The sequence below is a fragment of the Tasmannia lanceolata genome, unplaced genomic scaffold (assembly GCF_043159265.1).
Source record: "Tasmannia lanceolata isolate RefF3 unplaced genomic scaffold, GAP_Taslan_0.1 ptg000006l, whole genome shotgun sequence".
NCBI classification, from domain to species: Eukaryota; Viridiplantae; Streptophyta; class Magnoliopsida; order Canellales; family Winteraceae; genus Tasmannia; species Tasmannia lanceolata.
This window is the reverse complement of record NW_027518683.1, coordinates 8,578,830-8,694,860: the sequence shown is the minus strand read 5'-3', so window position 1 is coordinate 8,694,860 and position 116,031 is coordinate 8,578,830. Positions and strand designations below refer to the sequence as shown.

General features: G+C 38.8%; 5 protein-coding genes and 1 pseudogene across 8 annotated transcripts; 5 read left to right on the top strand and 1 right to left on the bottom strand.

Moving 5' to 3' along the window:
• Positions 1-1,477: 1,477 nt before the first annotated feature.
• LOC143879548 (BTB/POZ domain-containing protein At2g24240-like) lies at positions 1,478-3,817 on the top strand. Its single transcript, XM_077381988.1, has one exon. The coding sequence runs from the start codon at positions 2,100-2,102 to the stop codon at positions 3,417-3,419; it is 1,320 nt and encodes a 439-aa protein (XP_077238103.1). The 5' UTR covers positions 1,478-2,099; the 3' UTR covers positions 3,420-3,817.
• A 3,770-nt stretch (positions 3,818-7,587) lies between these two features.
• On the bottom strand, positions 7,588-16,674 carry LOC143879547 (omega-6 fatty acid desaturase, chloroplastic-like). Its single transcript, XM_077381987.1, has 10 exons — positions 16,518-16,674; positions 16,356-16,410; positions 12,795-13,039; positions 12,556-12,699; positions 12,235-12,386; positions 9,050-9,172; positions 8,712-8,889; positions 8,382-8,500; positions 8,149-8,263; positions 7,588-8,063 (listed from the first exon to the last, which is right to left on the bottom strand). The coding sequence occupies exons 1-10, from the start codon at positions 16,554-16,556 to the stop codon at positions 7,902-7,904; spliced, it is 1,332 nt and encodes a 443-aa protein (XP_077238102.1). The 5' UTR covers positions 16,557-16,674; the 3' UTR covers positions 7,588-7,901.
• Positions 16,675-20,884: 4,210 nt separating this feature from the next.
• On the top strand, positions 20,885-24,862 carry LOC143878706 (PTI1-like tyrosine-protein kinase At3g15890). The gene is made up of 8 exons (XM_077380955.1): positions 20,885-21,332; positions 21,809-21,841; positions 21,915-22,061; positions 22,162-22,305; positions 22,715-22,930; positions 23,094-23,215; positions 24,113-24,328; positions 24,671-24,862. Exons 1-8 carry the CDS (start codon positions 20,885-20,887, stop codon positions 24,860-24,862), a joined length of 1,518 nt encoding a protein of 505 aa, XP_077237070.1.
• Positions 24,863-30,276: 5,414 nt separating this feature from the next.
• Positions 30,277-66,119, top strand: LOC143879546 (formin-like protein 18). 3 transcript variants are annotated; one of them, XM_077381982.1, is made up of 13 exons: positions 30,277-30,681; positions 31,471-32,174; positions 32,671-32,892; positions 32,984-34,851; positions 34,983-35,109; positions 37,265-37,336; positions 37,694-37,792; positions 37,940-37,981; positions 60,491-60,641; positions 62,571-62,882; positions 63,036-63,301; positions 63,399-64,322; positions 65,646-66,119. In XM_077381982.1, exons 1-10 carry the CDS (start codon positions 30,609-30,611, stop codon positions 62,717-62,719), a joined length of 3,507 nt encoding a protein of 1,168 aa, XP_077238097.1. In that variant the 5' UTR covers positions 30,277-30,608; the 3' UTR covers positions 62,720-62,882; positions 63,036-63,301; positions 63,399-64,322; positions 65,646-66,119. The 3 variants fall into 3 exon arrangements, with proteins under 3 accessions (XP_077238097.1, XP_077238100.1, XP_077238101.1); XM_077381985.1 differs by lacking the exons at positions 63,036-63,301; positions 63,399-64,322; XM_077381986.1 differs by lacking the exons at positions 37,940-37,981; positions 60,491-60,641; positions 62,571-62,882; ... (1 more) ...; positions 63,399-64,322; positions 65,646-66,119 and having other exon boundaries at positions 34,983-35,053; positions 37,694-37,759.
• On the top strand, positions 63,080-65,906 carry LOC143878705 (chaperone protein ClpB4, mitochondrial pseudogene; annotated as a pseudogene).
• A 4,277-nt stretch (positions 66,120-70,396) lies between the features above and the next one.
• LOC143879545 (chaperone protein ClpB4, mitochondrial-like) lies at positions 70,397-106,776 on the top strand. Of its 2 annotated transcripts, none has more exons than XM_077381981.1 (10): positions 70,397-70,564; positions 71,567-71,706; positions 71,792-71,873; positions 72,594-72,789; positions 83,324-83,378; positions 91,168-91,318; positions 97,266-97,568; positions 97,727-97,992; positions 98,085-98,969; positions 106,491-106,776. In XM_077381981.1, exons 2-10 carry the CDS (start codon positions 71,590-71,592, stop codon positions 106,602-106,604), a joined length of 2,169 nt encoding a protein of 722 aa, XP_077238096.1. In that variant the 5' UTR covers positions 70,397-70,564; positions 71,567-71,589; the 3' UTR covers positions 106,605-106,776. The 2 variants fall into 2 exon arrangements, with proteins under 2 accessions (XP_077238096.1, XP_077238095.1); XM_077381980.1 differs by having other exon boundaries at positions 71,534-71,706.
• The last annotated feature ends 9,255 nt before the right edge of the window (positions 106,777-116,031 follow it).

Below are 116,031 nucleotides of genomic sequence, written 5' to 3'. Positions count from 1 at the left end.
CACGTTGGGATATTTCCCATTTTGTATTTAGATTTGGAATTGAGTTTTGAAAAGAAATTGAATAGATCCGGCAGCTCATGTAGAGGGAGACAGAGAGGGAAGGGGTACTTCCTAGTGGAGGGTTGAGAAGCTAAGAGGGTGAAGGAAACTACTAGATCTGTGGATTTTCATCTTCTTATTTCCACAGCATATTTGGAAATCTGAATTTTTTCACTGTCAACTGCTGAATTAGAAATCCAAGAATTTGATCCAATCCAAACTACAATGCAAAAAGGGCTGCAAATATGAGACATCCGGATAAAAAATCTTCTCGGCATCCAAACGGGCCCTAATGGAGTTTTGAATTTGAATTTTCAAAGACTGGGGATTTAAAAAAAAAAAAAATGTTAATGATCGCACCAGAGAAGTTCACATGTGAAAATAATTAATAAATATATGAATCAAATTGAAATTCTGAAATGCTATATTATAATAGATAGATCTCTCAACTCCTGTTTTTTAAATATCTTATTATTACAATAATCATAAGGGAGCTGCCACAGCCACTCGTTTGTATAGTATATTTCATTGGTTTGTGCAGCTTACGTATTAAATAGAAGAGATGGGTGGCAATATCATTTCCCAAGTCATTAATGTATTACCCAAGAAAGAATTACATGACAAAAACATAGATTTACAGAGAGAAATTGAGGTTATAACCTTAAAAGTTTACTGTTTATCCTAAAAAATGACCCCCTCTCATCAAGTTGAGAATTTACCTACTTATTTGTACCGTCAATTAGTTTTTTTTTATCGGCTCAATTATATTATTTTATATTTATTAAATATAAATATTACGGCATTTGTTAATAAGATGCCACAAGCATCATACAGCAAGTGGACCCACATGGAGATCTAAGCTAATCCCAACCACAGATAGCATACTTCCAAAAAATCTTACCCATTCAATTAGGCTATGTTCAGTAACTCTTCCCTACAGTGCTTTTGTGCTTTTTTTTCATTGCAGAGAATGCGAAAATTAATGAGAATGGCATTTGCCATTTGCCAAACCCATTTCTCATGGCACAGCAAATGATTCTGTTCGTTGAAGCGAAGAATAAGAAGCCTCGAAGAACAAGCCCCTAGTAATAACTCAATCAAATGATTAAGTTTGTCAAATTTGTGGCATCTTTTAGCCAGTACCCCTTTACAGTGGGGCCTATTAGATGGATAGTCTGGATTGCCGTGTGGGTCCTCACATGGAATTCAAAATGAAATGGTGGAGTAGCAAATTTGTCAGCTGTTATTAAGGGCCACAGAAATAAAATACCCATTAAATCAAATTAACAGCTCAAGATGGATAATTAAATCAAATTTGCTTTACTTTTTCTCTAATTCATGGAAGAAAACATGAAATTAAATTGCTAATTTTATTTAAGGTGTCTGGTATCTCACTTTCCGTGTATGACTTGAATTTTAAGTCTACTATATTCTCATTTTCCGGAGAGACCAATGACCGGCTTTCTTTTGCGGTAAGAGAGACAGACCTGACCTTATGAGAAAAACTTGCAGGCTTAACTAACCTGCTACTCGGATAAATAAATTAAGTTTCAAATGTTAGGAAAGACTGACCAACCCCATAAAAACAGGGCAAAAGAAGAAGAAGAAGAATCAATTTCGAAATCAGACCGGCTCCAAAATCTCCGAATCCACTTCACCAAATCACACCAACATGAATACCCATCTCCCAAATCATTGTCTCATAAATACCCAGATCCCACTTTTTTCAATTTTATAAGGGCTCTTCAGTAATCTCATGGTTTCATCAGCTTTCCCTGCTTTGTTTTCTCAGTTTTCCCCTCAATCTCATATTTTGCTTTTGTTTACACAAAATTTCTAATCTTTTCTGTTCCAATTTCATCAGTTTTTCTGATCCTCCTCATCAATTCTCAGCATTTAACCTCGTTCCCTTTCCTTATAATCCTGTCAATTACAAATATTACCCATCAGTTTTCCATTTCTAGAGATCAATATCTTCATATCTCTTTCAATTTCTGGTTCTTTCCAGCCACGTTTCTTCAAAAATCTCATCTGGGTCTTCAAGATTTGAAGCGAAAACAATGGCAATTCGAAGAGACAGGGTGAGACTAAACGTTGGGGGCAAAATATTTGAGACATCCTCCACAACTCTTGCCAACGCAGGCCGGAATTCGATGCTCGGAGCGATGCTGGACGAACACTGGAACTTAACTGATCATGAGGAGTACTTCATTGACCGGAATCCGGCATGTTTCTCCGTCCTCCTTGACCTTCTCCGGACCGGCGAACTCCACATCCCAGCCAACATGCCTGAAAAACTACTCTACAGAGAGGCTCTATATTATGGCCTACTTGATCATGTCAGGGCCGCAAAGTGGGGGCCGTTCGACGGTAACCGCCTTCGGCTGGCTAGCTCGGTATCCGGTCAGGCGCCCGGGGACGGCACAGCCATCCGTGCGGGCCCTGATGGCGGGTGCTGTGTTGCCCATGGCAGTATGGTTCGTGTCTATAATTGGATGCTTGAAGAGCATCCACCTATTAATCTTGATTATCAGAGAGTTAACGACGTTGGGTACATTGATTCAGATAACATTGTTATAAGTGCGTGTGAGAGATTGGGCTGCGGTTATGGAGGGATGGGACTATTCAGTTCTTCTACAGGTGATCTTAGACATAAGTTTCAGGTAAGCCATGATGATCAGTTTAAGAGTTTTACTGCTGGGTCTTTGAGTTTTAGTTCAGATTATAGAATTTTTGCTAGTTGTAGAGGTAGGAGTAATGAGTATGGAATTGGAGTTTGGGATCAAGTGACTGGAAAACAAGTTGATTTCTTTTATGAATCTCCTGGTTGGTCACTTGGTGATGCTGACAAACTCCAATGGCTTGATGGTAGTAATTGTTTGATGGTTGCAACTTTGTTTCCTAGGAAAGATAATTGTTATATAAGTCTTATAGATTTTAGAGAGAAGAGTATGGTTTGGTCTTGGTCTGACGTTGGGGCTCCTCGCACTGTTGATGAGAAGAGGGTTCTTGATGCCACTGTGATGGAGGAGAATAACTCTGTTTGTATGGTGAATCAGTATGATGATTTAGGGTTCATGGATTTGAGGATAAATGGTGGGAGTGTGAGATGGAGTTCGAGAAGTAGGCTTATGAAAGGGAACATGCCAGATGAGTTATGTTATCCCAAGTTAGCAGCATATGGAGGCCAGCTTTTCTTGTCCATGAATGATAGTATCTCGGTTTTTTGTGGGCCAGATTGGGTGTTAACATCTAGGCTACAAAGAAGTTATGGAGGTTCAATTTGTGATTTTTCAATTGGGGGTGGTCGGCTCTTTGTTCTTCACAGTGAGGAGAATGTGTATGATGTGTGGGAGACTAGGCCTTCTCCAATTATCTAGTGTAACAGAAGTTGTTTCTTCAATTGAGTATTTTCTGTGTCAAGTTTCATGACTCTTTTATAATCTCAGTGAAGAGAAGAAGGGGAGGGAAAGTGTAGTGTTAGTTGATAAAAGGAAGTATATTTGAGTTTGATTTGGAGAATTTATGCAATATCTGATGATTTGGGTGTAATTTCTTGATGTAGAATGAGTGGCTTTGTAGTAAAAACAGATGGCTTGCTTAACTACCACAATTTGTAATTTGTAATTTGAGAGGCTTTCTCTTTATCAGTTTTGCTTTTATTTATTTTTGAAGATTGTGCTAAAGAAAGCTGTCAGCTGTACGTATTTTTTCCTTTACTTTTTTGGGTTGACCAGTTCTTTTACACCTATTTCTTTTGAAGTTGGATTCAAATCCATATGTAATCTGCTCTTTGGTTCTTTTTTCCATTGATCTAGGCAACCATGTTCCCTGTTTGATTCCACAACAGCTATACCTTAAAAAGATTGTTCGAGGAGCATGTGAGCAGGTACAACTGCCAAGTTCCTTCACTACATGAAGTAAATTTGAATGAAAGTTGATATGTTTGCTTTAATTTCAGGCATTTTCGATTTCCCATCAGACCATGATGTCATGTAATTTAAATGTTCAGTGAAGTTGCTTTAGCTTAAAAACAAGTTCCATTGTGGGGCCAAACTGCTTCCCACCATACCCACATCCATTCTCTAAACTTGGTTACTTTCTTCCCTATTTATGACCCCAAAATTGGTATTGTTCACATTCAATTTGAAAAAGGCCTCTGGGTTTATACAGATTCAATTCTTACAATGCGCTTGATTCTCCTGTAAATGCTAATTTTTCAGTCCAAACTGACTTGGCTCTGCAGTTCCAAGCTACTGATTAATGACTTTGGTATAATGAATCGTGACAGAGGATAGAACCCAAATCAAACTGGAACTTGGACATTAAGCTGTATAATTAATGAAAAACATCAACCATTCAATACCACCCAAGGACAAATAGAAACCCACGCTCAAAGCTATGTTGTTTCTTGTCATTATTTTTTAAATTGCAATAAGCAACCGGCTAATAGTTTGTCCATCTTCATTAAGGCCCTGCTCCTATTAGATCAGTCCACAGCAGATTGATTATTGGACCCAAAACTGCATTTAATTGAGTCTAAGAATCAGTTTTGGACTCAAAATCCAGAACGAACATGTCATGAGTAATCTTATCAGGTCAAATAAGATTACATCACTGTCAGCAGATAAACATATTGTCCATATCAGTGACTGGGGGGCTCCAAGATAATATTTTAGATATGAACTGAACCTTCCACTTGCTCAGCTTGTCATGGGTTGACTTGTAAGAACCGGTAAAATTACTATGCAAGAAATGCTATGCAAGTTCACTATTGAGATGCACTATGTAAAAATACTATTCACAGTAGGACCTACCGAGTACTATTCACAAGCGGGTCCCACATCAGCGGACCCCACACGGGTCCCACCAAAACCGGGTCCCACACAAGCGGGTCCCACACAAGCGGGCCCCATACAAGCGGGTCCCACATCAGCGGGCCCCACACCAGCGGGTCCTACCACCAGCGGGTCCCACAACAAGTAGGTCTCACACAATAATTCAAGTTACTATTCAAGCAAATAAACTAATAATATAATAATTCAAGTTACTGTTCATGCAAATAAAATAATAAATAAAATAATAATATAATAATTCAGGTTAAGGCTATAAATAGAGGCTCGCAGACGAGGAGAAGGAAAAAAAAAAAAAAGAAATCTGAGAGAGGAGAAGGAAAAGGAAATCTGAGAGAGAAGAAGGAAAAGGAAATCAGAGAGAAGAAGGAAAAGGAAATCTGAGAGAGGAGAAGGAAAAGGAAATCTGAGAGAGGAGAAGGTAAATCTTTCAATAGTTAAAGTATTTCTTTTATATGCAAGTCTTATTTGAACGGTGAAATGCAAGCATAGTAACCGTAAAGTAAAGTAAATGGTTGGTTCTACCACCTATGTAAATATCCATCTATGTAAATCAGGATAAAACATGCATAAGAGGCGATAACTCGCTATAGATTATGCAAGTTTTACCCTCTTATTTGAACGGTGAAATGCTAGCATAGTAACCGTAAAGTAAAGTAAATGGTTGGTTCTACCACCTATGTAAATATCCATCTATGTAAATCAGGATAAAACATGCATAAGAGGCGATAACTCGCTATAGATTATGCAAGTTTTACCCTCTTATTTGAACGGTGAAATGCAAGCATAGTAACCGTAAGTAAACTTTCAGCACAGAAAGGCAAACTGTTAAGCATAGGCGAACTGCTAAGCATAGTAGCCAAGAAATAAACGAAATCAAAGAATGGTAAACCTGCTGAGAATAGTAACATGTGGGGTCCACATGAATAGTAACATGTGGGGTCCACATGAATGGTAACATGTGGGGTCCACATGAATGTAAAATGTGGGGTCCACATGAATAGTAACATGTGGGGTCCACATGAATAGTAACATGAGGGGTCCACATGAATAGTGCATGTGGGGTCCACATGATCTTAAAACATGACTTTGATACAAATTAGAATATTTACAGGTTATTCACTCCAAGGTGTAAGCTCAAACAAACCTGTGACCGGAAAACTATTGGTAAGGGTCGTAAGGGTTTTCTATCATTGATTCTCTTTTAAGTAAGGGTCCCCTATCTTGCCTTATGTTTTTGAGGTAAGGGTTGCCGATCTATTGATTCTCTTTTGCTGAAGTAAGGGTTTCAAGGGTTTCTTATCCATTGATTCTCTTTTATGTAAGGATTGCCTATCTATTGATTCTCTTTTGCTATATTTGAAGTAAGGAGTGTTCCTTTCATGTTTTTGAGGTAAGGGTTGCCTATCTATTGATTCTCTTTTGCTGATATAAAGGTTTTTCTTCCCCGAAACTTGTTTCAATGAGATATGTTTATGTTTAGGGTTTATCTTGTGATACCCTAATTCTGAATATGGACTGAGTTATGATATGATGACGGATGGACGCGTTATAGTCCTCCATGTGCACGTGGGTAATGACGACTCTAGAGAGTGTAAATCTAGAGGATTATGAGCCGAGGTATGGCTATGAATGAGCCGAGATATGGCTATGAATGAAAGCATCTATGCTTAATGAAGTCTATATATGCTTAATATCAAGTTCTAAAAGTTTTCTCTATACGTTTGGAAAGCCTGTTGTGCTTATTCTTTCTTTCCATATGAGATGTCATATCTGCAAAATATCATGTTCTTATGAGCTTGACAATTCTACATCACTTGTTGTTTATACCCTACTGGGCTATTTGAGCTCACCCCCTTCTTTTCCTTGTTTTATGGTTCCAAAACCCAGGTGAAATATAGATGGAAGATGAGGAATGCTAGAGTTGAATGCAGAACTGTTCTAAAGAACAATTATGTTTTAAATGTGTATCAACTATGTCTTGAATTACGATGTAATAAGTTAGACCTAATTTCTGTAAATCCTCTAAACGTATTTGAGATCTTGGGAATAATGAAAGTGTTTGAGAATAATGAAAGTTTTTGAGAAAGATGATGTCATATTTTTATACGCACCGAGTTTGTATTTTCAAGAAAAACCGGGGCGTTACATGACTGGTCCAAAGCTCTTTTCTTTTCACCACTCTTATCTAAATAAGAGTCCAATAATCAGCTTTGGACTTAAAATACACAACGAACAAGGCCTTGGTAATCTTATCAGGTCTAATAAGATTATATCACTGTCAGCAGATAAAGAAATTGTCCAATGCACATCAGTGATAGTGGGGCTCCAAGAAATTATTTTAGATATGAGCTGAACCTTCTTCTTGCTCAGCTTGTCACATGGGTTGACTGGTCCAAAGCTCTTTTCTTTTCACCACTCTTATCTAAATAAATTTAATCACTCATACTCTAATGAAACGTGCTTGGGTACATTGAATTTTTCATCATAAAAAATATTTTAATAGTTCCTTATGTAACAGTAAGTCCCTAGGTACGCTGAATTTTAAATTGTAGGTCAATTAATTTAGGACTTAAGCCATGAAATTCTTATTTTATAAGCAGAAACACATACAAATACATATTATAGGTGCCAGAGTATTTTAACTAAATAATGTTTCTTCACTTGGAAAATGGAAAAGGGGGGGGGGGAAATATAGCCACACAAAATCATATTGGATTCCATATATTATATAGCAGACATGCCATATGAAAGGGTTCGTTGTAACCTACTTTCTGTGTAGCAATACATAATGTTTATTTTTTTTGGTTTGGGCACAGTATTTTTTTAATTGGCATCTGACAACTTTATAAGCAAAGGCAAGTAATGGACGTACATGAAACTCTCCTGTAGCTTCCCTCATACAAGTAGACAAAAAAGCCAACAAGATATACAATAAAATAAGAGAATACCAGTATTTCGGTAAAAAAACGAAAGAATCAAATGGGACCAGGAAACTAAGCTACAAAGTCATGCATAATCAGGCATCACTTTCCTAAGGAATGTAATTGGCTGGGAATCTTCTGGGTAAATGTCATCGAAGGCCACGTAATTACGTTCCTTGTTGTAAACATGGCATGTTGTCATTATTGTCTTCATTAAACGCCAATTCCATGTCGCTTCATTGAGATACTGTTGATGGCCCCAAAAATAGGAAAATGTAAGTGAATCAGATTCGTTGTACACAAAATCAGTTTCTAAGGAAAATCAAATTTACCTTGCCCCAATTCTCTTGGAGTGATTGGTGTGCAGCCCGGAGGTTGTAGCTCGGTATCCTCGGAGAAATATGGTGTGGGATGTGCACATTGATATCATGACAGAGAATCTCGATCCTGCCCAATAGTCAGATGGGGTAAGTGTATGAGTGCAACTGGTAAGAACTAAGAATACATTCTCACCCATTTTAACAGCCAAAGAGACAATAGCATCAAAGTAGGATAAATTGATTACCACCGAGGATAGTTGCAATGAACTGTCCCACCAAGCTGGGACTGAGCTGCATTCCACTCTTCTGATGATTTGAAAGGTATATGAGGAGCTGTATGATGGACCATTGTGAAAGTACTCATCTGGAAAAATATGGGTTAACTGAGATTAGGGATAAACTGAAACTTAAAATTTGAATGATAACATGCTACCAATCAGGAGTAAAATTTCTAGCTCACATCAAAACCACCCAGAGAAAGCCAAGAAAAGTTCCATATTGAACAATGAACATAGTATTCACATGAGTTACAAATAATACAGTTAAACGATAAATAAGAAGAAAATAAGTAATACCCAAAAGTGATACCCAATCCATGGCATCAGCCAGAACTTTATCCATCCCATGACCCCCGTCTGGTAGATAATCAATGGCCATCCAATTGCAATGAATGCAAAGACACATGCCAAGCTTATCTTCACCCTTTTAATTTCATTTGGTCTGAACTTTTTCAAATCGAAATGCCACAGCAACCTACCAGGATGGTTAATGATGTTGAGAGATACTAATATCAAATGAAAATACTTGAAATTCAGAAATGCTAAAATTACTATGAAGAATAGACACATTAGGTTGCCAACAAACATCATAAACATTGTTCTTCTTCGCCTTCTGAAGTTCATACATATCATACCAGTGAGATATAGACATCCAAGGTCGAAACATGCCATATCCTAATATAATTCCCTTGCGTAAAGCAATGGATGATTCAATCTCTTCTCTCCGAACAGGGTGCCAAGCAGTATCTTCGGACAACCTGAAAGAAAAGCAAAGAAAGTTGTCTAGGCAAACTGGCAAAGATGGGTGGAAATTATATAAATACAATAACCCAGAAGAAACCCGGCCTAGCAAAAGAGAACCTCAAATAGATAAACAGATTTACTTCATATTTTGTGTTTCAAGTGCAAACATTTTGTTGAGGATGCTAGCCCAATGCGCGGACCATGTTGACACACTAAAACGGCTGGTCAGAGCATGTCAACATGGTTAGCATGTCAGGATAGCAACTTTCCTCTTTCTTTTTGGAAAATAACTGAATCCAAATACTCATTATGTATAGAATCAGAATCCGTACAAAACCCAAAATTGGATTGCCAGAATCCTTATTGCTTTAAAATATGGATAATTACATTTACACCCCCTCTAGTTTCTGACATATCCACTTCCACCCCTATAGTTTAAAACGTGACAAATACACCCCTGTAGTTTCAATTTGTTTAAGGTTTGCCCCCTCAGTTGAAGGTTCGTCCGTAGATTGAAGGGTTAGGATGATCCGATGGAGCTGATTTTTTGGGCACACCCTATCTATGTCAGGACCCATCAAATGAACGCTTTGGATCATCCAAATAATGTGGGCCCATACCCGAATCCAAACACTACCAAATACAGGTTCCAAATAATGTGGGCCCACATAGTTTGGATGATCCAAAGCGTTCATTTGATGGGTCCTGACATAGATAGGGTGTGCCCAAAAAATCAGCTCCATCGGATCATCCTAACCCTTCAATCTATGGATGAACCTTCAGCTGAGGGGGGCTACCTTAAACAAAGTGAAACTACAGGGGTGTATTTGTCACGTTTTAAACTATAGGGGTGGAAGTGGATGTGTCAGAAACTAGAGGGGGTGTAAATGTAATTATCCCTTTAAAATATGACTTGATACAGGAAAAAATAGGGATAAATAGTAGGGGAACAAATTGCCCTACTTGCATGATAGCTTTATTCATTTTATTGTATTCCAAAAATATATCAATTGCAACTTTGCAAATGACAAACCTAGATCCTTCATTCTCGGTCGGGCCAATAGAGAATGGAAGGTTGGGAAACAATGAATAGATTGTCTTAGAAAAAAATATTACTATTTGATGGATCATCAGCAACCATCGAAGATAGCCTACCCACTTCAGCACTCAAAGCGGGTCCACCCTCTGGCTCGGCAACTCAATCTTTTGAAGTTATGGTAATTCTTCAAACAGATAGTGTTTGTCATTCTATTATGATTTCTAGCTCTAGTAGCTGGTATTAGAGCATCGTTTGGATTTTCCTGATCTAGCACCCCAACCTATAACCTCACATTCAGGCAAATTAAAACCTTCCTGTAATTTTCAAGTTTAGTATTTTCAAGTTTTAGTTTTCTATTTCCTTCTTTTGAAGTCTTTTAGTTCCAAGTTTCATTGCATGCTCTAGATTATGGTTAATTTCTTCATTATTTATACTCTCCCAATATAGATTAGCCATTCCATGTTGTAGATCATGCATGATAGGACCATAGTTTTAAAACTCCCTCGTGTCCGCGTTGACTCACCCGAGTCAGACTCCCTTTTCCTTGGCCGGGTTCCCTGTTTTGCCCTACAGAATCAATAAAAACTCCTTTAACTCTCCCGAGTTACGACCGCGTCAACCACATTCTTGGCCGTATCCGCGCCAAGTCGACAAGGATTTTTCTTGGCCGTGTTCCACGTCCCATTCGCGTTTTTAAACACTGGATTGGACACAGACTCGGCAAGATTAGTTAGTCTAAAGTAGTTATTTTACGAAATTTAGTTGTTTCATGAAACTAGTTTAGATATAAAGTTTCAAATTTTTATTCAATTCCTATTTAAGTTTTCTCATACTATTTTAGTTTCAAGTAGTATTTTAAATTGATATGAAACTCTTCCCATAATTTTCAATCAAAGGTCCCTACTAATCTCAAAATCCTGATCATATGACATATCACATCTAAGGGACTGATTGTGTCCCAGGAGCCAATTGCCAGTCGATTGATGGGTTGACCTGTCGAACGACAGATTGACCCATTGAGCAACATGGAAGGCTGCCAAGTGACTTGAGAGTTTGCAGTTCTGGCCAGTTTTGCATTCCATCCTTTATTTTCATACTTTTCCTATGCGTTCTATAAATAGTTTGATTGCATCTTAGTATACATGTCCATCATATTAGAACTTCAGTGTTCCGTGTTAATCTAGTGCTTTAATCATTCATTCACCTTATTTCAAACCATCTTCATTAAACTTTTGTTCATGGATGATGTGAGCTTAATTGTGTTGTATATCGTATATTCATTTGCAAGTTTAAATCTCATTAACAACATGTTAGCTTAGAATAGCTTTAGCATCTTCTTTCAATCACTCAGATGTGTATAAAGATCACTGAAGAAGCTTATTGGCATTATTAGAGATTTGACTTTTTTGGGGCTGGGTTGATGCCTAACACCTTTCAACCCCATAACCTGATTTCGAACCTCCTCTGGTGTCAAAGATCACTCCATTAGGATCAAAGTCAACCTTGAGTCCTAGGCCCTAACCTAAGAGTTGATTAATCTCAACCCAAGAACCCCTAGCCAAAGGCAAGCATTGCTACACGAACAGCTTATTTCCACTATGATAGTCTCCTCTCCCCAAATACATGTTCCCCTCTAATTAATTTATATCCACCGGGTTCAAAACTACCATAGACATTTATGCTCTAGACTTGTAACAGGTTGGGCCCTCCAAGGTTGAAATTATTGGATCATAAAAAAACTGTCAAAATCGATTTTTACAAGCACAGTTAATAAAGACATTTGTTTCACAAGTTGCATTTACTTATGTATTTGTGAATTCAAGGTAACCTCATGGTATGGGTATCTTGAATTCCATAAATTTTCGTTAATAATAATCAAAGTTCCTATAGAAGGCCAACCTCAGAAGATTACAATCTCAAATTAGTTCATGGAACTATCTACTAATTAATGGAGAGCTTTATGAGAATATAGACTATAGTGCGATGCTTCCATGATCATCAATAGTAAGAAGTTTGGTGAGAGAAGAAAGTACAGACATGTTTGTCTTGGCATGATGCCTATCATGTTTAAAGCGCCACGGTTCGTAAGGGTATATCAGGGGCAGAAAGGCCAGAGTTCCAATAATGTCTTCCACTAATTTGTTCCTCGAAAATGATTTGTGAGCGCAGTCATGGCCTATCACAAAAAACTGACAGGAAAAAAAAAACTATATAAACAAAACCAGCAGAACAAGGGATATAAGCGATAGCAAGAGCACAAAAAATCAGAATTTTTACCCAAAGAAAAATCAGTAAAGGAAACCAAAACAGGTCTTAAAATGCAAGAGCACAAAAACGAGTAAATAGTACAAAACTAACCCCCGTCACTGCAGTGCCAGTCCATGCCCAAGCCAGTGGGAGTAAATACCATGGAGCTTTTGAAATCAATAATATCCCCAATGCATATGAAGTGACTGATATCAAAACTGACCTCCAAGCTTTCATGTCATCAATTTCGAATACCTAACAGAAATTTTCTATGTTTTAGATACCGATAAATATTACAGTAAATGGTGGTTAAGTCACAGTCTTTTTATAAATAAATAATTATATCGAACCTTTTTAGGGAGAGTATCAATGACATCTTTCAGTGTAACGTTTTCTGGAAGTGGTTCTCCAATTTGGGAAAAGCCATAGCTTTCACATATCTGCTTTCTTTGTTCCACGCTGTCCAGCAAGTGTGGGGATTCTGGTAGTGCCACAGCCTGTACAATTTTAGTCATTTTCTTGGTATGCAAACATTTCTGAAACTTGTTCCTTTGATGGATTAGGCTTCCCCATTTGAGATAGTATATGCCTGTCCCTGCACAGAAAAAACACCACTGTACCTATCAATATGAGTGAAATCACCATCCAAAGTGGAATGCCAGTGAGCAAGACATTTAAGAAGAATAACAGATATATCCTTCTCATTGAATAGGCCAAATAACTGCAATGCATATGGGCTATGAGTTCATGTCTGAAGGTGGGCAGGAAACAGACCAAACAGTAAAGGACAAGTTATGTTTTAACATGTAAATCTTAATATAAAAAACTTCTAACTAAAAGCTTCATCATTTCTAAAATAAAAAATATATTTAATTCTATGAAAAGTTTCAATTTACAATTTTATCCTGCGAGCCAATTACATGTTTATCCTGGGCAAGCACCAGTTATTCCAGATCTAAATGATTGAAGGATGCTCCATATAGAAGAAAAGATCCAAAATCTGTCTAGAGAAGGGGCATGGAATGATAATGTGTCCAGGGAACCATCACAAATAACATAAATCTCCAGTCCCACTGCTAATAATCTGATATCCAGCCACTAAGCATGCCCAGGGCATCTCCTAAATGACCTTGTGATGTACCATAACAAATTGATTTTACTTATCTTGGTCTTTGCAATCTGGAAAGATAGAAAGATTCAACTAAGACTAATCCGTTTGACTCCTTTAACCCAATGAGGAATGTGAACGGCAACAAAGAAGATCAAGTCTATAAAGATTCTAAGGTGACATTCTTGCCTACAACACTTGATACCTTGATTCCGGAGACACTAGTGCTAAAGTTATCAAAAAATTCATGAACCAACCCCCAATGCTTGTTGCCAGTCTAAGGCCCTGTTCGTTTAAGATTATGCCGTCCGATTGTGAGTCCAAAAATAATTATTGGACCCAATTTTACGTTTTATTTTGAGTCCAATAATTGGTTTTGGACTCACGATCGGCTGGCAAAATCTTAAACGAACAGGGCCTAAATAAGTGATCGATACGTCAAACGATTCCCTTGCTATAAATTTGTTAATAACAGCTAAGTACTATCCCCAACTTATATCTAAGCCAAGTTGATCAGCTTGAAATTTTGTCACCCCCACTTCCTAGCTGCCTATATGGAAAGCATATTTAACGAGAAGGAATTTTGTGATCCAACCACTTGATCATTTTAAGGGAGTCCCCTTCCACAATCAAACGGTCTAACCCCATCTTGAATATTAAGCCCTTATCTTTTTATGTTAGTTATGGATGAACTTACAGAGGGTATCCAGGATGAGATGCCGTGGTGTATGTTATTTGCAGATGACATAGTATTAATTGACGAAACCAAAGCAGGAGGTAATGCTAAGCTAGAGTTATGGAGAACTACTTTGGAATCTAAATGTTTTACACTGAGTGGGACTAAGACAAAGTATATGGAGTGCAACTTTTCGTAATGTAAGGAGGCGGGGCGAGGATGTAGTAAATATGACTGGACAGGAGGTACCTAAGAGGGATATCTTTCGCTATCTTGGTTCAATCCTACATAAGGAAGGGGAGATTGAAGAGGATGTTAACGACAGAACAAAAGCAGGTTGGTTGAAGTGGAAGCATGCTTCAAGAGTTATTTGCGACCGTAAAATACGTACCAAGTTGAAGGGAAAGTTTTATAAGACAGCTGTGAGGCCAGCTATGTTGTACGGCTCATAATATTGGACCACCAAGAAGTAGCATGTGCATAAGATGAGTGTAGCGGAGATGCGAATGCTTAGATGGATGTGCGGTCACATAAGGTTAGATCGAATTAAAAATAAAGACATCCGTAAAAAGGTGGGGGTGGCACCAATTGATGAGAAGATGAGAGAGAACCGCTTAAGATGGTTTGGGCATATCCAACGTAGGCCTTTGGATGCTCCAGTGAGAAGAAGTGACTCGTGCCAAGTTGATGGAGTAAAAAGAGGTAGGGGCAGACCGAAAACAACTTGGATAGAAATAGTGAGGAAAGACTTGATGGCTAGGAACATAACAGAGAAGATGACCTTGGATAGGAGAGAATGGAAGAAAATGATCCATGTAGACGAACCCAACTAGTGTCAGGATTAGACTTAGTCAATTTGAGCCTGGTAGATCCTTTCACCTTCTTCATGAAAATTTGCTAAAGGATTCATTAGCCGACCCCGACTAGTTTGGGACAAAGGCTTAGTTGAGTTGAGTTGAGTTGAGTTTATTTTGATGCATCGAGTACAATTATAGAGGTCTTCTCATCAAAGAAGGTAGAGTCTGAGCCAAGAATAATGGTGGCATAAGAAAGTTCTTGGTTTTTTTTTTGTTTTTTTTTTTTAAAAAGGTAACCAAACAATAAAAAAGTTTTTGGTTATTGGATCTATGACAACAGCAAAAGTGCAACAGCAGATCATAAGTACGAAAGCTACTCCTTGGAAGTGATGAAATTCGCAACCTCTAGAAGTTTCCCATTTTGATATGTATAAACTGACTTAGACTAACTACCAATGGTCTCAAACTGGGATTAGGTTCACACTATACATATTTGTTTGCCTACCATGATGATACAATTAGAGACTAAGGGCCACTTTAGATGCCACCAAAAATGGTTCTTATTTACAAATAAATTTAGTTCTAACTTCTAAGTTAATCTTATTTACAAATTGGACACCAAGGTCTCTTTCGAAGTCATTGAGTACATCATTTATAAAACCATTATAACCAATATTTGCAAACAAATGGAATGATCCATATCTCATTTGGAAGGTCCCTTGTGGGGGCAACCACAAGGTTGTGGGTTCAAGCCAGCTTACCTAGCAAAAAACAAGATAAAAAACCAAAAAAAAATAAAAATTGCAACCAATAAATCATATCCATCTTCAAAACCATGTGTGCATAAGATTATGTGCAAAGAATTTTTAGAGGTATCAAAAGAGGCCATAAGGGCATGCATTCTTTAAATGTAGAAAGGAACAATATATCATCAGTCATCACAATGCGAGACATAAGTGGTGATTTTCCATCATGGTCATACGTTTATTTTGCGTTCATGAGAGTCAGTTATATCAATATACAGCAATACATAGTTCTTTTCACTTTCTTCTACCAATAATACTACAGATGAAAAAAGAACAATGTAAGTAAATGAACCATGTCACAGCACTTAAAAAATGACTTATCTAATATCAATATTCCCATGAAAATGCACTCATTCATCAAACTATCCCTTCAATCAAAGAAAACCCAATTCCTATTTGAGAAGTTAAATTCAAACCCAAAGTATGAAAAATCACAAAGAAAAAAGTTCCTTATTAAATGATTGAACTGTCTGAGACCGACAAAAAACGAAAAAGGGCTCTTTAAAAAAGTGACCAGAACATACCAGGAGAATTTTTCAGTGCAGATGCACTACTACGAACTGCTCTTTGATGGGGGACCTGAAATCAAACATGGTATATAAGAAGACAAAAGAAGAAGAAAAAACAGTAATTACAAAAGCCCCCTGTAACAATTTTGGAGCTTAGAGATAGGGAAATTTGGTTACAGTGAAATGGAATCTCGAATCTGCAAGTCTGCAAGCCATCTGCAGAAAGCAGAAATTCCAGGAATTCCAATTCAAAAGTCCCCCAAGTCCAGAGATAGAAGAGAAGCTCTAGCGGTGAGATTAGAAAAGAGAGGCACCTTGTTGCTTGTATTTCTGCTCTTATAGCAGCCATTAAGAAAGGATAGAGTGATACCCGTTCATTGGTTTAGGTGGCAAAGTTTTGAATGATCCAAACCGTCCATTTTGAGGCATATGGGCCCACAATTATCACAATCGGATGAAGGTGGTTCGAAACTTCGAATAAAGCAAAGCTATTTATCCCAAATGAGAGAAATATTCATTCATTGGAGGGTTAGGATTACTTGACAATGGAGATGATTTAGGCATGGCCCACCAGATAATCTATTTGGGTCATCAAACAAAACATCTTTTTCTTTTGGGATTTTTTGCCTATAAATCATTAAATCCCTATATAGATGAAAAGTATTTTCTGATTAGGCATTGAAAAATAATGTAATGGCCAAATTAACTTTTAAGAAAAATGTTTCCAACTTGTCCTTAATTGATACACCAAACTTTGGCTGACAAAAATAAGGCTGTTTTACCTACATCCTGAATTCAAGGAAGTGAATGGACTGAGTTTGGGCGACTTACTTAGTCCCATGGAGGTGAAATCAGCTCCACATAATTACTCTAACCATGTGTGGGAACCAAGAATATTTTTTTCATGATAAATTAGTGTCTGGGACGACTCCAACCAGTTTGGGGCAAAGATTTAGTTGAGTTGAGCATAAATTAATGTCAGGGCGGATGAGAGGAGAGAGGTTTGAGAGGGCACGACTCGCTAAAAATCAAGAAAAAATTTGTTCCTATTTTGAATAGAGTTTTTTGTTTCCTATTTTTGGCTTTTCTTGTTCGATCCTCACTTAGTTCCTCTGATATATATCCCTCTCCCACCGTCCCCTCACCATTCAGTACAGCCAATATTCCAGGAAATAAAGCCAAAGGTGCCTGAAATCAAGATTTATTTGCTTAAAAAACTCTAATCTTATGCAATATTTGTGACCATGGAATTATTATTTTTTTCTAGTAATGCCCTTTTGTAAGTAAAAAAATATTTTTGCTAAAAATATTCTAGGGAAAAAAATGGAAAGTTTTATCTCAAATACTTTTTACCTAAACACGGGTCAACAAACCTTGGAAAGGTCATTTTCCAATGAAAAGTTAGGGAAAATTTCCACTAGTGTAGGTGCTTTGAGATGGCCCATTTGAAATTTGCATATGTTGACTCATTGGAATCTATGATCTGAGTTTCTATATGGTGGCCGACCGTTTCAGACAAGAAGGGCAGAGAGAGAAAAAACCCTCCCATTGATTTTTATTAGGGTTAAACTCCCCTTTTCGACTTTTAACTTGTACGCAGAGGGGTCCAGCGTGATCCCCTTCTCTCCTCCAGGGATGGTGGCCCTACAAGGGGCAGGGAGAGGTAGGATTATTTCCTATTGGTACGAGTGCCGACTTACTTCTGTTCCGGGCTTGGAGGCAGGGCTTTCGGTGAGAAGAATTCATTGCTTGATGCCTTCCCTCGAGTGGCGTACTTCCTTCGCAGACTCTTAGTTGGTCGCAAGCCTCCCACCCATCGGTTCGGGTGGAGAGACAGGTAGCGTGCGGCTTCCATCCATTTTAATTATAAGTTGTTCCGTTAAAGGCATAGAAGCCAGCCTTTAAATTATGCTCGAAGGAAGGCCCCAGAAATTCGTTGATATCGTACCCGTTTTGAACGGATCGGGTTGAGCTGCTATTCTATTGTTGCCTGCTATTCGAAGAGTGGATCTGTGCTCAGCTGGATTCGTTGGACCACTTTCTTCTTCATCTGATGTCAAATGGGAAGTGGGTCAGTCTGGTTCGAATCAAGGGATTGAAAATCAAAGTGATTGATTTTTTCTCTATCCACCCTTTATATGTAAAGGGCGGTCACCATATAATTTCTCGATCTAATCTTACTAGTTTGCCTTAATTTTAGGGAAAATTACAGATACACCCCATCTAGTTTCTGATACATTCAACTCTGATCCTGACTTTCAAAACGTGACAAGTACACTCCCTGAAGTTTTTTTTAACGTGACGGAGCAGACGGCGAGGGGAAAATGACCAAAATGCCCTTATCTTCCCCAACTGAAAATTAGGTTTTCATACTTGAAAACAAAAGATTAGGGTTTGATTCAAACTCTTGTTTATTTATCAACATAAACACTCCATTTAGGAGTTTTATTTGTCTCCATTCATATCATTATAATGATTTGCACAAAAACCGTAATGTTTTAGGGCTTTTTTTGTTTTTATCAAAGTTTTTTTTCTTGAAATGTGGGTTTTGATGTAGCCATGGGTAGGGTTTGATTGTCTGTGGTGGAGGCGACGGCGGAAAATGGCGTAGCCCTAATCCCTCTGCAAATTAAGGTATTTCTGTCCTTAAAATATTAACCATGGTTAGTTTCAGTCTTTCCGTCAGGTTAAACTGACGGACAATTGACGGAAGGGTCTAACTGATACAAATTGAAACCTCACGGGTGTACTTGTCACGTTTTGAAAGTCAGGGTTAGAATTGAATGTGTCAGAACTATAGGGGGTGTAAATGTAATTTTTCCTTAATTTTATTGTAAGAGTCGAAAACTGAATATTAGACTCAAAATTGTGACCTAATGATGCCTCATATGGATCGAATCGGGCTACACTTGTCCAGCTAGCTGGCCCATTTGGCCATTTGAAGCCACGCTTATCATGGAATGGAGTTTAAAGCTAACCAGCTTTCATGGAAGCCAATCTAGTCCTCATTTAATGTGGGTCGGCACATACATATACAAAACCAGGAATCTATCTTAGATCTTGTTTGTCCAGATGGTGAGGAGTTCCCAAACAACACTAGGAACCATTCAAACTTCCCTTATTTATTGCATGAAACTCTTCCATAAACCGCTAGATTCAAGTCAATGGTTGACGGGTGTCCCTTTTTTATTTTGTGTCTCCTTGTCTTCTTTGTGCCGGCCTGAGAACACTTGTAAGAAGAATGGTAGTTTGAATGAATAAAAAAGGTGCAAAACTTTCAGCTAGTGTTCGTAATTTTGTGAGAGTTGCCCCCCACCCACTTGGGACACTGGAGATATGTGTTTTGTTAGAAACTGTAGCTGGTTTTAAAACTATGAGAGAGAGAGAGAGAGTTTTGGCTCTTTTTCAGCCTCATATGATTGTCCCTCTATAAGTGAGCTTGGAATTGATCTCTTAACTTTGGCACCCATTCCTTCTTAGTTCTAACTAATTTACCACTCACAGTGGTACTGCACAAAGGGAAAGGACTTTTGGGAAATAATGCAAATGCCCAAATTGATTTTAAAGGGCGAATGATTTCCACACACCCATGTTTTAGTAATTGCACTACGCTTGCTCTTACAGTTTCCTAGTTACGTGTAGAGATTGTTACAATACCCACAAGCTATTAATAGTCCGGAATGAATTTGGCAATACTGACCACGAAAAACTAAAATTGGCCAGCTAGTGCCCCACAAAGTCACCTGATGAAATTGAGTTGTTCATCGGATTGTTTTAGGACCTCTTCGGATGCCTCCAGAGTTGGTTCTAGTTTGCAAATATGGTTTACTATAACATTTCTGAAACTAGTAAAACCATTATTTGCAAATAATTGTATTTCGCTTCAAAACAATTTGCATATAAGATCATATACAAATATTTTTATGGGTGTCCAAAGAGGCCCTTAGTCAATGGTCAATTGGGAGATTGGGACCATGTCTGTTAGTAACAGTGTAATTTCCTCTCAAAAAATTCTACCAGCTTTGAAAAAGTAAGAGAAGATGCCCATGATGTTTCTCCGTTGAGGGAACTATATTTGATGGTTGTCTTTATTTTCTTACCAAACCACCCTCATTTAAGTAGCTAATGAAGCCACACAGGTTTATTAATTCACAATCCCAATCTCAACGGCTCTTATTTCCCATCTACAAGACAAACCAAACCTTCAATACCAAAACCAGACCTTCAATCACCAACATCAATGGCGAATTACACCATCTTTTTCTTGATCTCCATCATTCAATGCAATCTCCACCTAACCAAATCAAGTGAGTACCACAACCCACATACAACAACAAACACCCACTTCTCTAACACAAGTACACAGTCCAAATTCTCCACAATCTCTAACAAAGTTTCAATTTTCTTCAGATACATGTACGTTAGATTTCAAGCAAATCTCATTCGAAGGAAAAGCGGCGTGCTTGGGCGACTCCATGAACTCATACCAAGCTCAAACATTGCCTTCGTGTTGTCACTCAGCTCTCCAACAGTTCTTCGAGGCAATGGCGATAAAAGCCAACATCTCTCAATCCATCTTTCTCGATCCAATTCAAGCTAATGACTGTATTGACATGTTCCAGGGGCTCCATACTCAAATGAACCTCTCAAATTGTAGACTACAGGACTTCATCTCTTCTTCATCTCCTATGAGCATGTGCTCAAGAAATGTCAATTCGATTGTGGGTTCACTTGGGATAGATAGATTCAATGTCCTTCAATCAAAGTGTGGAAACTTGTCGATGGGTCAGTATAGCAATGACGCTTGTTTCAGTTGCCTGGATTCATATAGGAAATCTCTGCAAGCTCTGAAAGAAGGTAATGGAGAGGGAGGAGGGGATCCATGGAGTGGGAGTGTATGTTCCCAATCTCTACTTGTTGCTCTTGCAAGCTCTAATGCTGGCTCTGTTAATTGGGTTCAAGGGATTTTTTCCTGTTTATGGGAAGAGATAAGTAAGCTCTCTCTCTCTCTCTCTCTCTCTCTCTCTCTCTCTCTCTCTCTCTCTCTCTCTCTCTCTCTCTCTCTCTCTCTCTCTACTTTTTTTTTAATCTCAACCCACCATTATGTGATGAAATATTTAATTTTTCCTTTTTATTTTATCAAATATAAAACATACATATGCATGTAAATAATACATGCAGAAATACAGTTTGTTGAGGAAGGATACTGATCTATCTTTTTATTAGAAACTTCAACACTTAACCCATAATTTTTTATGAACTTTTTAATAAGAAAATCCAAAAAATAAAATCAAGATTGACTTCCTTTTTTTCCTTTTTTTTGATATTTTTTGAGTATTAATGCCGAATGTTGTTTCTTACTTGGTCTTGTCATTATTTTATGTGTTAATAATAATTTCAATGAATGAAATAATATTTTCCTCCTTGGGTAATTGGACTGATTAAATCTTCTTCTGCATGTTCTACAGGCTTTACATGGCCTACAGAAAAACACGGACAAGGTAAAATTGCCATTTAGATCTAGAAATGCGACAAAATTTGAGTTCTAACAAATATTTTGATTAAATGTGGAAGGTAAGGGACTTTTAATGGGCCCTAAGATCCTCCTTGTCTCAACAATTATGGTGGCACTGTTTTTGGTGGTATTGGCTCCTATTCTTTACAAGATAACAAATAAACGACTGAGAGATTCAAGCCAAAAGGACATAGAAAATTTATCAGGTTAGAGAAAAGAGTAAGAGTATAAATTCTAAAATTAGTCGATCATACGTGCCTTAATAGGATATCAAATAATTAATATATGTTTTTCTTGTTGTTGCAGTTGCAGTCATGAAATCACTAACGGATGATTGTGCAACTGCAAGCCCATTTACCTTTTCTGGTCTGTACATGTTTTCGCAAGAGGAAATCTCCAAAGCTACAAATAATTTCAACATTTACAACTTGATTGGAGAAGGGACATTAGGTATGATTGGAATTCCATGTACTTAAACAGAGGAAACAATCTAGAACAAACACCATTAGTGAAGTGCGATGTGTAAAATTTGCAGCTCTCAACTGGGGCAACACCTATTGAGCAATATCTGGCAACTATAAAATGTCCCCAAACATAATTTGGTGTGGTCATTTCACAATGCTTCAGTTTCTCCTATGGTGCTTACCAGTATCACAGACAGGACATAACAAACTACTAAGGCCCTGTTCGTTTAAGATTATGACACCCCGATTTTGACTTCTAAACAGATTATTGAACTCAAATTTAAACATAATTTTGAGTCCAATAATAGGCTTGGTTCTCACAATCAGTTGCCATAATCTTAAACGAACAGGGCCTAAGGCTATTGCAAGCTACTTATTCATTTAATTTTAAACAGGTCAAGTCTATATAGGAATGATGCGTAGTGGGCAGAAGGTTGCAGTGAAGCGAATTAAAAAGGAAATGAAGCTTCAAGGTTTTTCTGATGCGATAAGAAAGGTGGCAAAGGTAAAGCATCCCAATCTGGTCAGCACATTGGATTACTGCGACAGAGGAGAACAGTGGTTGGTTTATGACTACTGTGTTAATGGCAATCTTGAGAGTTGGCTTTTAGGTGAGCTCTTTTTTTATACCTGCAAATTTCCAGAATATCAACATGATGTATATTTGTAATCCTATAATAGATATCATGGTCATCTTCATTATAATTAATCTCAAAATGATTGGTTTTTTTTTGCTGACCAATATGCAATACTGCAATACTTCCTATCAATCAGGTAACCGCAAGTCAAATGCTTTAACATGGAAGCAAAGGCTATGGATTGCGATTGGGACTGCACAAGGTTTATGGTTCTTACAGAAAAACCCCTTGGAAAAAATGATTCATGGAAACCTCAAGGTTATTCCCTAAGTCCCTGTCTGTTTGGATTTTAAGAACGAGTTCGAGTCCAAACCGATTCTTGACAAAAATTGGTGTTTTGTTCATAGTTGTAGAATCAATTTAGAACTCAAATTGATTCTACATTGCGAACCAAACACCCATTTTTGCCAAGAATCAGTTGTGGACTCAAAATTCAAAACTAAAATGAAAGATTGTAGAACAATTTGGTGTATTTCACTCATTTTCATTTTTTCTAGCTATACGTCAAAAGTTAGCAGATGACCCATTCATCTCGACCTCAAGACCACTTATTTTGCTCTTGTCCCTAGGAGTGCTATTGATTTGGCTGACCGTTTTAGCCCAAACGGGCTCTACAAGAAACTCTTAGACCTCGTTTGTTTTAGATTTTGAGAACCGATTGTGAATCCAAAACTGGTTATTTAACTCAAAATTGTGTTTAATTTTGAGTCCAATAATCAGTTTTGGACTCACAAACGGTTCTCAAAATCCAAAACAAACATAGCTTAGTATTCTGGGCAACTTCTGACCTCTGATGTGGATAGATTATCTTGTTTCTCCTAATTATTCGTGAATTTCTTCAAAAAAAAAAAAAAACACAAGTCATTGCATCTGACCAATTTGGATTGCACAATTGATAGGCCACATCGAGGATGAGCCATGGCCCAAAGATATTGATAGATTGGATGGTCAGGCTCATTCTGTCAGTGCAAATTTTGGGCTATGTCCGATCCAAGAAATGGACTATGCCATGTGAACCAACTGGATAGTTGAAATGATTTCCACTCTAGATTTTGGTGTATAGTTTTTGCACATGATCATTGGTCTTACGTACATTCTGGTCATGGTTTTTGGTTTTCTTGGGCATGCATCTTACTAAACATCAATGTGTTTCAGCTAACAAACATACTCCTGAATGAGAAGCTGGAAGCCAAGCTTTCAGACTACGGCTTATCGAACTGCAAGAATGGAATTACCAATGGATTATTGGACAATGATTTGGCCACAAAACCCTGTGATGTTTTTAGTTTTGGGGTTGTGCTTCTTCAGCTGCTGACAGGCAGGAAGACAGTCGATTTTAGTGCTTCTGGCTCGCGATATCTGGTAAACGAGGTACTGCTTAGTAACCTGAAAATGTTCTTCAAACAAGATTTTGATAGAATTTATTTTAGTAGAATGATCTGGTAGAATGAGTACTGCCAGATCACATAATTCATAAAATCAGCATGAAATTAATTGGTTTCTAATGTAATCATAAGAACAACTACAATGCAATCGGTAGTTTAATATTTATAATAATAAATTATAATTTAAAATCCTATTACACGAACAAATACATGTTTTCTTTACATAAATTAGAATTTAAAATCCTATCATATGAACAAATACGAGTTTTCTTATGATTCCGTAAAATGAATTGATTTGACCTAGTCAAGCGAGTTTTCACTAATACAGGCAAGGGATATGGTATTTAAAGGAGGAAATCCTTGTGCACTAGCAGATCCTCGGTTGAACGGGTCATACAATTCAGTTGCATTTCAACGCGTTCTTTTGATGGGTGTTCTTTGTACAGCAGCATCCGAATGTGAGAGACCGAGCTTGGAAGAGACTCTACTTAAGCTCCAAGAAGCTCATGCTTTCTCTTAGAATGGTGTAGAATTTGATTAGAGATTCCACTCTAATTTTGTATTGTTTTGTACTACTTTTCTGTTTATTTAAAGAGTGATACAGTGACTGGAAGCCATTCTGAGAGTGATCAAACTTGATGCAAAATATGAACTTACCTCCTACCATGTTGACCAGATTCGATGTGATCCAGGATTGATTTGATCTGTGCGTTGAGGCGCCCTAGAATACCGTATGCTAAGGCCAACCTGCTCATGTGCAAGGCCTCGAAGTCCCTAAACACCTGCCACCCCTTGTCTTTTTATGTATGTTCAAGAATTACAAGCTGCTCAAGCGCATCCATGGTGGTAGCTTACACTCTTCGTGCTCCACTTTAAGCCCACTTCTTGTGATCTACCTGCATCACAAGTAACCAAACACAATACATACAGCCCTATGCAAATTTGTCCAAGTACAAGGCGTGCCCATGCCACATAGAAGTCTGCCAAATGCCGACAATCAAACTGTCCAATGCTTGGACCCATGACGTGAACCAACCTGTAGGACCGTTAGTGTCACACAATTGCTACATCCATCTAGAGTCAAGGCCACGTCTAGACACACTGCTACCCTCTGGCGAGTCCTCTGACTCGAATCGCACCAATAGACATTTTGCAGTATTGTAGAACAAGTCCTCACATACTGCTCGGATAGCTGAAGCCTGCCATGGTACAACGCATAGTTACCAGGGGTGGGAAATGAATTCGAGAAACGAAATGTGAAACGGAAACGGGAAACACATGAAAAAAATATAGGGGAAATGAGAAACGAGAAAACGATAGAAAATTGTATGAGAAACGTCTTCGGAAACGCATTAGAAGCGTTTCAGAAACGATAGAAAAAACACACATGAAACACAAGGAAAATACGAGATACATGGTTTTGTAGATTTAAATTTTGTTAATTTCAAATTTCTATTTGAATTTTACTTTTTTTCATTTATATTACAATATATGCTATTGCTTTCTTTTTCAATTTTTATTCCACAACTTTTGATGTGCTTTTTCCAAAATGATTTTCGTAAGTTCCACACATGTTTCCTACACATTTCACATTCGTTTTCTACGAGTGTTGCAAAAGTTTATCACTCGTTTCACACATGATTTACATAAGTTTCTCATATGTTTCCCAAGCATTTCAGAAACGTTTCTCCAATTTTTTTTTATCATGTTTTGGAAATGTTTTTGAAATGCATTTCCCACGTTTTAGGGGAAACGAGTTTCCCACCCACGAGAAATGCGTTTTAGGGGAAACGGGTTTCCCACCCGCCCAAGGAGTTTCCGGCAACTACTACAACATACGACTTCTGCCACGTACCAATTTGCCAAACCCAAAAGCTTCGATAATCCAGGGCATAAAGCATGCAACATGGATCATTCTGCAAGACCTCCCATCTCGCGAGGGCATGGCCGAAACCACCTTGAGCACCTAGAAGACGTACCATGGTGCTGAGGCTTACCATGATACTAGATTACTAGTATTAGCACAAGTATATATGCATAGTACATGTGGGAATCCAATCCATCTATATCGTCTTTGGCCTCAGCCTCGACAAAAGAAGTTGGAGCATCCATATGGATAACTCACAATCTATGCTTGGTTGTGCCTCATGCACGTGCCATATTCCTACATGGCTCTTCAACCCCACCAAGGGCCTAAGGAGATGAAGCAACCACTCGTGCCTTTGAGCCGTGATTAAATGCCACTAATGTCCCCTCAATAGTTAGATAGACTACGCAACAATCCCATCCTTGGACCCAGCATGACTCTTTCATGGCACCATGACATGCCTGTGCACCTATCACAAAAAGGTAATCGGTTTCTCGGTGGCACATGAGAACCGTGTTTTAGCTCCAAACATTTATTTTTGAAATAATGCATGGCTACGGAGAGCAGTGTTTTAGTCTGACACACTTAGGATCTTTTTAATTGTAGGATAACTTTTAGGGGGCAAAACTTATTGTAGAAAAAGTTCTCGTTCACAATTTGTTTGGACCACTGAGTAGGACAAACTAACCTAGAAAATAAGGGCAACTGAAACTCAATATGGGAGATGGAATTTCATTTGCCCGGAAAAGGAAAAAAGCTCCAAAAGCTCATATTTCATACAAAATGACCAAAACACCCCTTTTCACAGAACATGACAATACACCCCCCATATAATAAAAACTAACCAAATGAGCCCTATTTCATAGAAAAATGACCAACATATTGACCTATATAGTACAGAAAATGATCATAATACCTTATCTCAATCGAAATTTGAACATAATATCTATATCTCATAGAAAATAACCAAAATATTCTTATAAATACCTTATCTCAATGGAAATTTGAACATCATACCTTTATCTCCTAGAAAATAACCAAAATATCCATATACAAAGTTTGTGTATTCATAGTAAATTTGATATAAAATAAAAAAAATGAAAGACAGTTTAAAAAAAATCTTACAAAGGAAAAAGATTCCAAAATGCTCTCATTTCATAAAAGATGACAAAAATGTTCACATCACATTTATATAACCAAATTATCATTGCCTAAATAGTAAATGACTAAAATAACTATCTCACAGGAAATGACCAAAATACCATCCTCATCAAGAAATGACTAAAATACTTTTCTCATGGAAAATGATCAAAATACACATCTTGTTTTTAAAATGAACGAAACACCTCTATTTCACATAATATTACCAAAGTACTCCCTACTTTTTAAAATAACCAAAATACCCTCATCTTTCATTCACCCATACCTCACAAGTATTTTGATTATTTCTACGAGATATGGTCACTTTGGTAATTTTCTATGAGATAGGGCATATTGGTCATTTTTCTTATGATAGGTATTTTGGTCATTTTCCATAAGACAATGGCATTTCAACCATTTTTTTTTAGGGGAGATGATATTTTCACTCCCCCTTAGTGAGCATTCGCACCCCTTATAACGTGAACAACGGACAACTTTATGTCAAATCACGTCAATAGGGTCGCGAATGCGTACTGCAGGGGGAGTGAAAATATCATCGCCCTGTTTTTAGATATGAGTATTTTAGTCATTTTTCATGAGGTAGGATGGTCCGGTTGCAATGTGTGACATGGATCCAACGAGGCATCCTTGTCGTTGGGCTTTTCCAAGGGTGCCCGTCACTTTATAATTCCTCTAGATAATTTCTTCATTGATAGTATGACATGGAACCGACACATACAAAATTAATTTCAAGATAGAAAATAAAGTCGACAGACCCAAAATCGAGGTTGGATTATCCCAAAATCGAACAAGGTTGGATTATCCCAAAATCGAACAAACCCTCAACGATCACATTATGATCTAGGCAAATCGACAGAACAATGAATATGTGTGGTTTGATTGCACAAAAGTTCTGTATCAACCAACATCGAAATAGTTGTAAAATGCGAGACCTTATCAAGATCGAACAGTTGTTAAGTTGATGACATAGGACAATTTGTCGTGGTTAACTAAAGGTGGGTTATTCTGAAATGTTTTAGGTTAATGATATTTGCACAACCATGTTTGATAATGACACCAACTCACCTTCAACTCTTCTTTTTTAATTAGCTGCTGAGAGCTTTTGGGAATTGTTATAGCTCTCGGCAGCTGGTTAAATAATAAAAGACAAGGTGAGTTTGTGTCATTATAAAAACACAGTAGTGCAAATATCAGTAGCCGTGTTTTATTGTATAATATGAACTTATTCTAGTACGAGGAATGCTAGACTCACATGAGCCCTTGCAAAAAATAGGGAAAGGGCGCCTTTATTGGTCAAAATCAATTTAGAATGGGCAGGAAATCACGGTCATAACTGCCATAAAGGAGTTTTGACCGATGAGGGCAAACTTTCTTTGATTTTTTGCAAGGGCTCCTGTGAGTCCAGCATTACTCTTCTAGTATTATCCTAGGATAACTAAGCAACAGGCAATATTTTTGTTTTTCAAAGTACAAAAGAAAAAGGAGAATGGGGAACAAGTGACAACAAGATAATAGCATATACAAAGGGAAAGGGCTATTTTTAGGGCGATGAAAAATTGGCACCCTAGTAGGATAATTTGCCACATAATTCACGTTAAAGGGGTGGGAATTATCCTATAGGGGGTGCGAATTTATCATCACTCTAGTTTCATCTTCTCATATTCGCATCTCGTTCAAGGCACGTGCAGTGCAGTCTGGACTTTCTTTTCACTAGTTTAGACCCATGAGTTTGGCCCAAGGCACACCAAGCCAAATCTAAGAAAAAGAAAATCAGACAAAAAGAGCACTTGCGCGTACGAGTGCATTAGTGGAGACCTATAATATAAAAAAACGGTGCAAACAACTACATGAAAGGGGAGATATATATTAACGAAGACAGACATACCCCACTATAGAATGGTTTACACGGAATAGCCGATTAGAGACCTTTGTATGAGGGTGTGAATATGAATTTTAAGCCCTTTGTATGAGGGTGTGAATATGAATTTTAGGCCAAGTTTGCAAAATAACACTCATGAAGGGCATTTCCGTTTCAGTCTCAAATGAGGAGGAAAGGGAGAAAGTACACTGGAATTTTACTTTTATTTATTTATTATTTACTTAAAAGTGACATCATTTCACATTCCTTCTACTACTAAACAACATGCATCCAAAAGGCATATGGGAGAACGGCTGTTGCATGAGAGTGCAGCCAGGCTCAGATTTTGTTTTATTCATTTAATTCATATGTAACAGCCGTTCTGTGAAATGCCTTCGGAGATGGTCCATAGCAAATCCCTTTCTATTTATATTTTATCGAGGAATGATGGAAGCAAGGGGTGCTCTTGCAGTTGGAAAAGGGCCCTTGATTGGATCCACATCATTAAGTTCAACGAATTTAATTTCTCAACAGATTTTAAAAGGTTACCAAAAATGACGTGGATCCAATCAAGGGCCCTTCCCCGGCTCTTCATGCAAGGGTGCCCTTGCATCTATCATTCCTCTTTTTTTTTTTGAGGAAAATTGAAAACCTAGTGGACAACCTTGGAAAATTATTATATACATACTCCCCTACTCCAGTATTTCCACCCCACCTGTTGTTTTTTGTGTCTCCTCAGAATAACGTGAGAACGGGGCTCACCGCGTTAGGTGTGATTGATAATATGCGGATACAAACGGATCTTTTACTTTTACACCCCTCTAACTCAGAATTGACAAACTCACCCTCCATTTATCTGCGTAAATGACCAAAACACCCTCATTGAACAAGTTATCTCTTTCTGTCGCCCTCCCCTAAGCACACGTGCCGAACGCAACAAAGTCCTCCACAAACTCTAATCAAATCAAATCAGCCACTCCTGATTAAAATACCAGCTATCTGATTCATGTTAAAGATAAAAAAATTAGACAATCATCATAACAGAGAGAGAGAGAGAGAGATTTGCCTTTTTTAAAAAACCCTTTCAATCTCACGAAAACCTAGCAATTCCGCCAGTTCCAGATCTTTTTGTTTGTCTCCCATCGAAAGCGAAGTCTATAAAACTGAAAGAAAAAGGACGATGATTCCTTAAAGTTGCAGCAAAAATCCATTCCCTGATTCCTGTTTCCACACTACCTGCTAGAAAAAGAAAAAAAGGATGATGATTTTCCCCCTCTCTCCTTTAGATCTCCTCTTATTTTAGGTCTAATTCTCTCCGAATTTTACGTCTCTTTCCTGTTCTAGGGTTTCCTCTTCTGGGGATTTGGTCAGATCTCATATATGGCGCGGTTTCTAAAGTTATTCTATCGGAAGCCTCCAGATGGACTTCTGGAGATGTCGGAGGGAGTTTACGGTATGTCGAAATGCATTGAAATTCGATAATTTGGGTGTTTCGTTTGATTTGATTCGTATTATTGATTGATTTGTTCCATAATGCCAGAAGCGAATGACTTTTCTTCTGCATTTCTCTCTTGTTTATTTTTATTTTAGGATTTTCAATTTTAGCATTTATGTACATAGCACGAGTTTGGTTTAATTGCTTGAGATTTCATGGTCAATGATATTTATTGACATTGAGAATTTTGAATTCAGAGTTGTAGAATGTAGATTTCATTGCTTTTGTTTTTATTATTTTGTTATATTGTGATGCGATCATTGGAATTTGGGAAACATCTTATTCTTCATGTTGCATTTTGGTTTTGTGTAATGTACAATTTCTTGCATGTGAAATTTATAGTCGTATTCTTTTACCACTTTTTGGCATAAAAAACTGATATGCATAGGAGAACAAGAAGAAAAGAAGTTTAATATCAACTCTGAGAATAATAAGAACACTAACAATCTACAAAACAAAACAAAATGAAGGATCTGTGCCAATTAGACTTACGGAGGCAAAACTTTGGTTCTTCTCCTATTCTACATTAAAATGCTCAGTGCATTGTGCACATTGGAGGCTTGATCTGTGATGAATTGGTTATTCTCTGTTCATTTTGCTCTACATTATTTATGTGTTTTGAAGATATCAAATTTCAGTTGAGAGAATAGAGAACAGAAAAAATGGAACTGAGTGTATTTCTGTCATTTTCTAAGTTAAAATAAATTTGAAATAGTTGAATTTGAGATTTCTCTTCTGCGAATGCAGTGTTCGATTGCTGTTTCTCCACTGATGTTTTGGAAGATGATGAGTATAAAGTATACATGGGAGGTATAGTAGGTCAACTTCGTGACCATTTTCCTGATGCGTACTTCATGGTCTTCAGCTTCAAAGAGGGAGAAAGGCATAACCAGATTTCCAACATCCTGTCCGAGTATGAAATGACTGTAATGGACTATCCGCGACATTATGAAGGCTGCCCATTACTTACGATGGAAATGATCCACCATTTCTTGAGATCGAGTGAGAGCTGGCTCTCTCTAGGTCCGCAGAATATTATATTAATGCACTGTGAGCGAGGTGGGTGGCCGGTTCTGGCATTCATGCTAGCAGGGCTTTTGATTTATAGAAAACTTTATACCGGGGAGCAGAAGACTTTGGACATGATATACAAGCAAGCTCCACGTGAGCTTTTGCAGCTTTTGTCACCATTGAATCCACAACCATCACAGTTGAGATACCTGCAATATCTTTCAAGGAGGAATGTGGGTACGGAATGGCCACCATTGGATAGGGCGCTTACATTAGATTGCATAATTCTCAGAATGATTCCTAACTTTAATGGAGAGGGAGGCTGTCGGCCGATATTTCGGATTTATGGGAAGGATCCCTTTATTGCTGCTACTGATCGGACTCCTAAGGTTCTGTTCTCTACGCCAAAGAAGAGCAAAAGTGTTCGGTTTTACAAACAGGTGATTCTAAATTCATGTAGTTATTAATAATTTTCTTTTATTTGTCTTAAACCTCCGCATTTGTTTATTTTTTGGTATACTAGAAATGAAATCCTCTCAAGTCTCAGGCAGTTTATTTTGTTAGTATTTCTTAGGTTGGTCTTTTGATGTTGCATGCCTTATTGCTTTTCCAATGTACTAATTCGCGTTAAAAACTATAAACTCGCATCAAATACTAAGAAATTTAAGAAGAATATTTTCATTTTATATTCTCACTTAATATATTTTGTTTTAATTTCGTAGTTTGGGACTTCACAACTTATGTCAATTGTAGATACTTGTTTAGCTAATAGGAAACTGCTCTCGGGAAAACTGAGATCAATATCTTTCGTAATGTTTCTCCCCTGGGGATTAGAAGTAATTCTGTATCATATGGAACTGAACTTCTACCATTTTGTCCAAGTACCACATAGTTCACAAGGCTTTTTATTCTGACTCTTTTGTTTATTTTTTGCAGTCTGATTGTGAGCTAGTTAAAATCGACATTCAGTGCCATATTCAAGGTGACGTTGTACTTGAGTGCATTAGCTTGGATGAAGATCTGGAACGTGAGGAGATGATGTTTCGAGTCATGTTCAACACAGCCTTCATTAGGTCGAATATTTTGATGCTTAATCGTGATGAAATCGACATTTTGTGGAATGCTAAGGATAGGTTTCCAAAGGACTTCAGAGCAGAGGTCTGTATCCATCTCTCATTCGTGAATGAATTTAACTGCATTCTAGTGTTTTTAATGTGATTAGCAAATTCTTTTTTGTTTTTGGGTGAAGGTTCTTCTTTCAGAAATGGATGCTGCTGCTTCTCTAATCAGTATGGAATTGGCTAACACCGAGGAGAAGGAAGGGCTTCCGATGGAAGCATTTGCTAAAGTGCAAGAGATCTTTAGCAGTGTAGATTGGATAGATTCACAAGGGGATGCTGCACTTCAGATGCTTCAGCAAATAACTTCATCAAATGCATTCCAAGAACAGTTGGAGCTTAGTTCTCGAAAGAGTATAGAGAGTAGTGCTTTGCTACAGGAATTGAGCCCCGATACGCATAAAGAAAGTTTAAAATCCGATGTATCAGAAGATAAAACCAAGGGATCACCCCCCTCGGCACCGAAAAAGCAATCTGCTCAGTTGCTCAAACCTTTTCCTGAGTCTGAACCAACCAAACAGAAGGTTCAGCCGCCAGAAATACTGGTTGCACTTCAACGCTCTGCTCAATCTAAAATAATTTCCCAACGGATTCCACAATCATCTTTATCAAATCCAGTTTCTTATTCTAATTCTTTACAAAGCTCACCTGTGCCTATGTCTAGATATCATAGTGCACCCTCAGCTTTAGGCATTACTGCTCTTTTGCATGACCACGCTGCATATGGAAGTGTAGAAGTCACTCATTCGGTGAGAACATCTCCACCGCCTCCATCCCATTCGATTACGTCTGGGACAAAATTTCCTGAGCATGCGAAACCCATTTCATCTCCAGAACATGTAAGACCATTAGCTCCTCCTCCATCACCTCCAGCCCTTTTGACTGCCGGTGGGACATTTTTACCGCAGTTTGTGAAACCCATCTCATCTCCACAACCACCACAAACACTAGTTCCTCAAGCTCCTACACCACAATCACAAGCTTCTGAAGCTCCTACACTCCAACCGGTTGCTTCTCCACCTCCACCCCTTTCAGTTGCTGCTACGACATGTTTACCTGAGCCTAAAAAGCCCATTTTTTCTGCACCGCCACCAATTAAACCATCAGTAACCCCTCCTTCAACAGGGCCTACTAGTAGAACTTCTGCAACTCCTCCTCCTAGCTGGACTCCCCCGCCGCCACCGCCACCACCACCACAACCACCACAACCACCACCACCACCACCACCACCACCACAAAAGCCATCTCGGGCTCCGTCACCTTCAGAAGTGGTACCTCCTATGCCTCCCCCAATCCCTCCGCTTGCTGGAATCTCTTCACCAGGCAGCGGTAGATCAATGTCAGTCCCTCCTCCCCCACCTCCTCCTCCTTCTCAGCCTGGGGTTTCTTCTATCTCTAGCTTGGATAAATCTCCACATCCCTCACTTGCCCCACCTTTCACCTCAAAATCTACAGTCAAGACCAATTTATCATCAACTCCCCCTCCCCCTCCCCAGATTCTACCTAAGACCGCTTCATCAGCTCCATCACCTCCTCCCCCTCCACCCATGAAGAAGCCGGCTGTTACACCCAGCGCTCCTCCCCCTCCCCCACCACCTTTACATTCTGGGCCTGCTTCAGGTCCTCTGGCACCGCCACCACCCCCTCCCCCCCTTCTTTCATCCAAGCATCGTGGTGGCCCTGCTTCTCCAAGTCCTCCTGTTGCTCCACCTGCTCCACCTCCTCTTGGAGGCCAGGGGCCTACAAAGGGATCAAGTGCTGCTTCTCCTCAATCCACCCCTGCTGGCAGTAGAGGAGCCAGTGCTGGTGTTGGAACTCCACCACCACCACTCAGTGCAAATGGGCGGGGTTTGACACGTTCTACGACTCCAAGAAATCCATTAGGAGCTCAATCAACTTCAAAAAGGGCTTCTCTAAAGCCATTGCATTGGGTTAAAGTAACGAGGGCAATGCAGGGAAGCTTATGGGCCGAGTCACAAAAGTCTGACGAATTTTCCAAGTATTAGAACTTCACTCATTGGGTCTTTATTATTTTTATACTTGCGTGGGGATAATTTCTCCCTAGATCTCATGCTTATTGATTTATGCAGCCGATGTAAGCTCATGATCATACTGTTAAATGTCTTCTAGGGCTCCTGAGTTTGACATGTCAGAACTAGAGAGTCTTTTCTCAGCTGCAGTGCCAAATACCGGGAGCTCAGGTGAAAAATCAAATCGACGCGCATCACTTGGGCCTAAATCTGACAAAATCCATTTGGTAATTAGTCATTTTTCTCTACATTGGGCGAAACATTTTTTTGTCTCCTGTTACTCGAGGTTGTCTTCTACCAAGCTTCACCCATCGATTTCAGATTTGGTGGTGGTGGTTGTTAGTTGTCTTCTTTTTTTTTTGAATAGTGTGGTGGTTGTTAGCTGTCTTGTATGCTTATTTTGATATACCTGTAGAACTATGCAAGCAATTTGAAGCTTGAGAACTCTTTGTGCTCTTAGCATGCCAATCATCCAAAAATCACTGGATTTTCTCTCCTGACATCTCTTATACTAAACTGAATTGAAGAATGAAAGGAATCATTGCCTGGAATTATTTTGGTACCAACATGCCTCACAACTGACTCCTCTAAATAGTCTTTATGATCTGGTGACTTTGTATGAAACCAAAGATGACATCCTAGCATTTATTCCACTCAATAGATTTTAGGGGCTGTTTGACAGTTTACGGCAAAACTTACATTGTCTGTTGCTACAAGGTTTTGCTGGAAGCAGCAACAACCAATCTGAATATGTTGCCACTCATTCAACTCTTTTTGGCGCACATATCTAAGAAAACTGAATGACAAAGAGGTCAAGTTCAATCTGGGAATTGCACCTGATAGATTCACGGTTAACTCATTTTGAATTAGTGAATCAAACTTGCGATTCAGAATTCTCTAATGATTCACTGTTTCTGTCAATGGCTGCCCAGGTTTTAAATTTCAACCGAAATCCGAAATTTCGGGTTTCGCTCGAGACTGAAATCGAAACTGGATGAAATCGAAACGTTACAAAATTTCGGGCCGAAATCTGAAATTTAAGGGATAACTCCAAAAAATCTGTTTTTTTATTTATTATTTAATATTATCCCGAAATTTCAGCCGAAATTTTGTATGGGATAAAATATTGCCCAAATTGATTTCGATAGATTTCGAACAAAATTTCGGCTGAGATTTTGGTTTTGGTGAGGACCGAAACGCATTCCGAAACCGAAATTTAAAACCTTGATGGGTGCACAGCTAACCATACAATTATGTTTGTTGTTTAGAAGCTATAATGCAGTTACTTTTTTTCTTTTTATACTAGATAAACGGAGGTGCTGGAATAGGTTTATAAAAATTAAAAAGTAAAGCAAAACAGAAAAAGATTGAAGGTGTTAAATTGTTGTGAATATGTTTTTTTATGTTTCATGCATAATATGATCATTCATTGTTTGACACTTTGACCATCCATAATTTTATATAATCTATCCTAGACTTTGAAGCTCCCTTTTAATTCTAACAATTCACAAACCGCTTTCTGTCACAGTCATTTTGGGTTTGGTCTTGATAACAATTTGCAATATTATGTATCCAACACCATCTAAACTGCTATGTTGGCCTCAATTATTCAACATGCACCTTAGGCACATTTAGAGACATGCATCAAAGGGGATGCGATTTTATGATATATTTTTTTATTACATTTTATTTAGATGTATTTTATGTGTCAGTTAAATTAATCTGTTACTTTTAGTTACAATATGATATATTTTAATATTAAAATATCCACATCAGATGTGTCAATATTTTTCCAAATTTTATTTTTGAACTAGAATCCACCATCTTTAGTGTTCCTGGAAAATGTATTTAATATTAAAATATCTACATCAGATGTGTCAATATATTTCCAAAGATCGTGTTTGAACTTAAAATCCACCATCTTTAGTGTTCTTGGAAAATGTACATCAAATGAATGGTGGGTTCGGACGGACATAAACTCTTAAAAGTTAAAAAATGGTGGGGAAAGCCACATAAATTCATGGTGGAAATACAAAGGCATACAAAATCACTGTTGGAGACAAGTGCAGTAAGTCGTCGGTTTGAGATCAGTCTTGTGATGAGCTTTTGAGAAGTAGGAAATTTCTCCCACTTGAGTGATAGGAGAAATTTGTCCAGGCTGCATCTAAAAATTTTGATCGTTGGCGTAGGTGAAGCTACCCTTAGTAGAGGAAGCGCCCTCCTGGTCGATGTGTTCCTCACCCTTCATCAAACCATATCAAAATAACTCGTGCACTTAGGCCCACAAAAATTTCTCTTTCATGTCTTATTGATGGCATAATTCTCATGAGAATGGCCTCAATTTTCCATTTGATATTTAATAATCTGCATGCACTTTTGCAGATTGATATGAGACGGGCATATAATTGCGAAATCATGCTTTCAAAGGTTAAGATGCCTTTGCCTGATTTAATGGTAAGTTGTCACTGCTTATAATTTTCAAACAGGAGGTTCCTCTCAAATTTGTAATCACATATATGTCCTATATCAGTTCTCATACAATATCAATGTATTGTAAAGTTATTGATGGTCAAGCTAGTGAAATCCTGTGAAGGATGGTGTTTCTGTAAACTTTGATGGCTGTTCATTTGAATTTTAGGGTCGTGCTCTTCATCTTGTTTGATCTGACTAGTGTAGTATCCGTTCTCCAAGCATGGAGCAGTCGTTAATACTTTTATACAAAATCTCTGGATGTCTCCATCACAAATATGTACTATATAAAAAGTTCCTGTTGTGTGTCTCAACCCTGCCTCTTTCAATGGGTGTTTACAGAGTACAGTGCTTGCCTTGGATGATTCAGCTTTAGATGTTGACCAGGTAGATAACCTCATAAAGTACTGTCCAACAAAAGAGGACATGGAACTACTTAAGGTAGAGCTATATTGTCAAATTTGATTTAATTGACACCATCAATACTTCCATTTTCTTTGGTTTAAAGCATTGAAATTCACTTACATGCAAGTACTATATTTCTATCTTCTATTCCTTTTAGCTGGTATTTGTCATTCCATGTTTTAGGGTTTCAGTGGTGATAAAGAAAGCTTAGGAAGATGTGAACAGGTGTGTTGGCTTCCTTCCCTCTTTTTTTTTTTTTATCTTCACTTTCTAGTAATAATAATTAATCATGACAACTAGTCAGCATTTAAAGTTGTCAGTAGAATGAGAATTATGAGTATTTTCTAACTATCTACAGGATATTTCATGTTTAGACGTCAGTTTAGGTGACACAACTGCAATGGGCTTTTCTTTTGCTATGCAATGTTAGACCTTTGGATAATTCTTTTTCTGGTTCAATTACCTTGTTATGTTAAAGAAAAAAGAGAACACTTGCATTAGTTTCATTCATTTGTAAATGTAACCGTGAAAAGCTGACAATATTTCATTTTCGGATCGGCATATTGTTGCAAAGGAGTGGACCTGCTGGCCCTGCAAGCCTCTGAACCAACTTCCTTGCCCAATTTGAATTTACATGAGAAAGAATAAGAAAAACAGGCCACAACATGTTCCTCTTGGTGATGTCACCATGACCATTATGACACCATGCTGAAGTCATCGGGGGCCGCCACATACTTGATTGGCAGAACATTGGGTTTTCCCATGCCATTTTGATTTACCATGACTTGTCGTTGTCCTGGATTTAGTTTGAATTTTAGTACTGTTATAGGTGGTTTTCTGAGAGAGCCTATATCATGATATCTATTTCCATTTCTAGAGGTTTTTCGTTTCTAGTTTTAGTCTGCAGCGATTTACTTAAATTGGAGGTTGAGCTTGGGTAGGATTAGGATCTAAAATGGTCCATGGGTCTTGTTTGAGAGGTGCTGTCTTACGTATACATATATACATACATATTTTGTGTGTGTCCGCGTGTGCGTGTGCGCATGCAGACAAACAACTTTTAATCGCAAATATATTGGAAGACGAAATTAAGATTTGTAGGTTTATTATCTAGTTGATTTGTTTCTAGTTTCTGTAGGGACAAGGTTGGTAATGCCAATTATTTTCTTCTTTATTTTCCTGCCGTAGTTCTGCTAATATTTTTTATGGTACGGACGGTATTGGTATTGTGCTTTTTTATCAAAAAAAAAACACAAAAAACAAACAGTATCGGTATTGTGCTACTTAATTTTCCCTTTTTCTTCTGAGATGTATGCGCGCCGCCCCCCCCAGCCACCACCGTGCCCCGGTGCGACTAAGCGACTCTGTTTAGAGGCTATGAAATGCATCGCCTTCTTAATCCTCAATGATAAAGCCTTGAGATGACTTTATTACTCACCGGGACTAAGCTTATAAACCTATATTCCCTGATATTCTTGGTGATCCTTACCCTAGGAGTAAGGGAAGCCGTAGCCAACTGATGGCAATAAACAAACTCTATAACCTTCATAATTTCTCGCTCGACCATCTCCAATAATTTTTTGGAATAAAAATCATGGCAAAAGACCCATCTTCTTATCATTCCCCAAATCAGATCTTAGCATCTAAACAAATGACAGAACACCAAAACCCAAATCACAAAAAAGAAAAAAAAGACAAATGACAATCATGAATCACAGTTACTCATCAAAAAAATGAAACCATGACCTTCACTACCATCAACTAGTGCTGAAGAAAGAAATTGCAAGTGTTCTTCGCTTGTTGTGGTGACAGTTCAGTTGATTGCGTCAACTCGGCCTACTTTGAAAACCTTCAACAGTCAAATTCCTCAACCCACCTAAAGTCCATAAGGACCATGGCGCTTACCCTTGTTAAAATTAACCAAAATGCGGAGATATGTGAATTTTGTAAGCATCAAAATCTGATGCTTAGAGACTGCTGTGGGTAAAATTGTTGAGGCTTCGACATCGGTCTTATTAGGAGATGGGTGTAAGGGAATACTTTGGAAAACGACCGGTAAGTCCTACGAATATTTTCTATCTTGGAAGGAACATAGCGAACGGAACCTGCACCTGTGGCTATAGAATAGAAAGTCTTAAAGACCTATACAAAGATATTATAGAGGCTGGTTATACGGTTTTTGAAGCTCTGCAATGGTTGGAGATTGACAGAGAGTGTTGTAGGAGAAACCTAATTCTTCTGGGTAATGGCCGTAGGTCACCATCTCCCAGAACAATGCCGAGGAGCCCTCATGATTATGAATCAATTATAGGAAGTAGAGGAGAAAGGTCACTGGAAGAAATTCTTCCGAACCTAAGACGACAAGTAGGAAATTGGACTGAAAATCATTCAGTCAATTGGACTTGTGGAACCTGTGAGTATTACAACTTCGGTTCGCGTAATAGATTCCGTAGGTGCTCTAAAAACAGTGACAATGAGAAAGAAAAGGAAGAAAGAGACGGATCAAGACTAGACAAGAGAGAGACTTCTACTCCGTTTGGCATGGAGACCCTGGGGGAAATTTCCAGAAATTGAAGTGGCTGGGGGGGGGGGGGGGGGGGCGCCTTGGGGCCTAATATATCCTCCATGTTCTCTTGGAATCCAGCGACACATTCTGGAGCCAAAACGGTATGCCTCAGATTTTATGATACCCCCCTCCATGCATGGTCACTATCAACTATTGAAGCTTTCGGGAAGCTTTTCGGGCAGGTGACCAAAGTTCAATTATCAAGGAACCACGCCTATTGTGTGGCCTTTGCCTCAGTGAAAGTCTTAACAGAGCACTGGAAATTGATACCACATTTTGTTAGGTTAAAAGTGGTTAACAAATCCTTCCTTGTTCCAGTGAAATGCATGCCAGAAGCGGAATATGAGGAAGCATCCTCTCAATCAACTAGCCAACTGGGAAACAATATCATCGGCCTTCTTCCCCCGGCACCGGAGAAAGGCATAGTTTTGGGAGAGAAAAACCCGGTAGGTTGAGGCAAGAACCGTTGGGTCAAAAGGAACCGTTGAATTCAAAATTCAAATTTCCACTTAACCACTAGGTAGCTGATACCTCACTAGCTGGATCCCTTAGGCCAAGGATAGAGACTACGGAACAGGCAGCATTAAATTGCTTATCTCCTGTAGATTCTGGTCAAGAGTACCCAAATTGTGGCGGTTTTAATCGGTCCCTGGTAAAACACCAGACTTTTAAAAATGCTACCTCCAATCATAAGAGGGGGGTAAGGATCTTTGGGTAGGAATAGCCTTGAAAAAGGCGAATTTTGGTTTCAAAAAGATTTCGCGCCGTTGAGACTCCGGAACTTCTACTAAGATTCACCTCATCTGGAAAGGTGAAAATGAACGCAAAGTGCATAGGTTCCGTGAAAATGAAGTTCCCTCTTTAAGCCGCTTAGATAAGACCAAAGTTGTTTCTTCAGATGTTTACTTTAAACCATAAAATATTCAACTCAAGAATTGATTAAAATTTTATTTGGACTTTCCTTATTAGTAATGGTAATGGTAAAAGAAAAATGGAATTTGTACTGCTGATTGGATATTCATAGAATAATTATATGGTATTGTCCTTAATTTTTCAAAAATGTAAATGTGTAGAATTCAAGGCTTATCCATACAATTCTCTTATTAGCTTTGCTAAAATCTTGAAACATAACGAGAGTTTACATTTTTCTATGAGAATTGAATTAGTTGTTTTTATCAACTACAATAGAGTCTATTCTTTTGATTTTTTTATATAGTTGGCTGGGTTCAATTATTTGGATAAGCTTGATTTTTTTTTTAACCCTTGTTGTGGTAATATAAATAATTTAAAAAAAAAGAAGGTATAAACACAGAGTACTTGTTTGGTGAATTAGTATGGTTAATTAAAATGTACATGATTCATACAATATGTCCATGATTGTAAAATGATTTTCTTATGGAATAATTCATAGCAGGTAGTTCATATCCTCATTCACTCAATAGTTTTTGTTTTTTGCTATTTATATATTAGTACTGATATCGTTTTTTTTTAAATTGTGGCCTGTCTGGGAAAGGGCTGGATGCTAATAGATACATGGGGGGGTTGATGATGTCAGCTTTAAGTTTACACTTTCACCACAGAACACATTTGGAATAAAATGGATGAAGAGAATCGACACATTAGTAGGGGAATCCAGTTGTAGTTATGCCATTTTTTTTTATTTTAGTGCCACACTGTCTGAATATCTTATTATTTAGGATCATAACCCATTGTTAGCATGATGAAATAATTTATTTCAACAATTGTGATGCATGCATAGTTTTTTTTTAGAAGTATCTGTTCCCTTTACTATAAATAACCCAACATAGAAATTTGCTTCTCTAGAGAGCCAGACTTTGTTTCTTCATATTTTATTTATTTGATTCATTAATTGGTTCAATTTTTAATAAGAAATAGGGATGTCATTATATTCTTTTTCACCGGGTGTATGTTTAGTTGGTCTCATTTCAGTTATGTCCATACCACTATGTGTGTGCTTGGATTGATCTAGTTCAGCTATGTTGTTATCACTATATGAATGCTTAGTATCGATATGATCGGTTCAAGTTGATAACAGTTTAGCCATGATCTGTTTTAGTTCAAAGTATGATTTAGTTTGAATATGCCCTTATGTTTAGGTCAAACTTGTTTTAGTTGAGATAGGTTTGTTATTGTGTGTTCAGTTCATGCATCGGTTCATGTGTTAGTTCATGTAGTTATGCCCCAATTCATGAGTTATGTGCATCAGTCTATGAAATAATACAGTTGTAAAGGCATTTTTTTTTTAATTATTCGTGTCAAATATATATGTTTTGTTGACATATTTCAGCTGCTCCTCGAAGTGATGATCCCTTTAGGAATTGTACTGATTTCAATGTCATTAGATAGTATCTACGAGAGAGAGGGTAATTAGTATGTATATACTATGCTATGAAAGCTATGCAGACTTCTAAAGTAAAATGAGGCATAAAATGATTTTCTTGGGAATCCTATATGATTTTTACTCTTGGAGTGTAAATGTTCTTCTCGTATCAGCTTTCAATTTTATCATGTTAAAATTTGCTCTAATTGTAGTCAAAGTAGCTCATTAAGCATGGCAATGTTGTTACTCATTTTTGTTTAAGTCCATCTTATAAAGGATAGTTGCTATTTTAACTTAGCCCTGTTTTGAATCAGCCTTTACACCATTGTGATATTAGCAGCTCATACTCATTTGATATTAACAGCCCCCATGCATTTTTGATAATGGCAGCCCTTTTCATCTTGATAATGACACCCCTCATTTCCTTTTTTTTGATAAGTACAGTCATCTTTATATTCTGATATTGACAGCCCTCATTTTGTTGTTGAAATATAATAATGTCCCTAGTAGCCCTCACATATCTATGATAAGGGCAGCTCCTTCACCTTTTGTCATTTCCATTTTTCTCTCTATCACACTTTCTATACACTTTCCTCGGACACAAGCATAAGGTGAATTATTAGTTCACATTTCATATTGGTGATAAGAAGATACCACTATTTCATAATGTTTATCATTGTATGACATGACTTGTATAGGAAGTAAACTGAACTTGTCTTTATTCCCTCATGGCTTGGTTTTGTTTGCAAGTGTTTCACTCATGAGTGTCTTCAAGACAACATTTTATCTTCTCATTTGAATGAATGTTACACCATCTCTATTGGAAGACACGAAATAAATCAGAACAGGGGATGGTTAGTGGGGTTTGATGATGAAATCATAGAGAGGGGGTTATTGCTTTTACGAATTTTATACTATTAGTTCTTCTTGTCACAAATTGCTGATAGTATGAATTCATCCCTTGTATCCACAATTTGCACAATAAGTTGTATGAGTTCAGTTCTTCTCTTCACTTTTGAACTACAAGATATTATTATTCTTAGCAGTTATGATTTACACTTAATTAGCTGAATTGGATAGGCATATCAGTAATTTTGAGGTAAGATAAATATCCTATAAATAATGCTTTTGTTTGTCATGGTGTTTAATGTGGAATGTTTCCCCTGCATATGTAAGTAGCTGAGATGATTCTATGTTTATAATTAGTAATGACAGTAGCATTTGCGTGATTCAAATATTGGAGTCTGGTTAATTTTATATTTGTTGAAATCAGCTCATAACTTTATTGGTACCTTAGATCACTCAGAAACTGTATCATCTTGCTAGTGATTCACTTTATCTCTAGTCTTAGATACCTGTGTCACTCTCATTTTGATCAAAGTAGATGCTATTTTTTTGGACGTTCTTACAGATCCTGATGGGGGGGGGGGGGGGGGGGGTTGGGTTTAAATTTCCGTCATTGTGTGATGGAAAGTTAGTGAAATTGATACTATCATTTTTTACACTAGCTCGCCCATATCTATTGTTTTTAGTATGTATTCGATTATGAAAATCATGGTCTAAGGAAGAAAAATTCTAGAATTATCAATGTTCAGTGGTTTTTAGTTGATTCAGATCATTCTTATTTGGGAATTATTTTAACCTAGAATGATACCCATATTAGGCCTATATGTTTGGAATAAAATTGATAATACAGAACTATGCAGATATGATATCTTGACCTTGTCAATGAACTGCTTCCACCATTTATATTGTTGTGGCATGCTATAGGTTTGATAAAGCCCAGGTGAGCTTTGTAACAGGGTATAGATAAATCTGGTGCTATAGTCTGTTAACATTAGTTTGATGTGTTAGGTTTTGCATGTGTTTTTCTAAATATAGCAAAATAATATGAATGAAGGATCTTCGTTTAGGTCGATGAAGGCGTTAGCCTAAGCTCATCATTAGGGGACTTGCTCAGTCCAAGTAGCACTCTCCTCTTTTGTTCAACAGGCTAGCCCAACCTCTTAGATACTTTTAGACACTAATTTTTCCCTCATTGCATGGGCAGTGAACGAGATATCTAGAGCCCTCCTTTTGAGAGACAAGCTATGTCTCAGGTAGAAAAATCATACCCTTTAGAGACAGGCTTTGTCTCATTAGAGAGTCATCCCTATAGGAGACTACCTAAGTCTCACACAAGTTGCACCCCTTTCTAGTTGAAGACCAACTTGGTCTGTCAGTTACCCTATTCCACTTATTGTTGCAGGAGCAATGATAAGGTTACTTGGAGCCTTTCATAAGAGACATTTAGTGTCTCATTAGATCTTTTTTTTAGAAGACTCCCCTCAGTCTCATTCTCTTGTCAATTCTCCTATTTGTGCATTGTTTGGTTTTGGAAAAACACCCTACTAGGCCCAGCGGCTTACCCCTGCCCTTATGGGTACTGGGTTGCACGTTTTGTTTGCACCCTAGGGTTTGGTTGCTGTCCGGCTTGGATGGGTATTTTGCCTCTGCCAAATGTGCACAAGGTCTCCTTTCTTATTACTTGTGAGTTACCTCTTTGTCCGATACACTTTGGTCTTGCGCTTATTTCCAAGATCCTCCATGACCTTCTGCATCTCCGGCTTGTCCTCGCTAGATCCTCTAACTCCCTATTCCCTTCCTCATCATCAACATACTACGTTTCATTGATACTAATAGTCATGTTTGTTTCAGAGACAGGCTTTGTCTCATCTGCACACTCTTTCAGAGAAGAGGAGTGTAAGATTTTATTCTGATTTAGTTCTTTTCCCTTCTCTTAGGATAAAACTCAATCTTCTTGGGTTTCCACACCTCCTTGGGATTTCATCCATCCTATCATCCATTTGAGACACTGATTTGCTCGTTTAGGACAACCCTTAGGCTAAAAGGGTTCTGTCTTTTTCATCTGACACTTCTCCAGGCTATGGATTACAGGAGTGTTCTGTTCTTTCTGATTGTCTCTTTATTTTCCCTTTGGCTAGAAGGGTGAATCCTGTAAAATCACAAAAAATATTTGAAACTTAAAAATCTAAAGAACATTTGAAAACTTCAAAACATCGAAAACATCGGAAATTCAAAACTCAAAAACATTTGAAAACCAGAAGATTTCAAAATATCAGAAAAGTTAGGAAATTAGAAACGTATTTCGAAATCTGTATCCGAACTACGTTGGCTTGATCCTCTCCCACGAGGTACGTAGTGCAGCTTGGGATTCCCGTCCCAAGTCCAGCCAAATTTTTTAAATAAATCCATTTCAAACCATTCAAAAGCGCAAAATGTTTCATAAAACCGTTTTTCGAAAAGCTCTTCCTCTAGAGTTAGGAGTGTCTTAGGTATAGAGTGTTTTGGTTGTTGTGTTTGTGTTAGAATTAGGAGTTTTGTCCTAGAGTGATAGGAGCACCTCTGTCCGGTCAGTTAGCGATCCACATCGCTGATTGATGATTAGACTAGGATGCGCTAGCGAACCTATTGTTTTCCTTAAGGACACAGCCTAGTTATACATAGGATGTAGGGCCCACTTGCATTAGTTTAGGATAACAAATTTTCATTTAGTTAGGGCATATAGGGAGTCCTAAAAATTTACAATTCACTTGAATCTAAAATAATCTCAAAAGAAGCTTTAAAAACTAGTCGGGTCTAGTTGGTCGAGTCTAGGATAGCAGTTTTAGATGTGTCTAGGTTGAGTCTAGGATAGCAGTCCTAGATGTGTTAGGCATTTTATTTTAGAATAGAGGTGCGAAGAACTACGTGGTCCTGATTCCTGTAAGAGGCGGGGATACATAGGCTTCTCTGGATGAATATCAGATCATCCAAAGACTCGGATTTAAGCATTAGAGTCTTAGGATCTTTTTGTCAGAGTTTAGGGTTTGTGTTTGTGTATTGATTATCACTTCTTGCATAGGATCATGATGGTGTGCGATTATTTCTTTACTAACTCACATTTATCTGTCTACTTATTTTAATTGTATGCTTAGTTGTAGCATTATCTGCTTACTCATTTTGATTGTATACTTAGCTGTAGCTCATTTATATTTCTGTACAGACCTTATACCTTTAGCTGTAGCGTGCATGCGTTTGTACACCAGAACTTAGACGCCAATTAGGTATGACACTCATAACTTAGTTGTGCTTAGGTGACACTTCTTTTGTGTGTTTATTATTTTCATCCCCGGGACATGCATGTTTAGGCACACGTCTTCCTGGGGATATCTGTTCCCATTTCGCATGATTTTCAACAAAACTCTTCAAAATTAATAAATAAATGGCATAAGAGTCCAGGTGCTAGCACTTGGGCGAATTGGGGGTGCTCTTTGGACCTTCCCCATTCGTCACCAGGCACGGACCTTTTGTATCTCTGGTTATCCATTGCAACAGAGCATAGTATAGGTTCTAGGGCCGACTTCCCTAGATGGCGACTCTTCTTTGTTTTAGGTACGTCTCGAATCCGGGCTAGTCCCCGAATCGAGAGGTATCTCATTTGTACATCGCCACTCATGCTGTGAGGGGCACTTCTTTCGAGAGTTCCTTGGTAGAGCTCTCCATCACGTGGATGATCTAGAGGCTGTCGGGGGCTCGTCCCTCACCTCTCGGGATCGGGATCCACAGGCTGGCGACTCTGCTGGGGAGTTCTTGGAACATTGCCTAACTCTGTTAAAATGCCATTTTTACTGATTTTGAAGAAATTTTGGATTAAAATCATTATAAATGGGAACCTTATCGTTAGAAATCCAGAGGCACCGAATAGGTGCGTAAATTAAAACAAGGGTTCACACACTCACTCTCATCCCTGCATATATTATCCTGTTTTATGGTTATTTTTCTGCTGTGGTTTGTTGTGGATGTGCTATCAGATTACCTATTTCGGAGAGATACTATAAGTAGGAGCCATGAGGGCTATACCCGCCTTCTAGGGCCACCGCACCAGTAGTATACTCAGCACCTGGACACTTTATGTGTAAAACGGACATAGTTCGTGCACTGGACTCTATGTCACAGTGTACAAGTAACTATGCACCCGGCCAGGTGGACCTCACAGCCTTACCCCCTCTATAAATTGCATTGTCCTCTTGTTTGCATATAGGGATGACGGACATGTGTTGCTTACACATGTGGAGCCTAGAGTTAGGAGCCTTGTCCCATTTACAGATTAGGGTAGTTCACCTTGTGTGGCTACACTCATCAGTCTGTCGTGAGTCAAGCTTCCTTGACTCCGTTAGAATAGATTAGGGTTGATGCCCCTGGTTAGGATATATGTATATAAGTATATATATCTTTATCTATTGATTATTAGATTAGGGCCTTCTTATTAGTGAAGATTCCCTATCTAATCCAATCAATTTTATTGGTTTATCTTTTTCATCTTTCAGAGGTAATCACAGTTTGTGGTTACTTTTCTGCTGTGGTTTGTTGTGGATGTGCTATCAGATTACCTATTTCGGTGAGATACTATAGTAGGAGCCGTGAGGGCTATACCCGCCTTCTAGGGCCACCGCACCAGTAGTATACTCAGCACCTGGACACTTCGTGTGTAAAACGGACATAGTTCGTGCACTGGACTCCATGTCACAGTGTACAAGTAACTATGCACCCGGCCAGGTGGACCTCACAGCCTTACCCCCTCTATATATTGCATTGTCCTCTTGTTTGCATATAGGGACGAACATATGTGTTGCTTACACATGTGGAACCTAGAGCTAGGAGCCTTGTCCTACCTATAGACTGGGTAGCTCACTTTATGTGGCTACATACGCAGTCCTACTACACTCATCAGTCTGTCATGAGTCAAGACCTTCTTGACTCTGCTAGATTAGAATTAGGGCTGATGCCCCTGGTTAGGATATATACATGTATATATATATATATATCTATTGATTATTAAATTAGGGCTTACTCCTTAGTGAGGTTTCCTATCATTTGAGAATTAGATCTGGTCAGTGGCATTTATTTGCTGTCATTATGGCTACAGTCTATTTTTCGATCATTTGATCATAGATCTAATTCATAACTTGTTTCATTGATTCATATTCTGCATATTTAGATTATGGCCTATTTCTTAGTTAGGTTTTTCTTCCTAATCTAATTAATTCTTTCTATTTATTCATTCTGTGGATTATCAGTAGATTATTGGTTTTTATCCATAATCTATTCCTTGACCTATTGGTCATTAGATTGATCTGTATTTTCCATCATGACTTTACATTATTAGATTATGGCCTTCTTCTTAGTCTGAGTTCCTCATCCAATTTAGGTAATTATCCTTATCTATCCATTATCTGAATCCTGATCAGATCATAGATTTATCATTACCGTCATTTCTGATCCGATTTTGTTTCACCCGTTGATTGCGAGTTTATCTTGCTGACATTCATCCGAGTGTGTGTTCTTGCTGAGGACCTTACTTTATCTTAAACCTGTTGGCATACCCTTCATGGTTAGCTGCTTCAGACCCTCCCTTGTATAGCTGTTGTGCTGCCGAATTTTCTCCAAATACCTTGAGTTTGGTCAAACTCTATGTGCTTATCTTACCATCTCTCCTTGCATAGATGTTATGCTGCCGGATTTTATCCATGGGAAAGATATATTCGTATCATCTTTTGTCTCAACTTGCATATGGCATTTTCATTTGATTACCCTATACTGAACTCTAGTGTTTGTCAATTCCATGGCAGGAGTCTGACCTTGTTGGCTTCACTCATTTGCTGTACCTATTTCCTTTCACCTACTTTTGACCAGATGGCTGAATCCGGAAATACTCTGGCCGAAATGAATGAATTGATGAAGTCTATGCTCCAATAGATGAATAATATGAATAAGGAGATAACTCGTCTGAAAAATGATAGGGGTTCTACTTCTAAAGAACCTGCACCTCAGCAAACCCCAAGTATACCTCCTGCACCTCCTGTGGTGACTAGACCTGCTGTATTAACGGTTGATGATGAATTTGACAAAGAGCAGCGTGCAGAAGAAAATTGCTTTCCTCACCTTGATAGGCCTGATAATGAGAAGGAGTTAGTTGACAAAATAGAGAAATTGGCTCAAGAAGTGGAGAATATGAAATTCCAAAGCCCGAAGAAGCTGAACATGGCAGACTTTATGATAGTTCCGGGAGTTGTTCTACCTCCTAGGTTCCAAGTGCCTGATCTTGATAAGTATGATGGGACAGGGTGTCCCACAAGTCATCTGAAATCTGTCATTCCTCTTTTACAGCAGCATGGACTTTCTCCAGAGCAGATTGCCCTCGTATTCCCTAGGTCTCTAATCGGAACTGCTAAGAAATGGTTCATGAGCTTAAAGTCTGAGGAGATTAGAACCCTGGAAGACATCGCCAATAAGTTTGTGGAACAATTTTCCATGGAAGAGGGAATCGATGTAACCAAAAGGGATCTGAAAATGTTGAAACAAGGGCCTAATGAAACTTTCACTTCTTTTATCCGAAGATGGAGAAGGAAAGCAACTCAGATGACACACAGATTGTCAGATGAGAATCAGATTAAGATTATCATCAAGAATTTGTCCTCGCAGTATTATCATCATATGGCCATTCAGTATTTCATTGACTTCAATCACCTTATCAAAACTGGAACCCAAGTAGAGGACGCATTAACCAAAGGTCTAAAGACAAGGACCTCAACTGATGTTAAAGACGAAAAGAGGACTATGGTAGCAGCTAAAGAGGTCAGCAATGTGGAGACTTCTCGTCAACCTTTCAAGAAGATAGCTCAGAAATAAAATAAGCCTATTCAGAAGCCAAATGAAGAGATTCCTCCATTGCCCAAGTGTCTTGATAAAGTTCTAAGAGAATTGGTCAAAGTGGGTAAAATTGAACTTCTTGAACCTTTTCCTCCTCCAAATCCTTTTCCTAGTAACTTTTATGAGCAAGACTTTTGTAAGTATCATCGGGTTCATGGACATTCAACCAATAGTTGCCAAGCCTTGAAACACAAGATCTTGAAACTTATCAAGAATGGTAAGGTAGTTGTTGGAAAATCCAGTGCCACTAGCAAACCATTGCAAAGACCAATTAGCCCTTTACCTATGGTAGGAGCCATCTCTACAGACGAACCATTGTTAGATCCTGCATCCCTTATCCGTCCTATCTCAGATACACCACCTGTTCCATCAAATTCTCGACCAATGGAGGAATCATTCGAAAGGTCCGCACTCATCAGAATGGAAAACTGGATGGTTAAACTTTTTGGTCAGATGGCCATGCTAACTGAAGAAGTGAGGGAAATGAAAACTCAGATGCAATACCTGTCTACCATATGTGATTCGGCTGCTAAGCAGTTTGCCGATGTGGGTACTTTTAGATCCGAGGCTTCTTCTTAACCCACTCCCCAGACACTGGAGAAGAGACCAGTACTGCGAGTACCACGGAGGTATTGGTCATACAACAGAAAAGTGATTGGCATTAAAGCACAAAATCCAAGACGAGATAGACGGAGACTCTTCCCTTCTTCCTGAACTCCATGCTTTTGCGAATCCTGCATCGGTTAGACCCATTCAACCCTTCAAAGGTCACACCACCCCTGCTTATACCACCTCACAGCAGAGAAATGAATCGAAAGGAAAAGGAAAGATGTCAGAATATGAGTCTTCGAAGAATGTCAGGGCAGAGAGTATGATGTCACAAACAGGTTTTCAAGAGCAGTTTGGACCAGGTCGACAAGACTACATGGGGCCACCTCTTCCAAGGTTCCTAAACCAGGGTTGAACTCTTTAGCCGGCAATATCATGGAGGAAGGCATGCTACTCGCGAACTCCAGTGCCACACCCTTGTTTCTGTTTCAAATGTCAAGTTCCAAATGTCATGTTATAAAATTTAGTTTCTGTCAAGTGTATACCAACTTTTGTGTTGAAGGTTGGTGAGTCATAGTGTCAAAGTCAAAAAAGAAAAAGAAAAAGAAAAAGAAAAAAAGAGTATGTCAAGTCTGTCAGTCTTCTCATTGAGTTAGTGTTTTGTTTTCTATCAAATCTGATGTAAAACCCATAGAGGAGTGTTTGTGAGTCATCTATGTACTTCAAACTTTTTCAATTCAATAAAGCATTTGGTTCTGTATCTTCAATGTTCTATGATTCACTCTTGGATCTAATGTTTAAAATAACTAAAGACACCCTTCTCGGACGAGAATGCAGACGAAATTCCCCTCGAGATCTGAAAGACGATCAAACGAGAGGAAGAGCGTCTAGCATAGCCATGTAAAGAAGAAATCGAAGCTATCAATATTGGTATCGAAATCCGAAACTCGGGAAAGATGGATTGGCAAAACTTTATCTCCCTAGGAGCGCAAAGAAGTGATAAACCTATTTAGAGGGGTTTGAGATAGTCTTGCTTGATCCTATAAGGATAAACCGGGTGAATGGCCTGTCGTTGTGCAAAGCATGACTCCTGCAGCTAAAGACATCAAGTCAGAAGCTAAAATGTTAGAGAGATAAACATCAGATATCAAGTGAAGCTGATGAGCCCAAAAGGAACACCTGGGCTATGAAGTTTCAAGTCAAAGCATGCGAGGAGTAAGGACAGTTCTTATGTCCAATATGTCCAAAAGAATGAGAGTATGAAAAAGAAAGAGAGCATGAAAAAGAAAGAGAACATCAACAAAAAAAAAAGTGTGCGAGAGAAAGACAAGAATAATGAGGGAATGTGTTCCTAAGACAACTCTTTAGAAAAATCAAAGACCCAAGTGATGGAGTCTATGAGATTAGATTGAATATCAGGATTGTCTCTAACATTTGGAGACTATCGAGAGCTGTATAACCTTGAGTATAAATTCAAGATATTCGAGAAGCGCACAAGTTCAAATGGAGCACCGTGGTTGAAGTCTTGCTTGCAAGTACCGCCAGACTCCTCGACAAAAATATTCAAAGTCGTTGAACCTTATTCTTCAAAAGCTTGCACGTCAAAACACCAGGAGGCCATCTTTGGACGTTTGAGCCTTTAAAAGTCAAAATTCCAATGTCTGAAAGACCGTTTGCAAACCCTTGAGCCAAAACCTAAAACCAGATAATTCTTTCAAACCACATTATGAACCAGGGGCATTTTATGCCCCCGGACTACGTCGGACCTGATCCCCACCTCTTCATGGGTACGTAGGCAGTCTGATTAATTCAGATTCGGTCAACCTTTGGGATAAAAGAAAAATTATTCCCTTACAATTCTTTGAAGCTGAAAAGCTAAACCATTCTTTGATATACCCCAAAAAGCGAACTACGCGGATCTGATCCTCCATTTTTGGGGTACGTAGGAAGTCTGGCTAGACCAGATTCGGTCCAAATCGTTTGAACCAAAGTAACATCCTACCCCTTTGAACCTAAGCCTACCTAGAAAGTCTTTCTGGTAAACCAAGCAAAGGTTCAAGACAAACAAAAACAAAAACAGAAAGAAAGGAAAAGAACGAGAGTCTGAAGACCCACTAGGTTGAAAATTCGAAAGGGCGGCCTAGATAAATTCATGCATTTGCTAAGCCCACAACCAAAGAGCTTTGCTTATGCACAAGTAAGGGTAGCGGTCTGCCGGATTGAAAACCTGAAGAGGTAATCAAGTCAGGGGCAAAGATTTCCCATGAAAAGCAAGTTGCAGAGATATAAAAGGAGTTTCTTAGTCATGAAGAATTTCAAAGCTTGAGTAATACAAGTGATCCACGCAAGAGTTGAGACAAGTGGTCTGCTAGACCGAAAACCTGGAAGAGCAATAGTCATGAGAGTTATGATTCCCTGCAACGAGAGAAGTTAATGAGATGGAGAAACAATCTCTACACAGGGTATAACCTCGGAATCTGAGTAGTGTCGGCGAGACTTACTTTGACGCCTCTTGACATGGTTTTCGAGATTACTCTGAAAGCGGCTAGCCGTACCATAAAAAAATAATACATCGGATCTAAGGGTGAATCAAAAGTAAGTCGAGTCCCTTGAATCATATAAATCTTTTTTGATCGAGTCATTAGAAGTCTATTCCTCATTCTTATCCATTTTTCTCTCAAGGTCTAAAGTTGTCTGGCACTGGAAGAGCGAGAGTACACCTTCCAAAATGCAAAGAAAATTCAAAGTGAATCCTGGTTGGGAATCAAAGAAGAGGCAAGAGACATCTTGTTTAGACCTGCTAGAGACATTAAGGCCTCAAACAGTGAGCAGCAACAGAAGGAATTCTCAGACCCAGCCATTCTAGAGATTGTTCTTCCTATTCCAAATAAAGAACCCATGCAAATCCAAATTTCCGTTACCTATCCTGGTTCTGCTTTCTTGAGACTCTTGTCATGGAACCACAACATACTAGGGGCATCTTTTATGACTTGCGTCATAAAAGATATCAAGCACACAAAAGGCAATCAGTGCCAATGTCTTCAGTAAGTTGAGACAAGAGAGAGACGAATATATCTCGAACCAAACTTCTAAACTCCTCAGACGAGTCCACTCTCCTGAAGAGTCAACTTTCCAAGAAAATCACTTTCCCCAGTGGAGTTTAGAATTTGCTCCCCAGCCTTCAATCTCCAGCAGAATGCAGTTCTCTTGGTAAAAAACAAAGAGAAGAGAGATACCCAAATTCTAATAGGTTATCTGAGTCCGGTTCTCAGCAAAGAACTCGCACTCCCAATGGTTCTCGACAAGAGACAATTAATCTCTCAGTGGAATTGATTAAAATTTTCGCATTCAGAAGCAAAATTGTTGTTTGTACTTCCTAGCATTTAGTATGGAGAACAGCCTTTACACAGGTCCATCTAACTGTTATTCTGGTGAAGGCCTTTTCACAGGTCCATCTAACTGTTTTGGTGAAAGCCTTTCCACAGGCCTATCATACCTTTGATTCCTGTACCGTCTCATATAGACTTCGGCTTGATCAAGGTATCCTCGACCTTTCGGTTCATTCGCAACCAGGTCAATCCTTTGAGCCTTTGACTCATTCGCAGTCTCGCTCATATCCTCGACCTTTCGGTTCATTCGCAACCAGGTCAATCCTTTGAGCCTTTAACTCATTCGCAGTCTCGCTCATATCCTCGACCTTTTGGTTCATTCGCAACCAGGTCAATCCTTTGAGCTTTTGACTCATTTGCAGTCTCGCTCATATCCTCGATCTTTCGATTCCTTCGCAACCAGGTCAATCCTTTGAGCTTTTGACTCATTCGCAGTCTAGCTCATATGTTCGACCTTTGGGTTCATTCGCAACTTGGTCAATCTTTTGAGCCTTTGACTCATTCGCAGTCTCGCTCATATCCTCGTCCTTTTGGTTCATTCGCAACCAGGTCAATCCTTTGAGCCTTTGATTCATTCGCAGTCTCGCTCATATCCTCGACCTTTTGGTTCATTCGCAGCCAGGTCAATCCTTGGAGCCTTTGACTCATTTGCAGTTTTGCTCATATCCTCAATCTTTCGGTTCATTCGCAACCGGGTCAATTTTTTGAGCTTTTGACTCATTCGCAGTTTAGCTAGTGTTCCCGACTTTTCGGTTAATCTATAACCGTGTCAATCTTTCAGCTTCTGATTCTGTCAGGCTATCACCTCTGTGGTTCAGTCATGACCAAATCAACCTCTTTCTCATGATTCATTCGCATTCAGGTTACTACCTTTCACTTTCCTGCTCATTCGCAGTTAAGGAAAGTTCGCAAATACTCAGTTATTCAAATCAAAATCCCAATGACATCTGGTCAACTTTAAAATCAAATTCTGGCATTTTTGGTTCATTCGCAACCATGCCAAAATCTTAGACTCTTTGGCTCGTTCGTTGCCAAGTTTCTCGCCGATTTCTTGATTCATTCGCAAACAAGGTAATCTCCCTGACTCGGACTCATTCGCAGTCGAGTCAATCTTTTAATTCTTAGCTCATTCACAGCTAAAATCAAATTTATGACTTTCGGTTCATTCGCAGCCAAGTCAATTTTTCGGTCTCATAGTTCATTCGCAACTAGGCCAATATCCCTGGCTCTGGCTCCTTCGCAGTCAAGCCAATCCCTTGCTTTTTGGTTCGTTCGCAACCAAGCAAATTTGTAACTTTTCGACTCATTCGCAGTCCAGTCAATCCATTACTTTTCAGTTTGTTCGCAACCAAGCAAACTTCTTGACTTTCCGACTCATTCGCAGTCAAGTCAATTATCCGGTCCTCTAGTTCATTCGTAACTAGGCCAATATTCTTGACTCTGGCTCCCTCGCAGTCAAGTCACCCCCTTTGCTTTTCGGTTCGTTCGCAACTAAGCAAATGTCTGACTTTCGAACTCATTCGCAGTCAAGAAAGTGTCCCGATCTTCTGGTTCGTTCGCAACCCCTGATTCTCTGACTCTGACGCAGTCAAGTCAATTCCTCGTCTTCTGGTTCAGTCGCAACCAAACCAATATCCTTCTCGGCATTCTCGCAGCCAAACTAACCTTTCAACCTCGACTCGCTCGCAGTCAACCCATTTCTATCCAATTTTCAAGCTCGTTAGCAGCCAAAGCAAAGCTTCTGATATTTCTAGCTCGTTCGTAGCCAATCGATCCTATTGATACTTTTTGCACGGGATGTCCGAGCAATGTCCCTTCAAATTTTTTTCCTTTGGACGCTAGAGTAGCGCCATCTAGAACCCTTTTCTTTGAACCATATTCATCCGGTATTTTGGGCCAGTCAAAATGTGTTGTCTTTTCAGCTTTGCCATTCGTGTGACAAGCAAACTCTGCCAAAGAGGGGCATCTGTAGACACCTCATTTTGACCGGACCCTTTTTTTTTCCAAAATTGAATAAACCCCAAAGTTGAAAAACCCCAAAATTGAATAAGTTCCTGGAAAATCGAACCAAATGCTAGAGGATACCCTCAAGATTTCAATTGAAATAGCCTTTCCAATAAGAAAAGACAAGTTGAGATTGTGTATATATCGTGAAATGGTGGTGCTAATCAGAGAGGATGAGAAGAGTTGGTGTGGTCATCAAAATGTGGTGGTGCCAATCAAATAAGACAAGAGAGGTTGGTGTAACTATAAAAAATATGGTAGTGCTAACATCATTTGAAAAATGGGCAAGGAATATATATATATATATATATATATATATATATATATATATATATATATATATATACCCAGACACCTCCCTATAGTATAAAAAGAGTGGTTAAAATACACTAGGTAGGGGGCTGTCAAGTGTAGAAGAAGGGGGGTGAATCACCTTAAAGGTGGCTGCCCAAGGAGGGAAATGGGAGGCCAAATATCATAACAAGGGGCTGACTAGGGAAGAAAGAGGGGGGCTGAATTTGTCATATCCTTTATATGGCCTGATGAAGGATTCTACAAAAGGAGGGAGAATCTCTCGTTAAAAAAAATCAGGGGAGTGCATTATTGATTGGGAGGTGTGATCATACCAATAAAAGACAAAATTCATCTGAAAGAGAAAAGATAGCAAGGGGTGCAATTGCCAAGCTTAAAGGGTGTTAATCTTAGCCTCATTTTCACCTATAAAAGGAGAGATCGGCTGTGAATTTGGGGAGGCCTCATTTTTAAAATGAGAGAGAGAGAGAGAGAGAGAGAGAGAGAGAGAAAATGGGGCTGAAGTTCCATCTATCCGATTGGATCTAACCACCATTCCTACTCCATTTACCTTGACAATCATCTTCTTCTCCACCCCAACCCCACCATTATCAGCCATCAAACCCTCTTTTTGAGATCCACCATAACCAAACCTTAATCATACGCCATCACACCACTAATTTCGGATCTGAAGAGGGAGAGAGTGACATCCCATCGAAAACCCTAACCCCATTTCTTGTTCTTCGATCCGATCCTCGCCGGATTCCGGCCAGATTCCGGTCGTCTTTCTCGTCACCGGCAAATATTCTCCCACCTTGTTTCATCTTGCTACATCGTTCGTTTCTCTTCTTCATTACTTTCTCTCATCTCTAAAACCCTAGATCTAGTGTATTTCCTTAGAAATCCAACCTTAATTTCCATTGATTCCGATTCGACGGCAATTCCGCCATCACCGTCGAGATTCTCTACGATCCGTTTATTTCGATACATCAATGTCTATGATTAGAGGCTCTCGATCTTGAATCAAGAGTAGGAGGAGCAACAAGCAAAATCAATTCCATCCATGACTTGATTCATCTGTAAGTCTTTTGGTTTATCCTCTTCATTTTCTTTTGAGATGTTCTGCTTGTGAAATGAACTAATTCTTATAATTCGTTTTGATAAGAAAAGGTCGATTTCATAAAGGAGTTTTTTGCAAAATTTTGTGAGAGATGATCAAGGGTTTCACTTTTTTTATCGTAGTTTTTTTTTTCCTGATGTTGAGGTTTTCTTGCATTGCAAGTATATAACTCATGCTTATGATTCTCAACAGTTGTTTGCTTTCCTTTCTAAACACACATCTCTGTGTTGATTTTTTTTTTTTAAATAATAATGTTTACCTTATCTGTGTTCGTTTTAGCTTTATCATAGCTTTTAAATTTATTCATTTTTTTGTTTAGCTTGGATATTGGAAGTTTGAGTGTAGAATCCTGGTAATTGCTTAGTGGAAGGGATTGGGATGGCCTATGCAAGTATTGGAACATGGTAGTATCTACAGCAGAAACATTTGAAATAGAGATTTTAGGTTGTTACAAGCTCCTTCTACAAAGAATGATTTAGGGTCGAAACGGTGAGATTTGGGGGTCAACTCGGTAGAATGGGGGTCGAGACCCCCCATTTTACCGATTCGACCCCCATTCTACCGTGTTGATCCCCAAATCTCACCTTTTCGACCCTAAATCTCACAAACTTTTGGAGTTGACCCCCAAATCTCACCCCGTTTCGACCCTAAATCTCACAAAATTTTCTTGCTCGACCCAACTTTCTCTTCTTCCTCTTTTTTGTTTGGATCTTTCTGACATTTTCTATTTTTTCTGGCGTCGTTCCTTCTTTTCTCCTTCTTTTTCATATTTTCCGGCTTCTTCCATTTTTTCCGGCATCATTTCTTCTTTTTCCGTCTTCCTCCATTCTTTCTCTTGAAGGGCATTTTCATCTTTTTCTCATACAATGCAATTCCGACGTGAATTCAAAATAAGCACCAATCTTCTATCATATCATAAATAAAACGCATTTTCTATGTCGTTTACCCAAATATGAATTAACACTCAAAAGTTTCTGTAAAATCGCCTTAATAACGGGAATGATATGAGCATCCAGGCCATTTAACCCATGGTACCAGTCGTGCGGTCTGATGATGTCACGTATGCGTCAGACAGTCAAGGGCATTGATTCTAGTGAAAAAAATTGTGAAAAATTCCTTGCTCTGATCCCAAGTTGGATTTGTTGGAGGTCAGAGTAATAGAGGAAATGAAGAGAGAAGAGATGAAGTGAATAGAATAGTTCTGTCTCCGGGCCATTCTTGTATATTAATGATATAAAACCTCCATGACATAGAAAAGACACAAATACCTTCCAAATATAATCTAATTCCCATACAAGAAATAACCCTTATTTCCTACCAGATGTAAACACATGTTTATAAAAACTACGACGATTTGCTCCCCTAGTATCCAAGAAGCCATATACTGAATAAAATGTTTATACCGGGAAATGAAAAGAGCTTCCTTGGAGATCATCAATCTTCGGATTAACGCTCTCCTAAAGTTGAGGATTGAAAAGCCAATTAATTTGCGGATTATGACACCAAAAATTCTACAAATCATGGCACCATTCCTTTTCGGGAAATGGATTTTGTCAGAGGTTCTCTCGTCAACATCTGACTTGCTTCGATCGATCTCTAGGGGATCATATCTAAAAAAAGCCAATCACACACTATATATCACTACACAGATCAAGTTTCAAACCATCGTATCGTCAAATGAGTGAGTGATCTCTCCAATGGAAGTCTAAATCACTACCCCGATCAGTCTACAGATCAATTGGTGACGCCAATCGATCTCCACATCGTCGTGGCTGTAAATCTCAAATTCTTGAAGATGGATTAACAAGGATTTTCCTTCAAAAAGAAATATAAATAGACTCTTTCCAGGACTCTACAAAGAGACGTCAAAAAAATGACTCAAAGGAGATTCTTTCGGGAAAATTTCTTTACAAAACTAAATTTAAAATAGTTGGGCTAAGGATATTGGCACTGCCATGTATTGATAATTGCACGAACTCATCTTGTCCTTTTTAATTGGCTTGTGAGAGCTTTTGGGATTTGTAAAAACCATTAGCAGCTATTTAAATAATAAAAGACAAGGGGAATTAGTGCAATTATCAAAACATGGTAGTGTAAATATCATTAACCAATAGCTGATCCTACTCAGTAGAGATTTTCATCCGTGGGAAATCTCTTTTTAAAAGAGTAAAAAAAAAGAAACCTTTTTTAAGATCCTCTACAACTCAAAGGGTCTCCTCTCTGAGAGGACCTTTTTACAAAAATGAGTTTGTAAGAGAAATATTTACTTGACAACATGTTAATTTCTTATTTATATTTAGTTAGAGAACCTCTTGATGAATAATCAGAGGTGTTTTCTTTCTTTGAGAAATGTAATAATGTCTATTAGAACAAAAATTTAATAAGGCAACTGATGTTGGTGCTATCATGTTTTGATAATTGCACTAAATCATCTTGTCTTTTATTATTTAAACACCTGTCAAAGGTAATCACAGTTTCCCAAAAGCTCATTGAAGCGAATTAAAAAAAGAAAAAACAAGTTGAGTTTGTGTCATTGTTAAAACTTGGTAGTGCTAACTGCTAATATCAGTACCCTTTGCTTAAGTTCAGTTCACTAACTGTATTTCTTAGCTTTTGTTTTTGTATCTAAATTTTCATTTTCTTGTTGCTAGTTTTTGGTACAAAGCATGCACATATTTGCTCTCTATTGTATTTTTCTTCATCAAGTGGTATTCTTGTGCAGTTGATCTCACTTGACATCGGTCAGCTAATTGCTGGTACTAAGTACCGTGGGCAATTTGAAGAAAAAATGAACAATATTATACATGAAGTAATAGCTTCACACGGACAGATAATTCTTTTCATTGATGAGATCCACACTCTTGTGGGCGCAGGTATGCGACATATTTATGTTTATCTTCCTTGAATCTCCGTCCATTCTCTCTTGATCCCAGGAAATATGACATTTTCATTCATTTGGGCTGTTGTTTAGAGTTAACAAGGTATTTTTCATAATTGTTTTCATGTTTTTCGATATAATTGTATCATGAATTCCTAAAGAATTCAAGACTTAATGTTAGTAGTGCTATTCAAAATGCAGCAATTATTGTCTGCTGATAGCTTGACATTCACTTGAGAAGTCCTAGAATAATATTTCAACCAAGAATATTGATTCACAATGTAATTGATCCCATGTCATAACGTTGAAGCAAAGAATTGGTAATCATATGAGGCAAACTATGTTAGGTGCATATGGCCATTTGAAACAAAGTAATCAAGTTCAATTGCAAAACAGAATATTCGTTGACCATTCTATGGCCTAGACACTGCCTTTAGTAATTTCCCACAATATTCTATTTAATTTCATTTCATTAATTCTCACGATGAAAAAAACACCTAATGGAGTCTGGGAAAATATCTAAGCTGTGATTTATATGCACAGTGTAGAGATAGAATGTCATTCCAATCCATATGTGTTTTAACTCTCCAAGCAGCTCTGCATCAAAGATTCAGGAGCTTTGGTATATTTCTCCGGATATGAGGTGGATGAAAACAATGAAGGCATAAACGTTTGTGGCGGATGTATTGGAACTGTGACTCAAAAGCAGGACGAATTGAAAACCAATAAATCTCTCTGAGTTTAACTCTCCAAGAAGCTCTACATGAGAAATTCTGGAGCTTTGATATATTTCTCTGGAAGTGAGTGGATGAAAAGTGAAAACAATGAAGGCATAAAACATTTGTGGCCAATGTATTGGAGCTTAAGGTCTCAAACTTCCTCAGAGTCCTCCTCCCCTTGCGGCTAGCATTTCATATGCTTTTTCTTCATTTTCCCCATCCTACCTTTTTTAGAAAGGTGAAGGGAGGTAGGTTGGAATTCTAGGGTCCTTGCCTTAACAGTAAGGCTGATTGGTTAAAGGTCACTTTTGTTCCTCGTACTCCTTCCAAAATGATTGTGTAACGTAATGAAAATCATGTCAATAGATAAACAAACTGAAACGGCAGGAAAACCTGGTATGTGATGTATAATTTTTGTATAAATAATGAAAAATTGTTCAAGAGTTTGTGACTTTGTGTTCTCGAGTATTCTGTGATTCTCATGTAACCATTTTTGTTATCCATTATTCCATTGAGAGCTACATGCTTATTAGAAACTTTATACTTACATATAATGTGTATTTTCTGTGTGCTATCAATGTGTCATTTTGTTTGGGAATAAAGATGGGGGATTGTTGTGGAGATTGGAGAGGAAGAACTTCTCAAAATTGGGCATTAGAAAAAAAAAGTGTGTGTGTGTGTGTGTGGGTTGCATTAGCGTACACCCCCTCTAAAAGTTTTTCATTTGCTTCTATTAGCTTACTAATCCAGGTGGTCTCAGCTACCTTATTTTCAGCCTTTATTTTTTGAGATAAACTTTTAAGGAACATATTAGAATGATCTGTTGAGAATTCGTTGCCCTGATTATTTTATTTGTTGTTTTGGATTAGGGAAGTGATATATCCGCCCCTTTTGAGTACTTGGGACACCCAGCAGCAGTGTATCAATGAATGCAGAGGGGCTGATGTACTTCACGTCTGTAGGATTCAATAGGGCTGATTGCTACGTACAATGCTGATCGGTGTCCGAAGCAATCAAAAGGGGTGGATATATCACTTCCCTTGGATTAAGCTGCTACATTTCTTTCTTTTTAATTCTTGAATTGAAGTCCCTTTTGTTCTTGCATTCGTTTGTTCATAATATAGCATATTACAATTTGTTATATTGCATCACGCCTAACTGTTTGTTCATTATGATACTCTTTCTTTTGTCAACAATGGATGCAGGGGCTACAAGTAAATCGCCTTTAGATGCTGCCAACTTGTTAAAACCTGTCTTGGCTCGCGGGAAGTTTCGTTGTATCGGAGCAACTACCGTAACTGAATTTAGAGACTATATCGAAAAGGACCCCGCGTTCGAGCGCCGATTTGAATAAGTTTATTGTCCTCCAAGATCTGTTCAAGAGACAATTTCGATCCTTCGCGGATTGAAAGGACGGTATGAGTTGCAACATGGTGTCGCGATTTCCGACCATGCACTAGTTACAGCTGCAGAGCTATCAGATCGATATATTGCTGGGCGTTTTTTGCCAGACAAAGGTACATTAGGACGTTCATACTTTTAAGTTAATAACCTTTTGTAGAAAAAAAAACTTGTTGTTTCCCATTCTTTACATATCCCTTTATTGTTATGAGCTAGAAATTGCTGAGAATATCTATGATCAAACAAAACTTGATTCTTGTTATCTGCAGCCCTTGACCTTGTTGAGGGGGCGGCTGCTAATCTGGCAACGGCGATGACATTCAAGCCGGCTGAGTTGAATGTGATAGATAGAGATGTTGAAAGGCTAAAGATGGAAATATCATCAATGAAAAATGACACAGATAATGAAGTCAAAGAACTGGCTACGAAGATGGTAGATGATCTAGATTTGCTTACATCAAAGCAATATGATCTTCAAAGACGATGGGATCATGAAAAATCTCTCATGGCCCAAATTAAATCACTCAAGGAAAAGGTTGACTTTTTTTTCTTTTTTCAGTTTGATGTTGAATATATCGACATTACTATATTTTTTATTTCTGAAGTTTATTATATATTAAATTTCTAAATAGATTGATGAAGTCGAGGTAGATTTAGAGACTGCACAACAGGCAATGGATTGGAAACGTGTTGATCTCAATTCGACAACATTGATGCGTCTTCTAGGACAACTTAGAGAGTCGGAGAACAATTTGAATGAGTTTCGTATATCTGGAGAAGGACTACTTCGTAAAGATGTCAATGTAATTGATATTGCAGAACTGATAAGCAATAGGACTGGAATCCCAATATCAAACCTGCAAGAGTCAGAGAGGAACCAATTGATTGTGCTGGAAAAGATCCTCCACGAGAGGGTTGTTGGACAGGAAAGGGCAGTCACGTCGGTAGCCAATGCCATTCGACGTTCAAGGTTAGGATTGTCAGATCCAAAGCGCCCCATATCAAGTTTCTTATTTATGGGCCCAACTGGAGTTGGGAAGACCGAGCTTGCCAAAGCCCTCGCAAATTTCCTTTTCAAGACAGATACGTCATTAGTCAGGATTGACATGAGTGAGTACATGGAAAAGCAGTCCATATCACGCTTGATTGGTGCTCCACCAGGTTTGATTGGCTATGGCGACAGAGAGCGACAACTCACTGAAATTGTTCGTAGAAGACCATATGCGGTTGTCCTCTTTGATGAAATTGAAAAAGCTCATCCCATGGTATTGAATATTTTATTACAAGTATTGGATGATGGTATCCTCACGGATTCCCGTGGAAGAACAGTGAGTTTTAAAAATTGTGTGATTATTATGACATCGAATATCGGGGCACATCTTGTGTGTGAAACTCGTAGAAACACCGTTGCCAAAGATATGTATGAGCTGATGAAAAAGCGTGTTATGGATTTTGCTAAAAAAACTTTCAGCCCGGAGTTCATAAGCAGGATTGATGAGTACATCGTTTTTCAGCCTCTGGATTCCGAAGAAATCGACCGTACTGTTGAAACGGAGGTAATACATCTTATACAGGCAATACATCGTTTTTCCTATCTTCATTAAACTTGATTTATTGCTGCTAATAATTATGTTCCATATTTTTATCAACACTTTGCTTGCTCATTATTGTAACAACCTGTTCCTATGCTCGACCTGCCTAACTAGTTCACATCCATAGCACTATGCATCTTTGAGGCATCTTTGAGGCAGCTTTTAGGCATGTTGCCCCAAAAGCCCTAGCATGCCAATACATCTTTACAAACTAGTGTTTCAAAAGGGTGGGCCCAAAGTATCTCTATTTGTTAAACGTGCTTACAATAACATTCAACCACATTTTGACACTCCTCACCTCAAGTTCACCTCAAGCTTGGAGCCGAAATATGATCCTTGCCTAGCCTGTTACAAATTATTTGAAACTTTTACCCAACACCCATCACTAAATTTAGGGTTAACATATGAAGTGTTGATTTTCTTACTCATGACTATCTCTGATGAAATGGCATTCAAACTCAATGTGCCTGGTTCTTTAAAGAAATACTGGATTGTTGGCAATGCAATGGGTTGTTTGATTGTCACAATACATCTTCATAGGGCTTGGAACAGTAAAAGCCGTCTCCTGTAGAAGACTTTACCCACATCATTTCACTCTTTGTATGAGCCATGGCCCTATAATCTGCTTCATTACTTCATCAACGGATCTTGCTTCAACATTCTGTTTCTTGCTCCTCAACGTGACTAGATTGCCCATCCCAAAGGTACAATATACCCAGACATGGACCTTCGATCATTCTAATCTCCAGCCCCGTCAACATTTGAAAAACTAGAATTGTCCAATCTGTCAGGGATATATGATAACTTTATTTGAGCATCTTTTTCTTTCTTTTTTTGAAAATTGACATTATTTGAGCATCTTTTTAGATATTTCAAAATCCTACAAAGTGCATCCCATTATTGTTTTCTTGGTGAGTGCATGAACTTACTAACGCAACTGCATAGGTTATGTCTGGCCGAGGGACCTTCGAGTAAATAAACCTATCAACCAATCTTCTATACTGTCCTTATTCACCTTGGTCAGTTCACCATGGCTGGGCGACATTTTCTCCCCATTTAAACTTAGCAACGGGGAGGGTTTTTTTCGCAAAAAACTGTAATGAGATTTGGGAGAGGAAATTAGTATGATTATCACAACATGATTGGAATCACATGTTTATTTTTTTTTTCCTTTTTGAATTGTTGTAATGCATCTTTAGTTTTTCTACAATGCCTCTTTCTTACTCTTAGTGTCGCTCGGCCTCTATGAACATGTTATGTTAATGCAAAGCTGTGGTTGCTTTACAGCTAGCCATCCTGAAGGAGAGAGTAAAGAAGTTGAAGTTCGATCTCCAGTTCACGGCAGCAGCCGCTCGTTGGCTTGGTACAGTTAGCTATGACCCCAGTATCGGGGCTAGGACGGTTAGGAAAACCATCGACCAGGCGATCACGAATCAGTTCCATCGCCACCTATTGAGCGGAGATTTCGTGGCAGGAGATTCAATATCGATTGATGTCGACACATCAGAGGATAGTTTGGTCTTCAAAAAGTTGGTATCCGACAGTTGAAATCGCTTCAGTTTTTGCAGGAGTCATGTGCCCTGGTGAGAGATTAATTACAGAACCAGGAAAATTAAAATTCTGAGTTTTTAGTGGTGGGTCATTATCCGATTAAAGTGGGACGGCAATATGCCTGAATTGTGATGGCCATCTATGGACCGTACCACCGTACATGTAACAATGGATCCAGCTCTATGGTACTTTGGAATGCAGGAATTTTCTTAGAAAATTTCTAAAGGAAAAATATTTCTAGAATTTCCTATTCCTTTAAACACCAAAAAAGACACACCTGTATTCTCCTTTTCAGGACAAATTAGTGTCTCCAATTGATGAGAAGTGGCTAAAAATCATGAAACAGAGAACTTTAGGTTTGACTTGTTCCTAATTTTGAGGCACTAGTCACTCAGGAAAGAAAAAACTTTAGGATTGACTTCTTTGTAATTTTTAGGCACTTTCTCACCCTCAACTCAATCATGCCCCCTCAAGTCTTTCTCCTTCTCCCACCCGCCCTACGTCTCATCAATCAATTGGAGACACTAGTTTCATTATTTTTGTTTTCTGATTTTTAGCCACTTCGCTTGGAGACACCATTTTATTGTTTAAAAAAAATGTGGCCAAAAGTGACCATCAGGTAAACTCGCAAATAGATAATTGCACGATTCCCATATGACAAAATAATCCATGTATTGTGCTTGTGGAGCCTTACTTACCATGTGGAATGTGCTTGTTTACGAAGAGTCCATATAGGGGCTGTTCTCGACGTGAACCTATGAGAATAGCAAGTTTATCCAAGTATAAAATAAGACCACGTCTGCTTATCACCAATGGAGAACAACCTCAGTGAAACGGACATGACATGAAAATGGGCAGCCCCTTTTCTTCGTGTTGATCTCGTCTTAAAGGGGTGACACAAGTGGGATGACCACCTTTGATGATCGGATGGTTAGTATCACCAAAAATCTCTAAATTTATGTCATCAACGCCTCAATGAGAACAATTATATCAATACGTTGGAATACAATTTGCCATGTTATTCAAGAGACATTTAAGAAAGTCAGAGTACAGGCCAGGCCGAGTTTCAGGTTTTTCTCCTAAAACCCTACCCTACACAAGATTGGATCGGGGTTTTCAACCTAAAACCCGACCCAACAAAAGACCCATTATTTCTAAACCCAACCCAGGCTATTTTATGGCCGGTTCAATGCTGGTCGGGGTAAAACCCGGCCAAATTGCAACCTTACTTATAGTTCTGCCAACTCTTAAACTATGATTATGTCCTTGGAACCATTAAAAAAATGAGTATGTCCTTGGATCCAAGGGAATTTTTTCTGAAAACAATCCATAAAAAAATAATATTCAATGGAAAAATCCCAACGTCTAGCAGGTTTCAAATTTACTTTGAAAATAGGGAAAGTTATTTTGAATATATCATGAAAAATAAGCTCACCAAATCTCCAAAAATCCATTTTTCATGAAAAATAATAATATTTTTTTCTCTGTGCAGTCAAACTTCCCCTGTAACTTATGCAAAGTTTCCACTAAAATAGTACTCTCTAAATGTAATAAAAATAAGCCAGAAAAAGGAATTGATATCCCCACTTACATATTTTAACCATGTCGGTCCACAATTTGTTTTACACTTTTTGATTGGATGATCGCATCTTGGAGTGTTCTATCAACTGCCAGAAGTTATTTCAGTTTTTGAGGAATAGAAAAAATCATCCAGAGTATTATTTTTTTTTTAAAAACATTTTTTGTGACATCTTCTTTCATCTCATTTCCATTTTAGATATGCAGTCACCCGATACTAATCCAAGGCATGAATCCAAAGTTGGTGGTGGAATTCTTAAGCGTGGCGGAAGCGGATTTGCGTAAAAAAAAAAATTTATATCCCACCAATCCATACAAAGACCCTAGTTATTAGATTCTCGTCGATGATGAATTGGAAGTACAAGAGCAAATGAAAACTTACACATTGATTGTCCTCATTCGACAATCACTGCTTGATCTACTCCACCCTAGGTGTGCTCGGCGTTTCTCAAACCCGAACTCCTCCGAAAGTTGAAGTAGTGGGCTTCTAATCCACACGAAGATGGAGGAAGAAGAAAACTCTGGGGTCCAAACCCAACTTGAAATCCAATAGTTCTAGTTCTCTAATAACTAGAACTAGAACTTGAACTATAAATGAAATTAGAAGGAAACTAGAGCTAGAGCTACAACTTGAGGATGGAGGAATTTGGGAGAGGGGGAGGAGGAATTTTGCAAGGAACAGAGGGGATGGGTTGTGGGTCAAAAACTTCCAGCCCCATGCTCTATTCATAGAGCTCCCCGGTAGAATTTGTTTGCCAATAAGAGTCCTCTTGAAATATGGAAATTTGACTTGAATAGAAACTCCTTTTATAGCCAAAAACGTTTTTTCGCACATGGATGTAGTGTCCAAATTCAACAGGACTCCTTAGTTTTGGGAAACATTCTCCAATTCAAGTTCTCCTTCTCTCTAGAATTCCCACCAAATGGAAATCACCAAGAATCAACCAATGGGATTTCACTTGACCCTCAACCAATAGGACTATAGTATTTAATCGATCACTTGTTTATTTAAATCACCTAAACTCCACCCAATAGGATTTAAGTATTTAATCGGCTCATGTTAATTAAATACACACACGCACACACACCATATTATGGTGTGTCTCATCTCCTCCCTGTATCACACATAGTGGATCCAATCCATTCCTCACATGCGATAAACTCCGGAGCCTGGATTGTCCAACAATCCATAAGGGTCTAGCGAGTTGTGAGTGGTTCGTTACCGGGATCCAATGGTCATTCCTACAGGACCCACCATAGGGTCCACTGCCATCTCACGCAGTGTCGTTAAACAACGATCGCATTCGGCAAGTGGCCCCCACCAGGACATTATCCTGAAGAAGACCATTAGATCTAAATGCCCGAAGCACATCCAATGCGTGTGTCCTTCCTCCAATTCCACATTTACTGAGCTGGGTCCTAGGGGGGTGGACATCAGTTACCCCCTGAGCCCACTCAATGGAATACCTTTCGATCTATCAATTTTTACCCGTTAAGTCTGATTCCATGGATCGGTTCCCTTGCTTGGACTGTTTGGAGATGAAATCTAACGTTGCAAAGAGCAACCTTCCTTCACTTGTTGTATCACAGGAAGATGGTGCATGTATGGGTGCAACTTGGGTCGGGCTCAACCCGAACCCTGAGGTTCAACTCGATTATGGCTCGGGTTGCGTTGGCATTTCCTCAGGTTGGGTTGGGTCAAGGTTGAGGCCTTGGCAACCCGACCCGATTTCAGGTTCAATGGATTGGGTTAGGGTTGGGAGATTTAGAGGCGGGTTGGGTTAGGGGTTGACCATCCTCAACCTGGGGCTCAGGTTGGGTTGGGTGGGTTAAGGTTGAGGGAATGCTATCTCGAGTCGGGTTAGGGTTGGCCTCAACCCGACCCGAGTTGCACTCCTAGTAAAATGGGAGGGCTGGATGGGAAAAATTAATTGGGGGTAATTTTGTCCTTTAAAAAAAAATTAACAGACATTGGTTCCGGGGACATTGTGTTAATTACATTCTAAGCATTACTATTATTAATTCTTAAGGAATCTTTAGAATTTACATCCTTTTTTTCTTTTTTTTTCTTCCCGTAACAGCCGCGTTGATTTTTTTTTTAGATAGGGCACTAATATTCTCCCCTGGAGGCTATTTCCCCCTTGATGGGCCACTAACTATAAAGCACGTTTCCTATCTACTTTTTACCGGCTAAGTATTAACACCCCTTTTCTCTCCCATTCTAGGATTAAACCAGGGTAGGCCCCACTATACTCTACAGCCGTACAACACTACATCAAGCAAGGTAGGCCCCACCATAGAATGATCCAAACCATCCATTCCATGGCCCACAAAGTAAATAGGTTGCACCCCAAAATAATATGGAAACCTTATAGATCGGAGGGTTGCGATCATCCTGTGGAAATGATTTTGGGGGCACAACCTATTTACGTCGCGGCCCATCAAATGGACGGCTGGGACCATCCTATTGTGTGGACCGTACACTTCATTTTGAAAAACATAAGTGGGGCCTGCAATTGGACCTTGTCGTTACTGTACTACGACATGAGCCATAGGATGATCCAAACCATTCATTTGATGGGCCACAATGCAAATAGGTTTTGCCCCAAAAATCATTTTCATGGGATGATCGCAACCCTCCAATCTATAGAGGTTTCTATAACTTGCAGTTTCTCGTTAGATCGGAGGGCTAGGATCATCCTTTGGAAATGATATTTTGGGGTGCAACCTATTTACGTTGTGGGCCATCGAATGGATGGTTTGGAGCATCCTATGGTGGGGCCTACCTTGCCCACAGATTAAAACAAATTAATTTTTGGGCCCAGTAGCGTTGTACCGGTAAAAAGTTGAGAGTACGGGCGGTCGAGGGAGGGGGAATAGCCTCCAAAAGGGGGGAAAGCATAAGCGCCCTTTAGATAACTATGTTTATCTCGAATGTCTAGCGTGGAACGCGTCTTCTTCCCCTAGGGTTTCCCGTCGTTCTTTTTTATATACTATCGCCCTCGTCTCTCTCTCTCGTCTTGGATTGCGTCTCCTCTTTCGCCTTCGGTTCCGCTTAGCGACCTCTATCGCCTTCGGTATGTCCTTTTTACGTGTCTCTATTTTTATTTTCTATATTTTCGAGTTCTTGTTTTTTGTATTTGCAGAGGGGGTTTCCTCGTTTTTTAAGAAAACAGTTTTAGTTTTGTGTTGGGTTTGGATCCTGAGGAAATAGTGTTCCATCAGTAATTGGTTTCTTATTAAAAACACTAGAAGAATCCTTGCTTATGTTCCTACACATGCTTTAATTGGTTTCTCCTCTTGTTCCCCTCATCTTGCTTTGACAAGAGTCTCAATTAAGATTTTATTAGTTATGGTTTCGTTGTGTTCTTAGGTTCCTATTTGTTATTTATTATTCATCCCTATTTCATGTGTTTGCTGAATTTCTGATTGTTTTTCTATTAGATTCATATAGGTTTCAAATGTTAGCTAAATGTATGTTCTTTTTTTGAATGGTAATTTTTTTTTTTTAAAATTTTTATAATTGTTCTTTGCATGTTTCCAGAAAGCACGATCATAGAAATTAGGCTGTTGCATCCTCTACACAGAAAAAAAAAAATGAGGGTTGAAATTTATGCTCAGACGTCAAGAAATAGGAGCTACATGCAACACACCATCATCCTATATAACATGTTTTTTCTTTTTCCAAAAAAAAGAAGAAGAACTAGAAGTTTGAAGATAATATGGAGATAAGTGGCAATAGTTTCTCCCATGTTTACCTCACTGCACTCTGATGCACCAAACCCTATGGAAACACTACTCTTGTGGCCCCTTCTAAATGCTAAATTTATTTCCCTTTCATTGTGAGTGAAGATAGATCTATTGTTTTGCTTATTTCTTACTCCGGTTATTGAACAATATGAAACTAGAGGGAGCAGAGTGACAGATTTCTGGTTGTGTTTCTTGTTCCTTTATAGCTATTAGTTGGAGGATTTACTAATTTGTATGCCTTGCTTTTGTCATCTAGTTAATGTCTTGAATATACGATATTCTTACCATCTTGGTAGAGGTTGTATGGTGTTTGCTTTTGGTTTTACCAGGTTAGTCGATCAGAATCAGTGATATGGCAACGGAGGGACTTATTGGTGCTGTGGATTCAGCACGCCGCAGCAAGCAACATGTTGCGAAATCCAAGTATTTGATGAAATCCCTTCCGGAGCAGAAGAGAATATTCACCAAGGTTGGACTTGAAAGTTGAAACAGCTCAGTTTATTTCCCACTGGATATTTATTGTAGAATTTTGAGCATTTATTTTTTTGCGGCAGGGGGTCGGTGATACCAGTAGTAAGAAGAAATTGAAGGATTCCATTCCAGCCGTGCGTGGAAGTCGGACAGTAACTGACCAAAGTAAGAATCACCCTGTTTATAAATCTAATGTTTGACTATTCACACACCATTTGAAATGGAAATAGTATGTCATATTCAATTTTTTGGCCATGAGAGCCTACATCTGGCATTATAAAAGAAAAGGATTGGTTAAGACTTAATTATAAGCTAATGGAAGGTTCACTTTTCCTTCTTATCTCCCAAGGAATAAATTGTTTTATGTAGAAAGTGGCTGTTAGGGCTTCTACTTTGGTAGCACTTTTTCTCATTGGACTTGGAGAGTTTATCTCAGGCTTTTTTATTGATTTGTATTTAGGCAATAAGGTGAACATCCTTTGTTGGTTCACACAAGTTTCTTGCCTTATAATGGATATTTCCTAAAAAACTCCTCTCATACGCTGCCACAAATTTTGAATTGTGATTTTATTTGATTGCCTAGAATATAAAATCCTTAAGGGGCCGATGTTTCAATTAATTCACTGTATTCTTGTAAAGATAATAAATATCCTTTTTTTCATGGATGAGACAGAGATCTCAATTTTCTCTTAGTTCTACCTTTGCTTAGTTTTCATCTCAACAGTATGCAAAGGTGATATAAGAGCTTTCCTTTGCATAATGTTTGTCCTTTAAAAATTATACCGTTGCAAGTTTTTTTGTTTGTTTGTTTCCAGGTTGTATTTCTTGAATTGCTTGTGTTACTTTATGTTGTATACCTCATGCGTGCTGCTCTTCTTAATGTAGATCATAGAGGAAAATCTACAGTGCTAGAGAAATATGGGGATGACTTGACAGAACTTGTTAGGCGGGGTAAACTTGATCCTGTTATAGGCCGCGATGAAGAAATCCAGCATTGTATCAAGATACTGTGCAGAATGACAAAAAACAATCCTATTATTATCGGTGAGCATGGTGTTGGAAAAACTGCCATTGTTGAAGGGTATGTCTTTTTGTCACTTTTATTTTCATTTTCTCTAAAGTCTGCTTCATAAACTTCATTTCAATACTTTCTTGGGAAAACTTATCTTCTGTGTAGTTTATGTTTTCTATGGGCTTAGTTTTTGGTGGATCTCCACTTACCCAAAATAAAGACACTCAGTACATATATCTTCTCAAACCTTCTCTCTTTCTCCTTTTTTTAAAGTTCTCAAGTGGCAACTTTCCAGTAACTTGCTAGACATGTTACTACCAACCTTTCAGAATTACAGTACTATTACCTAACCTGTGGGGTTTTTCTAAATACCGTGTGACTTTTATAAATCCAATAAAGTCAGTCCATGTGTCACTTGATGTAAAAATGGCGTGGAAATATCAAGAGTGGAGTACCCGATCTCATATGCAATAGGGTAAATTGCCTTATTTACGACTCCTGTGAGATGGAAACTGCTGCTACCTCACGAAACGAGTTAAGTGGAGAAAGCGCCGGAAAAGTGGTGTCTAAGCGGCGGCTTGGGCAGTGGATGCGGCACTGTTGGTGGGCCGTGGACATGGCACACGTGACAGTCCGGGATGGCGCTGTCGCGCCGCTAAGGTGGGTGACAGAGATGGGCGGAGTTGCAGCGACGACGCTCCTCCGATGAGGCTTTAAGAAGGCAGAATGGTTGTTCGTGGCAAGCAACTCCTGAATATAACATAAAAAAGGAGTGGGCAAAGTGGTGTGGCTGCTGGAATTTATGCGGTGTTTTTTCAGATGTGATTCTTGGGTTAGGGTGTTGTTGAGGATTTTTCTCTCGTTCTGTTTTGGGATTGGATTAGATGAGGGAGAGGGTTTGGGTTTGGGGAAGATGGTGGGGTCTGAGAGATAAATAGGACGGAAGATGGTGAAGAGAAGTAAAGAGAGAATAGAGAGAACGAGAAGCAAGGGGAAAGATAATAGGGAGAGGAAAAAAGAGAGCTTGGATCTTTTGCTCTGATACCAATTTGATGTGATCCAGGGAGGGAGAAATAGAAGATAGAGGGAAAAGAGGAGAAGAGGAAGAGAGGAAAAATAGAAGAAGATAAAGTGAAGAAGAGAAAGGGAAGAAGAAGTGGGATAGGGGAGAAAGTCTCTCAATTTATTAATTCATCATCAAAATCTGTAAAATCTCTAATACATGAGGGCCTTATATTGGCAACTAAAATAACCCAGAAATAAAATATCATGGAAAATAAAAGCCCTAAAAAACTAAAACGTGAAAATAAAATCCTAGAACTAAATAAAAGAAAATAATTTGCTAAAAAGTCCTAACGAGCACATATGCCGCTTATGGGGCCTACAATATGCATAAGAGTCTCCACCATCAGTCTCGTCCACTTCTGCGCTTGTAAACCTTGAATCCACCCCCGTTGTTGATTTCCCCATCAAATGGGATAAGATGCTAGTTGGAGCTGAATTTGCTTTCAACTAGTCCAAAAATACTCACTCATTATATTGGGAATTGGCTTCTTGAACCTGCTCAAGTACCTTTGCATGAATTTCTTGGCAAAGACTAACTATTTCATCCTCCATGTTGATTCTTCCCAAATTGGGAATTTGGGGCTAAATAGAGAGCACATCTTGGATTCCTTCCGTGAACCACCTCAAAGATGCTAAGATCGGTGGATCAATTCCTTTTTTCTATCTTAGCCCCTTTGAGGTGGTTCGTGGTGGGAATCCGAGATGTGCTCTTTATTCAGCCCCACTTCCCAATTTGGGCAGAATCGTAATGAAGACGGAAGACATGCGTAGTCGTTTCTAAGAAATTCATCCGAAGGTACTCTCAAATCTGAATAATACATGAGTGTATCTTGTAAAGGCAGGGTAATAAATATGAGCACATGCCACACAATTATGTTCATAGCAACTGATACACTTAAATCGGAGAATGCGAGATGTGCTTTCTCTATTTAGCCGCACTTCCCAATTTGGTAAGAATCAACATGAAGCCAGAAGACATTGCTAGTCATTTCTAAGAAATTCGTACCAAGATTGTTTTTGAGAGGGAGACTATGTATGGCACAGTTGTAAATTTCGTTTCGTTTCGTCCGAAATGGACGAAACGCTTCGGTTTCAGCCGAAAACCGGAACGAAATGACGAAAATTTCGTTTCGTTCCGGATTTCGGCCGAAATCGACCGAAATTGACTGAAATTTACAGAAATTTGACGAAATTTACCAAGAAGTTTCGACCGAAATTGTTCGAAATTGTCTGAAATTTTCCGAAATTTCGTTTCAGTGGCCAAAACGAAATGGCCACCGAAATGAAATTTACAACTATGATGTATGGTCTTTCCTAAGCAAGAAATTTTTTCTCGCGGGTGAGTACAAGAAGCCCTAGCAAATGACTGATAGGGCCATGCGATCTACCATAAAAAATCAACGAAAATGCCTATAAGTTGAAGCTATTGAGCTATTTTCGCACATCTGACCTCATTCTATGTGCTATCCACATATGGAGTGATGAGGACCATCCTACGGTCCAAATTTAATTTTTAGGTGTCTTTTAAGTCCTTTAAGTAATAATAGGCGTGTTGGTGTCTTTTTACATCAAAATAGCTTAAGTTCTTTGAGTAATGTATGTTTTAAAGAAGCCTCACATGTGTATTACATGAATTTTAAGTAGGAAGCAATTAAGAGGGTATTTTGGTCCAAATGTATTAGTTTTTTAGGGTTTTAGAAGTTTCTAGTTCTCTTCTTTCTCTTAAATATTGTAAGCCTCATGGTAGTTTTCTATTATGATGATTTTATAATTGAACAAAGATTTTGAAAGTTTCTTCTCTTACGTGGATTCTCTATTAAGAGAACTTTCTAGTTCTTTTCTATCTCTTTCATGTATTTTTTTGGTTTTTTCCATAAGTTACCTTCACACGAACCCAAAACCTCCATTAATCCCACTTTGCACTATTTTTTCACCCTTCTTGTACCTAAACCCCCGAAATATCCATTAAAAAAAAATCCTCAACCGTAGAAACATCATTCAAATCCATTCGTATCCCGTTTCTCTCGTTTTGTCCCAAAACTCATTTTACGCCTTCCCTTCATCCTTCGAAAGTTTCTCGTCATATGTATGCACCCCCTCCCCCAAAACCTATCCTTTTTTTTTTGAACGGTAGCAGATTTCATTAATAAGAGGGCGACTGAGTAAGTACACCCCAAGGAAGAACATTAGAGACCAAAAATACAGAGCAAAAGAAGAAAAAGTACACCCCACTTATGGAGGTGTACTTACTCGGTCACCCATCTGCAGTTCCATTTGCCGTTCTTCTTACATGCATGAAATTTAAGGAAACACCATTCAGCCTATCACGGATCTCATCAAAAAATTGTACGAATCTCCAAAAAAGGAGGGGGTGGGGGCGGGGGGGACAGAAGAGCCTCTAAGGCATCTGATGACATTGAGAGTCTCCCTCTACTATTACTTTACAAAGGAGATCCTTATGAAGCTGAATAATCCCCTGGTGAGCAGCTCTAACTTCCACTACGCTCGCATCTGTTACCCCAATAGGTCCAGAAAAACCCCAAAAGACTTCACCTCTGTAATATCTTGGAACACCATCTACACTTGCCCCCCGCCAACCTATCCTAAAACCCGTAGAATTATTTCCCCTACCGAACCACCTATTTTAGGAGCCAAAACCTTGATTTTTGCACATCTTTTGCACCCCAACTTCCCTTTGAAAGAATCGTCTTATATTAGATTCGGTATCAAAACAAAATCTTACTTCAACCTTCGATCATCCTACAACAATTTTGGTGTCAGAGCTCAGGGTGGAAATATGTTGTCTAGATGTGATTGCGATCGAATAGTTGAGATACTGGAAGCTTAAACGCCAAATTTGATGGGTTGCTACGCCGCTTGGATCTTACTCACCAAGATTTTTATGCACCCCTTCTAGTCAAGATTCCACATGTTGCACAAGGCCAGGAGTTCGTACCGAAACAATCATTGCCGATACTTTCTATGGGTTGCATGGAATTTAAGCAACAGACTTGAGCTGTTATTGTCATACAAAGCTGGTTCCAACAGATATTAGGCATCGAATACTACCTACGAATCAAAAGGGCTACAATTATTATCCAACACGCCGGAAGAGGCGAATCATTATGCAAACTCAGTAGGAAGATCTTCCACATCAACTACAACACTCGTGAATGGACGTCCACAAATCTGATGAAGTAGAAGACCTGAGTTTCATTCTACCTAAGCCGACATGTTATAAGCTTGGAAACACGATTACTCTTCCGAGCCCCCCGCAGCCGTGTCGGGTGCGCCTCGGGTACGCACCCCTTTTACGTTTTTCAAAAAAAAGATGGGTCGGGGTGCGATGGGGGTGCGCACTCGGCACATATTAAATCGTTTTTTTTTAAAAAAATCTAAAAAAGGGCGTGGTTTTAGAAACAGAGGGGGTGGCCTTATAAAATATTGGGGGGTTTAAAATTACTAAAATCCTGACGAAGGGGTTTTTTACCCCATTTTGGTGATGTTAGTGTTATTTGATTGTTCTCCTATTGTTTTTTTTTAATTATATATATATATATATATATATATATATATATAATATTAAAATATATTATTTTCGGCATACCAGCACCCGGTTTTTTTTTTGGAAAATCACGTACCCACGTACCCGTGTTGTCGTACCCGCACCCCGTACCCGTGCTTCTTAGGTCATAACGAATACATTGAAAGCGCCTATGGTGATCACACTACGTCATACCATCGACGTTAATGCCTGAAGCTTCTTATGCGTTGGAAATGATTTTTTTTGAGGGGTGATTATGCGTTGGAAATACTTAGTTCGTTGGAAGGGTCGACTATTTGCAGACTGTGGGATGATCAGAGAAGACATTCCCACCAACCATGTCATTTTTTATATTTGACGGGCTCGAATCTTTTCAAGCGGGGTAGAATGATGAAGACCGTCCTAAGGTCCAAATTTTAAGTTTTAGGTGTCTTTTAAGTCCTTTAAGTTAGAATAGGGGTATTAGAGTCTTTTTACATCAAAATATCTTAAGTTCTTTGAGTTATGTATGTTTTAAAGAGGCCTCACATGTGCATTACGGGATTTTAAGTAGGAAGCAAGAGGGTATTTTTGTCCAAAAGTATTAGTTTTTAAGGGTTTTAGAACTTTCTAGTTCTCTTCTTTTTTGTATATATTGTAAGCCTCGTGGCACTTTTCGATGATTCTCTGTTATGATGATTGAACAGAGATTTTGAAAGTTTCTTCCCTTTTGTGGATGTGATATCTACTCCTTACAAAGGTGCGATGCCTTGATCTTCCCTATGGTGTGATTCCTAGGAATCCCTTATGCTCTATTCGGATGCCATAATTTTTTTGGTTCTTGGGATTTTGTGGAACAAAAAACTTCCTGGGAGATTGGTGGGAAAAAAACTCCCTGGAAGTATCCCTGTAAAATAAAAATCCCATGTTTGGTTGACCGGACTATCGTGGGGAAAAAATGCTTTGTTTGGTTGCTTGAACTGTTGGGATTATTTTGGTTCTTGGGTTTCTTCTTCAAGCTTATTTTTGGTTCCTGGGATTGTTTTGGTTCCTGGGAGTACTTTTTTGCCTTCCTGGGGTTTCGTGCGGGGTTATTTTGGTTCCTGGCATTATTTTGGGCCCACCAACCAAACGTGGGTTTCCCGCGGAAATTCCACAAGAGTCCCAAGAATATAAAAAATTCCGGCATCCAAACGGAGCGTTAGTGAGATGCCTTGGGTTTTAGTTGGTGAGATTCCGACCTTTCTATCTATCTCTTGTATTTTTTAGTTTTTTCCTGTAAAATGCCTTCCCAGAAAATTAGAACCTCCATTAATCCCACCTTGCATTATTTTTTCACCCATTTTCTGCCCCAAACCCCTAAAATATCCATTAAAAGAAATCTCAACCGTAGAAACATCATTCAAATCCATCCCTATCCCGCTTCTCTCTTATGTTGTCCCAAAACTCGTTTTCCACCTTCCCGACATCCTTCGTAAGCTTCTCGACATATGTTTGCACCACCCCAAACCTATCCTAAACCCCATTGCATTATTTCCTCTACCTAATCACCTTTTTTAGGAGCCAAAACCTCACACATTTTTTCACCCCAACCCCCCTCTCAAAGAATCGTCTTACATTATTAGATTTGGTATCAAAACAAAATCTTAGTTCGACCCACAATCGTCCTGCATCATGGAGTCTAGCTAGATTATTTATTTTTGTTGAATAATGTATTAGGGTAGTTTAGACATTACTTGTAGTAGTTATGGGTATTGTAGTCAATGTACATTGTTGACCTAGTTTGGGCCTATATATACATCATTTACATGAGGAGCTCCCTAGTGGAGACTCTCTATCCTTCACTCCTCTTCTTCTTCCTCTCATCTAACCCTAACTCCATTTCTAACATGGTATCAGAGCCAATGGGCTGATCCTTCAAGAAGGAAAGAAGAATAGTCTATCTCCCTCCACACCATCATCTCTTTCTCTCGCATCTCTCTCGTATCTTGTTTTCCTCTCTTTATCTTCCTATAGTTTCTCCTCAAATCTTCCTTAAGATCTCACTCCCCTATTGTCTCTCTCGTATTACTCTGTTTTTTGTTTCAAACCACTAAAATCTCTCTCGGTATATTTAGTGTTGTTCGTTTCTCTCTCTCGTAAATCCATTTTTCTCTATCGTATCTACTCTCTCTCTCTCTCTCGTCTGGGTTGCCATATGGAGTGTTGTCTTCTTGTCCTTCATCCTTATCTTGGTTTTCTCCATCTATATTTGTTGTGTTTCATGTCTTTTGTCTTCCTTTCTAAGGTGCCCACCATTTGATAAAAAGTCTCAAAGGGTTTTGTGCCTTGAAAGCCTTCTTTTCGTTTCAAGTTAAAGGCCTTCGGCCTCAACTTGAGGGGGAGTGTTGTCTTGTATTGTTTTTCTTGTTGTCTTGTATTGTTTCTTGTGGTTCTCTTGTTTTTTGTGTTGATGTCATCTCTTTCTTTACATTGTCTTCTATGTATTGTATGTAGTTTTTCAAGGCGCACACCAAGTGTTTGCTCAAATGTCTAAGAGCGGTGTAGTGCCTTGTTTCTCTTCGTTTCTTTGTCTTCTTCAAGGTGCACACCAAGTGTTCAATGAAATGTCCGAGAGAGGTGTGGTGCCTTGTTTGTCTTCGTTGTTTTTCGTTGCAAGTTGACAGTATTTGACCTTCAACTTGAGGGGGACTGACTGTTCTCATATTGTTCTCATGTAGTTCCTTCTGTCGTTTCTTGGTGGAGTGTTGTAGTGTTGTTGTCTTCTTGAAGGAGTGTTGCCATGTTGTTATGTTGTCTTTTTTTTGAGGGAGAGTGTTATCTTATCTTTATGTTATTCGTTCGTTGCCTTGGTGATTATTATCGTCTTTATTGTTTTTATGTCATGTTTTCATGTCTCATCGTGTTGTCTGGCTTTATGCCTTATCGCTTCGTTTGTCTTGATATTGTCCTCCTTGTCTTGTCATCTCCGGGCTCATATAGTTTCTCTCTAGGGGGAGTGTTGTTTTGCTCCCTAGTTAGTCTTTGTATTCTCGGCTTTATGTCTTATCCCCTCTTGTCCGGGCGATGGCTTCCATATCCATCGTTGGGGCTCTCTTACAGGCAACTGTCTTTTTTCCCATTGACCTCTCTTTTTCGGGAGATGATGTCCCCATCGTTGGTCGGCTCCTCTTCAGGCGACGATGTTCATGCCGTCAACCTTGTCACCAGACGATGGTTTCCCCATCGTTGGTTGGTTATCTTCTCTATCTCTTCTTCTCTTCAAGCGACGTCCGACGGTTTCCCTGTTGACCTTGGAAGCTGTTGTTGGTTGGTTATCTTCTCTATCTCTTCTTCTCTCCAAGCAACGGCCGACGGTTTCCCTGTTGACCTTGTCTCTGATAGTTTCCCCATCGATGGTTATCTTCTATTGGCGGCTGGCGCGGTGCTGCTTAGCTGGTGTTCCTGCTCACGTGCTTCGCCGTTGCTCACGTGCTTCGTCATTGCTCACGTGCTTACCTTTGGTGTTCTTGCTCATGTCCCCATCGTTAGTTGGTTTATCTTTTCCCTTCTTTTCTTCTTGTCTTCAGGTGACAATGTTCATGGCTTCGACCTTGTGACCAGACGATGGTTTCCCCATCGTTAGTTGGTTATCTTCTGTATCTCTTCTCCTCTCCAGGCGACGGTTTCCCCGTTGACCTTGTCTCCGATGGTTTCCCCATCGATGGTTATCTTCTATTGCCGTGGTGTTGCTTAGCTGGTGTTCCTGCTCATGTGCTTCATCGTTGCTCACGTTCCCACTTTTGGTGTGCCTTTTTTGCTCGATGGATCGTTGTTATTCCCCTACTGAGGTGCGCGGTTCGATCCTTGGTGGTTGCAGACTATTTGCCGGGTTCTCATTCAGGGGGAGGCCCGGCTGTGACTACTCTCGCCGTAGTCAGGGGGAGCTGTTCCTTTTTTGGTGGCCGCTGATATCGATGATTGTTCTCATGGTGGCGGTTATCTTTTGTTATGCTTTCATTATGTATTCACGACACCAACTTGATGAGTGTTATACCAAGCTGGTGTGTGTATGAGATTATGTACTTTTTGTTATTTTTAGTTGTTTGTTGTAGTTTTCTTTGTACCAAGCTGGAGTTCCATAACATATACACTCTAGCTTGAAGGGGAGTGTTGAATAATGTATTAGGGTAGTTTAGACATTACTTGTAGTAGCTAGGGGTATTGTAGTCAATGTACATTGTTGCCCTAGTTTGGGCTATATATACGTCATTTACATGAGGAGCTCCCTAGTGGAGACTATCCATCCTTCACTCCTCTTCTTCTTCCTCTTCCTCTCATGTAACCCTAACTCCATTTCTAACAATTTCATTCAGTTTTGTTATGTTTTAAGTTGTTTTAAGTCATGTTAGGTTGTTCTTGGAACCCGAGACATGCTCTCTGTTTAGCCCCACTCCCCACTTTGGGCACAAACATGAAGGCGAAAGACAACTGCATCATGGAGTCTAGCTAGCTTATTTATTTCACCCAGTTTTGTTATGTTTTAAGTTGTTTTAAGTCATGTTAGGTGGTTCTTGGAACCCGAGACGTGCTCTCTGTTTAGCCCCACTCCCCAATTTGGGCAGAAACAACATGAAGGCGAAATCCATTGTTTGTCGTTTCCAAGAAACTCATCCAAAGAACCAAGAAACCAATTCCAAATATAAGGATTGTTTTGATAAGCATCAGTGCAAGAATGTATGCGCCCTCCTAACTGCGGGTAATTTTCTCGCGGGTGAGTACAAGTAGCATAACAAATGGAAGATCAGGCCATCGAGGTACTAAAAATATCAACGTTATTGCCTATCGGTTGAATTTATCACTCCATATTCGCACATCCGAGCTTAGTCAACATGCTCTCCACATTCGGATTATAGCAAGCTTCTTTATTTTATTATGTTTTACATTGTCTTAACTTTCAAGTCATTCTAAGGTGGTTTCACTATTCATATATTTTCGTTACTATTCATGTCGCTTTTCACATTCACCTTTGCGAGGATTAGTGTTTTTGTCATTTTGGAAGGATTTGCAAGGGAGTTTTTTATATTGAAAAATGACATTTTGGTTTGGTATGCACAGCTTGCCATCGTTCTTACCAGATCATGTTCTAGGGCTTTGCATATCCTTAAGGATAAAGGGGATTAACTCCTTTCTCTTCTTCTTTTGATTTGTGTTATTCTCGTTTTGATTATTGCTAGCCATTCAAATTGAGGATGTTGCAAATCTGATTGCCTTATTGAACCACCATCTCTCCAATTTGCCGCCGTCATTACCTAGTCACAGTTGAAGAGAGTAATCCATTTGCTATGAGCTTTTGTCTATATTAAGAGAAAGTGAAGAAATAGAGTAGAATTAGGAAAGAAAATAAAAAAGAAATTAGGAAAGAATATATGGATGGAGACTGTTACAAGGATTCTTCTTAATGGGCGAAGTACCCGGGTCGAACACTTCTTGAACTCGAATACTTCATGATTCATGGCTACACTTCTAGGTCTCATATTTGTTTTGAGTTTTCTCCATCCTAATATTTAGTTTTTTATACAGAAATAAATCATTTTATTTACTTATTAAAATTTTTAATATATTACTTATTTTTTGGATGATTTTGAAGAGTTAGGGGTAGACCGAAAATAACATGGGTAGAAACAGTGAGGAAAGACTTGATAGCAAGGAACTTAACAGAGAACATAAGCTTGGATAGGATAGAATGGAAGAAAATGATCCACGTAGAAGAACCCAACTAGAACCAGGATTAGAGCCGGGTAGATCCCTTTTACCTTCTTCATGAATTAATTTTTTTCTTCTAAAGGATTCATTTAGCCGACCCCAACTAGCTTGGGACAAAGGCTTCGTGGAGTTGAGTATAGTATTCATAACCATATTGTTTATATGGTTTCCATTCTTGTGGCTTAGAATGACTTGAAATTTTCATTTTGTCTCTGAATCAAAAATATATTTATATGGCGTTTTCATTTCTAATTTAAATTTATTTTGCAGATTAGCTCAACGGATTGTGCAAGGCCATGTTCCTAAGCCGCTATTAAATAGAAAGGTTTGACTTTTCTCTAGCTAGATGCTGATATTTAGGCTGATCATGTTTTTATGTAACTTATGTCTTGTTAAGTAGCTTCATTAATTTAAATTCCTCACGACTAAATTTCGTGAACATGTGCAACAGATATGAAGTTCCACATATAATCCTAATCAATCAAATCCCAATCGGTTTGACTCAACTTGCAGAGAGGTTGAATCGATCAAACCCTAGAAATTCAGCCGACCTCAATCTACAAATAATTTAAAAAAAGCATGCTTTGAGGGGGGAAAAGTAAATAAGAATGTATACATAAAAATATTCTCTCTTTCTCCTCTTTTCCCTGACTTCTGATTTCCCCTCCTCTAAATTCTTTGACCCCTTGATGCAAAAGCCAATGTAGGATGGTCAGTCTTGGATGATAACGGAATCATAGCCTTCCTTTTACTGTCCTCAATCTGGACAAGAGGGTATATCTACTCCAAGGCAGGAAGACTGTCGTGGCCTTGGATTTGACCCTAGAGATGTCAAATGCAGGGTTCATGCCAGCTAGAAAATTAAATATGTGATTTTCTTCTACCTGTTTATGAAATTGCTCAATATCCCACTTCGAGCTGATCATATCTCGAAGAGTGCATAAGAAGAGAGTGCTTTCTCCCCGTTTCTAAATTTCCTAATCTCCCGCCGAAGCTATTAAACTTGAGCAATATTTCCTTTTTGGGCATATATCATCTCAATCTGATACCAGATGTCTTTATTTGTTCTCAGGAATTGGAGGGTGCTATTGATATGGGGTTGTATCGAAGAAAGTAACCAAGACATTACCGTATAATTATCTTGCTCCACTTATCATATTTTAGATCGCCCGACTTGGGCTCCTGCACTTGCCATTAGCATAGGCAAGCTTTCTCCGTCCAACGATGTAAATTTTGGCCCATTCCATATAATTAATGCCGTCTAGTTTTATCATAGCGCTTTGCACATCATGGTTGTCCACGTAGGGACCTTCCAGAAGGCCAACGCTAGTACTCGAGAGTTTCGATTGCCAGGGAGTTCACTTCTAATCCGTTCGAATAGGCCTTTTGTAGTTGTTGTGAGATTCCTCAAACCAAACAATCTCAACCCCTGGATGTCAGTAGTGTGAAAACCACACCGAATCTAAAAGATAGAACTGAAAAAATGGTGAATGTCGATGTAATGCAACCACAAAAGCCGATGGAACTCCTTCACACGAGCTCTAATAAAAAAAATGAAACAACTATTGTGCAGCCATGCAAAAAATGAAACCAAATGTAGTAATCCCCTTTCAAAACAGGTTCCGAGCTGAGAAAACACCCATAAACAAAAAGGGATTTCTGGATGCAACCACATGAGCCCCAATAGAAAAATGACATCACTAGGCAGGTCTCGAGCTGAGAGAAAACTCCCGTCAACCCAAAGAAAAACAGATTGTTTTTTGAAGGATAGAAAGCTTTCACTTAAAACAAAAGGGAGGACCGAGATGGTCAGCCACAAGCGAAGTACAATTACATCATTGGGGCGGTGGGGGGGGGGGGGGGGGGGGAGGGGGTTGGGGAAGCCGGAAACAACACAAACACTAAAAAGGTACAGATCAAGGGGGAGGAAGCCAAACCTAATCTACGCTCATTCTTGCGAGGCTATCCACTGCGCTGTTGGCTGATCTTCTAACATGGTTACTGACGATCGAAGACCCTGCCACATGGTCTTGGATCTCATCGAAGAACCGCGCAGATGGCGTTGACGGAGTCTCCTTCCACCATCACCCTATCCATGCTAGCCTTATCCAAGCACTTTTGTAACGACCCATTCTGGTGGTCGCTACTAACAACACAACCTGATAAAATCACCCATATATTTTTTTTAAAGAAATTCATAACCCTGCCAACTACAATATTATTCCAAATAGAAATATTCTTAACGACAATTAATAAAAGAAAACACAGAAAATCTGAACTCAAACATAACTCAAAGTTTCAAAAGAAACATAAGACACTCTCTAGCAATAAGAAATAACATCTAGGAAAGTTGACGCATATCGTCATCCCCTTCTTCATCACTATTTATTTTTCAACGACTCTTTGGATTCAAGTTTCCTCATTTCCGAACGCTCCCTCTTCCACGTTTTCCATACCTGGGGGAAAAATTTGGGTTACACAGCAGTTTGTGATAAGGAGACGACACCAGTATTGGTTACCAATTAAAACAATAGCTTCAAACAATTATGTATGTGCTAGAATTAGTAAACGAAGGTGAATGATATAATAAATGTTGAATAGGCATGCTGGAAACAGTGAATCAATAAGTACAAGAATCAATTTAAAGATAATTAAACTATAAGTACGGAATAAAATCTACTAACCATCATAAAGAATTCTACAACTTATTTAATCCATTTCTGATTTATCAGTAGTGACATTTCCTTTTTTTTTTTTAAAACCCAAGACACTCCAGCTCCCATGAGCTTGTTGTCTTTGCCCAGACGGTCCATTCCGCTGAGACGTTTTACGATAGATTATACCGCCTAGAGACTTATAGTCTTCGTAGGATTCCAACATCAACAAGGGAGTTACGCGACCCTCCCAAGTTGTATATTTATTTACTTTCTTTTCTTTAATTATACGGGGATGACTCTACGGCCTCCCATCACCCTTCCCCATTTTCATTTTCGTCTCTTATTTTATATATTTCTTTCTTTTATTTTCTTAATCTTTTCATATGCTTACATAGGGGTGGTTATTGGGTTCACATCTTGAAAAGTAATAAAATTTCTTGATGACGAAAGATTGAACACTTTAAATAAATTTAACGAGAAGTAATAATATCTAACAACATACATAAGTCTTTACCACTATTGAATCAATTGAAATACCAAACTAATGAAGTCTAGCTATCACCTGCCTTTAAACTTACGAACGTGGAGAACGCAACGGTCTCTGCTAGGAAGTGGAGTGAAACAGCCTGAAGTCAAATAGTAGAGTGTAACAGTGTGAGTTTAATTAAATCTAAATTTTTTTCCACACACCCACACTCTCTACATAATGAAGTCCCATTTTGGGGAACTACCAAGCACACAAGTGGAACAACACTGCTACCCTGTTTTTGGCCGCACAAAGCATGCACACAAGACACCACTTGCTGCCCTGGTTTGGGCACAAAAATACACCTACATAATACACAATCTGCTGCCCAGATTTGTGCATAAAATGTACTCTCACCACTACTAACGGCTGCCCTGTTTTGGGGTTCAAAATATGCACTAAAAGACACTATGTTGCTGTCCAGATTTAAGGGTTAAAATCACACAACAACTGATCCAAGTGCTGTCCAGATTTAAGGGGTTAAAATCACACAACAACTGATCCAAGTGCTGTCCAGATTTAAGAGGTTAAAATCATACAAAACTGACCCAAGTGCTGAGGTGATACTCGTAAACCATTTTATCCATCCCAATATATAAGACCGATCAAAATACTGGAGTAAATGCATGCAAGATTATTTAACAAGTTACATACTCATAGTACTGTATTCTAAAACTCATTTTGATAGTTCTATACACATAACGCGGATGAGATTGGAAATAAATGCGAAGAAAAGGAACTCATTGAACAACCTTATGCACATATCACCAAGGAATTGTAAAAAGGAAATCCTTGAATATTCAGTGCTCATAGGGATGTCCAAGTGTTATGAAATTAAATGAGTTCATACACATTACCATAGGCATATTAATACTGACAAAATTAAAAGATTTATCTACAATATTATATGTATACATGCATAAACAAATCACTGATTCAATGCGTATACTTTAACTAACAAATCTCGGGTTTATACGACTGTAAGTATATATACTTATACATTCATTAAAAGATTATTGATTTTATAAATATATCTTTAACTGCCAAAATCTTGGATTAAATAATCATATACATATATACATATTGAAAATTAACAGTGTACATACACAAAATCAGTTATTTTCTACGTATACTTTAACTGTCAATATTTTTGGATTGCTACTAATACCCATATACACATCGAAATCAGCCGTACCCATAATAAAACCATTGTTTTTAAATGGTTACATACTACTATCAAAATCTCTTTATTTGGTATAGATGCGTATAGGGTATATACCAAATTTTAACAGTACATCCGTACGAAATTTATGGGTTTTATGAAACACCCTAACTGTCGAATATTAAATCTCTCTCTCTCTCTCTCTCTCTCTCTCTCTATATATATATATATATATATATATATATATATATATATATATTGAAAACTAAGATCTCACATCCATGGATGAGAAAAAATCAAAATCAACCCTAGAACTAAAGAAAACCATGATTTAAAACATAGAGACAAGGGCACCATGGTACTTACTTGGTAATGAAAGGAACAAGGGAGGTTGAAGTGATATGATTGAGTAGTCTCCTCCTCTTCCTCTCTCTCTATTCTTCTTTTCTTTTTTTGAACGCGAGTCTCTCTCGTTCTCAAAAACTGGGCGTGAATGGAGATAGAGGGAAGAAAACGCACCTATTTTCTTGTCTTTGATGAACTGGCCTTTACTTTGACGTGAGGAGATGAGAGGGAAAAACGTGCGTTCTTTCTTTTTCTCTTTCTTTTAATTGGTTATTCACTTAAAGAGAATAAATGAGATATGGCAGTTGCTCACAATCAAATCCCTTGATCTTATCCACAGGGTAAAGTGACCAATTAGAGGAGGTTTTATGTTTGTTTAAATTAGCAAGGAATTTAAATAGAGTATAATAGGATGTGCACACGATTTTCCTTTTAGTGGAGATCGTGTATGGGTTTTCAATAGTGGGAATACAACCCACGATTTAGGTTTTTAACAAAAGGAGGTGGCCCCACACTCTTTTGGAGTGCATGCACGTTTCCCCATGGAAGGGAATACGTGGGTTTCTCCCTCCTAATTATTGCTTTTTGGTTTTTCCATACTTTAAGTGAAAATTTCCATGGAAATTTATTTTTATGAAAATTCTTCTATTGATCCCTTATTTAGGGAAATTAATTACAACCTTTCAATAGCCATCGATTTAAAGATCAACGGATCTAAATAAATCATAGAGGGAAAATAGATTAAATTTTAGAGATCGAGGGTTGATCAAAGGTTGATCGATGATCCCCACCCTCGAAAATATGATCAAACGATCCAATGACCCAAATTTTAAGGTATCCAAGAAAGGATTGGATGGCAGTCATTACAACTTTAAACCTTGGTGAACCTCTCGGACCTCCCCCTTCATTTCTAAGAACACCATCGATACCCGCAGGACCCGGGTTACCCAAGCTACCCATCAAAATTAAGCTTTAATAGGCCCTTCGGAACGGTGGTCCCAATTTCGCACTATCACAGGTAGCTGCACTGAACTAAAACATTTCTCCCTCCACACATTCGAAAGGTCAAAGGCCGACACAAATTTGACGGATGGATTAGATTTCACGCAAGCAATTGTGCGGGCAATAACTTTCACATATGACTATATGAGTAGGAAGGGGATTTTGTAACACCTTTAAAAATCCTGTCATTTCGTTCTTTCCAGAGCACCCACAACAAAGCTAAAATACAGACATTCCATAGAATCTTGCCTTTTTATTTCAAGGGCACCAAAGACCAACCCTCTTATAAATCGGTAAGCGTAGGGGGGAAGACGCTACACATTCCAAATCAGCAATGCTACTCCAAACCTCCCTAGCATGTCTGCAATGTAGAAAGATATGGTCGATCGATTCCCCCGCCGCCATACAAAGCGCACATTGATCAACTATCAGGAACTTCCGCTTTCGCAGGAAGTTGACCATCTGAATGCATCCGAGCATTGCAACCCAACCGAAGGTACAGACTCTGGGAGGCGCTCGGATCATCCATACTCTTCTTGAGATAATTTTCTTTTAGAAAATTCAGAAAAATATCAATCAACTCCCAAAAAATTTCTTAAAAATTACCATAATAACGGGAATGATATGAGCATCCAAGCAATATAGGCTTCATGCATAGTGGAATACTCCATTTCCATACGTCCTTTGATGTCAATTGTACGGCCTGATGATGTCACTAATGCGTCAGGCAGTGAAGGCTGTTGATTCTCTTTAAAAAAATGTGAAATATCCCTTGCTTTAATACCAAGTTGGATTTGTTTACGTTAGAGTGGTGTGTGTGAGAGAGAGAGAGTGAATAGTTCTGTCTCTGAGTTATTCCTGCATATAAATGTTTTAAAAGATTACATGACTTGGACAATACATAAATACCCCCAAATAAATACCCCCAAATACAATCTAATTCCCATACAGTAAATTAGAGTTATTTCCTACAAGAAGTGAACGTCATTCCATAAAGCATTTAGAGGATTTGCTCCTGTAGGATCCAAGAAGACAGACATTGACTGAAGAGATCATCAATCTTCGGATTGACGCTCAACTAAAATTGAGTCATGGAAAGCCAATTGGTTTGCAATTTATGACGCTGACGCCAACAGTCCTGCAAATCATGGCAGCATTCCTTTTCGGGATAGCCTCTCGGATGGATTTTGTTGTAGGTTCTCATCAATATCCGACTTGCTCTGATGGATCTCTATGCGACAATATCTAAAAAAACCAATCACATTGTAGATCACTATCCCGATCAAATCTCAAATCATGACATCATTAGATGAGTTAGTGATCTCCCTTAAAAGAAGTCCAAATCACTACTCCGATTGATCTACGATACACGTTTAATTGGTGGTGTGAATCAATCTCCACATTGTCACAATCGTTATTCTCAAAATCTTGAAGATGGTTTAACAAAGATTTTCCTCCGAAAAGAAATATAAGGAGAGACCCTTTCCAGAAGTACTCTACAAAGAGATGCTTAAAAAATGGCTCGAGTTTCTTTGGGGAAAAATTCTTTACGAAAATAACGTTAAAATAGCCAATTCATCTCTAATGAGATTTTCATCCGTGGGAAATCTTTTACAAAAAGAGTCAAAATAGAAATGTTTGTTCTATTCCTCTACAACGCAAAGGGCCCCTCTAGGATCTTTTTACAAAAACGAGTTTGTAAGTAATATTTACTTGGCAACGTGTTAATTTCTTATTCATATTTAGTTAGGGAACCTTTTGATGCATAATCAGCGGTGCTTAATTTCTTCCTTTTTTTGTTTTTGAGTGGTTACCTGCCTGAGGTGTTTGTTTTTTTTGAGAAATATAAGAATGTCCATTAGAGCACCGGTTTAAAACCTCTTTTTGCAAGAGGAAAGCATGATTTCAATGCATTTTATGTGTTATTTTAATTCATGAATAAAATTTGTTGCGAACATTCCAATTAAGATTCTCTTGCACTTCTTATTAGCATTGCTCGTATATCTATATGCATATGTATATAAATGCACCTACAATATATATATATATATATATATATATATATATATATATATATATTTGTATGGTATTATATATGTTTTAAAGCTTGAGTTCAGTTCATCAAATACCTTTTGATAGATAGATGTGCATGTGTACATTAGCTCGTCTCAGATGTTGTGTTACTACTGAAAAACTCAAGCATCCTCCAAAGCTAATATAAATTTTGATTCAACTCATGATGTATATCGTTTCTTAAGGGTACTTTGAGGATTTGATGATCCACCCGCTAATCGTTTTTCTTAGCTGTTATTTTTATATTTCAATTTCCATTTTTCTTGTTACTATTTTTGGGACAAAGCGTGTACATATCTGCTTTCTATTCTCTTTTGTATCTGTCTTCATCATTGGTTTTCTTGAGCAGTTGGTCTCACTGGATATAGTTTCGCTGCTTGCTGGTGTTACATTTCATGGAGATTTTGAGGAAAGGCTACAAGCTGTTTTGAAGGAAGTAACTGCTTCCAATGGAAAGATTATTCTATTTATTGATGACATATGCCCCGTTGTTGATGAAGGTAGGCAATCCATGCTTCTTTGTCTTGGGGCTGTCCACTCTTCTCTTGATCTCAAGAAATATGGCATGTTGATTCGTCTGAGCTGTTTTATAACGTTAACAAGGAATTTTTCATATTGTTTTCGTGTGTTTCGTTAGCATTGAATCTTGACTTCATTGTAAATTCAAAACTCAATGTTAATAGTGCTATCCAAAACATATCAAATTTTGTCTGTTGATAGCTTGACTTTCACTTCAGAAGTCCTAGGATGGTATAGTTACCTAGAATATTAATTCACAATATAATTGGTCCTATAGCGTAGTGTTGTTGATCCTATACTGTAATGTTGATGCAAACAATTGATAGTCCTACTAGGCAAACTATGTTGGGAGTACCATCTGCAAAACACAAAGTAATCAAGTTCATTTGCAAAACACAATCTTCGTTGACCATTTTATGTCCTAGATGCTGCCTTTTAGTCAATTCCCTCAATATTTTATTTAATTTCATTTCATTAATTCCCGCAGTAGAAAAGCACCTAATGGAGTCTGGATGAAAACAATGAAGGCATACAACTTTTGTGGAAAATGTACTAGACCTGTGACTCGAAAACAGGATGAATTGCATTATCATTATGCCGACACCGCCAAAAGTGTAGGAGTATTGAGCTTAAGCTCATATACTTCCTCCCACTGCAGCTAACCTTTCCTATCCTTTCTGCTTGACTGAGGCTGAGATGATCTCTCTCTCTCTCTCACACACACACACACACACACACACACACAGATATATATAGATTTGCTAGGGTCCATCGCAAAATGCATTTCACAGCTGGTCTGTTGCTTGTCAGACCAGCCACCAAGTGAATGAAGACAACAGCTTTTGTCTCCATTCACGAGGTGGGTGGCCTGGCATGCGATAGACCAACCACGAAATGCCTTTTGCGATGGATGCTAGCAATTCCCATATATATATATATATATATATATATATATATATATAGAGAGAGAGAGAGAGAGAGAGAGAGAGAGAGAGAGAGAGAGAGAGAGAGAGAGGGTACTCCCTGGAGTAGATAACTTATCTACTCCCTACCTTAAAATAACAGTTGGGGCCACATTGTTTGGGTGATCCAAAGCATTCATTTGATGGGCCCTCACATGGACAGGGTGTGCCCAAAAAATCAGCTCGATAGGATCATCCTAACCCTATGAACTATGGAGGCAAAAATGGACGTGTATAAACCTGCACAAATCTGTCCAATTTTTGCCCCCAGAGTTCATAGGGTTAGGATGATCTTATCGAGCTGATTTTTTGGGCACACCCTATCTATGTGAGGGCGCATCAAATGAATGCTCTGGATCACCCAAACAATGTGGCCCCAACTGTTATTTTAAGGTAGGGAGTAGATAAGTTATCTACTCCAGGGAGTACCTATATATATATATATATATATATATATATATATATATATATATATATATATATATATATATATATATATATATATATATATATATATATAGGGATTAGTGTATCTACTCGATCGAATAGATAACTTATCTTCTCCGTCAGCTAGAAACACAGTGGGCCCTGATTTTTTGGATGATCCAAAGCATTCATTTGATAGGCCCTCACATAGATAGGATGTGCCCCAAAAATCAGATCCTTAGGATAATCCTAACCCTTCGAACTGTGGAGGTAAAAAATGGACAGGTTTGAGAAGGTTTATATCCGTCCATTTCAACATCCACAAATCAAAGCGTTGGGATGATCCTATAGTGCTGATTTTTTGGGCATACCCTATCAATGTGAGGGCCCATCAAATGAATGGTTTACATCACCCAAACAGTCTGGGCCCTCACTGTATTTTAAGCCGATGGAGTCGATAAGTTGTCTGCTCGATCGAGTAGATACACTTTCCTCATACATACATACATACACACACACACACACAACTCAACTCAACTAAGCCTTTGTCCCAATCTAGTTGGGGTCGACTAATGAATCCTTTAGAAAATTTTCATAAAGAACGTGAAAGGATCTATCCGGCTCAAATTAACTAAGTCTAATCCTGACACTCGTTGGGTTCGTCTACATGGATCGTTTTCTTGCATTCTCTCCTATCCTAGGTCATGTTCTTTGTTATGTTACCGTTCAAAAAAAATGTTCTCTGTTGTGTTCTCCTCCCTCAAGTCTTTCCTCACTGTTTCTACCCAAGTTGTTTTGGGTCTGCCCCTTCCTCGTTTTACTCCATCAACTTGGCACGAGTCACTTCTTCTCAGTGGAGCATCCAAAGGCCTACGTTGGATATGCCCAAACCATCTTAAGTGGTGCTCTCTCATCTTCTCCTCAATTGGTGCCACCCCCACCTTTTTACGGATGTCTTTATTTTTAATTCGATCTAACCTTGTGTGGCCGCACATCCATCTAAGCATTCGCATCTCCGCTACATCTTATGCACATGCTGCTTCTTGGTGGCCCAACATTCTGAGCCGTAAAGCATGGCTGGTCTCACAGCTATCTTTTAAAACTTTCCCTTCAACTTGGTAGGTATTTTACGGTTGCACAAAACTGTTGAAGCATGCTTCCACTTCTACCCACCTGCTCTTATTCTGTGGTTAACATCCTCTTCAATCTCTCCTTCCTTATATATATATATATATGAGGAAAGTGTTTCTACTCGGTCCCCTAGATAAGCTTATCTACTCCTCCCTTTAAAAAAATACAGTGGGCCCACGCTGTTTGGATGATCCAAAGCATTCATTTGATAGGTCTTAACATAGATAGGGTGTGCCCAAAAAATCAGCACCAAAGGGTCATCCTAGCCCTTCGTTTTGTTGGGCACACCGTGTCCAAAATGGACGCATATAAACGTGGACGTTTATATGTGTCCATTCTGGGCACCACAAGGCACTACAAAACGAAGGGCTAGGATGACCCTTTGGTGCTGATTTTTTGGGCACACCCTATCCATGTTAAGACCTATCAAATGAATGCTTTGGATCATCCAAACAGCGTGGGCCCACTGTATTTTTTTAAAGGGAGGAGTAGATAAGCTTACTAGGGGACCGAGTAGAAACACTTTCCTCTATATATATATATATATATATATATATATATATATATAGCAGAAGAGAAAAGGAATGGATTTTTTGAATTATTTGAAAATTCTATGAGAATTACACATCACTTTTTTTTACTTTTTTTAACAAAGGCACCCATTCAACCCACATATTTTCAATCCTACCCCCTCCTTTATACTTTTTAGCAAAGGCACCCATTAAAGCCACATAATTTCAATCTTACCCCCCTCCTTTATGCTTTTTAAATAAAAAATCTATAGGGTGATCTTAACCATCCAATTTAAGAGGAACAACATATTATGGAAACCTCTATAGATTGGAGGGCTAGGATCAGCCTATGGAAATGATTTTTGGGGCACAACCTATTTATGTTGTGTTCCATCACATGGACGGTTTGGATCAACCTATGATGTGGTCCGTACAGTTCTTTGTCGGCCCGTGCATCGCACGGGGTTTTTTACTAGCATATATATATATATATATATATATAGAGAGAGAGAGAGAGAGAGAGAGAGAGAGAGAGAGAGAGAGAGAGAGAGAGAGAGAGAGAGAGAAGAGTTCGTAACTTATCTACACCCCAGGCTAAAAATACAGTGGGTGCTGCATTGTTTTGGTGATCCAAAGCTTTCATTTGATGGGCCCTCACATAGATAGGGTGTGCCCAAAAAATCATCTCCATTGGACCATCCGAACCCTACGATTTGTGGAGGTAAAAATGGACGCGTATAAACCTTCACAAATCTGTTTATTTTTTTCCTCCATAGTTTGAAGCGTTGGGATGATCCTATGGGGCTGATTTTTTGGGCACTCACTATCTGTGTGAGGGCCCATCAAATGAATGCTTTGGATCACCCAAACAATGCGGCCCCCACTGTATTTTAAGCTAGGGTGTAGATAACTTATCTACACTAGGGTATAGGAACTTTTTTCATATATATATATATATATAGATATATATATATAGATATATATATATCGTCCATCGCAGAAGGCATTTAACGGATGGCCTGTTGCATGTGAGGGCAGGCTCACTTTTCAGCAGATTTTTCTCTCTATTCACGAGGTGGCTGCTCTCGGATGCAACTTGCCATCCGCGAAATGCCTTATGCGATGGACGCTAGCAAATCCCTCCCCCCCCAACCCACACACACACACACACACACACATACATACTAGTAAAAAACCCCGTGCTATGCACGGACCGAGAAAGAACTGTACGGACCACATCGTCGCTAGCCGACATCCTAATATGGAGAAATGAGATAGGCACTCTACCCACTAAGTCTTTACTCATAAAAAATATCCGCAAATCTCCAAGGACAATCATGAGGACCCGACAACCAACGAATAACATTAAGCGAGCCCCCCTCAACCACTACCCTATTTAGGTATTCTCCCACCAGAAGCTTTAATCCTTGGTGGACCACACACGCATCCACCTCGCTAGAGTGTCCAATGGGACCCTCAAAGGCCCATTTTACCACACCTCCCTCATCTCGAAAGACACCCCCAATCCCAGCCAGGCCAGGCTTCCCAAAGCTAGATCTGTCAAAATTAAACTTATGAACCCAATCGGGAGGCTCCCAAACTTGAACTATTGAAGGTCTCACATCCGAGCTGAAACACACCTCCCTCCAAATGTTAAAAGCAGAGACAAACTTGATGCTAGGGAGGGACCTGGCACAAAAAATATAGTAAGAGCCATCACCTTAGTGGAAAAAAAAGATGCATTCAAGAGGCTGCTAAAAGTAGTAAGAGTCATCACTAAAATCGCTGCAACAAAACATATTGGAAAAATGCCCAACTTCAAGCTTCATCTCAAGAGGCTGCAAATTTCTTGAGGGGAATCCTAAGACGGCCAACGCACTGATTTGCTTAGGACCGCTTCCTTATACATCGAGTTTGCTATTTGATTTCCTTCGAAGAATATATGATGCGTTTCCCACTTTTCAAATGACAAAATGATAAGAGAGGATTGCCGACTCTTCATCGTGGGGAGATCATATTACGATTAATGGTCTGAAATATTCTCGAGTATGCCAACTTTTTCAGCTGCTTTCAGAGATACAAATTTTCTTGAATATTGAAGTTGTTACTTCTGTTTTGTACTGGTCTTGGCTGTAAAGATGATTCTCTTCAGAAGAGTAATAGTTATTCACTACATGACATTCGAGAAGGACTTCGTTGTAATGTGGTAATCATTGTATTATCTACGAATCTGCAGTTGGGTATAACTATGAGGCATACAGTCCAGATACTAGATTGCACAATCTGGATTAAACCTGGGACATTTCCTTACCATTACTAGGATTGTACTTTCTCTTTTAATGTAGGCAATGAGTACCCTTTGAGCTCTTTCTATGGCATATCGTGGCAATCTAGATTCTACAGTGATAACCTCTTCCTTTCTAGGGGAGGTTAGACACATCTTGAGTGCTGAAATTCTAGGGGATCATGTAAATATAACATTGCATTTATGTAAACTCAAGTTTTTAATTATAAGGCCCATCAGAACCTACCATTCAAAAAAAGAAAAGAAAAAAAAGGCCCATCAGAACCTAGTTATTATAAAAGTCTATGATAACTTTAAAATTGATTGCGACATATTGCCTAGTGCCGAATACTCCTTTCAGTCCTTTGGTTGTCAGGTCACTAGTCATGTCGAGTTTCAAAAAACTCTTGTGCCTATTTGTGAATCTCATTCTATCTTTCTTTTTTGGATCAAACTGTAACATTTCTATATTTTTCATTGTTTTGAATTGAAGTCCCATTTGTTCTTGCATTTGTTTGTTATATAATATAGCAAATTACCTATGTTATAGTACATCACGCCTAACTATTTGTTCATTGCAATGCTCTTTCTTTTGTCGACAATGGATGCGCAGGGATAGCAATGGATGCTGGGAACTTGTTGTTTAAGTCAATGCTAGTCAGAGGGCAGCTCTGTTGTATCAGAGCAACTACATTATCTGAATACAAAAAGTATTTTGAAAAGGACCCCGCTCTAGAGAGGAGATTTCAGCAGGTTCACTGTGCTCAACCATCTGTAGAAGACACCATTTCCATCCTTCGTGCATTGCGGGAACGCTATGAGTTGCATCATGGTGTTAAGATATCAGATAATGCTCTAGTTTCAGCTGCAGTTCTTTCAGATCGGTACATTACAGAGCGTTTTTTGCCTGACAAAGGTGCTTCATGATGTTCATACATTTAAGTTATAACCTTTTGCAGAAAATACTGTCTATTTTGTTGTTGCACATTCTTCTGCACAACCCTTTATTGGGATGCGATATACATTGCTGAGAGTACCTATGATCGAACAAATCTTTATTCTTGTTATCTGCAGCCATTGATCTTGTTGATGAGGCGGCTAGTAATCTTAAAATGGAGATCATATCAAAGTCCACCGAGTTGGATGAGATTGATAGAGCAGTTCTAAAGCTAGAGATGGAGACATTGTCATTGAAAACTGACACATATAAAGCATCTGAAGAAAGGTTGAGCAAGATAGAAGCTGATTTCAAGTTGCTTAGACAAAAGCAGAAGAATTTTCAAAAACGATGTGAAAAAGAAAAAGCTCTCGTGACTGAAATTCGATCAAGTCATGAGGAGGTTGGTTTTTCTTTTGCTTGTTTGATGTTGAATCTATTGATATTACTATATTTTTATTTCTGAAGTTTATTATGTATTGAATTTCTTCATAGATTGATAAAAGCAACTTCAAGATGGAGGCCGTAGAATGTGATTGTGGCTTGAATCGTGCTGCAGAGGCTAGGATGAACCTAGACAATTTTTGGAAGTTTGGAAAACCATTCCTTCGAGAAGAAGTCACTGACGATGATATTTCAGAAATAATAAGTAAGCGGATCGGAATCCCACTATTAAACCTGCTACAATCAGAGATGGAAAAGCCGATTACGCTAGAAGAGGTCCTCCATGAGAGGGTTGCTGGTCAGGATATAGCAATCAAGTCAGTGGGCGATGCAATTCGGCGTTCAAGGGCAGGACTCTCAGATCCAAACCGCCATATATTGACTTTCTTGTTTATGGACCCCATTGGTGTTGATAAGACAGCGCTTTCAAAAGCCCTCGCAGGTTACCTTTTCAACACAGAAAATGCTCTCATAAGAATTGATATGAGTGAGTACATGGAAAAGCATACAGTATCACGCTTGGTTGGTGCTCCACCTGGTTATGTTGGCTACGAAGAAGGGGGGCAACTGACTGAATTTGTTCGCCGAAGACCTTATTCTGTTGTCCTCTTTGATAAAATTGAAAAGGCTCACCATGACGTTTTCAACATTTTATTACAAGTATTGAATGACGGAATGATAACTGATTCATTGGGCAGACAAATCAGTTTTACAAATTGTGTCATCATCATGACATCAAATATTGGGGCAAAATTTTTCCTAGAAACTCTTCGAAACACACAGGATGCCAAAGATGTAGTGTATGAGCGAATGAAAAGGCAAGTTATTGAGTTGGCTAGACAAACATTCCGCCCAGAGTTCATGAACGCGATTGATGAGTACATCGTTTTTCAGCCGTTGGAACTCAACGAAATCAAATGTTTTGCTGATATACAGGTAAGACTTCTTTTATAGAGAGAATATTTATATTTTGTAATTTTAATTTCCATTTCCTTTCTTCATTGAACTTAATTTATTGCTGGTAATAATTATGTGCCATATATTTCATAAACACATTCAATGTTCATTATTGTTGTCAATCCCATCCTATGCTTCAGATCTATAGGACTATGTATCATGGAGACCCCTTTTAGTGATAGAAAGGGATGAGTTATTAGACAAGGTGCTGCAAAAGCCCTAGCATGACAGTATATTTTTACAAGCCAATGCTTCGAAACGGGGAGACATGGCGTGAGGCATTCATACCTCTTTGCGATTTATCCTCAAGTTTTGTATAAAAGAAAATATGACTTTCTTTCAAAAGACCTCATTTCCTTTCTATATCACAAGAAGCCTTCGAAATCCCTCTCATTAGAAGGAAGAAGTCAAAGTAGTAGGGTTTCGAATGAATCGAATCAGTCAAGAACAATGCATGTGCTTGAGGGCATTACTTACATCGAGGTGGGAGACAACTGTAATGAGGACAACACTGACGACTCTGATCTTTTATGATTGATATTTGTCATTTGATGTCTGAGACTTTAAGCATTGATATGATCTTGTGCCCTTTTTTATTTTTAAGATTATTGTCCTATATGCATGGGTTTGGATGAGAAATAGATGATTAATATGTGTCAAGTTTGTTGGCAAACCATTTGTATTACGATAATGAATAGCTAATCATGGTAGTTTCTATTTGAATTGATGAAGATGAAAAATGGATATTTGGCTATTTTTATACTTTAATTTGTTTATTATTTTTTATTTTATATATATATATATATATATATATATATATGAGAAAAGTAGCGCACCATTTTTTTGGTGCGCTTAAGTTGTTATAACACCTCCCATTGGTGCGCTTTAGTGGGACCCAAACATTTAAACGAATGTGAGGCGTTAAAACGACTTAAACGCACCAAAATAATGGTGCGCTTTAGCGCACCAACAGTTTTCTCTATATATATTTATATTTGTGAATGAATCTTATGACTTACGATACAATTGACGATCCGATACGATTCGACCCCTATTACGATTTACGACTCGATTCTGATTTTCAAAACATTGAAAAGAAACATGTCCAAAAATTTAAAAGGAATTTTTGTCTTTTCTTCCTGAATGGTCCCAGGTGGAGCTCGAACGGGCAGCCTTCGGCTAATAAGAAGAATGTTGCCCTTTTCCCCTCTTATCAAAAATATTTTTCCGACCTTACAAAAATCATTCAAATCTATTCATATCCCGTGTCTCTCGTTTTGCCTCAAAACTTCCCAAAACTAATTTTACACCTTCCCGGCATCCTTCGACAACATCCCTGCGTATGCACCCCTCCAAACCTATGATAAACCTCGTAAAAATATTTCCCTGATCTAATTTCCTATTTTATGACCACTTACCAAAAAGCTCTCTTTGATGTCCGAAATCTTCCTCACGGGCATATTTTGGGATGCAAGTTTGACCCTGTCAGCCCTGACCCGCCCTGAGCCCGAACAGGGTCAGGGCTGGATTTTCCAACCCTGAGGGCGGGTTAGGGTTCATTTTTTAGACCCTGACTCAGGTCGGGTCGGGTTCTGGGTTAATGCCTCGGTTACCCTGACCCTGCCTGACCCTGAGTTTCTATTATAGAATTCAACCATCTGTGCATGTTTCTTTTGCTAATGTTTTCTATTATCTTGGATTGATGTTTCTTTACATTATTATTATTAATTGTCTCTGTTGCTCGTCATGTTATTGAATTCATATTGTCTTATTTTGTTCCCTTTCTCTGTTTATTGATCATTTTGTTCTATATGATAAGTGGTTGCTTTATTTTTAGCATTCTTAACAGGTATTTGCCCTAGGGTCAACTAGGGCAGGCCCGGCCCAGCCCTGCCCAATCAGGGCGGGCCAGGGCCAGCACTGAGCCCTGTAGGGCGGGCAATGGGTTGAGGTTTTTCGGCCCTGACTCAGGGTCAGGGCGGGTAAGGGTTGAGATAATGGGATCCAGGGTTGGGCTAGGGTTTTGAAAAACCCGACCCTGTTGCCGCCCTAGGCATATTTATAGTGTTTTGAGACCTTGAGAGATTTTGTACGTTCAAATTTCGTATAGGAGCTGGATTGTCCAGCATTAAATTTAGTATTGAGGCAAACTATTAGTTCTACCTCCGATTGTCCTACATCGGATTTGGTATCAAGGCTCAGATTGGATTGTGTCCAAACGATGGGGTATTTTTGCCATTTTAAAAATTCATAAATTCTATCGTGTCCAAACATTATTAAATCGCTAAAGTCCGGTAAAAAAATCTCATACTTTGGTCTTTAAAAATTTTCATCTTGCCAGGCACTGGTCAACTGTCAACATATTGTGATTTTCCTTCAAGTAAATGTTGGATCTTTTACATATTTGGTCAATTTAATTGTTTTCTTATATCTTTTTAACAATTTCAGATTTTTTGGGATTTTTCCATATTTTTAAGTACCGAAAAGTTTCAAATGCGAAGATTGCTATTTGGGAAAAAACGAAGTCCAAGCTTCAAGAAATTTTGACCTTCAAACTGCTATCAAATATTTTTTTCCCAAGCTTCAAAACCTTGTACAAGGATGTAGGTGTGTTGATGAGTGTATAGGAGAATTTTGTTAATTTATAACAAGAAATGGCCTTGCCGAGAGCAATGAATAGTTGGTTTCACATTCTCATAATGGATTTTGATGTTCTATACTAGACACCCTAGTGTTCTTGGAAAGCAATGCTATGGCAATATCCAACGCCAAACATATTTTCAGATGGTTTGAGATTACCTCTGGTTTAAAGATTAACTTCAGCAAAAGTGTGTTGTTGGAAATTAATGTGGATCAGCAGGTTGTCAACAAATTTGTGCAAATTATAGGATGTGAAGCGTGCGTATTCCCGACGACATATCTGGGGTTGCCTTTGGGCTTCGGTATCCCGTCGGCATCCCAATAGGGCCCGATAGTGGAGAGAATTGAACACAAATTGGCAACTTGGAAGAAGTGATACATCTCTTTCGGAGGAAGAATTACACTGATAAAAGCAGCACTTGTGAACATGCCGGTTTAGTTTATGTCCCTTTTTAAAATCCCTATTTAGGTTGCATTAAAGATTGAAAAGTTGCAGCAGGATTTCCCTTGGGATGGCGGGGTTCAACCCAGAAGATTAAGGCACCTAATCAACTGGGATAGAGTATCCAGGCTAAAGAAGAATGGTGGATTGGGTATTCGAAAAATAAAGGCAAGGATATGGCGATATGGTAATGAAAAATCGGCTCTTTGGCACCGTGTGGTAGGTTCTAAATATGGCTCAGAATGGGGGGGGGTGGGACGTAAGAGCGCCCACATCTGGTAAAGGTTTGGGGGCGGGGGTGGGACGTAAGAGCGCCCACATCTGGTACAGGTTTGGGGGCTTGGAGATCAATTTGTTTGGTCAAAGAAGTTTTTGAAAAAGAAATCATGTTCGATAAAAGCAGCACTTGTGAACATGCCGGTTTAGTTTATGTCCCTTTTTAAAATCCCTATTTAGGTTGCATTAAAGATTGAAAAGTTGCAGCAGGATTTCCTTTGGGATGGCGAGGGTCAACCCAGAAGATTAAGGCACCTAATCAACTGGGATAGAGTATCCAGGCTAAAGAAGAATGGTGGATTGGGTATTCGAAAAATAAAGGCAAGGAACATCTCTTTGCTAGGCAAATGGCTATGGCGATATGGTAATGAAAAATCGGCTCTTTGGCGCCATGTGGTAGGTTCTAAATATGGCTCAGAATGGGGGGGGGGGGGGGGGGGGGGACGTAAGAGCGCCCACATCTGGTAAAGGTTTGGGGGCTTGGAGATCAATTTGTTCGGTCAAAGAAGTTTTTGAAAAAGAAATCATGTATAAAATCGGTAGGGGTACGAAAGTGTGATTCTGGCTCGACCTATGGAGTAGCGATGCATTGCTTAGTGTGCATTCCCATGGTTGTTCAGAATCGCGATATCGCCCCACAGTGACCGACTACGTGGTTAGAGAAAGGGATATGGGTAGAGGCTTCTGGGACATTCGTTTGCGTAGGGATCTTAAAGATGAGGAGATAGTGGATCGACAAAGGCTTCTGACACAACTAAACTCGATGTACTGTTCAAACTTCAAAAATGACGATACAGTTTGGATACCAGAACCACCAGATGGGGATTTCACAGCGAAATCTTTTTTCGCTGTCATAAATGGAGGATGGGCATCTGCAAGAAGCCGTATTTGGAAATCTTTTGCACCGCCGAGAATGGTGGCGTTTGCGTGGATATTGGTACATAGGAAAATAACACCTGCGACCGATTAAAAAGGAGGCATCTCTGCCTTGCAAGCAGATGTGTACTGTGTCTCCAAGCGGAAGAGACATTGGACCATCTAATATTGCATTGCCCCTATTCTCACCAGCTATGGACAAGGGCAATGGGGGCATTCAAAATGAGTTGGGTTTGGCCAAGATGGATAAGCTCGTTACTGGTAAATTGGCAGAACGGATACCGGTAGATTGCTGTGGAGTACCTTTCCTTGTGCTATGTTCAGGAATATCTGGAAGGAATGCAATAGGTGCATCTTCGAGGGCAAAATTAAGACATATGGTGGGCTGGCGACGGATATAACTGGAAGTCATCACCTGGGCTAAGGTGAAAAAGAAAATCCCTTACGGAGTGAACGATCTTAAGAAATTGGTGGTCCATAATTTGGAACAGAACAATTCAGACCAAACCACAGTTGAAATGGAAGGTACCGCTGGCAGGGTGGCTGAAGCTTAATTTTGATAGGAGCTCGATTGGCAACCCTGGGAAGGCAAGAATAGGAGGACTGATAAGGGATGATAAAGAAGCTATAATCATGTCATTCTCAGGTCCGGTGGGGATTTACGATGCGAACAAGGCTGAAGTTAGGGCCCTGCTCTTTGGTCTTCGATGGGCATATGAGAACAATCAGCAACCGCTAATAGTGAAGGGCGACTCAACTAATGCAGTTGCATGGGCATCAGGGCATTCGAATGGCCCGTGGAAATTTCAAGATCAGTTAGTGGGAATCCTGGATTTAGTAAGAGCTCGGGATCCCAAGATTTAGCACCGGAGGCGGTCGACAAATGAGGCGGCGGATAACCTGGCAAAGGCTGGTGTCCTCAAAGATGAAATGTTGGTTGTATCCTCTTTGTAACTCTTATATGCGTTGGGTTTATCTTGGATATTTGATCCACTCCTTGTAATTGGGAAGGTCCTATTTATTTGAAGATTAATAAATTGTCAACTTTCAAAAAAAAAATACTAGACAACCACAAAAGTGGCTGAAAGCAATGGTGTAGTGCAAGCAACCTGCGAAAGTAATACGTAAAGAAGGTGAATTAGGGACGAAAGAGAAAGGAGAAAGAAAGATGAATGAGAAGTGAACATGATAGAACAGTTAGGTTATGGAGGACATTGTATGAATCAAAGGAAAGGTCAGATCTATTCTATAATGTCAACCAGGATGAGGATTGATTTATGAGTAATGTCAACCAGGATGAGGATTGATTTATGAGTATTCAAATTGGAAATGGGTAGATATAGGTGGTTGTGGTCGACTGGGATATGAGGACAAATAAATTGTGTTGGGATTTAGATATAGTAGACATCTAAATTCAGATCTGGGGGTTGTAAGCGTAGATCCGGAAGTTTGGGTTGGAAATCTCGGATTTAGGGTTGTTGTAGACCTAGAAGCTACAAGTGTGGTACTTGGACCTATGGATTTGGATCATAAAAAGAACCCCCACCCTAATCCTGAAAAGACTGTGGCTAAGAGCTTTGGTTGAGTCTGTAGAGCATAGGGGCTCGTGATTGCTTACACCTCTTGGGTGCCCTTGTTATTGAGATATCTGGTGGAATCTCCATAACTATGTGTGTATGGCACGACGGGCCGTTGGTTCACCTTGGTGAAACCCTGGCGATAGGGGCCACGAATCCCATCCTCATGGTGTCTCCTCAGCGGATTTCTGTCGGTACGTCTGAAGTCAAGGCCATGTTTACGAAACGTATTCCATATGACATGTTCCACGGTTATAAATATTAAATGGCTCCAGCTCTGGAATCTTACAAAACGACAACTGAGGGCATTTGAAAGGACCGCTAAGAAGTCTTTATTCGATTATGATCAATGATTGCATAGTAGTTGCGAGGCTAATATTTGTCCAAAATCTCAACAACACACCCCAAATCCTCTTTAAATTTAATGTGAGAGTGATTTAGTTTTAAAATTGTTTTTTATGCTCCTATTAATTTAATTATTAGAATAGGTTAAAATTGGTAAAAGAAAAAGTTATTTTATTTCATTTTTTTCCTTTTTCGAGAATAACAATTCCCGCGATGCATTCAAAGGAGTACATGCTGTGGCATTGAGGCCTCGATTCAGCCTCCTTTTACCACACTGACACTGTTGTATGATAATCATCGAAAGTAAAGTTATATAAATATTCGTTAGGTGTGCATTTGTTGCATGGGAATTCACCAGATCTTACATGTACATTTTTCTTGTTAAATGGCTACAGGCAAAACCTAGTCCTGTTAGACTGTGAGATGCTGAACTTTATTCATTAATTAAATTCTCTTTATTTGTCTTAATCAGAATAATGTCTCTTTGGCATGATTTGGTTTCATTGACATGAGTTTGACAGGCAATAACTTCATTCATGGGATTTTCCATTTTACCGAGTTACTATAACTTTTGACTTCTGTCATAGTATTCAATGTTAATTTACTTTTATGTGAGAAACTATAGCTTGGAAAGTGACAAGCGGAGCAGTTCATTCTTTTTATTTTTGTTTTTGTTTTTTTGTTTATTAAATTTATGGCTGCTTTATCAAACTGGACCACAATTATGGCCAGTTCCCGTAGAAGTGGGTTGGACCGGACCCCATCCAGTTTATAGAATATGCTTAAATGAACTATTCGGATTTGCCTTATCATTTCCCTATTGATTGACCTATTGTTGCGATGCTGACCAATTATAATGGATATCATCTTTTCTATAAGCTTGTAGCCCTCATGGATATAGCCTGAAGTGTTCTCTGTTATGGTGTGGCTTAAATGATTATTTTTTAGGCCCGTTCGTTTCAGATAGTGACAACCGATGGCGAGGGCCCCAACCGATTATTGGCTCAACATTATGTTTGAGATTGTGGGACCCGAATCGGATTATTGGAACCAAACTTAATGTAATTTTGGGTCCAATAATCGAATTAGGGGTGGCAATCGGTTATCATAATCTTAAATGAACAGGGTATTTAATTTTGGGCCAATAATCGGTTGGGGTCCTCACCATTGGTCTGCACAATCTGAAAGCTGTGAAATTGTGTTAGTGTATAGATGTTATTGTGAAGTATTGTCATTATTTCTATGATGTCATTACTCGATAATTCTTTATTGTTTTTTTTTTTCGTTGTTACTTTTATTGTCGCTTTTGCCATGTTAACGGAAAGCTGTGGTTACACCTTGCAGCTGAAGCGCTTGAAGGAGGAGGGACATGTTAGTGAAAAGGATCTCCTGTTCAGAAAGGAAGCTTTTGATGCGCTGTATGAGTGGTGCTCTCGAAATTATGATGACTTAACGTGAAAATCACTCTATATTAACATTTCTGACGATTAGATGACTAGATTAGAGCTTGAATGTTTAACTGTGTAGCTTTAGCTTTTATTAACCGTCCATTTGCAGTGCACTAGCCACTGCTGAGTAATATACCTGTCTGGCTTTGCTTTCATCAAACAAATTCACAGAATCTTTATAATATATTATAAGGGATTCGCTAGGGATAACTGCAGAAAGGCATTTTGCGACCGGCTGTTGCAAGTGAGAGTTAAATTAAGTGAAAAGTAAGGCCTTTGTGGTTGTGAAATGCCTTTCTGAGAATTATAAAGGGTCAAGGGGTAGATTGCTGCAGTAAGACAGTGGTTGTAATCATCTACGCAATGAGATGTCATCGCTTAGTGGGAGTTCTCATTTGATATTTTTCAAAGAGAACAAATAAGTGGTGATCAATGTTAACAATTGATTTTTGGGTTACAAAAAAAAAAGACTTGTGTGGGCAATCAAGACTGCTGATCCAGATGCGGGGAGCTAGGATTTTCTGTGGACTCTGATTCAACAACTGATCAATGGATTTAGATGTGCAGATATGGCGACTTCTCTAAAATCATGGTATCTACAGAAAATCAGTATTCGTACAAACATTATTTCCAGAAGGATAGGTTTTGACACCGTAAGAGGTGAAAGACCTCAATCCCGAAAGTAGATCTGAATCTCGAGATGGTTTATGGCAGTAAGCAGCCAAACAAAAGAAACCAAAATGAAGAATACATCTTTGAATCTTTCTTGGGCGCAAACCAAATCCAATGGAACAATCAGATCAGAACCACATAATGGGAGGCCCAGTGCACGAGGCTCCTGCCATTGCGGGGTCTGGGGAGGGTTAGATGTACCCATGCGTACATCTAGAGGCTGTTTCCATGACTCGAATCTGTGACCACAAGGTCACAATGGAGCAACCCGTGACCACCAGAACCACATGAAGAAGATAAATATTAAGTAGCAGGACCTACTACTAGAGAGAGAAACCAAGGTTGACAATGCGGGTAGGGAGCCAAAAATGAGTGGAAATCTATAAAGAAAGTTTCCTCTTGAATGAAAATATATAATGTTTCTAATGTCATTTTGTCGAGCCTCACACGACCTAATATGAAGTGGCCTGAGGGCGCTCGGATTTCTAGGTTGCCAAGTATATGGCACAATATTAGAATATGTGAGATCTCACACTGAGATTGGGTTGAAATTACTACCGTTGGATCATCACGGTGGTAGATTAGGCAAGTTGATTAAAGGGGTAATCTTGCTAGATTAGGCACTCAGATTAAATTAGTAATTAGATTAGATTAGAATATTCTACGAATATCTCTTTCCATGTTTACCGTGATCTTCTTTCTATGTTTATCATCTAAGTGCTCTATATAAGCACTACTTGATTCTCTTGTAATTACATCCAAGAATTAGTGAAATCTTCTTAGAATTTTACATTTTGGTTGAGGTAAAAATTATGCAATGGCACATTTGATTAATGAAACTGTTTTTGAGAAATTGAGTTGTTGAATGAAATGTTTGTTCGTCAATGCTCTCTCTCTCTCTCTCTCATACAGAAAGGCATACTATCAAATGCTACAGAACCGAAGAGTCATTTTGTAGCTTCCAAATGCTTCATAAGGTAAGTTTTTATTTCTTTATGACATTTACCTTTTCTTCAAACTTCATTCTAATTTTTGTGATCGTCTGGTGCTGTGCAGGTGAACCGAGAAGAGGCATTTTGTTGACCTTTTATCTATCTTCTATTATATTAAAGAGGGAGAGCTGTTTGACTGTTCATTGTTCTAATGTGGCACCCTCTCCTTACGTCTTGGCATATACACCTGGGTTGTGTGTAATTTCCAAAAAAAATAAAAATCCAATTGCCTTATGTGTCAACCTCCCATTGGTAGCCAAAAAAAATGGCTCACGAGATGCTTAAATCTCGGAAGAGATTTTCGAGATTTTCTCACGAGAAATTGCTTGCTTTTGCATAATGATATGCTACCCACCTTCTCCAAAGGCTACGTCTCGCCCATCCTTTGCAGTGGTATGTGTTCAGAGATTTGTCTTATTAGTGGTGGTGAAATACTAGACGGAGATACTATGGTTTGAAGATGGCTAGCAATAATCCTAATAATCATTACCTACTAAATTCACCATAACCCATTTATCATTAACCTCTTTATGAGAAATTATTTGAGGGTAAAATCGTAATCTACATACGAAAAGTACCCACATAGAGTGGCCGTCTATGACAATTAGGGAAAAAAACTACCAAGAAGAGGTAAAGGCATATGACAATGACGAAAGAACTACTTTATATTACCCATGCGGGTTGCTTGCAAAATATTGACGAATTCTGGGCGCACTTGAAGAGCAACAACAATTATGGAAACCTCTATCGATTGGAGGGCAGGGATCAACCTATGGAAATGATTTTATAGGCACAACCGATTGATTTTGTGTTCCATCACATGGACGGTTTGGATCAACCTATAACCCTCTACAGACCGGAGGGTTCGAATCAACCTATGAAAATTATTTTTGGGGCACAACCTATGTAGGCAGTGGCCCATCTAAAGGACTGTTTGGATCATCCTATGGTACGGACCATACCGTACATTTTAATAAAGTGAGGAGTGCGATCATCAAAATACGGTGAGTAGTGTCATTATCAAATATGGTAGTGAGGACATTAGCACTATATATAATTTGAAACCATCGTTGTTACTTGGATGTTCCCACGCGGGTCGGGTTCAACCCGAATTTGGGTTGGGTCGGATTAAGCTTTTTCGCAAATCGGATTGGGTTGGGTTGGGAAAAATCAACCCGAATTGGAAATCGGGTCGGGTCGGGTTGGGCTGTCGGCCAACCTGACCTGACCCGAAACCCGAATTTGAGTTCCGTTGGGAGAAGTTCTGTATATGTGTTTTTCATTTTCAACATTGAAATAGTCTCCACAGTCCACAAATGGACGGTTTGGATAATCCTATGGTGCGGGCCATACCGTACTTTAATAAAGTGAGGAGTGTGATCATCAAAATATAGTAGTGCGGATAACATTTCCCTTTGTTAATTGTTAGTCCCTGTTTGGTTTGGATTTTGAGAATCGATTGTGAGTTAAAAACTGATTATTGGTGACTCACTATTGGTTCTCAAAATCCAAAACAACCCGGCTTGAGTTGAGGTGGTCAACAATTGGTACCATATCAAATCGAGTCAACCCAACCCAACCCAACTCGAATTGGAAATCGGGTTGGGATGGAAAATATGGGTTCCTCGGGTTGGGTCAGGTTGGGTTGGTACCATTAACCCCTTTGCTACTATCTAACATCTATATCTATGAGAAATTATTTGGTGACTCACTATTGGTTCTCAAAATCGTCAGGTCGAACCCTCTATGGATTATGGAAACCTCTATAGAAAAACAAAACCTATTTCGGTTGTGTTCCATCACATGTACTCTTTAGATCAACCTATGATGTGGTCCGTACAATCGTCAATTTCATACGAAAAGCATTGACACAGGGTACCTGTCGATGACAATTACGGAAAAAAAACTACCAAGAAGAGATATAGACATATGACAATGACGAAAAAACTACGTTGTATTATGCATTCCAGACAAGTGACAAAATATTCACGGATTCGACCTGAAGAGGAACAACAATTATGGAAACCTCTATCGATTGGAGGGCTAGGATCAGCCTATGAAAATGATTTTACGGGCACAACCGATTGATGTTGTGTTCCATCACATGGGCAGTTTGCATCAACCTATAACCCTCTATAGATCGAAGTGTTAGGATCAACCTATAAAAATTATTTTTGGGCACAACCTATGTAGGCAGTGGCCCATCTAATGGACGGTTTGGATCATCCTATGGTACGGGCATCCAAACAGCCCCAAGAGGTGAGGGCCGGAGAGTGGGAGATGGATAGATACAAGGGGGACTTTTTCCTTGTTTCTCAGCCCTTCCCACGCTCAACTTAGTCATGCCCTCTCAATTCCCCTCTCTCACCACTTGGAGAAGCTAATTTATAATGGGGGAAAAAAAAATCCACTTTTGCCGGACATGCCCTTAATTGCAACAAAAAGTGAGCAAGGCGGGGAAAAGGATTTTACTACATTTTTGATGTGATGATAGGTTTATTATTTGCTGAGAAATTTATCAATTTAGAGTTTGATGGAAACAAAAGAGGGAGGACTTAGAGAGGAAACCAATAAACATAGACTAATGTAGTTTGTCACAATCTGCGACTACATCTATAGGCAATCAATAGCTTCCATCATAATGAAGACTAGAAAGTAGAAGATATCCAAACACAAAAATTGCATGAGACAACATATTGCCTCGTGTGAAAGCATGTTACCCTTGCAATTGTGGGATGATGGCTTGCGAAAGAGACAAATTAGCATGCGACGTTAACTATCACAAATTAAGCTTCACAGTGGGAGAAATAATTTAAAAAATGACACACATATGTTCTTCCTTTGAATGGCTCCTGTGATGTGATTCTAGGAATACAACTATTACAAATAGTAGGCCAGATTTTGTGTACTTTTGCTAACAAGGGAATATAAACTAAAGGGTTACAAATCGGTGCACAAAAGAAGTTCTCGAAATCGTGGTTCAAGGCTATAATTTCTCGTTTTTGTACGGTCATATAATTTCCGATATACATCCAACCAAACCTTGTTTCAAGGCTGTAATCAAAAGCACTTGTCAGAAAAGATGGGTTGATTAAGGGAGAATAAAACATAAACCCTAGTAGTATATATGTACGATACTAAAACCCTAAACCTTCCTACTATGAGCAACACAAAGCACAGAGAGCGATTTAGGGTTATTGAGGATTTTCAAGGTCGAATCGCTCTTTTTTCTTTTCTGGCTTCTTGGCGTTTTTACCACCCTTCTTGGAACGAGGTATATACGTTTTTTATTTATTTATTTTTGAATAAATGAATATAAGTGCTCTCGTCTGTTTGTTTGATAGTGCTGTTGTCTGTGTGTCATTACTCTATTAGAAAAAAATTCGTTTAAATCTACCTTTTTTTTTCTTTTTTTTTGAATATATTTTGTCTGTTTGTTTGATAGTGCTTTTGTCTGTGTGTTTGATAGGCTTAGGAGAGATTTTATGTGGTGGACGTTTGATTTGTTGGGCCCTGAAATAGATAGGAAGTGCCCTGAAAAATGCTCTCCATAGGATGATCTTAACCCTCCGATCCGTGTTGTTTTATACTGTGCCGTCCGTTTTAAACCTCCACAAATTGGAGGGTTAGGATCATCCTATGTAGAAGATTTTCTGGGAACACCCTATTTATCTCTGGGCCCAACAAATGAATGGTTTGGATCACCTAAATAATGTGGGCCCCACTGTATTGCACGGCCTTGCACCATATAATTTCTCAGGCTTAGGATACCCTGTTAAGTTGATTTCTGTATGTTTGATACGCTTAGAATACCCTGTTAAGCTGATGCATGTATGTACTACAAGTTCTGACTGACTTTGGTTTCCCCATGTTAGTCATTCAATGGCGTGTGAAGCTGTCATTGCGGCTATAGAAGTTGCACGTAAGTGCAAACAACCTGTGGCCGAACCCGAACATCTCATCTGCGCTATTTTAGAAAGGAATGATAATTTGATTAAGAAAATATTCTCCCAGGCCCAAGTTGACTACAAGTCAGCTCGGCTGTTTACAGATGAATTTATCGCCAAACAACCGAAGGTATGCTGTGCACTTGGGTTTTATTAGTGGTTGTTTAATTGGAGATATTGAGCTTCCGATTTTTTTTCTCAGGTAATAGGAGATAGCAGGGGTACAATCTTAGGACAAAATCTCAAGGGCCTTTTGGACAGGGCCAACCGGCAGAAATCACGGGAGGAAAATGATTTTTTGTCACTGGTGCATCTCTTGTTAGCATTCTTCCATGACAAGAAGTTTGGACAAGAGTTGTTCAAACGCCTGAGACTTGATGAGAGGGGATTGAAGGATTCCATTTTTGCTGTGCGCCAAAGTAAGGAAGGTAAGCATCACTGCTTTCATAAATCGAAGTAATGACACTTGTTTTTCTATCTGGTGCGATAATGCTGCAAAATTTTGCTTTGCATGTTCTTTGTCCTCTATAAATTACAATGCTGTAAAAATTTTCAGGTGGTATTTCTTCAATTGCTTTTGCTAGTTTTTCTTGTATTCTTCATGCATGCTGCTATTCTTAATGTAGGGAGTGAAAACATAGAGACATACGGAATTGACCTTACAAAACTCGCCAGGGAGGGTCAACTTGGTCCTATTATCGGCAATGGTGCAGAAATCGATTGTTGTATCAGCATACTTGGACGAACAAAAAAAAATAATCCCATTATTATTGGCGAACCGGGTGTCGGCAAAACTGCTATTGTTGAAGGGTATGTCTTGAGATATATATATATATATATATATGGATTTTCATTTCTGGAAAGTCGTCGAGTTCATAGACTTCATTTCAATGCATGATTGGGAAAACTTATTATTTTTTAGTTGGCCTACCTCTGCTCTATTTGAATTTCGCTTCCCATTTGAATAAAATAGAGATGCTTTTCTAGTTGTCGTAAACTGTTCTTACTTAAGGGGTTTGTAAAGTGGACGGACTAACGTTGATGGTGGGTTAAGTAGAAGAGTATGTATGAACGACCTTCTATTTGAGAATAAAGGAGACGCTACCGGTCCCCAAGATTGTGAGTTGGTGAGAGGGGACCGGTGGTTCTCTGCTTGTGGGCATTTTTGGCTAAGGAAGGGGTGTGGAGAGGGGATAAGATTCTAGGAAGACCTGTGTGTTAGTAGTACCCTTTTTCCCTTTCTTACCTGAGCCTCTACCAATTAGTGAGAATGGCGTAGGTATTACTGATTGTGTTGGGAGAGTTGGGGGAAGGTTAGTCTAGGGATGGGCGTTCCGTCATTATCTCAAAGACATCAAGTTCAATTTTGTTTATGAATTGTTAGGCTTTTTAGAAAATATTTTCATGTTGTTAGTTGAGGAAGAATCATGAGTTTGGGCTTCTGGACCACAAAGTTGGTTATAGTGCTCTCTGGGGTTTTCTTTATAAACCACCAATGCCCGCTTAGAGTGTCAAGGTTTTCTCGGATGACAACGTTGGAGAAGATCAACAAGTTTGATATCTTGAAAAGGAAGAAGTTTTGATTGGCAGGTGGATGAATGATCTGCAAATAAGATGAGGAATACAATCAGCACTTACGATTGCAAAACGGCAGGTAGGATTTGATGTGCGATTATTAAATGGCTTGGAATTGGTGGGGTATTTTAGAAGTCCTTGTCACCTATTTGGGAATGGAGGTCATTTTTGTTTGAATTGTTAGTGAGTGGAATCATTGAATATTCTAGGATAAAGCTCGTTAGGAGAATCATTCTTGATATTAAGAGTTCTTGTCTTTTGATGTGCTCATTACGAATAATTTTTTGGGGAGTTACAGCAAAATAAGTCTATATAAGATGGAAACAGATCATTGAGAGGTGAAAAGAAAGTTTCCAAAGTGGACTACCCAACGACCACATCAAGTTTTTAGAAATGAGAAAGGTGAGATAGTGAAGGTCTTTTCAGGTCTGAGGCTGTTTAAGGATCCAAGTGAAGCCAATGTAGGTTCTCTCCTCATGGAGCTTCAATCGTTTCTAGATGATTTAGAAGGTCAGTTGTAGGCCGAAGAAGATTCAACTGGTGTCACCTATTCAACGACTTTTTATAGATCCTGGCCTTAGCGGTTTGCTCATATTGTGCATAAGATTTAAGATATGTATACAAGGATATACGTTTATTTCACTTTATGTTGGGAAGTCGATATTGTTGCTGACACTTTGGGTAAAGTGGGTGCACACAAGAATGATTAGTTGTGGAGCATGTCTGCCCCATCTGTAAGAAAGCTTTAGTATCTTGTGGGATGATTTGCAAGTGACTGCACTTTATTGTTATAAATATACCGAGCGCTCTAGTAGATCCTACTTCTTAAATATGCAAATTTTTTAATGCAGTTCGGCATAACCTTGTTAACATCTCACATGACCAGGAGGAATTTTCACAGGGACCAGGCTCCATTGATACTCTTTCTATTGTCATGTATAATATTTAGACTCTTTCAGCCGTCAATTTTATTTTTCCAAGGGGTTAAAATCTCCTTTTAAGCATTGTCAGTATTATGGGGATTAAAAGGTGGATTGCTAGGTGTTCTGATTTTGTTCATCAAAGTGGGCAAAGCAGTCGATCCATTGGATTTGAGTCTCAAAAGTAAACAGTAACTTGACACTAAACTGACAAAAATGCAAGGTCATACTACAATGATGGGCGACAAACATAATGGGTCGACCAAGGGATGAGAGAAAGGGAGACGGATCTAAACTTTCGTAAGTACAACCACTCTGCTGTTAATTAAAACTGCGATTCTTCATAGATTTTATGATACTGGTTCAATGTATTGAAATTATTCATTGCATTTGAATTACCGATGCTTTATGAAGTTATGCATCCTTTCTTATTCTTGTATTTAAATCCTATAAAACTCAAGAATAATACGAAGATACGCAAGTAGTCGGATTCATTTCCAGTTGCCATCAGGTAAGAAAGAAGCATTATAATAGGTTTGCACAACCTCATTAACATCTCGCATGACCAGTAGGAATTTGCACGGTAACTGGCTCTATTGATACTCGTTCTATTATTATGTAAAATCTTTAGAATCTTTCAGCTGCCAAAGTTTTTTCAAGTGGGCGAAATATCCTTTTAAGCATTGTCAGAATTATGGGGGTTAAAGGTGGATTGCTTTCTGTTGTGATGTGATTCATCAAAGTGGGCAAAGCAGTCAATCCATTGGAGTTGTCGGTAATAAAAGAATAATAAAGCCTACAAATGAGTCTCAACAGTAAACATTAAATTCCCACCTAACTGGCAAAAATGCGTGGTCATACCACAATGATGGGGAACAAACATAATGGGTAGACTAAGGGATGGGAGAAAGAGAGACAGACCTAAACTTTCATAAGTACAAGCACTCCACTATTATTTAAAACTGAGATTCGTTAGTAGTTCAATGTATCGAAATTATTCACTGCAGTTGAATTACCAATGCTTTTGTTATGCAGTTTTTCTTTTTGCTGTATTTAAGTCCTATAAAATTCAAGAATAATATGAAGATTTGCAACTAGTAGGATTCATTCCCAATAGCAGTCAGTTAGAAATAAGGGGCTCATGTATTAGAGAGAAGAAAAAAAGGGTGGGATTTTCACGTAAGAAAGAAGCATTATCATACTAAAATATCATCACCTAATGATGCAACTGTCTTAACTATGGATATGCTTATGGATCGATAGGAGCGCCAAAATTCATTTTGTAATTAGTCCAAGATGTTCAGGAGCTTGGTCGATCTTAATAAGCCCCC

Excerpts from the sequence above, each read along its gene's own strand:
- LOC143879545 (XM_077381981.1), top strand. The coding sequence starts at position 71,590 with ATGGCAACGGAGGGACTTATTGGTGCTGTGGATTCAGCACGCCGCAGC. Across the intron at positions 71,707-71,791 it reads AGAAGAGAATATTCACCAAG|GGGGTCGGTGATACCAGTAG; the intron begins GTTGGACTTGAA and ends TTTTTGCGGCAG. Across the intron at positions 71,874-72,593 it reads TCGGACAGTAACTGACCAAA|ATCATAGAGGAAAATCTACA; the intron begins GTAAGAATCACC and ends TTCTTAATGTAG.
- LOC143879546 (XM_077381985.1), top strand. The coding sequence starts at position 30,609 with ATGGCGCGGTTTCTAAAGTTATTCTATCGGAAGCCTCCAGATGGACTT. Across the intron at positions 30,682-31,470 it reads GATGTCGGAGGGAGTTTACG|TGTTCGATTGCTGTTTCTCC; the intron begins GTATGTCGAAAT and ends CTGCGAATGCAG. Across the intron at positions 37,793-37,939 it reads AGGACATGGAACTACTTAAG|GGTTTCAGTGGTGATAAAGA; the intron begins GTAGAGCTATAT and ends TCCATGTTTTAG.
- LOC143879548 (XM_077381988.1), top strand. The coding sequence starts at position 2,100 with ATGGCAATTCGAAGAGACAGGGTGAGACTAAACGTTGGGGGCAAAATA.
- LOC143879547 (XM_077381987.1), bottom strand. The coding sequence starts at position 16,556 with ATGGCTTGCAGACTTGCAGATTCGAGATTCCATTTCACT. Across the intron at positions 12,700-12,794 it reads TTGATACTCTCCCTAAAAAG|GTATTCGAAATTGATGACAT; the intron begins GTTCGATATAAT and ends AATTTCTGTTAG. Across the intron at positions 8,064-8,148 it reads TCCAAGAGAATTGGGGCAAG|TATCTCAATGAAGCGACATG; the intron begins GTAAATTTGATT and ends GGCCATCAACAG.
- LOC143878706 (XM_077380955.1), top strand. The coding sequence starts at position 20,885 with ATGGCGATAAAAGCCAACATCTCTCAATCCATCTTTCTCGATCCAATT. Across the intron at positions 21,333-21,808 it reads CTGTTTATGGGAAGAGATAA|GCTTTACATGGCCTACAGAA; the intron begins GTAAGCTCTCTC and ends CATGTTCTACAG. Across the intron at positions 22,931-23,093 it reads TCTTGAGAGTTGGCTTTTAG|GTAACCGCAAGTCAAATGCT; the intron begins GTGAGCTCTTTT and ends CCTATCAATCAG.